Below are 127,443 nucleotides of genomic sequence, written 5' to 3' on the forward strand. Positions count from 1 at the left end.
AAAAAAAAAAAAAGATGCAGACCTACTAGAGAATGGACTTGAGGATATGGGGAGGGGGAAGGGTAAGCTGGGACAAAGTGAGAGAGTGGCATGGACGTATATACACTACCAAACGTAAAATAGATAGCTAGTGGGAAGCAGCCGCATAGCACAGGGAGATCAGCTCGGTGCTTTGTGACCACCTAGAGGGGTGGGATAGGGAGGGCGGGAGGGAGGGAGACGCAAGAGGGAAGAGAAATGGGGATATATGTATATGTATAACTGATTCACTTTGTTATACAGCAGAAACTAACACACCATTGTAAAGCAATTATATTCCAATAAAGATGTTTAAAAAAAATAGATCATCTACAAGGACCTACTGTATAGCACAGGGACTCTACTTAATACTCTGTAATAATCTATATGGGAAAAGAATCTGAAAAAGAATGGCTATATGTGTATGTATAACTGAATCACTGTGCTGTACACCTGAAACTAACACAACACTGTAGATCAACTCTACTCCAATATAAAATAAAAATTAAATGAAAAAATTTAAAAAGTAAGCTGCAAAAGAAAATATCAAGTATACTATTTATATACATTCAAAACATGTAAAATAATGTTATGATGTTTATGGAAATAACCATATATAACAAGTTTAAAAGCATCTATGAGCACGAATAACACCAAATTCATATGGTAACTACCTCTGGAACCACAGAGAGGTAAATGCAATTCAGAAGATGTGTACAGGAGACTTCAATTCCATCTGTAATGCTTTAGTTCTAAAAAACACATGGAACAGCCATGACAAAATGGTCAGATACGATAAAGCTGAGGGGAGGTACATGGGTGTTTGTTATTCTCTTAATTTTTCTACACCTGAAGTATTTTAAAGAACTTTAAAAAAATTTCAATAGTTCCACTAGTAGAATAAAACCAGGAGAAATACGTTTTAAAAAATTGAGAAAAGAGAGGGACTTCCCTGGCAGTCCAGTGGTTAAAACTTCACTTTCCAATTCAGGGGGTCCAAGTTTAATCCCTGGTCAGGGAGCTAAAATCCCACATGCCTTGAGGCCAAAAAAACCAAAAAACATAAAACAGAAGCAATATTGTAACAAATTCAATAATGATTTAAAAAATGGTCCACATCAAAAAAATCTTTAACAGAAATTGATAAAAGAGCAAAGAAAGCAAAAGGGACAAAATAGGACACAAGTAATCATTAAAAACTAAAAGCATTCAAGATGACAGATGTCAGACCAAAATTTATCACAATAAATGTAAGTTGGTTAAAATATTCTTAAATGCATCAATACAGGAAATGTATGAAACATACTCTGCCTAGATAATTGGGCTACTTTCCATAAATCCAAGGGTAAATAAGCCTGTGAATAAGGAGGTTGCCTCACAAACTAGAGAGCTTCTGTTTCTAATTACCTGGAGAGCCCTTGTTCTTTTCACTGAGGACAAGACCCCATATACTCATGAAGTACAGTATCCTAAACAGAAATTTCTAAGTTACTAATGCAACAAATTAAAATATTAGTGGGCTTCCCTGGTGGCACAGTGGTTGAGAGTCTGCCTGCCGATGCAGGGGATGCGGGTTCGTGCCCCGGTCCAGGAAGATCCCACATGCCGCGGAGCGGCTGGGCCTGTGAGCCATGGCCGCTGGGCCTGTGCGTCCGGAGCCTGTGCTCCGCGGCGGGAGAGGCCACAACAGTGAGACGCCCACGTACAGAAAAAAAAACAAACAAAAAAAAAAGAAAAAAATATTAGTGAGGTCTCACTAATCATTTTCCTGTATTCCATATACAATATGTGCTTTCCTGATATTTCTTGCCAAAGCCCAGGAATCATTAAAGACTTTGGGGAACAATAACTTCTGTGTTACATGTGGTGTACCACACTGCTGGGTTTGGACGCTCCAAAACAACTGGACACTTCCACAGCCTTGGTTAAAGTCTCAGCTTTCAGTGACAGAACCCAGGGGGCTGTTCTGTCTCTCAGGGCCAGGAGGTTTCCTCATTCTAGAGCTCTGCACAGCCTCCTTGCCTCTTTCCCTCTCATGCAGGGCAGTGCCATCTGCACACACTTCCCTCGAGCTCCCCATCCCCAGGCTGCTCTCTTTCCAGCTCAGGCTGCAGTAGTGGAGCTTGCAGCTGTGTGGCCTCCGACAGCGGCGTCGGGGTGGGGGAAGCTAGCGCAGGTCTGAGGCAGAGACCCAGAGGTGGGAACCACTGCACGGGGAGGCCCTCCACCAGGAGCTTTGAGGCCGGCGCCCTCCCTGGTGTCTTCCTTCGAGCTTGGACGGCCTCAAGCACTACCCGGCTCAAGGGATACGGAATGAATCATACGCATGAGAAGATCAAGGTTCAGGGAGTTTTAATAAGGCCACAGTAATCATATACTGGGATCGGGAGAGGAGAGAAATGAACAATTTCAAACACTTGAAGGCTTCCCTCGGTCCTGAAAATTAAATAGAACACCTGAATGTCAGGTGTCATCTAGTGTTAGCTGGGTAAATCTCAGCCTTGCAATTGACCTGAAATTCAGAGTCTTGGTGCCTCCTTTTGCCTCAGGATTCTCACCTTGGCTTCCTGCAGGGCCAAGAAATTTGTTTTTGTTTTTTTCCAATTTCTAACTTGCCTTTTAATTTTCTTAACAATTGCTCTTTTATTTTTCACACTGTTGAAGTAAAATTGATGTACAATAGACTGGATATTTAAATTTTTTAATTGAAATATATTTGACATAACTGTGTAAACTTAAGGTGTACAACATGCTAATTTGATACATTTATATATTGTCATATGATTGCCATTGTACTGATGATTTGCACCTCTTCCACATTACATAATCATCATTTCTTTTTAGTGGCTGGAACAATTAAGTTCTAGTCTCTTAGCAAGTTTGATGATTATAATACTGTTGTCTATATTCACTACACTGGGACTACTCTGGGACTTATTTACTACTTGTTGCAAATTTGTAGCCTTAAACATCTGTCCTATCCTCCCACCCAAATGGGACATTTTTAGAGGAGTACAACGTGGTGAATTTTGACCAGCAAAGAACGAAACAGACAAAAATCCCTGTTCTCATAGGCTTGCATTCTTTTTTTTAAAATATTTATTTATTTATTTTTAACTTTGGCTGCGTTGGGTCTAAGTTGCGGCACAGGGGATCTTTCATTGCGGCACGTGGGCTTCTCTCTAGTTGTGGTGTGCAGGTTTTCTCTCTCTAGCTGCGGCGTGCAGGCTCCAGAGCACGTGAGCTCTGTAGTTACAGCATGCGGGCTCTCTGGTTGTCGCGTGCAGACTCAGTTGCCCCTCGGCATGTGGGATCTTAGATCCCCAACAGGGATTGAACCCACGTACCCTGCATTGGAAGGCGGATTCTTAACCACTGGACCACCAGGGAAGTCCTGGCTTGCATTCTTTTTTTTTTCCGGCTTGCATTCTTTTTTTTTCCGGCTTGCATTCTTAATGGCCAGAATTATGCCACATGGCTACTCCCAACAGCAGAGGAATTCGGAAGGCAAGTTTTTAGCTTTTTGGCTTCCACAATAGAGAGAAAACGGAAAGGGTGTTGTGTGAACCAACTTACAGTTCCTGCCACAGTGCGACTGAGGAGCATGCTCGAAATGTGTAAATGCTTATGTACACCAGTTAGGTTTAAAACACGTCTCAAAAGTATTGACATACCTACTCCTTCAGCCAGCCCCATTCATTATTATTATTACTTCAGTTAGTATTAACTTAGTTGTCTTATTTGATGACAGGTAAATAGATCCCCTAGCACAAGACCCTGGCCCACAGGGGACCTCCATTCAATGGTAGATACTATCTTGGCACCAATAAGGTACCCCCCAATGGTCCTCGAGTGTTGTTTAGACCTTTCATTACCTCAGGTCCCTTTCATTAGCTCACTATAAAGATTCCTTGTTAAGTTACATGCTCAGCTGGCTTTGCTAACCTCTCATGATGTTCACAGCCTCTTTGTTTTCCAAAGTCCCCTTAGTAGAAAGAAACAGATGCTTACTAGATAGGATGAATGAAACTGCTCATCTGGCTCAGAATATACTCATTTTTACTGAATCAATATTAAATCACAGTTTATAAAAACCCACTCCAAAACTCCTGGGACTCTCCACCCAGGATACGCTTCCCAAAGTAAATTCCATCAGATCACGGCTCTTAAACTGGAATACACATTGGAATCTCCTGGGAAGATATTTTTAAACTATGATGCCTGGGTCTTGCCCCCAAAGCAGTGATTTTCAATTGGGTGATTTGCTCCTTCCACCAGGAAACACTTAGCAACGTCTTTTGGTTGTTACGACTGGGAGAGGGTGCGACTGGTGTCTAGTGGGCTCTAGTAGAGCCCAGGCATGGTGCTAAACATCCCACAATGCAGAGAAAGAGAAAGGCCTCCATAGTAAAGAATGTCTGGTCCCAAATGTCAATATGGCCAATGCTGAGAAACCTCATTAAAGATTTGACTCTCTAGATATGTGTTCACACTGTGCGTGGGAATTTTTTTTTTCAATTAAAAAAATTTTATTTTATATTGGAGCATAGTTGATTAACAATGTTGTGTTAGTTTCAGGTGTACAGCAAAGTGAGTCAGTTTACATAACCATGTATCTATTCTTTTTCAAAGTCTTTTCCCATTGGCATGGGAGTTAAAACCTTCCCAGGTGATTCCATTATGCAGCTAAGTTTGAGGGGAAAAAGCTAGAAACCTGTTGCTAGAGAACATTTGCATATGTGGCTAAATTGCTTTCAACCCTGTGCCACTGAGTTTCAACTGGAACATTTCCACATCTTCTCATTGGATCGTGAATTGGGTTGGAGGTTGCAGGTGGCTGGAAGGATGAAGAGTTGGTTGCTTTCGTAAGGAGGAACCTAAGTTTCCCACAACATGCTAGAATGGACATCTCCACAAATATAAGTTTTGCTGCTTATTATTCACCTACTTATGAGTTGGCCTCCCTGGTATATAGATCAGAAGGATCATTAACTACAGTCACATCCTGGGAAATTGGCCACTAGGAGTCACACATGGGGGAAGCAAGCTAGCTAATCACTGCCGCTGCTCTGGGAGGTGACAGCTTCTTTGCGGGGAACTCCAGGAAGGGCCACTGCAGTTGCACAACTTCAGGGGCACTGTTCACATAGAACACAACACGAATGGTGCTTCCTGGCTCCGAAGCCCCCAAAGTAAATTTTTACATTCACCAGATTGCCTAGACTTTTAAGCTAAACCGTTTTAAATACTTTTGCCAAATGAAAATAGCTCTATATATTCTATTTTCTTTTTTTAAGATTTTTTAATGATGTGGATCATTTTTAATGTCTTTATTGAATTTGTTACAATATTGCTTCTGTTCTTTGTTTTGGTTTTGTGGCTGGGAAGCATGTGGGATCTTAGCTCCCTGACCAGGGATCAAACCTGCACCCCCTGCATTGGAAGGCAAAGTCTTAACCACTGGACCACCAGGGAAGTCCCTATTCTGATATTTACACTGTCTCAGATAATGCTAAGGAGAATATATTTCATAGTATATATATGATATTTGCATGTGTATGTGTGTATATATATAATATAAACAATTTTTAAACACAAATGGTATCATATTATACATACCAACTGCAACTTGCTTTTATTTTTTGGCCATGCCATGCAGCTTGTGGGATCTTAGTTCCCCAACGAGGGACTGACCCCGGGCTACGGCAGTGAAAGCGCAGTCCTAACCACTGGACCGGCAGGGAATTCCCTGCAACTTGCTTTTTCATTTAACTCTCTATATTGCCCACTCCACAGGTTCAGACATGTAGCTATGCTATTCCATCTAACAACTACAGAGTATTACATTGTATGGAACTGATGACCTTAAAGAGTAGTTGCTTATTAAATAAGGGTGGACTGAACACAAAAATTCCTGGAATCCTATAACATGACACTAAAAGTACATCAAGGATAAGGATTTACAAGGACAAGAGAATGAGAAAGGAGATGAAAACCGATGAGAGATGTCAACACAGCGTGAGCAGATGGAAAGAGAGAAAGAAGTGGTAACCAGAGAAAACCAGAAGCCTTGCATGTGACAAGAGTGGGGAAGAGGGTGGCTAGGACACATGGATAATACCACAGAGCAAACTGATTCACCCAGCAGAAAGGCTCAGGAATCAGGTGTCAGACACTTCACACAGCAGACACAAGACACAGGGAAGAGGAAAGAGGGAAGAGATATAGGGACAACTGGACCTATAGATCCCATCCCCATGTATACAGCCCAGAGGTTTCTGCCCCCAAACCCTGTAACACATGAGGTTTATTCTCTGGGGAAAAAAAAATTACAGAGGGCCAGACTGAAGCAGTGGATTTTGAACAAGGAGATGAATGAAAGTCTGCAAACTGTACAGAGAAACATCACAATGCCTCAACTCCTCCTGCCCCAACCCCCCAGATCTATTCTCCCACGTGGCTCTGAAACTCTATCAACCTGGCTTTATACCGTCTGCACAGGAGCTTGGAAGGGCCTTCTTTAGAGGCAAGGAATAAAGGGAATAACACCCAATAAACCTACAGACATCTGTGGTAAGGGTCTATCAACAAAAAATTCAACAGTCTCTCGAATTCTTCTTTACTACAAAGTGTTGGATGTGATTCTAAGGTCCCAAGCATGGCCATGCCTATGTGTAGGTCGAAGGTAATAGAAAGATAACGGAAGTAGAGGGAATGCTCTAGAAATAATGATCAAGGATATAGGGGATATTTTATGTGTAAGCTGAGAATCTTAAGAACACAGTGGTGCGGGTAATGAAGAGCTGTTAGAGGATGTCAGACTGAGATGGACAGGAATGAGTGAGAATCAGGAGCAGCAACCAGGATGTCTACTTCCTAATTCCCACCAAGGAGACAGTCATCATGGAGCAGAGTATCACCAGTGCACTTTCCCATTCAGCTAACATCCTGTGTGTACCTACTGTGAGCCAGGTTCTGGGTTAGGGAACATGTAAAGATATAGACTAAGAAGCTGTTCTGATCTATACAGGGGATACTGCCAATTGTACAGCTCCCTGCTGTCCTAGGGTAGACGTGGGGTCCTGAGACTCTCCTGTTGCTTTCACAGATCCCTCCTCATTTCCTCACTCTCCTCCAGCCTCACACAAAAATGTCTTTCCCTTAGCGTTCCCACTCAGTCTGTGAGAACCACAATTCGGCATAGCTGAAGGTCTCTTCTGGCTGTCATGTCAAACTAACAAATAAGCATGGAAAAAGCTCACTACGTGCAAGGGGCTAGCTAACTCTGGCATTCAAATTTCATCATATAGGCTTGGAAGTTTAGCATTTATAATGATGTCTTCAAAATAGAAGAGGGCTAATAAAAAGAAACAAAATTGAGTTATTTGTAGTGAAGTGGATGGACCTAGAGTATCATACAGAGTGAAGTAAGTCAGAAAGAGAAAGACAAATACTGTATGCTAACACATATATATGGAATCTAAAAAAAAAAAAAAGGTTCTGATGAACCTAGGGGCAGGACAGGAATAAAGACACAGACATAGAGAATGGACGTGAGGATATGCGGAGGGGGAAGGGTAAGGTGGGACGAAGTGAGAGAGTAACACTGAAATATACACACTACCAAATGTAAAACAGATAGCTAGTGGGAAGTGGCCACATAGCACAGGGAGATCAGCTCAGTACCTTGCTACCACCTAGAGGGGTGGGATAGGGAGGGTGAGAGGGAAGGAGACGCAAGAGGGAGGAGATATGGGAACATATGTATATGTAGAACTGATTCACTTTGTTATAAAGCAGAAACTAACACACCATTGTAAAGCAGTTATACTCCTATAAGGATGTTAAAAAAAAACCAGAGGAGGGCTAATTTAGTAAATAGCAGAGAAAGAAGATTTTTCTTCTCTTTTTATTTTAGATTGGGTTTTCTAGTTGTAGTTTCAGTCTGCACAGACTCTCAAACCACCCCACTGAGAGGGAAGCTTTTTAAATTGCAGTTCTGCCCTTTGAGAAGGTAGAAGGATTCCTCAGACGAATTTTCCCAAAGCCTCGGGGCCATAGCACGATGCTGCTGGAGAAGAGTGGCACAGTCTGAGCAAGAACTTCAGAAACACAGCAGCTTAGGGACTTCCCTGGTGGCAGAGTGGTTAAGAATCTGCTTGCCAATGCAGGGAACACGGGTTTGATTCCTGGTCCAGGAAGATCCCACGTGCTGAGGAGCAACTAAGCCCGTGTGCCACAACTACTGAGCCTGCGCGCTAGAGCCCGTGAGCCACAACTACTGAGCCCGTGTGCCACAACTTCTGAAGCTCAAGTGCCTAGAGACCGTGCTCCACAAGAGGAGCCACTGCAATGAGAAGCCCGCGTACTGCAAGGAAGAATAGCCCTCTCTTGCCACAACTAGGGAAAGCCCACACACAGCAACAAAGACCCAACAAAGCCAAAAATAAAAAAAAAATATTTTTTTAAAATCAGAAGATTAAAGAGGGGGGTGATCTGCTTTATTTAAAAAAAAAACCAGAAATATAGATCAATGGAACAGGATAGAAAACCCAGAGATAAACCCACCCACATATGGTCACCTTATCTTTGATAAAGGAGGCAAGAATATACAATGGAGAAAAGACAGCCTCTTCAACAAGTGATGCTGGGAAAACTGGACAACTATATGTAAAAGAATGAAATTAGAACACTTCCTAACACCATACACAAAAATAAACTCAAAATGGATTACAGACCTAAATGTAAGACCAGAAACTATAAAACTCTTAGAAGAAAACACAGGCAGAACACTCTATGACATAAATCACAGCAAGATCCTTTTTGACCCACCTCTGAGAGAAATGGAAATAAAAACAAAAATAAACAAATGGGACCTAATGAAACTTAAAAGCTTTCGTACAGCAAAGGAACCATAAAGAAAATGAAAAGATAACCCTCAGAATGGGAGAAAATATTTGCAAACGAAGCAACTGACAAAGGATTAATCTCCAAAATATACAAGCAGCTCATGCAGCTCAATATCAAAAAAAACCAAACAACCCAATCCAAAAATGGGCAGAAGATCTAAATAGATGTTTCTCCAAGAGGATATACAGATGGCCAACAAACACATGAAAAGATGATCAACATCACTAATCATTAGAGAAATGCAAATCAAAACTACAATGAGATATCACCTCACACTGGTAAGAATGGCCATCATCAAAAAATCTACAAATGATAAATGCTGGAGAGGGTGTGGAGAAAAGGCAACCCTCCTGCACTGTTGGTGGGAATGTAAGTTGATACAGCCACTATGGAGAACAGTATGGAGGTTCCTTGAAAAACTACAAATAGAACTACCATACGACCCAGCAATCCCACTACTGGGCATATACCCTGAGAAAGCCATAATTCAAAAATAGTCATGAGGGGGAAGGGTAAGCTGTGACAAAGTGAAAGAGCGGCATGGACATATATACACTACCAAACATAAGGTAGATAGCTAGTGGGAAGCAGCCGCATAGCACAGGGAGATCAGCTCGGTGCTTTGTGACCGCCTGGAGGGGTGGGATAGGGAGGGTGGGAGGGAGACGCAAAAGGGAGGGGATATGGGAACATATGTATATGTATAACTGATTAAATTTGTTATAAAGCAAAAAAAAAAAAAAAGATCTGCTCTCTCCCAGAAGAGAGGGAGTTTCTGATTAGATTAAGTGACAGGTACTTCTGAGAGGGAGTCTTTCTGCCTTAACAGGTGGAGGCTTAATTCTTTCTCTACCTATCTTTCTCTCTCTCTCTTCTTTGATATCAAATGGCAAATTGAACTGCTGGATTTAGAACACTTCTTGGGGTCTGGCCACTTTTTTTTTCTTTTCCTGATCACAGGGGTTTGGGTCAATTTGTCAATTAGGATCAGGGTCAGTGATTAAAGTGAGTAATAAAGACTCCAAATAAGAAAAAAAAAAATAGTCATGCACCAAAATGTTCATTGCAGCTCTGTTTACAATAGCCAGGAGATGGAAACAACCTAAGTGTCCATCATCGGATGAATGGATAAAGAAGATGTGGCACATATATACAATGGAATATTACTCAGCCATAAAAAGAAATGAAATTGAGCTATTTGTAATGAGGTAGATGGACCTAGAGTCTGTCATACAGAGTGAAGTAAGTCAGAAAGAGAAAGACAAATACCGTATGCTAACACATATATATGGAATTTAAGAAAAAAAATGTCAGGAAGAACCTAGGGGTAAGACAGGAATAAAGACACAGACCTACTAGAGAATGGACTTGAGGATATGGGGAGGGGGAAGGGTAAGCTGTGACAAAGCGAGAGAGTGGCATGGACATATATACACTATCAAACGTAAAATAGATAGCTAGTGGGAAGCAGCCGCATAGCACAGGGAGAGCAGCTCGGTGCTTTGTGACCACCTAGAGGGGTGGGATAGGGAGGGTGGGAGGCAGGGAGACGCAAGAGGGAAGAGATATGGGAACATATGTATATGTATAACTGATTCACTTTGTTACAAAGCAGAAACTAGCACACCATTGTAAAGCAATTATACTCCAATAAAGATGTAAAAAAAAAAAAAAGATACATTACTAAATGCAAGCAAGATTCAAATAATGTAGCTCTTACATAATTTATTCACACTTAGAATAATTTATGAAAACAAGATAATCACACATTTGTCATCAATTATACTTCAATGTAACATGCAGTTAACATTGTAAGTTATTTATAAAGCAAGAAATATGAGGGAAAATATGGCATTTCTTTGATGTTTGCATGCGCATATATCAATACCAGGTGTTCAGCTTTTGAAAATAATTAAATAAAACTATGTGTAAATATCACAATTAACTTCACTAATTTTGTTTGATATCATGATTGAATTTTTTCTATGAAAGAAAAAGGTATATATTGCACTAATTTGTACAGCCCTTGCATCATTAACATTTTATAAGAGAAAATGAAGATTGACTGCTATTGGAATAAATATTTCATGATATGTTTTGATAAAATTGCCTTAATGAACTACCAGATTGATTGATGCACAGAAAATCTGGAAGAAATCATATAAAACTTTTGTTGACAAGTTTATCCAGTACATCTTGAATAATTTATTAGTCCCAGAACACATTAAGCCTCCTTGAAAAGAACCAGCATTATTAACTTTTACCAACCATTTGGAGGTACTTTTCTTTCCATAAAAGACATGTCCTGGATTGAGGATTCAATGGAATGGTTTACCTTAAAAATAGGAGAGGGAAAGGCATTTTGAGGATCTGATGTTTGCTTTGCTTTCATGGGTTTGTTGCTAGGAGCAACGCTTTCTTCAATAATAAACTAGAGAAAAACGAGGTGAAGTCAGTCCCACCCCACTATCACATTCCATAATATCTGAATTCAGAGTATCCCAATGCAGGCTAATTCCTCCCAATAAAAAAATAAACAAGACAATGGAAGACAAATGGTAGGCAGTCTGTTTTTCCTCTTTGACTAATTATTAAAGGAGCCTATTCAGAAATCTGTGTTTCAAAGTGTCCCTTTGTTTGGTGCTCCAGAGGTTTTCCTGGGGCAGTCCAAGGCAGAGTAAGAGTGTGCATTCCTTTTGTAAAGCAAGAGAAGGTCAGATTATGAAAGAGACTTTGGAAAGGAGAACCGCATACGCAAGCAAGTCTGCTTTCACAGATGGAGCATGAACTGAGAATCTGGATATGGATTCCCTTAGAACTGTCCATGCTGTTGTTCCCACTTTGAAGATCACTAACCGCTGGCCTCTGGCTTTGAGGCCATTTCCTTGGACTGGGAAATGGTAGATAGAGAAGGCTTGACCACTAATTTGCTCTGGAACTTGTGGGACATTCTTTAGCCTTATTGTTCTAATCTGAAAAGTGGAATCAACATCTAGTTTCCTGTTTCCTTCGCATGGTATTTTGAGAATTGATCATGAAGAACAGTTAATAATACCACTTAGGTTTTGAATAGTACTTTTAACTTTCTAAAAGATTTTGTTGTCTGGACCTTGTGTTTTCCTCCTAACTGTCCTTCAAAAGCAAGTCTTACCCTGGTGTGACAGATGTGGGTCATGACCCAGGGCAAGTCTTGTCAAAGATCTCACAGCAAATAAGTGACCTCGCTGGGAATAGCACCTACATTTTTTTTTTGTATTTGTATTTGTGCTTTGGGTTTGTCTTTTTTTTTTTAACATCTTTATTGGAGTATAATTGCTTTACAATGGTGTGTTAGTTCCTGCTTTATAACAAAGGGAATCAGCTATACATATACATATATCCCCATATCTCCTCCCTCTTGCGTCTCCCTCCCACCCTCCCTATCCCACCCCTCTAGGTGGTCACAAAGCCCCAAGCTGATCGCCCTGTGCTATGCGGCTGCTTCCCACTAGCTATCTATTTTACGTTTGGTAGTGTATATATGTCCATACCACTCTCTCACTTCATCCCAGCTTACCCTTCCCCCTCCCTGTGTCTTCAAGTCCATTCTCTATGCCTGTGTCTTTATTCCTGTCCTGCCCCCTAGGTTCTTCAGAACCATTTTTTTCTTTTTTTTTAGATTCCATATATATGTGTTAGCATACGGTATTCGTTTTTCTCTTTCTGACTGACTTCACTCTGTATGACAGACTCTAGGTCCATCCACCTCACTACAAATAACTCAGTTTCGTTTCTTTTCATGGCTGAGTAATATTCCATTGTATATATGTGCCACATCTTCTTTATCCATTCGTCTGTGGATGGACACTTAGATTGCTTCCATGTCCTGGCTATTGTTGCGGCGAGCGGGAGCGACTCTTCATTGCGGTGCGTGGGCTTCTCATTGCAGTGGCTTCTCTTGTTGCAGAGCACGGGCTCTAGGCTCGTGAGCTTCAGTAGTTGTGGCTCACAGGCTTAGTTGCTCCATGGCATGTGGGATCTTCCCGGACCAGGGCTCGAACCCATGTCCCCTGAATGGGCAGGTGGATTCTTAACCACTGCACCACCTGGGAAGTTCCTGCACATTCATTCTTGACTGTGCAGTGATCTATGACATATTTCCTACTTCTGTAACCACCCTTCAAGGTGATCTCCCTGCTACGGAATGCTGCTGACCAAACAAGAAAGTTGTTAGAAATAATTACACTTCAGGTGGATTTCCCTGGTGGCGCAGTGGTTAAGAATCTTTCTGCCAATGCAGGGGACACAGGTTCAAGCCCTGGTCCGGGAAGATTCTACATGCTACGGAGCAACTAAGCCCGTGCGCCACAACTACTGAGCCTGCACTCTAGAGCCCGCGAACCACAACTATTGAAGCCCGCGTGCCTAGAGCCTGTGCTCCGCAACAACAGAAGCCACTGCAATGAGAAGCCCGTGCATGGCAATGAAGAGTCACTCCCACTCGCCGCAACTAGAGAAAGCCCATGCGCAGCAACGATAGACCCAACGCAGCCTAAAATAAATAAATAAATTTATTTTTTTTAAAAAGAGAAAAAAGAAAGAAAGAATTACACTTCAGGAGAGTTTTGGGTTTTTTTGTTTGTGTTTGTTTTTGTTTTTGCTTCCTTTGAAGCAAAGTTTTAATTTATACAGATACAAAAGTTATTACAAAAGAGGTTTCCCTTCCAACCTTTTCCTCCTCCACCCTGTTCCTTTCACCAGAGGTAATCAATGAGAAAGAATTTAGAACATGAAATCTGTTGTAATCCTGTACATGCCTGGGGCAACATAAGATAAACCATTTGAGGCTAATCCATAGCCCAGGAAGTGTTTGGGTATTGTAAAACCTTTGCTACGGAAGACTAAGTGTAGAAAGTTGGAAGCAGGGTCAAGATAAAAAAGGCACAGAAGCAAAGAAGAGGATGAGGGACAAAGGAACAAAATAATGAGTCTGGGAGTGCTGAATTATAACTACGAGTTACGTGGGAGCCCGAGGCAGGAACAGGAGTTTTCAGAAGTCCACAGAGCAGTTAAGATCAGAATAAATCCAGGTAACCAAGACCAGTCAATGTAGAACATAGGCATGGAGTCAGGCCCCAAGACTGCCCCTGTTTTCTCAGACGGATTAATGATCTTGAACCGCTGCCCTCCAAAACTACTTCACGGATAGAGAACCCCTACATTTTAGAGCTGAGAAGAAACTTAGAAATTATCTAACACATCTATTCTCAAGGACTTTGGTCTCAGGGCTACATAATACTCTTAAAGATATTGAGGACCCCAAAGAGTTTTTGTTTTTGTGGGCTATGTCTATCTATATTTGCTATATTAAAAATGAACACTGATGAATTTTTTAAAATATTTATTAATATATTTTAAAATAACAATAATAAACACATTACATAAGACTTCCTATGAAAAATAACTATATTTTCCAAAACAAAAAAAAATAAGTGAAAAGATCAGCATTATTTTTGAAAATCTCTTTACTGCCTGACTTAACTGGAGACAGCTGGATTCTCATCTCTGCTTCTGCATTCAAGGTGTTGGATATCACATGGAGTGGAGCCTCAGGAAAAACACTGTATACATGAGTGGTTTGGAATGTACAGGCTCCCCTGAAATGTCTTGGGAATCTCAGTAGTTCCTGGACCACAGTTTGAGAACTACTGATCTGATGTAATTTAGGATTACACTTTCCTGTAATGCCACTTATTAGCAATGTGACCTTCAGCAAGTTACTTGACCTCTCTAGACCTCAGCTTCCTTAGCTGTGAAGTTGGACTAATAACAGACTTTATCTTTTTTATGACTTGTGTGGATTCCTATAAATGTGTGTCCTCACAGTCATTTAAAATACATAAGTGAGGTGATACTGATAAATGTTTAATACAGTGTTTGGCCCATAGTAATCACTCAAATGACGACTCTTCTACTACTGTTGTTAATATTTGTTATAACAACATGCCAAGCATTGTGCCAGGCACCAAGGATCATATCAAAGTGAGTAAAATAGCCTGAGTCACTTAAGAGTAGGGGAGATAAAATAAATGCATAACTATAAGAACAAAAGATTATGTCAAGAATGATAGAAAAGAGAGAGAGGTCACACTCATTCTCAACAAATATTAATGAATTGCTTCCCGCGTTTCAGGAGCAACATGCAGTAGGGGGCCAATACAGTGGAGAGGAAGGGTGGCAGGAGGTAAGGGGGGATATGGAGAGATGCAGGTGGGCCATGGACACATTGTGTAGGCCTTGGTAGGCCAATGTGATTTGGGATAGAAGGAAATGTTTCATGAGGAAGTACCATTTGAGTTAGAATTTTGAGAAGAGGTAGGATTTGGGAATAGAGTTGACGTACACATTCTTTTATTTACTCATCCAACAAACATTTGATTTTTCTGCTGAGTCTGCTCTATGTTGTACAAACTAAGGATCCCTACTTTCAAAGAAGATATCTTGCATTTAACTGTTTTTATAAGAAATATAGGATCACTTGAAAAAAAAAAAAACTGGAACATACAGGTGAGCAAAAATGAGAAAATAAGACCCACTCATAATCCCCCTAATCCACAGAGCACCACTTCAGGACCAGGATTAAGGTGAGGTGAATTGTGCCTCAGGTGCAAAATTTCAGGGGAGGGGAAGGCGCTAAAAAAATCAGTAATATTTTAATTTTTTTAAAAATCAAAATTATTGCAAAAAATCCAGGATGACACAATACCTAAGTTTTTGTTTGTTTGTTTGTTTTTTGCGGTACGCAGGCCTCTCTCACTGTTGTGGCCTCTCCCGTTGCAGAGCACAGGCTCCGGATGCACAGGCTCAGCGGCCGTGGCTCACGGGCCCAGCCGCTCCGCGGCATGTGGGATCTTCCCAGACCGGGGCACGAACCCGTGTCCCCTGCATCAGCAGGCGGACTCTCAACCACTGCGCCACCAGGGAAGCCCAATACCTAAGTTTTAAAGAAAAGCAGGCTCCAACCCTGTGCTTGCCCCACTCAGCCTCACTGACTGTGCTTGGTTATTTTCTGTATGTTCCCTCTTCCTAACAGATCCATTCTCTGCCCTCCTCAGCCCTGCTCTGGTCCCTGGGGAGCTGGTCCCTGAGGACTGCATCAATGGGCTTCTTTGCCTTCTGGTTTCCAGTAGGGTTCAGCCAATTCCTATTTCTAATTCCTATTAGAAACCAGAGGGTGGGAGGGAGGAGAGAGAGGTTGGACTATTTCTTTTCCCCACTCCATCCCTTCTCATCACCTATCGGAAGGAGACCCTAGAGCTGGAGTAGTGGGGCCACCTGGGACCCCCGCTTTGTTACAGATCTGAGGAATTCAAGGGGGGAGCAGCAGACCTGTACTGGGTTCTTTCGGCATCCTGAGGACAGGTTGTGTGTGAACCTTCAGGACTCAGCTTCCCCAAGGTCCACCTACCAGTTTCAACCCTAAGCCGGCTGACCAGTGGTTTTGTCCATAGGGAGCCTGAAGAAGCTGGAAGAGCAGGCCTGCCAGTGTAGACTTCCTCCTTGCCCCTTAAATAAACAGTGCTCACTTTCACTCAGTCCTCACCATCTGCTGATTACACTTCATGCCTGTCTGATTACAGATTTGAAAAGTCAGGAGGAACATTCACCGCATAATAGAAAACATGCCCTGGGGGCCCAGAGGAGTTAGCTCCCTCCCCCGGCTCTCCAGGGAGGCCCGCTTGGGAGGGAGGCAAGGCGGTGGGTAGAGGAGGATGTGGTGGGGAAGACTGATCGCCTCAGAAGGAGGAAACAAAGTTCCCGGGCGACAGAAATGTGAGAAAACGGGGGCAAAGTGAAGTGAGGCGTGAGCATCCACGCTGGACTGGAAACGCAATGAAGCAGAAAAAGCAGCCGTGCTGTGAAGGGCGCCCAGGAGGGGTTAAGGTGGCGTGAGAAGCGAGACGTGCTCAGCAAACAACACAGGGAGTTGGCCTGGGAGCCCCTGAGGTGAACACCATTGCCCTGACAGCTACTGCGGGGCTGTGAAAACTCCCTTCCCAAACATTTTAAATCAGGAAGGAAATGAATCTAGCTGGGGATGGTTTTAGGTGTTGCCCCTTTATCTTTTGCTCAGACTGTTGGCCAAGTTCAGAAGTTTCCACTTTGCCTTTAGATTCTCTCGCTTTGGATTCCACAACCCCCTCATCACCCCTGTAATCCCACAGGGGAGACAGACATGTAGAGCAACGTGCATAACTGCAGAAGTCTGTACAACCCAGAGACCATTGCAGTGGGGCAGGGAAGGAGGAGACTGAACTGAGCAGCGGGGTAAGGAAACGTTGCACAGACAAGGCATGTCTGAACAGAGTTTAGAAGGCTTAAAAGGAGTCTGTCAGGTGGAATGGGAGCAAAATGGAGAAAACATTCTAGAGAAAACATGACATAAGATTTTAGATAAGGTATTTATCTTTCCTGACTAAATTCCACTTGCATAAAAAACAGAGACACCCACCTAGCAAATATAAGTAGTGGATTATGAAACACTTTCTGAGGACAAAATGACATCCTCACACCTGAAAGGTAAATGTTACCACAACTCAGGTGAGATGTGCTCTTGAGAAAGGCACTTAGAATAGTTTATTGTGATGTTGATTCCGGTTTTGGTTACATGGAGTTTCATTCATTCCTTTTTTTTTTTTTTTTTGTGGTACACAGGCCTCTCACTGTTGTGGCCTCTCCTGCTGCGGAGCACAGGCTCCAGACGCACAGGCTCAGCGGCCACGGCTTACGGGCCCAGCCACTCCGTGGCATGTGGGATCTTCCCGGACCGGGGCACGAACCCGTGTCCCCTGCGTCGGCAGGCGGACTCTCAACCACTGCACCACCAGGGAAGCCCGTCTCATTCATTCTTACATCTGACCTCTACCCCTGGCTATAATTAGTTTTTCACAGAATTAGACCAGCAGAGGCCGGGGGAGTGTATGGAAAGCAAAATAGAAGAAAATGAGAGAACCCAATAGCCAGAGGGGGGAAAAAAACAATTCAGGGACCCCCAATGGACAACAGGCTAAATGACTGTCAGGGAGAGAACAGCAAACCTTTTCATCTCAAAATAATTCCTTGGTCACTGGCATCCAGCAGAAATCTAGACTTTAATAAGAGATGTGATTTAAAAATAAACCGGGGGTGGGGGTGAGTGGGCTTCCCTGGTGGCGCAGTGGTTGAGAGTCTGCCTGCCGATGCAGGGGACACGGGTTCGTGCCCCGGTCCGGGAAGATCCCACATTCCACGGAGCGGCTGGGCCCGTGAGCCATGGCCGCTGAGCCTGCGCGTCCGGAGCCTGTGCTCCGCAACGGGAGAGGCCACAAAAGTGAGAGGCCCGCGTACCGCAAAAAAAAAAAATAATAAAAAAAATAAACGGGGGACTTCCCTGGTGGTACAGTGGTTAGGAATCCGCCTGCCAATGTGGGGGATACAGGTTTGATTCCTGGTCCAAGAGGATCCCACATGCCTCGAAGCAACTAAACCCATGCACCACAACTACTGAGCTTGCACTCTAGAGCCCGCAAGCCACAACTACTGAAGCCCACGCGCCTAGAGCCCATGCTCCACACAAGAGAAGCTACCACAATGAGAAGCCCGCGCACCGCAACGAAGAGTAGCCCCCGCTCACGGCAACTAGAGAAAGCCCACGTGCAGCAACGAAGACCCAATGCAGTCAAAAATAAATAAATTGATTAATAAAAAAGATAAACGGGAACATAATCTGCATAATAGTATTTTTGTATTAAATTATTTGATATGACTATTAGCCATATTTCTGCAAAAACCATCCCACACCATGCTGCTAGAATTTAGCAGCTAAGATTGACCCAACCCTTCATTATGTCACTTCCTTGCTCAAAAGTTAACTATCGGGCTTCCCTGGTGGCGTAGTGGTTGAGAGTCCGCTTGCCAATGCAGGGGACGCGGGTTCGTGACCCGGTTCGGGAAAATCCCACATGCCACGGAGCGGCTGGGCCCGTGAGCCATGGCCGCTGAGCCTGCGTGTCCGGAGCCTGTGCTCCGCAACGGGAGAGGCCACAACAGTGAGAGGCCCGCGTATCGCAAAAAAAAAAAGAAAAAGAAAAAAAAAAAAGTTAACTATCCCCTGCTGAGTAAAAGATAATGTTAAAATGCCCCTAACTTTATATTCAAGGATTTCCACGACTGGGCTCCATCCTGCCCTACCACTCCCAGACATTTTTTTTTTTTTTACTATTTCTCTGTAGAAACTCTCTTCTTAGGCAAAACTACTTTGCTCAGTGTCCCCAAAACATGCGAAACCATGTGATTGTTGCTGACCTTTCATAAGGATAATATTCTTGCCTTTCTCCCAACCCCCATACCTGACTAGGCTACTAGATATGATATTTTCCTCTGTAGACCCCTAGTGGACCCCTTCCTCTTTTTTTATATTAACACAAATACTTTTTTTTTAAAGCCATGCAAGTTTCTCGACATGATTTAGGAAATACCAGTAGTTAACAATGGTTTGGTATTGTGTACCGAAGATAAGAGTGAAGATATCTAGACTGAGTCATATCCATTTACACTCTACCCTTTAAAGTGTACTTACAGCATTTAGATTCTCTTTAAACAGATCTATACAACATAACAAAATGTAAAATAGATTGCCCAATGTTTAAGAAATAGCCATGGTACTTGAGGTAGAAAAAAGCTTTAATCTGTGATGAGTGTTTAGTATATAGTAGAGCTTCAGAGGTCTGGTTGAACTAGGTTTTCTGTGGGTGCGTCCATTTGATTACACTGTTTAACCATGGAGACTTTTGCACCTGTTGCGCACAAAGAAATAAGGCCCTTTGCAAAGGCTGAACAAAGGTTCATTCGTTCATTCCTTTCACAAGATTTCACTGTGCACCTTCTAGGTGCCAGGCACTGTGCTAGGTGACAGATGTACACAGATAAAAGTGTCCTGTCGTAAGGGAGCTCCCTGACATTAGTTCAGGAGACAGGGCTAAGGCTTGTAGCAGAGCTATACCCAAGGGACTCTGTGTCAATGATCCAGTGCCATAATAATGCTAAGTAGCAACCAACCACATAACTTTAGTGGATGAAACAGTAACTGTTAATTTTGGTGGTTGCCTCGGCAGTCCTGCTGATTTTGGTTGGGCTCATTGAAGTGTCTGGGGGTTAGGTGCTACTGGCTGATCTAGGATGGCCTCACCATGTTGATCTAGCTCTGTTTCATGTGTCTCTCATCCTCCAGCAGGTATGTTCTCATGGCACTGGCTTAGACACAAGAGGAAGAGCATGCTCTTGATGATTTTTAAGCTTTTGCTTCAAAATATCCCATTGGTTAAAGCAAGTTGCATGGCTGAGACCAGAATCAGAGTTATATGGCACAGGGCATGGATACAGAGATGGAAGAATTGGGGTTGACATTGCACTCTATCACAGGCTCTGAATACACACACCAGGGGCACCTAATTCAGCCTAGGGAGATGAGGAATGTTTTCTCCAAGAAGATGATGTTGACTTGAGTAGAATTTTGAAAGAGAAGATGGAAGTTAGCTAGGGAATAAAGAAGATGCTTTAAACAGAGCAATCCACATGAGCTATTGCAAGTACTTCCACATTTTTGCCTCATAGATGCATATACCCTTTGCCTGTTAACCTTTTCCCCCTTTCCCATTTTGAATTTAGATGTGAGTTCTACATGTGCAGCAAACTTCTTATGACCATAAGGCAATAAGTGTCAGGTTGAAGGTCTGCAGAAAGATGGCACTTAACAGCATCACTGAGCCACTGTTAAGAGCCCCAACTGGGGCTTCCCTGGTGGCTCACTGGTTGAGAGTCCGCCTGCCGATGCAGGGGACATGGGTTCGTGCCCTGGTCCGGGAAGATCCCACATGCCACGGAGCGGCTGGGCCCGTGAGCCATGGCCGCTGAGCCTGCAGGTCCGGAGCCTGTGCTCTGCAACGGGAGAGGCCACAACAGTGAGAGGCCCGCGCGTACCGCAAAAAAAAAAAAAAAAAGAGCCCCAACTGACTATGCCCAGACTTCCTGTCATATGAGTCAGCACCAGAAACTCCTGTAAAATCCCCTGAAGAATTTCCTGGTTCAGTGTCCCACACTCCACCCCTTTCTTCCTTCAATCAAAACTCCCATTTGTTCAGTCAAGCTGACTCCAGATGCTTTGCATCATTTGCAGAAATGGTGACACTATTTATCTCCAGAATGACATTTCTAAATTTCTAGAATTTCAGGTGCCCTCGACAAGACAACACCCCTCCCCTGACCTCATCACTGTGAAGAGTAAAGGTGGGCATATCTTGGATGCTCCTGGAAGGTCCTTCATACCTCCGTTTCCTCAGTATTCACAGTTCGGCCACCGTTATCTGCCTTCAGACCCTCATTATCTGTTATCATTATTCCCTTTACCCTGGTTTATGCTAGTCACACAAGAAGCCCCAGGATTCTAGATCATTCATTATCCCTTGCATTTCATCCCCAATGGTCCTGTACATTCTGTTTTCTAACCCCATTTCCTACCCTCTTCATCTCCTGAAACTCTCAGGAATTGGTTGTTGGGATCAGCAAAATCCCTCTTTTCTAAAAATCTCTGAATTTTTCCTTCTCCTTGCTCTAAAGGAAATCTGGGTCTCCTCTGAGGACAGTGATTCCCCTGCAGCCCTCTAAAGTGGTGGTTGTTTTTTGCCCACACCTTGCAGTGGAATAGGTTTCGTCTTTGTCCTTTTTTTTTTCCTCTGTTTTCCTTATTGCTGCTTCCAGACCATTCTGCTTCCCTCCTTCCCCAAGTGTCCAGCTTTGATTCAGATGTTAGCCAGACTATGCTACCCTCATTGCCATCACGTGGCCACTATCACTCTCCAACCCTGCTCCCACATAACCTCAGTATCCTTACAGATGATGCTTCCAAAACACTAATTTCTAAAATCCCTGACCGCCTCTCCTCCAAAAAGTTTGTCCTCCATTGTAGCTCAGTTATTCCCTTTGTGTCCTGGTTTCACCTCTTATCTCACTTAGGTTCTGTGGTCCGTTATAATGATCACTCCTTCGAATATAACCTTGGTTCCCTTTCCCCTCTCTCGCGCTTCATTGTACTTTTCTGACAGAACACAAGCCTTAATAAAATCTAACCCTCCACCTATGCACGTGCAAGTGGGCAGCTGAACATGACTGGAAGATTCACAAACTTCTGCTAACTGCTCTCACTTTAAGTGTATGACCACTCACCTTAAAAAGGCCTCCAATGTCACTCATCAATTCTACTTACAGTATCCTAGCACAGTCATTAACCCATTCTCACAGATGGCCATTCCATACCTTCCCCTCTTTTCAAACTTTTCATAACTTCTTCCCCATCCTAAGAGGACAACCTTGTCTCCTAGTTCACTGAGAAAATAAAAATAAGAAGAGAAAGTCCACAAGGTTCCCACCTCCCTGCGTCCAGGCTCATCTAGTCTGCCTTCCCTCCTATCAATAATGATGAATGGAATGTGCTCCTAACTTGGGCCAGCTCCTCCACTTGTGTACACCTGATTCCATCACTCCAACCATTCTCCTCTCTCTCCTGGATCATTTCCCTCAGCAAATAAACACACCGTTATTTCTCTCATCTTCAAAAACAACAACTGTCTCTTGATCTCACTTCTCTTTCCAGCTACGGTCCCATGTCTCCTCCCCTTCAGACAATGAGAATTGGCTATTTTCCCATCTCCAAACCTTTCCTCCCATCATGCTTATGACTCCACAGAATGTCCCCCTGTCAAGGTTATGAATGACATCCAAATTGCTATATCTAATGGTCAATATCTATCCTTAATCTGTCTGAAGCTTTAAACACGATTGGTTACTCCTTTCTCCCCAGAACACTTTCTTCTCTTGGCACCACATGCACTTTGTTTTCCTCCTATCTTGCTGGCGACTCCTTGGTTTCTTTTGTCCTCTTCTCCAACTGCTCACTCTTCCTGAGGGCTCTTATCCAGCCCTGTGGCTCTCTATGTTGATGATTCTCAAATATACATTTCCAGCCCAGACCTCTCCTTTGAATTCTATATATGTATGCATATACATATATCCAACTGCCTGATCAACATTCCCACTTGGTTGTCCAATAGGCATCTTGAACTTAACACATCCAGAATCAAATTCTTGATTTCTACACCAAAGCCTAATTCTTCCCATTTTTGAAAATGGCAACCATATACTTGAGTCAGCCTTGACTCCTCTCTTACTCTCATTTCCACATCTGGTCCATCCGTGAATTATCTGACTCTACCTTTAAAATATATGTTTTAATAGATATTTTAGAATCCACTACCTCCACTGCTACTACCCTGGTCTGAGACAATGGCCTCTTGCCTAGCCTCCTGGCTGACCTCCCAGCTTCTGTCCTTGACCCTCTTAGGGTTTATTCCCCTCACTGTAACCCAAATGATCCCTTAGAATATGTCATTCCTAAACTTATACCCTCCAGTAGCTTCCCATTTCACCCTAAGTCAGAGTCAAACTCCAACTAATAAGGTCTACTGCGTTCTTACACCGTTTGTCCCATCCTGCCTTTGCTACCTTGCAACCTCCTCTCTTATACTCTCCTTGCTAACTCACTCTGATCAGTCACACTGCTTTCCTTGTGATTCCTGGCTTAGCACCTCTGCACTTGCCTGTTCCTTTTGCCTAGAATGGTCTTTCCTCAGGTATTTTCCTCACCTCCTTGAGGTCCTCGCCAAAATGTTACTTTCCCTGACCTTTCTATTAAAAATTGGAAAACGGAGTTCCCTGGTGGTCCAGTGGTTAAGACTCCATGCTTCTAATGCAGGGGGCCTGGGTTTCATCCGCGGTCAGGGAACTAGATCCCACATACATGCTGCAACTAAGAGTCTGCATGCCGCAATGAAGATCCTGTGTGCCACAACTAAAATATGAATAAATACATTTAAAAAAATTGGAACAACCCCACCCCTGGTCACAATTTCTTCTTTCCTTATTTTTCTCTATAGCGCTTATCACAATCTGATATACTACACATTTATGTGTTTGTCCCCCACCCAACAGAATGCACGCTCCACAGACACAGAGAATTTTGCCTGTTTTGTTCACTGCTGTTTTCAGGGCCTAGAGTAGTGCCTGGAGTGTAAGAGACACCCAACAAGTATTTCTGGAATTTACTGCATGAAGAAGATTATGATGGAGAGTACAGAAACAACAGCACTTGAAAACAATACTTAATGGCATACCAAGTTTTCATCTTGCCTATAATGAGCTCCACTGAAGCATTTCCAGCAGAAAGGGGATAGGGATCAGATCTGTACAGTGAAAGATCACTCTAGCTGTAGGGTAGAGCAAAGACTGGAGGGGTGGGGGTGGGGGTGGAGGGAATAGTTGAGGGGCTGTTGGCAGAGATTCAAGCAAGGAAAATTGAGAGTCTGAGCAAAGGCAGAGGCTATGGACATAAAGGGAAAGGGAGCAAATTTGACAGTTACTTCGGGGTAGAACAGACAGACCTTGGTGATCAATGTGATACACGGAATACAGCCCAACAGAAGACACCCTTTTATTCTACCCAGATGTCATCCCCAGAAACTCCTTGACTGGGCCATCATGGATCACCTGCAGCAGTCTCCATTGATTTTTGAAAGCCTGGAGGCAGAATCCTCAGATCACATCCTGTCCTGATTCCAGGTGAGGCATCATCCAACAATGTCAAGCTCCTGAACCACCAAGAACTTACAAGTTTGGGCTCTACAAGGAACTCCTGGCTCTATTTCCCATTTTCTCACCCACTCTGACCTGTTAAGGAGACTAAAGCAAGAACAAACAAGAAACTTAAAACCGTGTTTACCTTTTACCTCCTAATGACCTACCTTAATTCAGCTTGTTCTCCCAGTGTTGACTGAAATAGATACTTCTAATACAGAGATAAGGGCTATCCTGTTGTCAGGGGATCCCCACCCAGGTGTCCTCCCTCAGGGCCCAGCTCAAGGAAGCAAGTTCTACTGAAGGCAGTTGTCCATTTGATAATAGGATTTACAGCAACCAAGATTCCCTTCCTGGCATACTTCTTCAGAAGGTCTTGGCTCCCTAGGATGCTAAGGTCCAACTAACTGCTACAGTCTACAGATGCTTAGCCAAAACAGAAAGCTCCAGTCCTCCAGAATTCATTCTTTAAACCCAGCTGCTTAGCCAGTACCCTAGTTGGGACTGACACCAGGCTTTGGTAAGCCACACAGGGCTGGTGAACAATGGAGTGAGTGTAACGTCACTCAAGTTTCAGGCGTTCACATCCACATTGCAGGCTGATGCATACTGAGTGAAATGAGGAGTGCTGGAGCCCCTATGTGAAAAGGAACGCGAGGAAAGCTGGACTGTGGACAGGAAAGACAGGTAGCCAAGCACAGCAGTTAAGAAACTCCAGTCCTAGTACACAAGGAGTGGTGGTCTGCGTGAAGGTAGCAGGAATGGGTAGTGTCACCAGCATAGAAATCCTTCTTGATCTCTTGAGAAAATCAGACTCTGGTTCAGGGGCTGACCAAGGATTTCTTCACCATTCAGATGGGTCCCCAGACTGTAAAGATCCAAGAGCGAGACTGATGGAGCTCAGAGCTCTGCTGTATAGTGGTCCCTGGGAGACAGCTCTCGCCACAAAATCACAGTTTGAGAAGCACCTGAAGTGCATGCAGACTTTTCTAAGGATCCTTAACTTAGGACCCCTTGAAATTGGATGATTTGCAAATGTGCGTTTTTCTAGAGAGAAGGGCTTTATCTTTCATCATATTCTCTGAGACTCAAAAAGAAAGGGACTGGAGGAGCCGGGCGTCCCGGGCGAGGGGCAGGCGGCTGTACCGGCCCCGGCAGCCGCGAGCGGTGCGGCCCGGGCCCGGCGGGAGTCGCCAGCGAGCCGCCGCCGGCTTCATTCATTCCCGCGGCTCCGCCTCCTTTCCCGGGCTCAGGCGGCGCGCCCGAGAGGATGGCATTCCCTGTGGATAGGCTGGATAATTGCAGTCATGAGGAAATGGAAAATTCTGCTGAAGATTACATGTCAGATCTCAGGTGTGGGGACCCTGAAAATCCTGAATGTTTTTCTCTTCTCAATATTACGATTCCTATGAGCCTGTCAAATGTAGGCTTTGTACCTCTCTATGGTGGAGGTCAGACCCAGAAAGTTCTTGCTCTTTCTGCAGCCGAGGACTCACTCACAGCTGTGGCACTTTACCTTGCTGACCAGTGGTGGGCTATTGATGATATTGTGAAAACGTCTGTCCCTTCTAGAGAGGGACTTAAGCAGGTGAGAACTCTTGGGGAGAGAGGGGTTCTGTATGTTCTGAATCGAATTATTTACAGAAAGCAGGAAATGGAGAGAAATGAGATCCCATTCCTGTGTCATAGCAGTACTGATTATGCTAAGATTCTGTGGAAGAAAGGAGAGGCCATTGGGTTTTATTCAGTTAAGCCTACAGGAAGCCTATGTGCCTCGTTTCTTACCCAAAGCTACCAACTGCCAGTTCTTGATACAATGTTCATAAGAAAGAAATATAGAGGCAAAGACTTTGGGCTTCATATGCTGGAGGAGTTTGTTGATTCCTTCACAGAAGATGCACTTGGCTTGTGGTATCCACTGACCTCTCTCACGTACATAGCTTGCAACCAGTACTTTGAAAAATATCCAGGAGACCATGAACTGCTTTGGGAAGTTGAAGGTGTTGGACACTGGTACCAGAGAATACCAATCACTGGAGCATTCAAAGAGAAACATTTAAAACTACGGCAGTTTCTCAAAATGAAGCTAAAAGACCTGTGTCTGGAGAATATAAACAGTCTTGCATCTGTTCCAGACTATGAAGCAGGAGCTGAAGACAGTCTGTCTAGTGAGATGCAGCTAACTATTGATTCTCTAAAAGATGCCTTTGCAAGCACTTCTGAAGGTCACGATAAAACACCTGTTTCCACTCGTACTCGAAGTAGTCATCTAAAGCGGCCAAAGATTGGAAAACGGTTTCAGGATTCTGAATTTAGTAGTTCTCAAGGGCAAGATGAAAAGACTCCCCAGACTTCACCTACAGCTTCAGTGAAGAAATTGGAGTCTATGGCACGAACATCAGAGAGCTCAGAAGAATTCTTGGAAGAAGAACCCGAACAGACTGTGATTGAATTTGAGGATGAAAGTAGTGATAAAAATGTTCGACCAGCACCAGAAACCCAGCCAGGCCTGGAAAAGCAAGAAGGTGAAAAGGAATCTGAATTAGAGCCTATGAATGGTGAGATAATGGATGATACTCTTAAGACTTCACATATAACAGAAGAGGAGGACTCCACTAGTGAAGTTTTAGGTGAAGAATTAAAATTGCAGTCTTTTAATTCCAGTGAAGACTCCACGAATCTTGTTCCACTGGTGGGAGAATCTTCAAAATCTCCTGAGGCTGTTGTACAGGGTAAGACTTCACGTGTAACTGACTCAGAAATGTTGCTAGATGAAGGCCCATCTGATGACAAGGGACACATGGAGACAGGCTGCCTCTAGTTTCAAGAAAGAAAGCACATTGTGGGAGTTCAGACAATGTGGCTACTGTCCCAAATGAAGAACGGGCCGACAGTGGTTTTCCAAACTCCGTGATAACTGAATTTTCTGAAGAATCGATTCCTGAAAATGTATCACCCAACACTACCGCCTCATTGGAAGACCAGGGTGAGGAGGGGGTAGCCGAGCCCCAGGAAACATCTCCAGCTCTTCCTCAGAGCTCTCTAATAGAGGTTGAACTTGAAGATGTGCCATTTTCACAGAATGCAGGACAGAAGAACCAGTCAGAGAAGCAGTCTGAAGCATATTCTGAGCAACTGGATCAGTTGACACAATCAACAGAGAAGACTGTGGATAGCAGCTCAGAGGAGATAGAAGTGGAAGTGCCTGTGGTCGACAGGCGGAATTTAAGAAGAAAGGCCAAAGGGCACAAAGGACCTGCAAAGAAGAAAGCCAAGCTGACCTGAATGAGGAAGAAATGCGGATGACAAATCCTCTTCTTTGTAACATAATTGTTGTTTTTAAAATATGGCAGTTCATAAATAGCATGGGGGACAGGACAAAAACTCCAAATTTTCAATTTGAACTTATTTATGATGCTGCTTTTCCCTCCCCTGTAGGACCTAGGATTCACCGTTCTTTTTAATTTTTCAGGCTATTTTGTGTAAATACAATTTTTTAAATTTTTATTAACCATGTTTCGATTCGGAAACCAGATCATACTATATTTTCTTTAGCAGTTGGGGATATCTGACCATTAATATTTCAGAAAATATAAATTTAAAAACGTGAAAGTAGTAGGGTTTCCATCAATTGTAAGGATCACAGAAATCTTTTATACTAAGGGTTTTAATAGTAATCTTGGTGAAGGTTCTAGAAGTTTTATCTTAAATTTCAAAACTAATCACCATTTTTTAAAATGTAGGCATGCTTAAACAAAAATGTCAGTAAATTAGGATAAATGCAACTTCAACTAAATGAGAGCACAAATCTGGAAATTTATGGTCAAAGGTTTATGAAGGTGGCATTTTGGCCTCTTAGTTCTTAGTTGTAGGTGCAATTTCTTCCTTTGACTTCAATGTCTGCGGAAAGGCACAAACAAGATCTGTTTCCAGTTCACTCTTGATAACATCTGATATTAACAGTACTGCTAGGGGTTTAACTCTGGCCTGTAGGCACTCATATAATTATTTAAAATTTCATTTGAATCTGGGGACTGTACTTTTGTCCTCACCCAGTTAACATGTATACTTTAGAAGTGTGAGAACCCTTCCTAAGGCTCCTCCTTAAACCTGTCACTGCCTTTATTCTAGAATCTTCATTATATTCCCCTTTCATCCACTTCCCTAACTCATGGAGTGATTCCTGTCAAAAGATCTTTCTGCCTGCCTGCCAGCTTATGCCCTTCGCTTCCATTTTTGGTAGGTTTGGAACTGCGCCCCACAATCTTAGACCTAGATGGCAGGAATAAGCTGCCCTAGGGGCCATAGTTACAAGAGCTTAAATCAGATTGGAGGCTTCCTTTGTCCCTTTTGGCTTGCTTGTTCTTGATTGGTTCCGTGTGGACAGGTTACAATCTAGCCTGCGTGTACATTGTGGTTGCCTTTGCCTGCGCAACACAAAGGCCTTTGCCTGGGTAAACTAAAACCAAAAACATCCTCAATTGTTTATTTTTGTATAACTATTTAAAAATGAACAAAATGGTTATTCTTAGAATCCAAAGAGAAAAACTTGTCATTCACATATTCCCCATTTCTATTAGCGGCAAAATCATTTGTTAAAATCTAATTATAGGGCCTCCCTGGTGGCGCAGTGGTTGAGAGTCCGCCTGCCGATGCAGGGGATATGGGTTCGTGCCCCAGTCTGGGAGGATCCCATATGCCGCGGAGCGGCTGGGCCCGTGAGCCATGGCCGCTGAGCCTGCGCTCCGCAATGGGAGAGGCCACAACAGTGAGAGGCCCGCGTACCGCAAAAAAAAAAAAAAAAAAATCTAATTATAAGGAAGGTTCTGCTTCTGTTATCCTGAAGTAATTGTATCATACTGGATAGTAAATCCCAAGGAACTAGCCTTTCTTTTCCTTAGTGTCTGTGTGTTCTAAAACTTCTAAATCTACAATTTAGAAAAGATGTTACATTATTCAGAATAGCAAGACTTACTCAAGTACTTACAGTTGTTTTCTTGGTAGTTTCTTTTTTCTAATTTTTAAAAAAATTTTTAACAGTAGTAATTAAACCTATTATTTTGTGATTGTTTCCTGGTCTGTATTTTGAAATTCCTTCCCTTTTCCCTAATTTCATTGGTGAAGATGTGTTTAGATATTGAATTTGTTTAGACACTGATTTTGTTTAAGGCACAAATAATCACATTGGTTGTACTTTCAAGACAGACTTAAAAAAATAAACAGAATTGAAAACAAAAACAAAAACAAAACAAAAAAAAGAAAGGGACTGGATCTGTACAACCTTAACTGCACTTTCCAAAATGGTAGCATTAGCCACATTTCAAGTGTTCAATGTCCACAAGTGGTAGTTGCCACTGTATTTGTGCAAAAACGTTCCTCACCACAGAAAGTTCTATTGGACAGTGCTGCCTTAAAGAAATGGTCCATGGTCATGTAGGAAGGTAACATTACCTGATGAGTAAGCCTGGGCTTTGAACACAGACCTGGGGTTGAGTCCAGATTTTGCCACTATAAACCATGTAACTGTGGATACATTATTTAGCTTCTTCAAACCTCTATTCCATCATCTAGAAATTATGAAATTTACCTCCTAAGGCCATGGCAAAGACAATGTGATAACCCAAATAAGTGTGAAGTATAGTACTTGGTTTGTCGCAAGCTGTGAAGGAGCAGTAGCTACAATGATCTTCTTTCATAATCTTCACGCTCCATAATTCCTTTTTGGAAATGCCCTCTGTTTTGGATACCCTGAGTCTTCAATTAATTACCTATTTCTTTTTTTCTTTTTTCTTTTTGGCTGTGCCACACAGCATAGGGGATCTTAGTTCCCCAACCAGGGATTGAACCCACACCCCTTGCATTGGGAGCGTGAAGTCTTAATCACTGGACTGCCAGGGAAGTCCCATGAATACCTATTTCTTAAGGACTGCTTCCAGCCAGACTTTCCAGAAGTTCTTCCTAACTGACTTATGAATCACAAATTAAAGAGGCTAAGATCTGTGGTATTACACGTAAGGAAGGAGGTGGGATGGCTACTTGTACTGAGCACTGTGGGAGGTGCTTCATTAATCATTAAGAACACTGTGTTTGGGATTTCCTTGGTAGCACAGTGGTTAAGAATCTGCCTGCCAATGCTGGGGACAGGGGTTTGCTCCCTGGTCCAGGAAGATTCCACATGCCGTGGAGCAACTAAGCCCGTGTGCCACAACTACTGAGACTGTGCTCTAGAGCCCGCGAGCCACAACTACTGAAGCCCGCGTGCCACAACTACTGAAGTCGGCGCGCCTAGAGCCCATGCTCTGCAACAAGAAAAGCCACCGCAATGAGAAGCCTGTGCACCGCAACAAAGAGTAGCCCCCGCTCGCCACAACCAGAGAAAGCCCGCGCACAGCAACGAAGACCCAACACAACCAAAAAAAAAAGATCACTGTATTTGTCACAGAATTATATGCAAATGCAATAAGGAAAAATTGGAAACAATCTAAACGTCTGTCAATAGAATCCTGGAATACTGGCATATGATAAATCCATTCAAAGTAATGTCTCCCGTAAATATGTGTTGAGATGGGTAAATGCTCACAATATAATGTGAGTAAAAAAAGCAGATCTAACCCCCACAACCCAGCCTCCATTAGAGACACCTGTATAAACGTGTGCCAGGAGACATGTCAAAAATATTCAGTCATAGTTCCAAACTACGAACAACTCAAATGTCCATTAACATGAGCATGGACAAACTGTGGCATATTTACACATGGAATATTACACAGTAATTTAAAAAAACCCATAACTGTATGTAACAATGTGATGAAACTTACAAGGATAAAATGAAATGAAAAAAGCAAATCTCAAAAGAATACATGTGCTATAATTCTACCTAGAAAGAGGTCAAATTGGGGAAAATTCGATTGTACTGCTTAAGGTGATAAACTATATGGAAGAATAAGGAGCTGCTTACCTTGGAAGTGGTCACCTCTGAATAATGAGGGAAGGTGGGGGGACGTGAGAGTGAAGGGATACTGAGGCAGCTTTGGCAATGTTCTGTTTTTTGGGTGTTTTTTTTTGGAGTGGTAGTTCCTTTATATGATTTGTTAAATTGTACCTTTATACCTTAATTTTAATTTCATAATTTAAAATGTTTTAAAGACTAAGGAAAAATAAATACAAAATGATATTTTCAGTGTGATCCCAATTATACAGATTTCTGCAGGCACGGGAAAACGGTCAATGGTGCTCTTCTCTCGGCAGCAAAATGGAAAGAGATGTGTGTTGTCTTCTTTACACATTTTGTATTTTTCAAATTTTTTATAATTAACAAGTATTACTTTTATAGTAAGAATAAAAGCAGAACTACCAACTGCCCAGTTTTGCTCTTCAATTTACATCTCTGCAATGGAGTCACTTCGAGGAAGAGAAATTTCTCTTCCACCTGCTAGAGAGAAACAGGAAGGAAGAGAAGGCCACACGACTGAAATCAATACAAGGCACCACCATAGGTCTGGTTATTTGTGCTTATGATAAGGCCTTAGGGGGCTCAGCTGATGGAAACTAGCAAATACACTGCCTAGATTATCCCAGAACTCACACAACTCTGCCTGTTCTCTCTTTCAAGGCCTTGGAAAATAAGCCAACAGCTGAGAAAGAAAAAAAGAGGTGTTATTATGATTCTATAATAACTACCACTTTTAAACTCATTATTGTCGTAATATTGTGTTAGGGGTGTTATATGCATGAATCCAATCCTAACATTCACAAGAATTCCATTAGGTGAACATATATTTTACACTGATATTTTACACCTTATTTTACAGTGATATTCTAGGGCTCAGAGAGGTGGAATGACTTGCCCAGATGTCTGGCTCCAAAATCAGTCGCTTTTACACTCCACCACAATTTACCTTTATTCCTGTACATGTTGTAAAAAGAGTTTCCTCATCTTTTTTTTCCTTCCTCATAGACAAGATGAGCCAAGAGAAATGCTGGTTCTATTTTCCCCAGGGAGTGACAGTTCATTTAATTCCAACAATAAACTCGCCTCCAGGAAGAAAGGACTATATAAAGGTCTGTGTGAATTACACAGTGATTATGAAATTAATAATGTGACAAATCCAGTGGCTGAATCTATGACTACCTGACATAGTCCAAGAATATACAGTGTAAGAGGCTCTTTGCCGCCCACGAAAGAGAAGTCAGTTTGTGCCTGTGCTACACTATAGGCTACTTCTCTTCTGGATCCCCCCTCTCTATGAAAGGGACTAAATATTTATCGAATGGTTTCTGAGTTAATCAGTGTCCTGGAAGCTATACAGGCTATTTTTCGTGGCTGACTCAAGGCTTGGGAATTCTGGTGTGTTGCTTTATATAATCTGGCCTTTGACCTGAAGACTTCCCTTTAGTGATCTGCATATTTTCGCCTGTACAATCATCCCTTCCTCTGTATCTGCAAGGGAATTGGTTCCAGGATCCTCACTGATACCATGCTCAAGTCCCTTATACAAAATGGTGTAGGGCTTCCCTGGTGGCGCAGTGGTTGAGAGCCCGCCTGCCAATGCAGGGGACACGGGTTTGTGCCCCGGTCCGGGAAGATCCCACATGCCGCAGAGCGGCTGGGCCTGTGAGCCGTGGCCGTTGAGCCTGCGCGTCCGGAGCCTGTGCTCCGCAGCGGGAGAGGCCACAACAGCGCGAGGCCCACATACCGCAAAAAAAAAAAAAAAAAGGTGTAGTATATGCATATAACCTATACACATCCTCCTGTATACTTTAAATCATCTCGAGATTACTTGTAATACAATGTAAATGCTATGTAAATAGTTGTAAATACACTGTAAATGCTATATTAATAATTGCCTGTGCCTGGCAAATTCCAGTTTTGCTATTTGGAACTTACTGGAAAAAAATTTTTCCAAACGTTTTCAATAGAGGTTGTTTGAATCCTCGGATGTAGAACCTAGGGATAAGGAGAGCCAACTGTACTTTGTGTCTACGATTAGATAACAGGCCATCATGACAAGCTGTAACTTCCTGAAGCATTCTTTATTTAGTTATTTTTGGACATTTTATAATTTCTTTTCTCTTTGGAATATTTTGTAAATGGCAACTAAAACCCATTTTTAACGAACACCTATAAACACACCAGTTTTAAAAATAAGGAAGCAAAAAAATGATTGCCCAAACTCTGAGGTCACTGACATTGCTTTTGGAGAAAGGTATAACAACCACCAAATGCTTGCCACCTCCCAGCCCCTTTCAGAGAAAAATGTCTGTGGTTCCTATGCACTGGGGGGGGGTCATGGTTTTTTAAAATAATTTTTATTCAATTTATTTAATAAATTGAATTAATGATTTTTAATTAACTAATTAATTTATATTAATTTATTTAATAACTTGGGTGACTGAGTTTTTTAAGTTTAAGTTTTTTTCGTTTTTTGGTTGTGTTGTGTTTTCGTTGCTGCATGTGCGCAGGCTTTCTCTAGTTGTGGCGAGCGGGGGCTACTCTTCGTTGCAGTGCGCGGGCTTCTCACTGCGGTGGCTTCTCTTGTTGCAGAGCACGGGCTCTAGGTGTGTGGGCTCAGTAGTTGTGGCTCGCAGGCTCTAGAGCGCAGGCTCAGTAGTTGTGGTGCACGGGCTTAGTTGCCCCGTGGCAGGTGGGATCTTCCCGGACCAGGGCTTGAACCCATGTCCCCTGCATTGGCAGGTGGACTCCCAACCACTGCGCCACCAGGGAAGCCCTAAGTTTAATTTAATTGAAATAAAAATTCACCTAAACTGAGTCACTTTGCTATAGAGCAGAGACTGGCACAACGTTGTAAATCAACCACACTTCAATTAAAAAATATATATATATATATATATATTTTAAAATTCACCTATTGGGACTTCCCTTGTGGCGCAGTGGTTAAGAATCCACCTGCCAATGCAGGGGACACAGGTTCAATCCCTGGTCTGGGAAGATCCCACGTGCCGCGGAGCAACTAATCCCACGCGCCTAGAGCCTGTGCTCCACAACAAGAGAAGCCACCGCAATGAGAAGACCGCGCACCACAACGAAGAGTAGCCCCCGCTCACCACAACTAGAGAAAGCCTGCGCGCAGCAACAAAGACCCAACGCAGCCAAAAATAAGTAAATAAAAATAAAATTTAAAAATAAAAATTCACCTATTGTTTTACACTCACTACAATCATGTAAAGTAGCTCAGAGTAGTTGTGTGACTTGCCCAAGTACACACAGCTAGTAAGAAGATATAATTTTTCATGATAACTTGTTTCTTATTTTCTTGAGGGGGAAATTTCTTTTCCCGTACCCCAACTAAATGCCAATACATATGTGTCCTCCCATAAAACGAGTTATTACATCTACGTAGTACCTCTAGTTACTACCTCCTGCAAGAAGGGTGAAGATGTTGAATAAGACACAGAGGCCAAAAAAAATGTTTCCTCCCTAAATCCAGTGGAGTGAGCAGGAAGGTGGAATCCAGAAATCGCTTCCAGGTTTTCTCCTCTTTTTGCAGCAGAGATAAGAACAAGGTTTCACATTGTGTCCATTTTGGCTGTCATTGTCCTGCGATTTCCCTATCAACCTCATCTACTTCTGGGGTCCCTTTTCTTTTTCCACTTTGCCCTAAGGTAGTTAACCTATTCCGCTGCCTTCAAGGGATCTACATTCCAGGATCGCCTCCCAGTGGTGGGAGAGAATGCTTCCGCCTTTGCTTCTCCAGGCCCCGCCCATTCAAGCAGAGTCTCCCCACCCCTTGAGTATCTCAGGGTTAAAGCTGCTAATATCAAGTCTCTCTGGGAGCGATGTTTTCTTAACCCTGTCTTGGAAGGTGGGTAATTTTTTGCCAGAGGAAGAAGGCAGTGGAATTTGCTTTGAGTAGGGATGGTTATGCAAGATGCAAGGAGGAGGAGGAAGCTGAGAGGAGAGTTGGTGAGTCAGAGGAGAAAAGCTGCACAACTTGGCTAGCAGTGAGCCTTTAGAGCAGTGGGGAAGCCTAAGCCATTAACAAGGTAAGGAGAGAATTTTCTCTACACCTCCAAAGCAGGGCCATTATTCCCAGGTTCTTGGAGCGGAGTATCAGATAACCTGGGGCAACTAAGCTGGGGATTTTCTGGGCGATGGCGGAGGGGAGGTGTTGGTGCGGGGTTGAATCAGAATCACCAGGATAATCTTCCCCGAAAAGCACGAGCTGCCTGCCAGCAGCTCCCCTCTCCCCACCCAGCTCTATCCCTAAAAGAGTAAGAAAGAGCCTAGAATGTGAGTAGGGCTATTCTGACGTATATTTTTGTAGCTAGTCCCCGTGACGTGTTTTACTCATTCAGATGCTGGCTTCGGACCTCAGTGTCTGTACTTCTTGCAGCTTCTCCTCTGCTCAGGTGTTGGGGAGTGGGGACCGGAGGTGCTGGGAGCTACAGTTTCTGTAGCTCAGGTAAGATTTAGTGTGATAACTGAATTCTCAGACCTGGGACCCAAAAGATCCGGGTCTGATCAGGCAGGGCTATTTCTATCGTTGAGTCAATTAATTAAAGTTCACTTATCCTGAAACACAGAGGTGTGGCTCATCACTGTTCTATATATTTAATCGGACTGTTGTGATTAGCGTGGCTAAAAGGGCTTTCAAAGTTGTGGAGCACTGTTCGGATGTAAAATAAGACTAAATTTGAGACCAGTGAGTCAGCCAAGGTAGAAGAGACTTCTATCTTGTAAGGCTGTGGATAAGTCTGGAACTTCTAATTGGAAGTTAAATACTTTTATATGTGCAAAATAAAAAAATATCTTGTCCTGCTTTCCTTACCCAGGTCAATGAGGGCACCTCAAATAGTAAAAAACACGCTACAAATGTTTGTTCATTCCGTCATTCATTCAATAGATGTTTCTTGAGCCCCTACTAGACGCCAGGCACTGTCGTTGTTACTAGAGACACAGAAATTGCAAAGACCTTCAGTCTAGTTAGAGCTTGTTATTGTATGGATACCCTTTGCCCAGGTGCTTATCTCACAGGTTTCCAGGTTCTGCAGCTATATGTGTGGATGCAGGTCTCCCAGATCCAGCTCTCCTCTCTCTCTGTGCAAATGTCTTCTGCCATCTCTAATTTCTGGGTTTGGGGGCATAATCTCACTGGGAAATATAAATTAGAAATTTGTCAGCGGCTGGAATCCAGGGCTCTTAAATTGATGTATGTTTGGTTTTTTCCTCAGAATTCATCATTTTGTTTCTAATAGGCTACACGATATGGACTTGAGGGTCATCTATAATTCAGCCCTCTGTAATCAGGCTGCTGGGTGAGGTCACCCATCCTGGTGCCTCACAGTCCCTGTGCCTGAAGTAGGTGCTATGTCACTACCACCCTTTCGTGATGTTTTTCAGGACAGCAGTGGATGAGGAGGAGAGCTGAGGGGGAGAAATGAGAGACAGAAGAGAGGCCACTTACTATCGAGACCAGGCTAGCACATTCAGGATTAGATAACAGGGAGGGCAGGTTCCAGCATGCAATCAAAGAGCCGAAAAAGAACACTCAGGAAGGTGGACTGGGGCCTCTGAGATGCAAATCACTTCACAGATGGCTCATAAATGCTTCCTGACCCCAAGGACTACAGAGGAGGTTAATGGAGGACAGCTGGGGAGAGGTGATGGTTAGAATAGAGGAAACTGCCATGAAAAGCCTTGAGTTTCCTTCTCTTCCCGGAGCCACCTCTACCACTGATTACAGGGACTGCAGGGATAAGCTTTCCCTGAGACACACCCTAAAGTGTCCCCTGACTGTTCTCATCAGCCCCATCATGGGTTGCTTGGATCCAGGTTGTGTCTAGATGCCAGCGACAAGAGATGGGACTCACTTTACAAAAGCATACTTTCTTTCTGGCCAGGGAAATTGCTCGTGGAAAGAAAAAGCAGAGAAAGAAGTCGGAGGGTTTCCTTGGGAATTCCTGAGAACCGTGGTCAATTAAAGCCTGAGGACAACTGGGGGTGAGTTCAAAGGCCAGGCTCCAGCTCTGGGAGAGAATGGGCATGAGGCCAGGAGCTACTGGCAGGCACAGGAGGCTCAGAGCATGCTAGCCCTCACAAACACTGAGTTGGCCCAAAGCCAGACAGGGGGAGGGAGGACGTACTTTTGAAAGGTCTACGTTGCTAGTCCCTAGGAAATGTTAGCTGTTTCCTGAGCCGATGATAGGCCCTGCATATAAAATTGTACCCTTATAATCGTACACAGGTCAAGTTCTTTCCTCTCTCTTTTGCTCCATTATTTCCTATCTTTGTTCCAAACTTTTCCTCATACTCATACTGCCTTTGGGAGAAGATCTCTTTCTTGCTAGTCATTTCCTCAATACTTGGGGGGCTGGGGGTGGGTGGGTATTCTTGAGCCATTGTCAAAAATGGCTTAGTTTCTAATCATTTCCTCTTGGGCTCAAGTTTAAAAGAATAGGAACATATCTTAGCTGGCCCCATTCTAACCTTCAGGGCCAAGACAAGGATTACCATTCATTGACATTTTCCTGGCATATAGCAAAGTGGGGTTTTTTTTGGCACCTAGGAGAGATGATCCTCACTGGATCTTTTGGCACACGTGCAGGAAATGCATTGTTGTAACGAATGAAAGAGAGGGGTTTCTGGGCCGTTGCCTCTCAAGGTTTGGTTGAGGTCATTACACACTTCCTAGAAGGTTCAGGGGACTTCCAAGGGAAGTCCATGGGCTGGCAAAGCATGCTGTACCTCTTCAGGAAGCAGGCTATAAACCCCAAGAGTCACATCTGTGACTGCCCAATTCCTCCTCTAAAATTTACTCTCTAGAATCTCTGGACTTCTAGACACACAGAATGGTTTATGACCAGTATGCAGGCCGTCTGGACAACAGATACCAAAGGTACACATACCCATACTCTTTGTTTGATTCAGCAATCCCACTTCTGGGGAGTAAGCTTACATACTTACATAATGATGTATGAACATAAAGGTCATTACTGAAATTTTTGAAATGGCGAAAGACTGGAAACAACCCAAAAGCTCATCAGTGTGGATACTGGTTAAATAAATTGTGGTACATCTATACAATAAAATTCTACACAGTGGTAAAAAGGAATGAGGAAATGATTTACGTACTCCCATGGAAAGCTCTCCAAGGCATATTGTTAAGTTAACAAAGCAAGTTGCAGCACAGTGTGGATAACTTGCAACTTCTTGTGTTATAAAAAGGGGAAAAATTAAGAATACATATACATTTGAATTTTCTTGTGTACACATAAAGCAACTGAAAGGACACATTAAAAAATGAACCCAGTTGCTATTTGGGGGCAAGTTGGGAAATGGGCAGATGGAGGGCGGGTGTTGGAAGTATATATTTCACTGTATAGTGATGATAAAACACCAGCTTGTAGATAAATACTAGCTGTCAGTAAATAGAGAAGAGATTATTGATTCAGCGGCTGGTAAAATTCCTAGGTGTTCTTTCCCCTAGAAAAATTCTATGACCCTTTTAAAAAGTGTGTCCTACAAACAGCTCTAGAAATTTTCTAATTTATGACTATAGGTCTCCTCCAGAGACATAACTGTTGTCATAGGATTTCCCCTCACCTAATATTCAATATGTAAAAGACCTGGAGTGTGACAGGCTAGGCTACAGGCTGGCAAGCACTGTCCTTATTCCCTTCCTGCATGTGGAATCTTGGGGAGCCTTCTTTTAAATTCTGAGCCTGATTTAATGTCCATGATAATGATACTCTTAAAAACAATTTGAACCATGTGACTATTAGCTATTCAAAACTTAAAAAAAAAATTGGTGATGAGACCTATCACCAGGAGAATAGCATATCCTAAACCCAGCTGCAATTACTGTCTAGAAACATATTTTCTCTTCTTTATTAAAGCTTGAAGAAGAATTTCTTGAGTATAGAGTGATATGCAAATTAGCACCTTGCTACTGTTAACATTTTACACTATGTGAAATATCTATTATATCTCTCAATAGTTATTTATGCCAGGAAGTCACCCAAAATGATCCAGAGTCATCTCAACCCATAAAGAGAGTTAAGAGCTCCCCTGGAATAATATTCTAGCATGGCACTGGGAACAGTGGTCTTTTCACACAAAGCCCTGGTGTGAAGGCAGTAAGTTCAGCGTTGCCACCTGTCTGTTTGAGCCTTAGTGTAAATTACAAAGTGAAATTCCTTTCTCTAGATATTTAACATCTAAGAACTGGAAAACCATCCTAATGTACTTATCCTACTGAACAAAGATACTTAACTGTCACCTACCAGACATTTTGTTAAATAATAAATATCTTGAATTCTTGATGAAGTGGCATTCCCTAGGGTTGGGCAGTATACAACATGCCCAACTGTACTGAGCAACCCTGAGTAAGTTGTGTCAAGTGGTCAAACATTACCCCAAGCAGCAGCACAGTGGCTAACAGGCCACAGCATCACTACTGCAGCTCTTAGGTTGGCTTGCCACAGTTTCATACAGTTGGCTGCTGAGGCAACAATGATTCAACCCAAATAGATTCAGATGGTTTCTTACATACACAGACACGAGGACAGCATTGGGTCAGCTCCTCATGTCCCTAGTCCCACAGGATGAGACCAAATCAGAGGGGATCAGATGATAGGTGCCACGGGCACTTTGCCACTGAGGAGACAACTCCAAACCAAAGCCAAGCAGTTTTATAGTCTGCAGCCATATCCTGCAGGGTACTGAAAGTCCTGTGCTTAATTGAGATGAAGGAGGGTAGTGAGAAATGGCCTTGGCACTATCCCTCAAGATGGGGGTGGGCGGGCGGGCCTCAAGGCAGTTCCTCAGAAGTCAGCTTATCTCCCGTAGTTTCTGAAGGAATCATGGGGCATTCAGCCAAAACTTGGGTCAGACTGTGGTTAAGCTTTGCCTACATGGCCTGTGTGAAGACATGTGTGTCACCAGGGTGAACCTGTTTTCCCTATATTCATGAAATATGGCTGAGTTCACACATTTTTGTAGCTCCATGGACAAGAAGGACCAGGAGGGAGAAAGTAAAGAGCCTAAAAAGAAAGAGCATAAAAAGAAATAGAGCTTATTGACACACTAACTGCAAGGGACAGGAATTAATTTGGAGAAGGATTTGTGCAATTCATTGCAAGAAGGCTCCAGCATTCTACATTGCCCCTTGGTGCGGGTCAGGGAGAAAATAGCTTTGGCTAGAAAGGGGATGGAAGTCAGATATCAAAACATGAGCCTGACATAGCCCCTCTGCTTGTTCCTGAAGGTCTTCTACTTCAGCATGACGCTGCCCAAAAAAATGAAGCTACTCCTGCTCCTGGCTTCCCAGACGGCTGTCTTTGTTCTCTTCATCCTTCTGTACTCCCACAACTTCAACTCCCTGCAGGTGAAGGAAGAACCCAAGCCCGCGTACATGCATGTGCTCATCCTGTCGTCGTGGCGCTCTGGCTCTACTTTCGTAGGGCAGCTTTTTGGACAGCACCCAGATGTCTTCTACCTGATGGAGCCCGCCTGGCACGTCTGGATGACCTTCACACAAAGTACTGCCCAGAGGTTGCATATGGCAGTGCGGGATCTCATACGGGCCGTCTTTCTGTGTGACATGAGCGTCTTTGATGCCTACATGAAACCTGGCCCCCGAAAACAGTCCAGCCTCTTCCAGTGGGAAGGCAGCCGGGCCCTGTGTTCTCCACCTGCCTGCAGCATCTTCCCGCGAGATAAGATCATACCCCAGGATCACTGTAGGCTTCTGTGCAATCAAGAGCCCTTTGAGGTGGTGGAGAAGGCCTGCCGCACTTACAGCCACGTGGTGCTCAAGGAGGTACGTTTCTTCAAACTGCAGGTGCTCTACCCGCTGCTGAGAGACCCTTCCCTCAATCTGCACATTGTGCATCTGGTCCGGGACCCCCGGGCGGTGTTCCGTTCCCGAGAACACACCACGAATGAACTCATGATTGACAGCCACATTGTGATGGGGCAGCATCTGCAGAAACTCAAAAAGGAGGATCAACCCTACTACGCAATGCAAGTCATCTGCCAAAGCCAGCTGGAGATCTTCAAGGCTGTGCAGTCCTTGCCCAAAGCCCTGAGGCAGCGCTACTTGCTCGTGCGCTATGAGGACTTGGTCCGGGACCCCCTGGCCCAGACTGCCCGAATGTATGAATATGCAGGGTTGAAATTCTTGCCCCAGCTCCAGACCTGGGTGCACAACATCACTCGAGGCAAGGGCATGGGTGAGCATGCCTTCCACACAAATGCCAGGAATGCCCTCAATGTCTCTCAGGCCTGGCGCTGGTCCTTGCCTTATGAAAAGGTTTCTCGGCTTCAGAAAGTCTGCAGGAATACCATGAATTTGCTGGGCTACCACCTTGTCACATCTGAGCAAGAGCAGAAAAACCTGTCGCTGAATCTTCTGTCTACCTGGAGCCCCTCTGAGCAAGTCTACCAAGAGGTTGAGGAGGCTCTGTCTCCACCTGGCACCAACTTCAGCCACGTTAACTGATGGCAGCTTCTGAGCCTCGACCGTGTGTGTCACTGTATGCGTGAGCGTGAGCTGTGCCCAAACATGTTCAAGTCGAGAAACCTTGGCGTCTCTGCTCATATCTAGAGAAGAGACTTAGGAACCTTATGTGAGGGGCACACTCCACCAACAAAACAGAAGTAATGTCTTTATTCTCTTCTTGGCCTTCTTACCTATGTATACCTCAGAGACTTTGTGGCCTGGGTCCTATGTGGCACCATGCAGTATCACTGGAGTAAATCCATAAACTCTTCTGTCCACATCTTGCCCAGTGGGAAAGGAGAGAGACAGGAAAAACCAGGGAAATAGGTCTCCCACCAAACAGCCCACCAGCACATTCAACAGGGATGTGAACTCTGAGCCCTCAGAGAATGGGCAACAGGGTTGGATGCTTACCTGTGAGCTTGGCCATCACAGCTATCCATTACCACAAATATGGAACAAAATCTCTGCACAAGAGAGGAAGCTTTTAACTTCACGGGATGGCTGGGACCAATTTGGACATCAGTTCCCCTCAGTGTTTTCCTGTTTTAACCTGTGAAGCTGCCATCTGTTAACACTAAAATTCCAAAATAAGATTCTGTTTGGAGTGTACATTTTTATGCTTTCTAATTGCTTAGTAGTAAATGCTCATTCTTATGGGATCCTAACTAAGAGCCTAAACGTCTTTACAGATTTTTTTGACTGGAATATTTCATTTTTTAATTTTTAAAAAGTTTTTATTGAAATATAGTTGATTCACAATGTTGTGTTGGTTTCAGGTGTATTGCAAAGTGATTCAGTTATACATATATATATATATAAATATATATATTCTCATCTTTATAGATTTTTTAAAAATACTTTTGTTATTATCTATCACCCACACATAGAAAAAAATGTTAAGACAGTGTTTGGTTCAGATGATGGACTAAGTCTAAACTGATCAATACTGATCGATACACTGCCCTCTCAAGAATTTGTAGAAAGTAGACAGCTAGCAGCTAAGCCCTTTCTTGTGTGCAGCGTAAGCTATAATAATACCAGGTGTATCACTCTAGGTTCTGGAGTTCTTTTAATCTCATACCTCAGTCAGAGGACCTCGGTTATAATACGATTGGTGCTCTTCAGCTCTTCCTGGTCACCTCCCCTAACAAGAAAAGTTGTTTCCCCCAATCTTTGCAGGATTCCCCAGATCTAGTTTGTGTATCAGAATCACCTGTTAAAGATGTGTTTTGCCACGCCCTACCTCAGATCTGCTGGAAATGGAATCTCTCAGGAGAGGCTGGGATTCTGTATGTTTATCAGTTGACTCTGTGTAACTCTTCCACAGCCAGCCTGACAATGGTACACCTTGCCCTGGGCAGCAGCACTCTTTGCCTTCTTGCTCCAAGACAGGTGACTTTTCAGCACATGCCAAGTGTCTAAGCACTTACTCCTGACACAGGTGCTGTCCTCAGGTTGGAAGGAACAAGAAGGTCTGTGTATGTCTGGAACTCCGTGAACCTCTGGGTCCTGACTTTCCAAACATTTCACTTTATTCAATTCTGAGAGATACCATTACTTCATCTTTCCTTTTGTTCCCACGCCCACTTTTGACATGGTCCTCACGTCACAAAGCTCCCTTGATGTCAGATGGGAATTCTCCCACTCCATTCCGCTGAGTAGCTCTTGGGCTGCACCACCACCTGAGATGCTTGAGTAGGCACCTTTGCCAGCTGGGTCTTTGATGTTAATTTATATGGGCTTTAAAGGAGTGAATTTATTCTAATACCTAAACCCAAGCCACTCTAGACCCCCCTTGAGAGCCTAGAATCTCCCAGGCAAATGCTTCTTGCCTCTCCAAACCTTCCAAAACTATGAAAATTTCCCCAACGTTGAAAATAAGGCCAGGGCAGTAGGTGAGGGTGCAAACAGAGTGAAGAGGGCCAGTGAGGGGGAGAGACAGTGAAAGACTCGACCATCTCTGATTTCCCCTCTGAAATTTCAGCCTCTACCTGAATTGTCTTAAAGTTAGCAACTTCCTTAGGAACCATCTCTGTGGGATGCTGGAGTACAGAGCTGCTTGCTTTTCCATCTCCAAAAGAGTCACCCATCCCAAGACAAGGAATAAGACTAGCCACATGGAAATCTCAGGATCTTATTTAAGATCTACTTTAAAACAGCTTTAAATTTCCTATATTCCAAGTCCTAAGCCAGATGAGGTCCAGATAGCTAGTAGCCATCCTCTTGAAAGAAAGCCTATACACTACCCTATATAGGAGCCACTGGCAGGTGTTTAGATTTAAATAAGCTAAAATTAAAATAAAATTCAGTTCTTCAGTTGCACTAGCCATCTTTCAAGTACTCAATAGCAACGTGTGGCTAGTGGCTACTGTACTAGACAGCACAGATATAAATCATTTCCATCACTGCAAAAGTTCTATTGGACAGTTCTGGTCTAAATTAATTTCTATTTGTTTGTAGCATCTTATCCTTAACCTCAAATTGCACCCTGCCCAAAAAAGTTTAGAGAATATATAACAATACTATAATGGCACTTTTATATACCATAAAACTGTGCAGTATGAAATCATGCTATATAACCTCTAAAACTCTGACCTAGCCGCGCTTCCTTAGGCAGCAGCCATGGTGGGACAAGAGGATCCCGTGCAGCAGGAGATTCGCCAGGACTGGGCGAACTGGGAGTACATTGAGGTCATCACCAGCAGCATTTTCGCAGACTTTCTCAACTCGTTTCATAGGTCTTGTCGTTCAAGACTCGCAACACTAAACGAGAAATGGACAGCTCTTGAACAGAGGATAGAGGACACCGAATGAAGGGAGGGTGACAAACGGTGAGACCCTCACCTATAACTGTGCTATGCTGCTGCTGGGAAGTTGCTTTTACGGAACAAAAAGGCCTCGTGGGAAAGGCCCCAGCAGTCTTCAGCTCCTTCCTCTCTCCTTAAAGATCAACAGGGCTTATTCTTGTTTTTCTTTGTTTCAAAAATGTGACCTTTGGGCTCCGCCACGTACACCCAGCAGTGTGATGTGGCGTGTGGGGAGGAATCCAGGGGAACTCTCAGAAACAACATTAGGCAATTTACCTCTTCAGTGACACTTTGTACAACTACCCGTCAACACATGTGAGGCGCTAAGAGCCAAAAGCCTGGGACTCTGTCCAGGTCCTCCCCACCTTTCTTTCTCTCTCTCTCTCTCTCTCTCTCTCTCTCTCTCTCTCTCTCTCAGCCTTTCCTTATGGCTCGCATTGCCTCTGCATTGCTTCTATAAATAGTCTGTCTCCTCCCCACCTTTGGCCGGGGGTGGGGAGCACTCCTGGCTGAGGAGCCCTGGTGAGGTGGCTGCCAGAGAACGCTGCTGCTAACCCACCAGTTTCTTGTCCTTGTGGGAAGGTCAAGGCCAGGCCTCCACTTGGCTTGAAAAGGGACATTTTCAGAGTTTTCTTTCTGTCACTTGGGGTGTCTTAACCTTTCATATTTCCCTAATAAACTCCTCAACTTTAAAATAAATAAATAACTAAATAAAACTCTGACCCAGTGCTGAGCGAGATTTAGAGAGCAATGGAACATCTCCTATCGAAGCGCTCAGGTGGCTGGCACCAGAGTTCAGGGACGCGAGTGGCAGTACATTCAGTTATGAAACATGGGGAATTCGGGGAGCTGAGAACCCACGATGCGTATAGAGGACTGTGTTCTGCAAAACAGCCTTTCCACTTTGGAGATATCTGTTCCAGCACCCAACCCCCAAAATAGGAAGGCATTTGTGTGCCTCCCAAGCCTATTGAGCTGCATGGGATCTAAGGATGAGTTTGAACATAGATGAGGGATGAATTTGATCTAAATTTCTCAGGGCTACTAATTAGGTTTGGGGAATGAGCTCTTTCATGTCTAGAGAAAACATAATGGCCTGAAATGCCTAATTGGGGGCTTCCCCAGTGGCACAGTGGTTGGGAATCTGCCTGCCAATGCAGGGGACATGGGTTCGAGCCCTGGTCCGGGAAGATCCCACATGCCGCAGAGCAACTAAGCCCGTGCGCCACAACTAGTGAGCATGTGCTCTAGAGCCCGCGAGCCACAACTACTGAGCCTGTGTGCCACAACTACTGAAGCCCACGCGCCTAGAGCCTGTGCTCTGCAACAAGAGAAGCCACCATGATGAGAAGCCTGCGCACCGCAATGAAGAGTAGCCCCTGCTTGCCACAACTAGAGAAAGCCCGTGCACAGCAACGAAGACCCAACACAGCCAAAAATAAATAAATTAAAACAAATTAAAAAAGAACATGGGCTCTAGAACTGGGTTGCCTGGGTGACTTTGCTATCACCAGTTGGGTGACCTCAGCAAGTCCCTTAACATCTCATGTCTCAGGTTCCCTTACCTTAGGTGGGTAGAATAATAGTAGTACCAACTCCTTGGAGTTGCCAGGAGAACTAATGAGTTAATCTACGGAACATGCTTAGAAAGCATCTGCTGCTCACAATTGTTAGCTGTGAATATCTTGGTAACAACACTGGTCTTGGCTCTCAAGGACTGTCTTCCATAATTTCTGGTAACATCCTTATTAAGGTGATGTTTACCAGCAGATCACAAACCCTTTATGGCATTTCTGATCATAATGATACCATTAGGAGATTGATAATTTTCTGATATTCTAGTTTCTCAATATCTGTAGTTCTCAACCAGAGGTGACTTTGCCCCCCAGTGGACATTTGGCAATGCCTAGAGACATTTTTGGTTGTCACGCTTTGGGAGGGGGGTGTTTCTGGAATCTACTGGGGAGGGGCCTGGAGTGCTGCTAAACCTACAATGTACAGGAAAGCCCTCCCTTAACTAATATATGATAAATATATGAAGGACAAAGAGCTAATGATTCAAATAAATTTCTCTTCCATCTTCATTCAATTACATTCAATCTCACTCAAATGAGATTAAAAGCATCTTGACTGAGGAGATGTCATAACCTGGGCTCTTTTGATACCCACTCAAGTCATCTCAAAGGGAGAAGTGGAGGAGACATTATACCAATACAGAACAGCACCACAGAAGTCTGATGAGAGGGAGTGAGTGCAGCCAGGCTTCCCGTTCACTCACTGGCCAATCTATGCCTTAACCGGTCTTTGCTTGCATCCACCCTAATGCAGTTAGCTGTAGCTTGAAGAGAAGAGTTTAAAGGGGCAAAACACGGTCATTTAGGGCCTTGGGGAAGATGGGCAGACAAATGAAGCCATGAGTAGACACTGTGCTAGACAAATGAGTTGTCTAACATGTCTGAGAACAGAAGAATCATTGACAAACGTCAAAAAGTTCCATGGGCACCACAGAGTTTACATCACAGTTCCTCAGCCTTTTTTTTATTATCACCCCCTCATCCTCAACAAGCTGTTTTAGACACTTTTTCCCTAACTGCACCTCCGCCATGAAATGTTAATACCGCAAATACACTGCATGTCTGTTTTTGTATGGTGGCCCTTTGGAGGGTCACAAACCACCATAATATCTACTCTTTTTTTTTGGCCTCCCCAAAACTGCTTTTCACCCCCTTGGTAATTTTCACCTCCATTGGGAATGCATGCTTTAGACTACTGTCCCCAGTATCTTTAAAACTCCTTTCTCACCCAGCTCCTGTTTTGTTTTCCTCAACATGTCTTTTCATTTGTCATCTCCCCAAGTTATGTTCCTTGCTCTCACCAATGATAGCTGTACCTTGCTCATCAGTAATTGAATGTGATTATGTAACGTAACACATATAAGTGTAATCTGTAAACTGTAAAGACCATGAAAACGCTGGTTATTGTTAGCAGTAAGATAATAATACAAGTACTTCTTGGCTGCTGTCCTCCCTGCCAACCCTAATCCTGACCATTCGGCACGGCCCAGCCTTCCTTGCCAGGTTTCACACTGGCTTCTCGTGATCCTGGATGAACAGTAAGAAAGCTAGTTTTGTTCTTGTTGTTGTTGTTTTGCGGCACGCGGGCCTCTCACTGTCGTGGCCTCTCCCGCTGCGGAGCACAGGCTCCGGACGCGCAGGCTCAGCGGCCATGGCTCACGGGCCCAGCCGCTCCGCGGCATATGGGATCCTCCCAGACCGGGGCACGAACCCGTGTCCCCTGCATCGGCAGGCGGACTCTCAACCACTGCGCCACCAGGGAAGCCCAGGAAGCTAGTTTATGGTTTGTTTGTTTTTAAGTTTATGACAAGAGTTGGTAACAAATGGAATAGGAACGTAAAATAGGTACATAAAGAATAAGGTACGTTTCAGAAAAAGTTAGCCATTGCTCTACCCTAAATCAATGTGGACTTAAATGACTAACTGCCTATAATTTAAACATGTTGAATGAAAAGAAATAAAGGCTCTTATTATTTTATGTAGTGGTAAGGTGAATGATTATCTGATCCATCATAAACCAAACTATGAGACCTTAGCAGGTGCAACACACACATACACACAGGTCATTCTAGATGCAAATAAGCTTTAAAAAGCTGACTACACTAAATTTAACTGGGTTTTCAAATGTGAGACCCTCAGAACTTCAAATATGTTTATGTGCGTATTAAGAAGGGATTAGAGAATATAGCAGTTCTCCCAAACTTCTTTGACCAAGGACATTTTCATCCTGTTAACATCTGTCAGTAGAATGTTTTGAGAAAGAGCAGTTGGAGAAATGCTGAATTATCTTCAGCACTCATAACCCTGGACGTTCCCAGCACTCTGGCTTCTCCTTGCCTTCTCCCAAGCCCAAGCAGGCAAATTCTGAATGGAGAGAATCACATGAGGGCAGCTTAGTTCACAGGCAGTTATAATCACCTCCGTCAATTTATGATCACTTCAACACTCCCCTGCCACCCTTTCCCCCTCTCCATAAGAACTTGCAGGTTTAGAAAAGCCTTTCAAGACCTGTCCCTTGCATCCCTCTCTAATAACGCCCTCTTAGACTCTATTTCCCCCGTCTCAAATGTGAAGTTCTACCAATGTACCACGTCTGGATCTTAGATCGTGCTGCTTCTCCCACCTGGAATACCCTGTGCTGTCCCACCTTCAACTTCTCTGGCTCATTTTTTTGATCCCTCAGTTCTCAACTAAAACATATCCTCTGGAAGTTTTTCCTGGCTTGATCCTTAAGCCTCTGTTGAATGCCACTTTTACATGCTTTCTATTATAGCATTTATCACATTGTAATAAAACTGCCCAATTTAAGCAGCCGCATAGCACAGGGAGATCAGCTCGGTGCTTTGTGACCACCTAGAGGGGTGGGATAGGGAGGGTGGGAGGGAGGGAGGGAGACACAAGAAGGAAGAGATATGGGAATATATGTATATGTATAACTGATTCACTTTGTTATAAAGCAGAAACTGACACACCATTGTAAAGCAATTATACTCCAATAAAGATGTTAAAAAACAAAAAACTGCCCAATTTATGTGTTCTTTGAGCTCTTTGAGAGCAGAGTCTCTTATTCACTGTGGTATAACCAATGCTTAGCACAGTTCCTAGCATCTAGTAGGCACACGATAAATATTTGTTTAATAAATGAAAGCTTGATCTCAGCCTCATTTTATGTAAAGGGATCAGTCTTTATGTGACTTTTTTTTTTTAAAAGGCCAATCACAGAAACACAGTGACATATTTAAAGATTCAGATAAGAAATAACCAACATTTAAGAGTTTCCTGTCTGAGTGAAATAAGGGAAGTTGAATCTTAAAGCCAACAGCTCTGAAGTGCTAGGTCAAGTGGGGTGACAGGTGGGAGGGTGGATAAAGCAGAGATTCAAAAATTAAGTTGAATTGTATTTCTAATAGTGATACATATTATCATAGCAAGAGAAGCTGCAAATTATGCTGGTTGTCTAAAGACCTGCATGTGTTCACAGGGTGTATGAACTAACCAACTACCATCTGGAAGCAGGTGGCAAATACTTGCTTAGTGATCGCCTTCCAACTGTTTCTTAGCCAAATCTCCAAGCAGAAAGTTTATGGCTTGTTTTTTTATTGCCTCTCCACCCTCATAATGGCAACATTTTGTTTAAGGAATGTCTTGGGGGCATAGAGTCACCTTTGATTCTTTCTTTTCTTTCACTTTCCACAATCCTGTCCATCAGCAAATCCTGTTAGCTTGACTTCCAAAATGTACCCTGAATCAGACCATCTCCACTCAACATCTGCACTGCTACAATGTTCATCCAAACCAACCTCAAATCTCACCTGAACTGCTGCAGGAACCTCCTAACAGACCTCTTCTTGCCCTGCCCTCATAGTTCACCTCCCATTTACTAACCAGAATGACCTATCTAAAGGGTAAATTAGATGCCAATTCTCCGCCTAAAGTCCTCCAGTAAATTATAGCCCAGGTGACTGTAAAAAGGAGAATGGATAAATAAGTTGGTAAATTCATAACATGCAATACTATTCAGTAATAATATTGAATAGTTGATACATGCAACATGGATGCCTCGCAAAAGCATTAGGCTAAGTGAAAGAAGTTCTACATGGAAGAGTTCATACTATATGATTTCTTAATATGTACAGTTGTAGACCAGGAAAAAACTAATATACAGTAGAAAAAAATAATAACAGTGGTTGCCTCTGAGGGCAGGGAGGTGATGGTGATTGACGGGGAAGAGATATGAGGGAACTTTGTTGGGTGATAGAAATGTTTCATATCCTGACGGGAGTTTGGGTGGCACAGGTGCATAAATCTATCAAAACTCAATGACCGTACACTTAAGATTTATGTACTTCATTGTATGCAAAATTTACCTCAAAAGAAAAAAAAACTGCAAACAAATATTGAATTCTAGTTAATGATACACATGCGAGAGAATTTAGAAGTTACTGATGTCTGTAACTTACTTTGCATTGCATCCAAAAATACATCAGAGTGAATGATAGATAAATGGACAGATATGATACAACAATTATAACAAAATGTTAATGGTAGAATCTTAGTAAGGAGAATATGGGTATTCACTGTGAAATTCTTCCAACTTTGCTGTTTAGAATTTTTCATACTAAAAAGTGATGGGGGGCTTCCCTGGTGGGGCAGTGGTTGAGAGTCCGCCTGCTGATGCAGGGGACACGGGTTCGTGCCTCGGTCCGGGAAGATCCCACGTGCTGCGGAGCGGCTGGGCCCGTGACCCATGGCCACTGAGCCTGCGCGTCCGGAGCCTGTGCTCCGCAACGGGAGAGGCCACAACAGTGAGAGGCCCGCGTACCGACCGCAAAAAAAAGAAAGAAAAAAAAGTGATGGGGAAATAAAACCCCTAAGGTGACCACACTTCTGGAATGGCAGGGTGAGAAGCTCATCTCCCCACTGAAACATTTAACTAGTGCAAATTATTATTTAAAAACCAACCATTTAAAATCTCTGGGTATTGTCCTAAGAGTATACAGAAAATGGAGAAACATTTATTCAAGAAAGTTTAGTAAATCTTGATAAGAACAGTAAGAGTCTATGGTATTTGAGCCACTGTCTGATTCTGTCTCCTCCCAGCTCACTGTGACATAAGTTCTACTTCAAGCAGGGAGGTCAAAGAAGACAGGACTCCCTTTCCATTCAGCTCCTAGTCTAGGACTATGGTTTCACCCAAGGAAGGGCAAGTGGCCAGCATGTCATCCCTTTTTCTGGCAGTGGCCTGGACTGGGATTCCCTTCCAAATCCCAGGTCCCACTCATAGGGTAGAAGCTTTACCTAGGCACAGAAAGCTGAGAATATTGGGTCCCAATTGCCCTCACCCCAGCTCACTCATAGATTCTATGCCAGGAGGGCAAGCCCAAAAGACTAGGGGCTGCCATCCACATCCAATGCCCCACTCGTGGAGCAACCCAGGTTTATCACTTCAGAAGAAGTGGACCACAGTCCCTGCCCCTGCCCTACTCTAATGCAGTAGTACAGGCATTCTGTTGGAGGGTGGGGGAGAGGGAGGCCATAAGAACAGAGAGCTCAGACACTTCTCTGGTGGCGCAGTGGTTAAGAATCCGCCTGTCAGTGCAGGGGACACGGGTTCAATCCCTGGTCCGGGAAGATCCCACATGCCGCGGAGCAACTAAGCCTGTGTGCCACAGCTGCTGAGCCTGCACTCTAGAGCCCGCGAGCCACAACTACTGAGCCCACGTGCCTAGAGCCCGTGCTCCACAACAAGAGAAGCCACTGCAATGAGAAGCCTGCGCACCACAACAAAGAGTAGCCCCCACTCGCCACAACTAGAGAAAGCCCACACGCAGTAACAAAGACACAATGCAGCCAAAAATAAATAAATAAAAATTAAAAAAAAAAAAAGAACAGAGAGCTCAGTAGCTCTCCCTAAGAGGACATACTTTATTGGGAAGACAATGTGGGGAAGTTCATGCATAAGGGCATTGTCAAAAACAATGGAGATTTTGGTGGTAAACAGTTAAGAGGAGGCTCTTAGCTCCATTAAACTAGCAGCAACAAACAAAATAGTAGCCCAGCTAGAAGTTTAAGAGAGTAAACCAGGGAAAGAGACAGATAAGAAGGGCCTTTCTGAGCTCAGAGCAAGCCTCAAAGACTGCCCCCACAAAGGGGTCTGACTTTAGCTGGATCATACTGTGGAACAATTTATGCCCCAGACTTTGCCAGAAACAACAGAGCAGTCAGCTAGCAATCACTGGAGGCTAAAGGCTGTGAGTGTTACAGTAAAGTCAGATCACCTAGCAGCTTAACAGGGAGACCAAGGAAAGAGAGCACTGCTAAAACTACAATAATCCCTGGTGGTCAGAAGACTGTGTACATAGTCAAAGCTTCACTCTTCGAGGAGCAAGATCAGAGACTACACACTGTGGAGAAAATATTGATATATTTCTGTGAACTAGTCCAGGCAAGTCACTGAAGAGATAAATAAGAAAACAAGCCCCAGGTGAGAGAGGGATCAAAATCCAGAGTTGCTACAATATATTATTGTAGCAATGTTCCATTTCCAACAAAAAAATTATGAGACATGCAAAGAAATAGGAAAATGTGACCCATGACAAGAAGTTAAAAAAAAAGTAGGCAACAGAAACTGCTTTGGTGGGGGCTTAGATGTTGAACTTAACAAAAACTTCAAAGCCCCTATTGTAAATATGTTCAAAGAACTAAAGGACACCACATTTAAGGAATTAAAGGAAGGTATGTTGACAACATCTCATCCAACAGAGAATATCAATAAGGGAGTTATAAAATGTTTAAAAAATAAAAAAATAAAATAAAAATGAAGACACAAAATACCAAAACTTATAGGATGGAGCTAAAACAGTGCTCAGAGGGAAATTTTCAGCTAGAAATACCAATGTTAAAAAAAAAAAAAAAGAAAGAAAGATCTCAAATCAATAAACTAAATTTCCACCTTAAGTAACAGGGGGGAAAAAAGGCAAACAAAACCCAGAGCAAGCAGAAAGAAGAAAACAATAAAAATTAGAGTGGAAATTATCGAAATAGAGAACAGGAGGGGAAAAAAAAGAAAAGAAAAAAATAAAACCTAATTTCATTCTTTGAAAAGATCAACAAAATTGACAAACTTTTAGCTAGACTGACCAAGAAGAGAGAAGACTAAAATCACTAAAATCAGAAATGAAAGAGGGGACATCACTACTGACCTTACAGGAAAAAAAAGAATTATAAGAGAATACCATGAAGAAACATATGCCAATGAATTATATAACAGACGAAATGGACAAAGTCCTAGGAAGACACAAACTACCAGAATCAACTAAAGAAGAATCAGAAAGTCTGGAAAGGCCTATAACAAGTAAAGAGATTGGATTAGTAATTTAAAACTTCCCCCAAAGAAAATCCCAAGCCCAGATGACTTTACTGGTGAATTTCACGAAACATTTAAAGAATTAATATGAATCCTCTCAAACTCTTCCAAAATATAGGAGAGGAGGAAACACTTCTCAATTTGTTCTATGAAGCCAGTTTACTCTGATACAAAAACCAGAAAGACATGTTACCAAAAAACCCTACATACCAATATCTCTTATGAATATGGACGCAAAAGCCTCAATAAATACTAGTCAACTGAATGCAGTAGTATATAAAGAGAATTATACACCATAACTAAGTGGGAATTATCTCAGGAATGCAAGGTTGATTTTACATTGGAAAATCAATTAATTTAATGCACCACATTAATAGAATAAAGGACAAAAACCATTTGATCATCTCAATAGGTGCAAGAAAAAAAAAAGCATTTGACAAAAATCCAAAAACGTTTCATGATTAAAAATACTCAGTAACCTAAGAACAGAAGGGAACTTCCTTAATTGAAACAAAAAACATCTATAAAAAACCCACAGCTAATATCATAATGGTGAAGAAATGAATACTTCCCCCCACAAGACCAGGAACAAGACAAGGATGTCCATTCTCACCCTTTTATTCAATAATATACTGGAGATTCTATCCAGGGCAATTGAGCAAGAAAGAAATGGCATACAAATCGAAAAGGAAGAAGTAAAATGATCTTTATTTACAGATAACATTATCTTATATATAGAAAATCCTAAGGAATCCACTAAAAAAATATTAGAACTAATAAAGGAGCTTGGCAAGGTTGCAAGATACAAGATGAATAAACAAACACCAGTTCTACTTCTACATACTAGCAAACAATCTAAAAATGAAATTCAAAGAACAATTTAATTTACAATAGCATCAAAAATAAAGTACTTAGTAATAAATTTAACAAAAGAAGTGTAAAACCTGTATATTGAAAAGTATAAAAAACTGTTGAAATAAAAAGATCTAAATAAATGGAAAAATATCCTATGTTCATAGATAAGAAGACTTAATACTGTTAAAAGCTGATCTACAGATTCAATGTAATCCCTATCAAAATCCCAGGTGGCTTTTTTTGCAGAAACTGACAAGCTGATACTAAAATACTGTGGGAAAAAACAAAGTTCTGATTTCAAAATTTACTACAGAGCTACAGAAATTAAGACAATGTGGGGACTTCCCTGGTGGCGCAGTGGTTAAGAATCCGCCTGCCAATGCAGGGGACACGGGTTCAAGCCCTGGTCCAGGAAGATCCCACGTGCCACAGAGCAAATAAGCCCGTGCATCACAACTACTGAGCCTGTGCTCTAGAGCCCATGAGCCACAACTACTGCAGCCCGTGTGCCTAGAGCCTGTGCTCTGCAACAAAGAGAAGCCACCGCAGTGAGAAGCACATGCACCGCAACAAAGAGTAGCCCCTGCTCACCGCAATTAGAGAAAGCCCGTGCACAGCGTCGAAGACCCAATGCAGCAGAAAAATAAATAAATAAATTTATTTTAAAAAAAAGACAATGTAGTAGTAGTATGAAGGCAGACAAATAGATCAATGGAATAGATCAATCAATCCACGCATAAATGGTCAAATGATCTTTGAAAGGGTGCCAAGACGACTCAATGAAGAAAGAATAGTGTTTTTCTTTTTGTTTTTTAATAAAGTTACTTATTTTTATTTATTTATTTTTGGCTGCGTTGGGTCTTCGACGCTGTGTGTGGGCTTCCTCTAGTTGCGGCAAGCAGGGGCTACTCTTTGTTGCGGTGCATGTGCTTCTCACTGCGGTGGCTTCTCTTGTTGCAGGGCACGGGCTCTAGGCGGGCTTCAGTAGTTGTGGCTTGCAGGCTCTAGAGCACAGGCTCAGTAGTTGTGGCGCATGGGCTTGGTTGCTCTGCGGCATGTGGGATCTTCCTGGACCAGAGCTCGAACCCACGTCCCCTGCACTGGCAGGTGGATCCTTAACCACTGTGCCACCAGGAAAGAATAGTTTTTTCAACAAATGGTGCTAGGACAATTTGATATCCATATGTAAAAGAATGAAGTTGGACCTCTACCTCACACCATATACAAAAATTAACTATGATCTATTATCATAAGCCTCTTATGTAAGAGCTAAGACTATAAAACTCTGAGAAGAAAACATAGAAGTAAGTCTTCATGACTCTTGGTTAGGCAGTGGTTTCTAGGGTATGACATTAAAAGCACATGCAACTAAAGAAAAAAAGAGATGTCGAACTTAATTAAAATTAAAAACTTTTGTGTTTCAAAGGATACCATCAAGAAAGTGAAAAGACAACCTGCAGAATGGGAGAAAATATGTGCAAATCATATATCTGATAAGGAACTTGTATCTGGAATATATGAAGAACTGTTACACTTCAACAATAAAAAGATAAATAACCTAATTTAAATGTATATATGTGTAACTGAATCACTTTGCTGTACACGTGAAACTAACACAACACTGTAAATCAACTATACTTCAATTTAAATAAAAACTATACAGTGCTGTATGTCAATTATATCTTAATAGAACTGTAAAAAAAACAGTACATAAAAAGACACAATGAGATACCCACTAAGATTGCTGAAATAAAAAGATAATAAATGTTCGGCAGTTCCTCAAAAGGTTAAACATAGAGTCACCATATGAAATAGCAATCTCACTCCTAGATATGTGCCCAAGAGAAATACAACCATTTACCCACACTTGCATACAAAATCTTGTATGTGAATGTTCATAGCAACATTATTCATAATAGCCAAAAAGTGGAAACAACCCAAATGTTCATCAACTGAATGACTGGATAAACACACGTAGCATATTTATACAGTGCAATACTACTCTGCGTAAAGAGGAATGAAGTACTGACACATGCTACAACATGGATGAACCTTGCAAACATTATGCTAAGTGAAAAAAGTCAGTCACAGAAGACTATATATTGTATTATTCCATTTACATGAAATGGCCAGAATAGGCATATTCATACAGACAGAAAATATATTAGTAGTTGCCTAGGGCTGGGGGTGAGAGCGGGGTGTGAAGGTAGAAAGTGAATATTAATGGCTATGGGATTTCTTTTGGGGGTGATGAAAATGTTCTAAACTTGATGGTGGTGATGGTTGCACAATTCTGTGAACATATTAAAAATCGTTGAACTGTACACTTTAAATGGGTGAATCGTATATGAATTATGTCTTTTTTTTTTCGCTGTGCAGCTTGCGGGATCCTAGTTCCCTGACCAGGGATTGAACCTGGACCCTTGGCAGTGAAAGTGCGGAGTCCCAACCACTGGACCGCCAGGGAATTCTCTGAATTATGTCTTAATAAAGCTGTTAAAACAAACAAAACAGAAACCTCCAGGGGTTTCCAACCCACGTGGCCCTTCTCTCCCCATTCACTCACCTGCATCCATGTTCTCCACTTTCTACCAGATTTCCTGGACTTTGTATGTGTGGTTCCTGCTTAGAACATTCTACCCCAAATCATCTCAAGCTGATCTTATTATTATTTACTCTCGATTCAAATGAATCCTCCTCAGAAACATTTTTCCTGACCATCCCAACTAAAGCAGTCTCTCCCCCTTAAAATGGTCTCTTTTATATTCTTTCAAGGAACAAAAAATAAAGTAATTCAGATATTCAGCTGATGCATGTCAGGTAGCACCTCAAAGTTAGCTAACTCCCTGAGCTGAAGCAGAATTGGAGTTTTTATAAGGCAAGAGCAGAAAGGGGTATATGGTTATGGTATTGTCCCAAGCTGCAATTTTCTTTATCTGTAACTGCTGCAAAACACTGCAGTTTAAAAGGGTGGGATATATTGGGATATTCATGCCTCTTTCTTGTAATTGCTGGTGTAGTCTTATTTTGGTAGCAGTTGAAAGGGTTCTTTTGAGAGCTATCTTTGTAAGCCTTCTCAATCATCTAATGCTAATTCAGTTCATGGGAAGGACTGACAGAAAGGGGGAAAAGAGGAAAGGAAAGGAGAAAGAAAAAAAAAGGAGGTAAAGCCTGAAACAAGGAAAAGCAGGGTCTGTTTCAATTCTTTAGAACACGCCTCAGTATCTGAAATTGTCTTAGTTATTTGTTTGCATGTTTATTTTCTGTCTCCTCTACCACTAGGATGTTTCTGTCTTGTTTGTCCACATAGTAGATGCTTAATATGTGGTGGCTGATTGACCAAATTCCACACCAACATGATAATCTGAGGTGAAAGCATGAGCAAATATTTTGGAACTTTCTAACCACTCCTCTCATTTCTCGGGACTATAACGAACTGTCATCTGGGTGCTTGGAGAATTTAAAAATTCTTGGGTCACACCTCCACAGACTGGTTCATCTGTGCTTTAACTATACATCTGCCTGCCTACAGAAACAAATATTTGAAAAGGTAAGGAAAAATCTGTGTGACAGTCTGGGCAGTGCTTCCATTGCCTCGAACTCGACACTAGGATTGTTGATTATATAGGAGGAACTGGAACAAACCTACTGCAATTTTATGCAGGGGTTTCAAGTCTTTAATTCAAGCTTGCTTCTTCCTAGAAGTACGAGTGGAGTCATTGTGCTTAGTTACTTCTGCAATTGCTAGAGGTTAGGAACAAAGACTCAAAGAATTTAAGTGCTGGAAGGAACCTCAGGCATTACTTAGCTTCTTTCTTTCTTATCAGATGTTTCTTATCGTCTGTACCCAAAATATCAAGATTTTACCTTCTAAGAACACTTCCCTGCTCAAAGCATTTTCTCAGGCCAGTACCACTGGCATTACCTAGAAGTCTGTTTGGAAATGCAGAATTTCAGACCCCGTTCCAGAGCTATGTAGTTAGAATTTGTAATTTCACCTGACCCCCAGGTGACTGGTGTGCAGTCTGAGAAGTGCCGCAGCACTTCTGGACATGCTGAACCAGTGCCTACTATCTCCAGCAGCATGCATTTATCATTAGCTCTTACCTGCAAGCTGGACCAGTGGAACAAGGAAAATTCATAAGTGAAAAGTTTTCCCAAATGTCTCCTGTAGAATTCAAAGACCTGTGTATTAGGGAAAGAAAAGAAGAGGCTCAAAGGATAAAACTCAAAAGTAATTACAAAGCTTACTGGTAAAATGGTGATAATTGTTTTGAACTGGGTGATGAATACATTGAGATTGAGATTCATTAAACTACTCTCTCTACTTTTGTGTATATTTGAAAGTTTCATAATAAAAATTTTTTTAAATTGTATTTTATTCACACTGCTTTTTTTTTTTTTCGGTCACACCATGCGGCACGAGGGCTCTTAGTTCCCCGACCAGGGATTGAACCCTTGCCCTCTGCATTGGGAGTCTTAACCAATGGACCACCAGGGAAGTCCCCTGAAAGTTTCATAACAAAATATTTTTTTAAAAAGTAGTCTCAAGTTTGGGACTTCCCTGGTGGCCCAGTGGGTAAGACTCTATACTCCCAATGCAGGGGGCTCAGGTTTGATTCCTGGTCAGGGAACTAGGTCCCACATGCATGCCGCAACTAAGGGTTTGCATGCCACAACTAAGGAGCCCACGTGGTGTAACTAAGACCCAGCGCAACCAAATAAATAAAAATTAATTAATTAATTTTTAAAAAAGTAGTCTCAAATTAGTGGTAACTACCAGTCCCACCAAGAGGCACTTGTGGTGAGAAAGTGTAGTCAAGAATGTTGCATATCTTGGGACTTCCCTGGCGGTCCAGTGGTTAAGACTTCACCTTCCAATGCAGGGGGTGTGGGTTTTATCCCTGGTCGGGGAGCTAAGATCCCACATGCCTCAGGGCCAAGAAACTAAAACCTAAAACAGAAGCATTATTTTTTTTAAGAATGTATTTATTTATTTATTTGGCTGTGTTGGGTCTTCATTGCTGCACGAGGGCTTTCTCTAATTGCAGCGAGCAGGGGTTACTCTTCATTGCGGTACGTGGGCTTCTCACTGTGGTGGCTTCTCTTGCTGCAGACCACGGGCTCTAGGCACGCAGGCTCCAGTAGTTGTGGCTCATGGGCTCAGTAGTTGTGGCTCGTGGGCTCTAGAGCACAGGCTCAGTAGTTGCGGTGCACGGGCTTAGCTGCTCCGCGGCATGTGGGATCTTCCTGGACCAGGGCTCGAACCCATGTCCCCTGCATTGGCAGGTGGATTCTTAATCACTGAGCCACCAGGGAAGCCCCTAGAAGCATTACTGTAACAAATTTAATAAAGACTTTAAAAATGGTCCACATCAAAAAATCTTAAAAAAAAAAAAAAAAAAAGAATGTTGTGCCTCTGCCACAAAGTGAAGGCTGAAGGGGAATGGGGAAGAACTAAGGTTTATGGACCAGACCCCTTAGGTACATTCCTTCGTTTAATCCCCCATCACAGCTCTGTTAGGTAACACCACCTTAACCAAGTGATTGAATTTAGCATCACCAATCCTGGGACAAAATGGTACTGTACGCCCCAGGTGGAGTGTATGGGGAAGTACACATCCTCGTTGATGTGGTCCTCGCACCAAAAATGTCTCACCTGAATCTAAACAGGAGGCAGCAAATGCTGAACAGAGGACATTCTACCAGACAATGGGCGTGGACTCTTCAAAAGTGTCAATATCATGATAGACAAAAGATTTAAAAAGTAAGGTGAAGTGCTTTAAATTAAAGAAGACTAAAGAGGTATGACATCTAAATGCAATGGGTGAACTTTGATTGGATCCTAGATTCAAAAAAGAAACACTAAAAAAAGTCATTGTAGAGACTTCCCTGGTGGTTCAGTGGTTAAGACTCCATGCTTCCAATGCACGGGGCACAGGTTCGATCCCTGGTCAAGCAACTAAGATCCGGCATGCATGCGGTGTGGCCAAAAAAAAAAAAAAAAAGAATCATCTAATATATTGTCCATTTTCCAAGTTTCTAATTGTCCCCACAATGACTTTTTTAAAAAATAAATAAATTTATTTATTTATTTATTTTGGCTGCAATGGGTCCTTGTTGTGGCAGCGTGTGGGCTCTTCGTCGCGGTGCGTGGGCTTCTCTGGTTGTGGCGCGCGGGCTTAGTTGTGGTATGTGGGATCTTAGTTCCCTGACCAGGGATTGAACCCGGGCCTCGGCATTGGGAGCATGGAGTCTTAACCACTGGACCACCACGGAAGTCCCCAAGATGATTCTTTAAAATATATATATTAAATGTACTGGGTGTGACTAAAACAACAACAACAACCTTATGATGTAAGTGGTAACCCTCTTTTAGAGACTGGGAAACTTAAGTTCAGAGAGATAAAGGGACTTGATCAAGAATCCACAGCTGGTAAATGGCAGCGCCAAGACAGGCCCAGATCTCCCTGACTCCAAAGCACAAGCTCCTGGCTGGTGGATGCTTCTTCCTCTGCAGCATCCCCAGGAAGCAAGAGATAGGGCTGTGTCTCCAAGGAGATGGTAAGGGTTGTAAAGAGGCACCATGCATTGCTATGCCACGAGCAGTCATTCATTTATTCAAAATTTAATTTCTGTGTGACAATGATAAGCAAAAACAGGCAGTCCCTAGACTCAGGTTGCTTACAGCCTAGTGGAGGAGACAGATGTTGACCAAATGTTGGAAACACTCAAAGGAATATATAACAAAAGGAGATCAGAGCAATGAAGAAAAGGAAGCTGACCAAAGCAGAGGGTCAGCAGAAGACTTCTATGAGTTGTGCTTTAAAGACTGAATAGAAGTTAATGATACAGACAGAAGGAAAAGTGTGAGCAAAAGGCCTATGGCAGGAGGGAGCATGACCTTGCAGTAGGAAAGCCCCAAGAGCCGGCAGGTGTGTGGTGCAAGGTAAGAATGGAGGAAAGTAGGCAGGGTCTGACCATGTAGGACCTTAAAGCCATGCTAGGAATTCTGTTCAATTTTAAAAGCAATGGAAAGTTACTAAAGGGTTTAAGCAAGCGACAACATGAGATTTCAAGTTAAAAAAAAAAAAAAGAAAAAAGAAACACTTTGGCTACAACGTACCAGTTAAGAGATTGTGGTAACCTGTGGTTACTTGTATTAGAATGAGGGTGGAGATGGAAGGGGCCACATCCAGAGGATATTTGGGCAGACTGGATACGGGGAAATGCAGGAAAAGGAGGTACTGAAAATGTCTTAGGTTTGTAGCTTGTGCAGTTGGATGGAGATGCCATTCTCTGAGGAGGAACACTGGAAGAAGGCCAGATATGGGAAGATGTAACGTGAGTCATATCTTGGAAATGAAGAATTGGTGGTGCTTTTGAGACCTCCAAGTGGAGATGCAAGAAGGCAGCTGGATGTGCAACTCTGAAGTTCAGAAGAGAAGTCTGGACTAGAGATGTACATTTGGGAGTCATCAACTTATGGCTACTGAAGCGTGGATAAGGTGGCCTCAGAAAGGGAGGATTTAGTCAGTGGGAACCTCTGATTCTTAAAGGGAAGGCTTTGATGCAGAAATATTGGAAGGGAGCAGTAGGGGGGCTGAGTCACGAGCCTGAGCGAGAAGTGTGGGCTGGGAGAGAACCTCAGTGTCACTCTCACTGCTTCTAGAAGCAATATGTTCCTGCCAGCAGTGGGGTCACCTTCACTATTTTTGGAGGATGGCTCATGCGTTTCTCTACCTGGTGGGCTCTCCTATTCACCCTCTAGGCAAGCCTCTGCTGGCAGCCCCCATGTCTCCTGCCACTGCTTCCGGGGGGAAGGTGTTCTGCCCCCGGGCTTCTCTCCCAGGGTCCTTCAAACTGTACCATAATTTATTTATTAAGCAATTAATTAGTTGATTAACCAATGCCTTAGTGATAGGCAACATTTGGGGCAAAAATTATGGTATAACCATACGTTGGAATACTATGTAGCAGGAGAGAGAGAGAGAGAGGGAGGTGGAAAGAGAGAGACAGAGAGAGGTACTTCTCTGCGTTCATATATGGAAAGCTCCCTAATTCCCCAATATACATACATTGTGAAAGAAAAAAGAAAAGTACAAAACTGTGATTTTATGCTATCTTTTGTACTAATGGGGAATATAAATCTGTATTCCAATTTACTTGTATACGCCTAGAGAAAGTATGGAAGGATACACAGGACACTAAAAACAGTGACCCCATAGGGGATAAGGCAGGGTGGATTGCAGAGACGATAAATAAGGACGAAACTTATTATGACTCTGTTTACTTAAAATTTTCTGAACCTTGTGACTATATCACCTATTCAAAAAATTAAATTTTAAAATATGGAAAAATGTTATTTTCCAATATGTTTCATATTTTATATTTTTTAATGAAACTGATTTTAGTGCTCCCACCCCCAAAGATAATATTTTGCAGACATATAATACAATATCGTCACCAGGATATTAACACTGATACAGTCAAGATACAGACAATTTCCATCACCATTGTGTGCTACGTTTTAAATCTTGAAGATGGATGGTCTATTAAATAAAATAACATGTTTTACAAATCAGTGTGTTTAGTACACATTAAAAAAAAGTCTGGAAGGAAATTCAGCACAACAAAATGGTAACAGTGGTCATCTCTGGTCACGAGGAATACAGGGGGCTTAACTTTTTTTTTTTCCTTTTTAGTTTCATGGTAGTTTTCTCTTTTCTGAGGTGAAATTCACATAACATACAATTAACCATTTTAAACTGTATACTTCAGTGGAATTTAGTGTATTCATGATGTTGTACAACCACCTCTCTTTAGTTTCAAAACTTTGTCAAACACCTTTTCATGAGCTTATTGGTCACTGAGTATCTTTTCTGGAGAAATGTCTCCAAAGCATGTGCTATTTTTAATTGTATCATTGATGATGTATTTTAAAACAGAGGGATTAAATTTTACATTACTGCTCCTGAAAAAAATTTTCTCTTATTACTGATGAAAATTAAAATTTCGAAATGGTATCTCATTGCATTAGTTAAGGCAATGGAAGCTGCTATAACAAATCCCCAAATGTTTGATGGCTCAAACACAGTTGAAGTTTCTTTCTTGCACAGATAAAGCCCAACATGTTCAGTAAATGGCTCTTCTCTAAGCGGTAATGCAGGTACTTGGGCTCCTTCCATTATGTGCTCTGCCATCTTCAACTCAAGGCTTCTATGGTGGCACTGGTCCAGTATTTGTAAAAGGGTTTTCAGTGAGGCTGGACACCAAGCACCAATAGCACCAATTTACCTTTTTTCTCTCTTTCTTTCTTTCTTTTTTCAGGTATAGAAATGGAGAGTGTTCAGGGTTAGATTAATCTCAGGTAGAGACTTTCCACAGTAGATGCTACACAAAGATAAGGAAGCTAAGTTCAAGAGGCTGCCAAGAATGTGGGTATGTATTGCACCATGGGGTATGTGTTGGAAAGAAAGAGAAGAGTAACAATACAGGGGAGGTGATGGACTTAGGAGGAAAGTGTGGAGAGATCAGAGGCTTGAATAATGTCTAGGTGTAAAGTGTGATTGAGTTGGAGGGGAAGAAGACTGTAGCGAGTTGATTATACATCAGGATTTAAGAGTCCTAAAATAGTCTAGTTCAAGATCATGATAAAGAACAAGGAGTAGGGACTTCCCTGGTGGCACAGTGGTTAAGAATCCGCCTGCCAGTGCAGGGGACATGGGTTCGAGCCCTGGTCCGGGAAGATCCCACACGCCGCGGAGCAGCTAAGCCCATGCGCCACAACTACTGAGCTTGCACTCTAGAGCCCGTGAGCCACAACTACTGAAGCCCATGTGCCTAGAGCCTGTGCTCCGCAACAAGAGAAGCCACTGCAATGAGGAGACCATGCACTGCAATGAAGAGTAGCCCCCACTCGCCATAACTGGAGAAAGCCTGCGCACAGCAACGAAGACCCAATGCAGCCAAAAATAAATAAATAAATAAATTTATTATAAAAAAAAAGAACAAGGTGTGTCTGTGGGAGTGGGTGGCCATAATAGGGTAAGATTTATACATAGCTCCTCAAGTTTGAGATAGGCAGGAGGCCGTTATAGGTGTTGGCTGGGTTATCCACAGAAACACTGAAATTTCCCACATGCCAAGGCCCTAAGTAAATAAAGGAGAGTGTACAGAAAGGGTATAAAGTAATATAGCCTATATTTTATTTATTAAAAAAAATTTTTTTTTCTTGCAGTACGCAGGCCTCTCACAGTTGTGGCCTCTCCCGTTGCGGAGCACAGGCTCCGGACACGCAGGCTCAGCGGCCATGGCTCACGGGCCTAGCCACTCCGTGGCATGTGGGATCTTCCCAGACCGGGGCATGAACCCATGTCCCCTGCATCGGCAGGTGGACTCTCAACCACTGCACCACCAGGGAAGCCCCCTATTTTTAACATTTTTATTGGAGTATAGTTGATTTAAAATGTTGTGTTATAGCCTATATTTTAAAGGATAGTTATTGCATGACTCTGAGAGACTAGAAATCCTGAAAGGACAGTAAGTTAGATTTCTAGACTAGGTGAAAAAAAAGCAATTTCAAGCTGGCTGTAGGGGTAGCAGTATCTTTGGGAGAACAGCCAAGTTATGGTTAAAACAAAGAGGTGAAGGAACTATGATCAACAAGTTGGGAATGGCAGGGAATTTTAATCTGCCACGGAAGAAGAATTACAGGGGGAAAGAATGGAAAGAGGAAGCATCAGGCTGGAGGGAACTAAAAGTATGGGAATTTCTACAGCAATATCACAAACTAGATAATGTGAAAATGTTTGCGCTTCAAAACACCTAGATGTGTTAGATAAAATCTAACATACACTTTTTCAGATTCAGAGCTAACTTTGCAAGAGGGTAAGGGTACCTCCCAAGGAGCACAAATAAAGAGGGAACTGAAAACCAGGAAAAAAGATTATGGTTATGCTGGTGCTATCTCAGTAACCAAGAGGACTGGATTTTAAGACTAGGAGAGGAAGCCTTAGGCCCATGTAAGGCAGCGAGTTGTAATTTAAACTCTGCATGAAGTCAGGACCCTTCAAGTGCTAAGCCTGAATGAAGGAGACAAAGAAGCACACTACATAGTGATCAAGGGCTCAATCCAAGAAGATGATATAACAATTGTAAATATTTATGCACCCAACATAGGAGCACCTCAATACATAAGGCAAATACTAACAGCCATAAAAGGGGAAATCGACAGTAACACAATCATAGTAGGGGACTTTAACACCCCACTTTCACCAATGGACATATCGTTCAAAATGAAAATAAATAAGGAAACACAAGCTTTGAAAGATACATTAAACAAGATGGACTTAATTGATATTTAGAGGACATTCCACCCCAAAACAACAGAATACACATTCTTCTCAACTGCTCATGGAACATTCTCCAGGATAGATCACATCTTGGGTCACAAATCAACCCTTGGTGAATTTAAGAAAATTGAAATCGTATCAACTATCTTTTCCGACCACAACGCCATGAGACTCGATATCAATTACAGGAAAAAATCTGTAAGAAATACAAACACATGGAGGATAAACAACACATTACTTAATAACCAAGAGATCACTGAAGAAATCAAAGAGGAAATCAAAAAATACCTAGAAACAAATGACAATGAAGACACGACGACCCAAAACCTATGGGATGCAGCAAAAACAGTTCTAAGAGGGAAGTTTTCAGCAATACAATCCTACCTCAAGAAACAAGAAAAATCTCAAATAAACAACCTAACCTTATACCTAAAGCAATTAGAGAAAGAAGAACTAAAAATCCCCAAAGTTAGCAGAAGGAAGGAAATCATAAAGATCAGATCAGAAATAAATGAAAAAGAAATGAAGGAAACGATAGTAAAGATCAATAAAACTAAAAGGTGGTTCTTTGAGAAGATAAACAAAATGGATAAACCATTAGCCAGACTCATCAAGAAAAAAAGGGAGAAGACTCAAATCAATAAAATTAGAAATGAAAAAGGAGAAGTAACAACTGACATCGCAGAAATACAAAGGATTATGAGAGATTACTACAAGCCACTATATGCCAATAAAATGGACAACCTAGAAGAAATGGACAAATTCTTAGAAATGCACAACCTTCCGAGACTGAACCAGGAGGAAAGAGCACTGAAATTGAAAATGTGATTAAAAATCTTCCAAGAAACAAAAGCCCAGGACCAGATGGCTTCACAGGCAAATTCTATCAAACATTTAGAGAAGAGCTAACACCTATCCTTCTGAAACTCTTCCAAAATATAGCAGAGGGAGGAACACTCACAAACTCATTCTACAAGGCCACCATCACTCTGATACCAAAACCAGACAAAGATGTCACAAAGAAAGAAAACTACAGGCCAATATCACTGATGAACATAGATGCAAAAATCCTCAACAAGATACAAGCAAACAGAATCTAACAGCACATTAAAAGGATCATACACCATGATCAAGTGGGGTTTACCCCAGGAATGCAAGGCTTCTTCAATATACACAAATCAATCAACGTGATACACCATATTAACAAATAGAAGGAGAAAAACCATATGATCATCTCAATAGATGCAGAGAAAGCTTTCGACAAAATTCAACAGCCATTTGTGATAAAAACCCTCCTGAAAGTAGGGATAGAGGGAACTTTCCTCAACCCAATAAAGGCCATATATGACAAACCCACAGCCAACATGGTTCTCAATGGTGAAAAACGGAAACCATTTCTACTAAGATCAGGAAGAAGACAAGGTTGCCCACTCTCACCACTATTATTCAACATAGTTTTGGAAGTTTTAGCCACAGCAATCAGAGAAGAAAAAGAAATAAAAGGAATCCAAATTGGAAAAGAAGAGGTAAAGCTGTCACTGTTTGCAGATGACATGATACTGTACATAGAGAATCCTAAAGATGCTAACAGAAAACTACTAGAGCTAATCAATGAATTTGGTAAAGTAGCAGGATACAAAATTAATGCACAGAAATCTCTTGCATTCCTACACACTAATGATGAAAAATCTGAAAGTGAAATTAAGAAAACACTCCCATTTACCACTGCAACAAAAAGAATAAAATACCTAGGAATAAACCTACCTATGGAGGCAAAAGACCTGTATGTAGAAAATTATAAGACACTGATGAAAGAAATTAAAGATGATACAAATAGACGGAGAGATATACCATGTTCTTGGATTGGAAGAATCAACATTGTGAAAATGACTCTACTACCCAAAGCAATCTACAGATTCAATGCAATCCCTATCAAACTACCACTGGCCTTTTTCACAGAACTAGAACAAAAAATGTCACAGTTTGTATGGAAACACAAATGACCCCGAACAGCCAAAGCAATCTTGAGAAAGAAAAACGGAGCTGGAGGAATCAGGCTCCCTGACTTCAGACTATACTACAAAGCTACAGTAATCGAGACAGTATGGTACCAGCACAGAAACAGAAAAGAGATCAGTGGAACAGGATAGAAAGCCCACGCACATATGGTCACCTTATCTTTGATAAAGGAGGCAAGAATATACATTGGAGAAAAGATAGCCTCTTCAATAAGTGGTGCTGGGAAAACTGGACAGCTACATGTAAAAGAATGAAATGAGAACACTCCCTAACACCATACACAAAAATAAACTCAAAATGGGTTAAAGACCTAAATGTAAGGCTAGAAACTATCAAACTCTTAGAGGAAAACACAGGCAGAACACTCTATGACATAAATCACAGCAAGATCCTTTTTGACCCACCTCTGAGAGAAATGGAAATAAAAACAAAAATAAACAAATGGGACCTAATGAAACTTAAAAGCTTTTGCACAGCAAAGGAAACCATAAACAAGATGAAAAGACAACCCTCAGAATGGGAGAAAATATTTGCAAATGAAGCAACTGACAAAGGATTAATCTCCAAAATTTACAAGCAGCTCATGCAGCTCAATATTAAAAAAACAAAGAACCCAATCCAAAAATGGGCAGAAGACCCAAAAAGACATTTCTCCAAAGAAGATATACAGATTGCCAAAAAAACACATGAAAGAATGCTCAACATCATTAATCATTAGAGAAATGCAAATCAAAACTACAATGAGATAACATCTCACACCAGTCAGAATGTCCATCATCAAAAAATCTAGAAACAATAAATGCTGGAGAGAGTGTGGAGAAAAGGGAACCCTCTTGCACTGTTGGTGGGAATGTAAACTGATACAGCCACTATGGAGAACAGTATGGAGGTTCCTTACAAAAACTAAAATAGAACTACCATATGACCCAGCAATCCCACTACTGGGCATATACCCTGAGAAAACCATAATTCAAAAAGAGTCATGGGGCTTCCCTGGTGGCGCAGTGGTTGAGAGTCCACCTGCTGATGTACAGGACACGGGTTCATGCCCCGGTCTGGGAGGATCCCACATGCCGCGGAGCGGCTGGGCCCGTGAGCCACGGCTGCTGAGCCTGCGCATCCAGAGCCTGTGCTCCGCAACGGGAGAGGCCACAACAGTGAGAGGCCCGCGTACCACCAAAAAAAAAAAAAAAAAGAGTCACGTACCAAAATGTCCACTGCAGCTCTATTTACAAGCCAGGACATGGAAGCAACCGAAGTTTCCATCAACAGATGAATGGATAAAGAAGATGCGGCACATATATACAATGGAATATTACTCAGCCATAAAAAGGAATGAAACTGAGTTATTGTAGTGAGGTGGATGGACCTAGGGTCTGTCATACAGAGTGAAGTAAGTCAGAAAGAGAAAAACAAATACCGATGCTAACACATATATAAGGAATCTTAAAAAAAAAATGGTCATGAAGCACCTAGGGGCAAGATGGGAATAAAGATGCAGACCTCCTAGAGAATGGACTTGAGGATACAGGGAGGGTGAAGGGTAAGCTCGGACAAAGTGAGAGAGTGGCATGGACATATATACACTACCAAACGTAAAATAGATAGCTAGTGGGAAGCAGCCGCATAGCACAGGGAGATCAGCTCGGTGCTTTGTGACCACCTAGAGGGGTGGGATAGGGAGGGTGGGAGGGAGGGAGATGCAAGAGGGAAGACATATGGGCACATATGTATAACTGATTCACTTTGTTATAAAGCAGAAAGTAACACATCATTGTAAAGCAATTATACACCAATAAATATATTAAAAAAAAAACAAGCTACACAGGTAAGATTATATCAATCAGGCAATAAAAAAAAAAAAAAGAAAGAAATCTCTCTTGGTCTGGCCTCGGGGAAGAAAAAACCTCTCCCGTGAGAATCTGTAACCATAGGCATTCCTTTACGTGGATTTGGTGTTCAAATGCATTCTACCTGCATGGTCTGGGACCCCAAGCTGAGAAATTCACATGAAAAGTGGTCCTCGTCCAGGAGTTTTAATACCGGAAAAGAAGGGGAGAATGGGTTTGGGGGAATGTCTAGCAGTCTGCCACATCAGTCCACATTTTTGTTGCACAGAAAAATAATCAGTAAAATACTTTTAAGGATAAAGAAGTATCACATTAACATAAAATTGGGGGAAAACGTGGAAGAGAGATACAAGATCAGGAGAGAAAAGTAACAATGTAAAATTTCCAATAACGCCGCAGTTGAAAATACATGCTCTAGAGCTAAATTCCATTTAATGGATGTTTGGGGGTTAAAGGAACAAGTTAAATGACACCACAAGAATGTCTGCCACAACCAGAATGTGGGAAATTTCACAGAACAACTGTTTCGACAATTAAGTCAATGGCATGAAAAGATTAAGAGAAATTTAAGAGATGTAAAACTAAAAGTAATATTTGAACCTTGTTCAGATCCTAACCCAAATGAACCAACTATAAAAAGATATTATATATACAGTTGAAGAGATCTGATTATTTGATGCAATGTAGCATTGTAATTAAGAAATTAGGTTTGGGCTTCCCTGGTGGCACAGTGGTTGAGAGTCCGCCTGCCGATGCAGGGGACACGGGTTCGTGCCCCGGTCCGGGAGGATCCCACATGCCATGGAGAGGCTGGGCCCGTGAGCCATGGCCGCTAAGCCTGCACGTCCGGAGCCTGTGCTCCGCAACGGGAGAGACCACAACAGTGAGAGGCCCGCGTACCGCCAAAAAAAAAAAAAAAAGAAAGAAATTAGGTTTTTAGAGATGCATACTGAGGGGTATGAGAGGAAATGACATGTACCTAGGATTTGCTTTATAAATACTTCAACAAAGAAAACAAGGAAAAGGAGGAAAGAAGAAATATGGCAAAGTCTTGATAATGGATGATGGATATATGGATATTAACTATACTATTGTTTCTTTTATACACATTTAAAATTTTCATAGTCAGAATTCAAAATTATTTTAGAGAACACATGAACAGAAAACAGCACTAGTATAATATACAAACTAATTCTGCTATTTATAGAAACATCCCAGATGTTTTTCTAGAAATTTCTTATTTTTCCCAGTGTGCAAGCCCCACCGATGCTTTGCCCTGCTTCCATTATGAAATGCTAGAATCCAGAAAAATAAGCACTTTGTACCCCAAGATGAACAAATGATGATGGGGTCATCTCATCTAATTTCAGTCCTGAGGAAAAACTTAAAAAGTATGTAATTCCTACAAGTGTGGACCCCCTAATAAAAAAAGGTGCTATCCCTGACTTTTAGAATGCTAGTGTCTGAAATAATGTCACAATCTTTGTGGATATGGTTAACATGAGAAAAAGTTACTGTTTTCCTACCATGATCAGATGAATGAAACTGGTAATTTCTCAGGTTTCTTACCTTTCTTTTAAAAACTTGAAATTCCTTTAAATGCCAAATATTTGAGTTGGTCTTCCTGAAGTCTGACTCCCCTGCACCTTTAAAAAAGAAAAACAGTGTTGTGGAGGTATAGTTCACATACCATACAAGGCACCCATTTAGTGTATAGTTCTACGGTTTTTAGTATATACACAATCGCACCACCATCAACACAATCAATTTTAGAATATTTTCATTGCCCCCCAAAGAAACCCTGCATCTGTAAGCAGTTGATCTCCACACCCATCCCCTACCCATCCCCACCACATACATCCTCACACTCAACTCTAGGCAACCACTAGTCTCTTTTTTGTCTAGTTTGGACATTTGATATAAATGGAATTACACAAAATATGCTCTTTTCCACTGGCTTCTTTCACTTAGCACAATGTTTTCAAGGTTCATCCATGTTGCAGCATGCATCAGTACAACATTCTTTTTTCCTCTCAAGCAATATTCCATGGATAGATATATCACATTTTATTTATCCATTCATCAGCTGATAGATATTTGGGTTGTTTCCATTTTCTGGCTATTATGAATAATGCTGCTATGGACATTCTTGTAAAAGTTTTATGTGGACATATGTTTTCATTTCTCTAGGAGTGGAATTGATGGGTCATATGGCAACAACATTTTTAACCTTTTGAGAAACTGCCAAACTGTTTTCCAAAGTTGCTGAACCATTTTACATTCCTACCAGCAGTGTGTGAGCATTACAATTTCTCCCACATCCTTCCCACCAGTTACTGTTGTTTTTTTTAACAGCCATCATAGTGGGTGTGAAGTGATATCCCATTATGATGTTGATTCGCACTTTCCTAACGGCTCATGACGTTGAGCAACTTTGCTTATTGACCATTTCCTTGCACCTCTTTGAAAGTAAACTTTCTAAATGTCTTTGTCTCTGAATCTTCCTTCCACACTAGTAATATTTTCAGTTAAACCTAGTATCTCCTTGTTATAATTCACTTAACAAGAAGATAAAAAGTAATGGCAATCCATTAGTTATTGTATTTTCTAACCCATTCATTCATCAAATATGGATTGAGTGCCAATTATGTGCCAGAGGCTCTTCTGGTCACTAAGCATATAGAAGAAAATAAAACAGACCTAAATAAATAAATAAATAAAACCACCTTGCCCTCATGAAGCTTACATTTTCATGGCTTTAAAGTTTTTTCCCAGTTTTATTGAGATATAATTGACATACATCATTGCATAGGTTTAAGGTGTACAGCATAATAACTTGATTTACATATATTGTGAAGTGATCACCAAAATAAGTTTAGTTAGCATCCATCATTTCATATAGATAACAAAAAAAAGTTTTTTCCCTTGTAATGAGAACTCTTTGTATCTACACTTCTTTTATTGTATAAAAAGAAAACATATAAATTTTACCATCATAGCCATTTTTAAGGGTACAGTAAGTAGTGTTAAGTATATGCACATTGTTTTGAAACAAATCTCCAGACCTCCTTCATGTTGCAAATATGAAACTCCATACCCACTAAACAGCTCCCTTTTCTTCCTTACCCCCAGCCCCTGGTAATTTTTTTCTGTTTCTATGAGTTTGGCTAATTTAGATACCTCATATAAGTGGAATCATACAGTATCATTTCATGACTGGCTTATTTCATAACATAATTTCCTCAATGTTCAGCCATGTTACAGTATTTCCTTCCTTTCTAAGGTTGAATAGTATTCCACGTTTTGTTTATCCATTCATCCATCAATGAATATTTGGGTTGCTTTCACCTCTTGGCTATAGCAAATAATGCTGCTATGAACATGGATGTACAAATATCTCTCTGAGACCCTGCTTTCAATTCTTTTGGATATATACCCAGCAGTAGTATTGCTTGATCATATGGTAATTCAGTATTTAATTTTTTGAGTAACTGCCATACTGTTTTGGCTGCACCATTTTACATTCTCACTAACAGTGCACAAGGGTTCCAATTTTTCCACGTTCTCTCCAACACAATTTTTTTTGTTTGTTTTTTGCTTTTCTCTGGTGATTAGCGATGTTGTGCATCTTTTCACCTTTCACTTCCTCATTTAGATCTACTCCCAAGTATTTTATTCTTTTTGATGCTATGGTAAATGAAATTGTTTTCTTAATGTCCTTTTCAGATTGTTCATTGTTAGTGTATAAAAACACAACTGATTTTTTTTTTTTTTTTTTTTTTTTTTTTTTTTTTGCGGTATGCGGGCCTCTCACTGTTGTGGCCTCCCCCGTTGCGGAGCACAGGCTCCGGATGCGCAGGCCCAGCGGCCATGGCTCACGGGCCCAGCCGCTCCGCGGCATATGGGATCCTCCCAGACCGGGGCACGAACCCGTATCCCCTGCATCGGCAGGCGGACTCTCAACCACTGCGCCACCAGGGAGGCCCACAACTGATTTTTGCATGCTGATTTTGTATCCTGCAATTTTGCTACATTTGGTTACTAGTTATAACCAGTTTGCATGTGTGGGTGCCCATAACCTTTAGGGGGTTCTATATAAAAGATCATGTCATCTAAGAACAGAGATAATTTTACTTCTTCCTTTCTAATTTGGACACCTTTTATTTATTTTTCTTGTCTATTTGCTCTGTCTAGGACTTCCAATACTATGTTGAATAGAATTGGTAAGAATAGGTATCCTTGGAAAAGCTTTTAGTCTTTCACCACTGAATATATTAGCTTTGGGTTTTTCATAGATGGTTTTCTTTTTTTTTTTTTTTTTTTTGCGGTACGCGGGCCTCTCACTGCTGCGGCCTCTCCCGCCGCAGAGCACAGGCTCCGGACGCACAGGCCCAGCAGCCATGGCTCACGGGCCCAGCCGCTCCGCAGCACGCAGGATCCTCCCAGACCGGGGCACGAACCCGTGTCCCCTGCATCGGCAGGCGGACTCTCAACCACTGCGCCACCAGGGAAGCCCGCTTTTTTCTTTTTTTTAAAATAAATTTATTTATTTATTTTTGTCTGTGTTGGGTCTTCATTGCTGCTCACAGGCTTTCTCTAGTTGTGGCGAGTGGGGTCTACTCTTCGTTGCAGTGCACGGGCTTCTCATTATGGTGGCTTCTCCTGTTGAGGAGCACAGGCTCTAGGCGTGCAGGCTTCAGTAGCTGTGGCGCACGGGCTTAGTTGTTCCGCGGCATGTGGGATCTTCCCGGACCAGGGCTCAAACCCGTGTACCCTGCATTGGGAGGCAGATTCTCAACCACTGCGCCAGCAGGGAAGTCCCCATAGATGGTCTTTATTATGTTGTGGTAGTTTCCTTCTATTTCTAGTTTGAGTGTTTTTATCATAAAAAGGTGTAGAATCTTGTCAAATATTTTGTTAGCATCATTGAGATGACCAGGTCGTTTTTGTCCTTCATTCTGTTATTGAGGTGTATTACACGACTTTTTTTTCACTTGTTGAACCATTCTCATATTCCAGGAATAAATCCCACTTGGTCGGGGCTTCCCTGGTGGCGCAGTGGTTAAGAATCCGCCTGCCAATGCAGGGGACATAGGTTCGAACCCTAGTCCGGGAAGATCTCACATGCCGCGGAGCAACTAAGCCCGTGCGCCACAGCTACTGAGCCTGCGCCCTAGAGCCTGTGAGCCACAACTACTGACCCTGTGTGCCACAACTACAGAAGCCCATGCACTTAGGGCCCGTGATCCGCAACAAAAGAAACCACTCCAATGAGAAGCCCGCACGCAGCAACGAAGACCCAACACAGCCAAAAATAAATAAATTTATAAAACAAAAAATCCCACTTGGTCATGGTACATAATCTTTTTAATGCACCGTTGTATTTGGATTGCTAGTACTACGCTCGTCTTCTCTGTATTGTTCCAATTTTAGTATATGTGCTGACAAAGCAAGAACTCCGTGCGGCTTTATTTTTTAAACACGGGATAACGTACTTTGAATTTCATAATGCACTTTGCATTTCAATTTTCAAATGAGTAAATGTCTAAAGGAGCAAGAATTCTTTTCTATGCTTGAAACACTGACAAAAATTAAGACACACTTGCTAGTTTGCAGACTGTTTTCTTCGCAGAATTAGCATCACCTGCTTCCTACATAATACACCTCAACTGGAGTGTCAGAAAGTGACTGTTTGGAAGGTGCTGTGCAACAATCTGACCCATAGAGAGCATCCAAATGTGCGGTTTCTATGACACCATTATGAAACCCGTTTGTAAACACACAAACTGTTTAAAGTAAATAAGAGTATGAATAAGATGTACCGGGAATTCACTTCTCCAACAGATTCAATACTTCAACCTTTAGGGTACTTAAAATACAGGCCCTCCTGTACAGTAAAGTGTGGTGTGCGTGAAGCACAGCAGAGGATTCACCTTTCTGGCTCGGCAGAAATGCAAACATATATGCCATGCACTCGGGACCGTGAAGGATACGATTCTTTTAAGAAAATTTCCAGGGATACTTTTGAAAACTGACAACAGCTCCTGGGAACTTCTGCTTCTGTTTCACAACTTATGGGACTTACTGGCACCCGCCCACAGCTAGGAAAAGGTTAACAGGTGTTTACAATACCTAAAGATGACTTGTCGACTTTCTGGAAGCCTCCCGCCTGATGTGGCCCGAAAAGGGGGCAAAGGAGGAAGGGAATCTCTCAAAAGGGTCCGAGAAATAGGCTGAACGAGGAAACAAAACCGAACATCCGGAGAAAAGGTAGTCTCTGCAACTAGAGATACGCACCCTCGGCGGCGCCTCAGGTTCTGCGCCTGCGCCCAGAGCGGCGTCTCGTAGTCTCACGACTGCGCATGCGCCCCGAGTAGTGCGATTCCCTCATTCGCATTTGTGCCTGCGCAGCTGTGGGTTCTTTCCCCCGCTCTACCCCACCCCAACTCCCCCACCGCTCCATCCCCCGACCCCCTCCTCTTCCAACACGGTCACCCAGAGCAGGGTTGGGTCGTTGGTGACTGCTAGGGACTAGAGTGGGACGGTGTGTGGTACCGGGTCAGTGGTAACTCGCCAGTTATCCCGTAGGTTAGACAGAAAGGTGAATTCACAGCTGCGAGCCCTTGTCTCCGACCTTTTAAAGCATCCTTTGTTTTATCCTGCGACGCTCGGTAGCCACCATCCTGCTGCCGCCATCCGCGAAGCAGCTGGGAATTGTCTCTTGAGAATTTTAATCTCCTTTGGAAGCAGCCCCGACCAGGGGGTCCCTTTTTTATTCAGAATCACCCAGGACATGATGGACAGAAATGTCATCCCTCCTTAGACTTCCACAGAAGCTGAATTAAAAAGTTGAGTAATAGTTACTTTGAAGAAAGGGGGGGAAAAAAAGGAAAAATTCACACACAAAAACATTTATGTGTACACAGAATAATCTCGAAGAATGGATCAGCAACTACTACTGTGATTACCTCAGGGGAGAAGAAAAGGTGCTGAAGGACGGGCATGAGTGTTTTTTTTTAATTTTTTTTGCATCGTTTGAAATATGTCCAATGTGCATGTATTTTTTTGTTTTATTTATTTTATTTTATTATTTATTTATTTATATATTTTTGGCTGCGTTGCGTCTTTTTTGCTGCACAGGGGCTTTCTCTAGTTGTGGCGAGCAGGGGCTACTCTTCACTGTGGTGCACGTGCTTCTCATGCAGGGGCTTCTCTTGTTGCGGAGCACGGGCTCTAGGCGGGCGGGCTTCAGTAGTTGTGGCTCGCGGGCTCTAGGGCACGGCCCCTAGATCACAGGCTCAGTAGTTGTGGTGCATGGGCTTAGTTGCTCTGCGGCATGAGGGATCTTCCGGGACCAGGGCTGGAACCCATGTCCCCTGCATTGGCAGGTGGATTCTTAACCACTGCGCCACCAGGGAAGTCCCCGTTTTATTTTTTAAATCTTTGAATATTCATTTGACTCCCTTACCAAAATGGTAGATATCAAGGAAATTTGGAAGTTTAAGAAGTCTGTCTAGATTCATGCTAGATAATTGGTAATGCTGGATGGTAATGCTGGATAGAATTATACATACGTGTGAAGATAAAACGTTTTGTATAAACCACTAAGTCTTCCTGTTTATCTCTGGACAGATATCTTTGGGAGTTGGGGCCAGAGGTACAGGAAAAGAGGAGCCAGGAATTTTCGAAAAATCGGCAGGAGTGGCATACAGGAAACAAATGTTTTTCATCTCAATCATTGTATATTCCTCTTGGTTTTGCTGAAGAAAATTGAAGGGTAAATTTTAGTTCACCGAAGTCCGACATAGATGGGAAGGGGATGTTTCATGTTTATTTTTGTGAAGGAAATTAATTGGGTGTGGTTGGCAGAGTTGAGACTTGAAGTTCCTATTCTAGATAAGGAAAACATCCCTTAGTGAAGAATTTCCAGATTGATTATGGTATATTCCTGCCCCTAACCTTGCAAAATAACTTCAGGCTCCCTCCTCCAAGGGCAATGGTTAGGAAAAAATTAGGCAACTGTGCTTAAGAGGATTTGCAGACACAAAAAAGCTCATACTGAAAGATGAGCACACCGGACACACCTCATTCTCTTGGTTAGCTGAACCAGTTCAACTTGTTACCCAGTGAGTGGTTAGTAGATCTAGACAAGTGTAGGAATTTGGAGAGTGGGGATCCCAAAAGTTGAAAGTGTGAAGTCAGAGGCCAGGTGTTTATAATGTTGCTTCTTAGTTTGTCTTGTTTGTTAGTACAAGCAAGAAGCTGAGCTCCCAAATAAAATATTTTAGGAATAGTGTTTCTTAAGTGACTCCAAATGTCAGTACATCTACAAAGAAATAAATGAAACCTAGTGGGTAATAAATCAATCAGACTGAGCAATAAGCAGCACCTGGGGATAGAAATTCCCCACAGAGGAGAAAAATGACATCACAGAAGAGAATACTTAGTAAAATTTGTTTTAAAAAAAAAGAAAAAGGAAAACAATAATTTATGCCCTTGGCAAAATAAAAGCTCTTTTCAATATAAATGTTTCTTAGAAAACATATGAAAAGATAATATAACATATATATCAATGTTACAGCAAAAGTAATAATGATTCTATAACAATGACGAGTGAAGAAAATTCTGGCCCTTACACAGCAGCGTTCCTGGAAGGTCCTCTGATTCCTCCTTTTTTTAGTACAGATGTGCCCTCATTTTAAGAAAGCCTGATACACATATATCTACATTTAGAAACTCTATCAATTAAATTTCTTTATATCACAAAATAATTCTCTACAAAAAAAAATCAACGAAAAGTTTCTGTAAGTGATCCTTCAAATTGGCAAGCTTTCCTAATGTGTTTGGAATTAACCAAATACACGTGTCCCCAACTTCTTTCATTATAGCATTATTGCATACAGTGAGGTATACCTGAAGTGAGCCAGTAACAGAGTTGGGCTTCAGACCTGACTGAAGAGAATGTGTTCTTACTTAGAGTAAGAGGAAATGGTTGGGGGCACAACTTCCCTCAATCTTTTGATTCTCTAATCCTGAGTTCTTAATTTTCCTGTCTCTACTGTTTCCTGGGTAACTTTGTCCACCTGTTACTCTCAAGCTAAAAGGAGGAAGTCATATGGGAGGATGGATTGATGGAAGTCATAGGGGCGGATTAATGAATTAGTGAGTCACTCCAGCAGAGCAGAGTGAGATGAAATCTGGGGTTCAGAGTGTGTGTGTGTGGATACAGCTGGGGGAAAGCTGGAGCAATTCTGAGCCCTTGTCGTGGTATTTGTGAGGCCCCTCTCCCAGCAGGGGCACCTGAGGAGCAGCAGGGCTCAGTCCCGCTCTCCCCAGCCAGATGGGACACATACTCAGGAGAATGGACTCCATCCTATTTGTCACATTCCTCCTGGCTCCCTTCAGCACAATGGTAGTGCTGCTCACAGAACTCCTGGATCCGGCTACAGGCCTCCAGCATCATCACTTCGGGGATTGTGATGACCACTCGGAAGAAATTTGGGTACTCGAAGCACTGCAAAAATAAAAGCCTGTTATTCTCAGAGCAATTGAATCAGGGACTGGACCACCCTAATATGGCCAGGGCCCTAATCAGCAAAAAGCAGTGATGCCATTAACCCAAGGCTATCATTTCACTCAATTCCCACCACTGGAGTGCTAAGCCAGTAACTGAGCTAATTTATCTTAAAAGGAATTTGTGGGACAAGCTTGATTTCCTCTCACCTAGAATGTTCAACCACAATTTTTCTTCCTGGATGGGGGAGAAACAAATTTTAAATAGAGGTCATGAGACCCATCAGTTTGAATCTTTTCAAAAGAGAATACAGTAGTCCCTCGGTATCCATGGGGGGTTGGTTCCAGAACCTTCGAGAGTACCAAAATCCGAGGATGCTCAAGTCCCATATATAAAATGGCATAGTATTTGCATAACCTACACACATCTTCCTGTGTACTTTAAATCATCTCTAGGTTACTTATAATATCTAATACAATGTAAATAGTTGCCAGTCTGCAGCAAATTCAAGTTTTGGAACTTTCTGAGATTTTTTTTCCCCGCATATTTTTCCATCCACAGTTGGTTGAATCCTTGGATGAGGAACCTGAGTATATGAAGGCCGACAGTACGCTTTGTTGGGGGAGAAAAAGTCAGGCTAAAGACCAGCTCAGGGAGAGTTCCTGAGGCTCTAGAAACCGTTGAGAGTGTCCTGAGAGACATAAGCACTCACTGTTGCCGGGAGGCAGTGGACGGATTGCTCAGCAACTAACTGCTCAGTGAATTCCACATCATTCTCAAATTCTGGGAAATGTTCCATCTCAATTCCAACCTATACCAATAACAGGGAGATGCAAATTTATCAGGAGGGAAAACAGGCCAACTCCCTATGCCACAAATTAAGGTAGGGTCTGCTCTAAAAAACATCTTTGAACTCCACTACTGATAACTAAGAGTTCTTGCTCTTATGAACTCACAGAATTTTTCATAGGGAAGAGAGGATATATTTATATTAATGTTTTAGCTTACTGAAGGGTTCCTTCTTAGATGCTGATAAATGAAAGCTGGAAATAGGATGCCAGTGTTTCACAAAAAAGGCACTATTGGGACTTCCCTGGTGGCGCAGTGGTTAAGAATCAACCTGCCAAAGCAGGGGACATGGGTTCGAGCCTTGGTCCGGGAAGATCCTACATGCCGCGGAGCAACTAAGCCCGTGTGCCACAACTACTGAGCCTGCTCTCTAGAGCCTGTGAGCCACAACTACTGAAGCCCGGGCGCCTAGAGCCTGTGCTCCGCAACAAGAGAAGCCCCCGCAATGAGAAGCCCGCGCACCGCCCGCCGCAACTGGAGAAAAAGCCCACGTGCAGCAACGAAGACCCAACGCAGCCAAAAATACATTAATTAATTAATTAGTTATTTTTAAAAAGGCACTATTATCATTATGGGCCAGGCTATTCTTGATTGCATGGAACTACCCTGCCCATTGAAAAATATTTAGCATCCCTGGCCCATAAAATGCCAATAGCACCCCAAACAGTCTTTCTGAAAACAAACAAAATTCCTATATATCCCCAAACATTCCTAGGGAACCAGATCTCTCCTAGGTGAGAATTACAGTAGTGTGGAAAGCCTCTTATTTATGTCTTATGTCATCCCTGTATCTACATATAAAATGATTCTCTGTATGAAGAATTGTCATTTTAACAGTTTTTTTTTCTTCTTTTTTCTTTTTTTTAGCACTGAGGTTAAACCACATCAATGGGACAATTCAGAACAAGGCAGTTCCTAAACTGACTCGCTCAGGAGCCCATGTGGTTCTCTTTGTGAGCCCTGCAGACTGGCTTCCCCCACCTACCACCAACTGCCTGCCACCCACATACTCACCATGAGGTACATGGCCCCAGAAGGGCGGATGGGCCGGAGTCCAGGGATAGCAGCCAATGCCCCATAGCAGAGATCCGCATTGGACTACGAGAGGAGACAGAGATATCAAGAATGAAAAGTTAAGCAAAAGAAAAACCAAGTCATTAAAAGGAGAGCCCACATCAAAGGCAGGGAACCTAAGTTTGCTCTCCTGGCATAAGGGGTAACAAGATAAAAACTCTGCCACTTGAAGCTTTTGGCCAGGAGCAGGGTGGATTGCCAGAAGTTAGAGAAATGTATGGGTAGATATTTACACTGATGCCACCTCCTGGTTTGGAAGCCCCATAATGGAGCATTGCTCCAGAAATGAGGACCCATTATTTCAAATTCCACTGGTGGCAATCCTTGACTCCTAAAGTGGAAAGTCATGGGCTACCCTTACCTTGAGGAAGCTTAGGGTGTTGTGGTAGAACTCTTGAGGGGTGCGACGCAGGATGCTTTTCAGAGCTCCCTGGACAAGGGTGCAGGGTCCCAGGATCCGCTGACTCAGCTTCACCAGCCCATCTCGGATCTAAAAGCCCCCCCAGCAAACACATTATTTAGCCTTTCTTAGGCATCCCCACTGTGGAGATCCTTGTTCTGCCAATTCTTTCTATCAAGTTTTTAATCTCTGGAGAAGTGATGGTACCTAGTGTCATTCTTAGATCAGACCACCTAGGTTTGTAGCCCAGCTCTGCCGTGCACTGGCTGTGTGACTCTGGGCAAATTATACAACCTCTCTGTGTCTCATATTTCTCACCTGTAAAATGGAGGTAATACTAATACTGGCCTCACAGGGTTGTTAGGAGAATTAAATTGAAATAAAGTACATAAAGCACTGGCACATTGTAATCCCACAGACAATATTAGGTATCATTACTGCTATTGTTTCCTTTTTTGTGGTACTAAAATTGGAGGTAGATGGAACTTCCTCACCAAAACAGAAAAAATGAGTTTTGGAGAGGAATACCTAGTGCTGTCTTTATCCAGTGTCTTTCCAGGCACACGGAACTACAGGGCAAAAAAGAAGAAAAAAACTCCTTACCTCCTTACCACTGTGCATGCAAAGTAAATAAATAAATATTTAGAAAAAAAATATATATATATATAATTGCCCCTAAATTAGACACACTATTTCACCACATTGCTCTCACCTCATTGCCAAAAATATCTCTTCGGTCATGGATGAGGATCCAGCCCATCCTCCAGCCAGGAACCAGCCAGCGCTTGGCCAGCCCTCCACAGGACAGGATGGGGACGTTGCTACTGAGGGTGGCTAGAGGTTCAAATTTGGAATCTGAAAACGCCTGAGGAGAAGAGGGGCTTGTTACAGTTGTCTTCTGGTTTACCTTCCTCCAAATCCCATGCCTTGCAAAATTTTCCTTATATCACTAGGGACAGGGTCTCAGATTTATGGGTTCATTCCTACCCTGAAGCATGATTGGGATCTCAAGAGGCTTCAGAGGGGACTATCCAACAACATTTAACCCAGTATCTAGTCTAGATTAAAGGAAGCCTAAAATGAGGAAACTGACCCCAGCCCAGTAATAGGTACAACCCTTGGCTCTAGGGAATGAATGACCGTTGGAGTTACAGATTTCACAATAATATATGGGTCCATAATCCCTTATGTGAAATTCCTGGGCTCAAGTGCGTGGCAAAATGTAGAATTGTTTGGATTTTAGAAACGTTATATAGCACATGTACCATATATTATGTAACAGCCGCAGGGCAATCGGGGACAGCACTCCTAATCAAGCAGAGTAACTGTTCCGCCCCTTTCCTTACACTCTTATATAGATCCATAAGTGAGACAAATAAAGATTTACAAATATCTTTATATCAGGCCAAGTCAGGTTTTGCCACCAAATGAATTCCAAAAATCTTCAGATTTTTATAGCTTTTTGGATTTTGGAAAACTGGCTAAGGGGTGGTTATCTGTATATCTGTTTAGAGTGCAGGGATATTGATTAGTGCTGTACTGAAATGATTAGGATTTGCTTCTGATCCTTCTAGGTGCCACATCTAAAGGTGCCATGAGATAATTTGGGATTGAGAGTATGGAAGTGATGCATCCTACCCAAGACTCACCATGTCTCCATAGATCTCATCAGCTAAGATGGGAACACACTGCCTTGCAGCCACTGAAAATAAGAGAAACATGCTGAAATCATTTTTAATGTGAATTGCCTTAGCATTTAATATTTACCTGGGCTTATTATACTTTGCATTTCATGTTTGTATGTTTCATCTTCCTCTTTAAGAACTATAAACTCTTCTTATACTCTTCCAGGGTACAGAGCCTAAATTTACTCTTTAATTAACTAGATATTTCAAACCCTCTCTTCCACATGATGGGAGTGGTGAAGAGGCAAGTATTTCCTCTTTTTCTCCTTCTTTCAGGAAATTCCTACCTTTCCAGGGGCACACCACTCACTAGAGACCCCAGTGGAGCCCTCCCACCTCCATCCTAGGCTTGGAACTTAGTGAAGGACTCCTTTCTCGTTCCATGAAACAGCTGAAGGATTCCATCCCCATCTTCTCCCCTGTCAAGTGAAGTCTGCTGGATTTACCTGCCAAAATTTTCTGGAGATGACTTCTACTGAACACTGACCCACAAGGGTTTGATGGATTATTGACAACGAGACAAGCTGTCTTTTCATCAATCAGAGATTCCAGTTGTTTCAGGTCAATTTCCCAAAACTTCTCTGGCTGGGGAGGAAAAAAGGGGGAGACTAAGATGATTCTGAAAAATGTAGGACTACTCACTTCACTCAAAGATATAATGTAAATAACAAAATGTGTCTGTGGCCTCGACCACCCACTTCCAGATCTTTCTCTGCTAAGATAACGGTCATATATTTTTATGAAGTAGTAATTGAGCTCTTGTGTCTAAAATTTAAAAGTCATTTACCAATAAATTGTAGGGTTTGACCTCGATTCCCATAGATTCAGCCAGAGTCCTGTAGAGAGAGAAGCCAGGTCTGGGAACTAGGATGTTTTGCCCTGGGTTGGCCAGCACAGCTAAACAAAGTTCAATAGCCTGACTGCAGCCACTTGTTAGAATGACATCCTGTGAAGAACAGAAAAGTTTCATTTTGTTAGGGGTTCCAACAGCAACAGGAGGAAAAAGGTTATCAGATGAATGAGTGAGAAGCAAAAAAGCCCCTTATTTTTACAAACTCTATATAAAGTAGTGGGGACTGTACAAAGCAAAATTGAAAGAGGTGAATATGTTTATATATGTGCATATCTAAAAGTTGTTGAAAATGTTGGCCACTTAAGAGAAATAAATCACTTAAAAAAGGACGGGTTGTGACAAAGCGAGAGAGAGGCATGGACATATATACACTACCAAACGTAAGGTAGATAGCTAGTGGGAAGCAGCCACATAGCACAGGGAGATCAGCTCGGTGCTTTGTGACCGCTTGGAGGAGTGGGATAGGGAGGGTGGGAGGGAGGGAGACGCAAGAGGGAAGGGATATGGGAACAGATGTATATGTATAACTGATTCACTTTGTTATAAAGCAGAAACTAAAAAAAAAAAAAAAAAAAAAAGAATGGGTTGGCTGTGACTCAGCAGACCTCCACGAGAGATCATTATGACCTTGGACTTTTTCACCTGGTTATTTATTTACTTTTGACCAGAGATTTGAAACCTGACTCTCTTCTGAAAGACAGATATAGGGCACCTCTTAATGTTAAGAAATGTTGACCCCCACCCAGTGGACAACAGAGCAGAGGGTAGCATTTAAACTTGGCCCTGCCATCAATCCAGTATGCCATGGAACCTCTATCTTCCCATCTAAGTGACCTTAAGGGCAGTGAAGGAAGCTACAGATTAACAAAAGACCTATTGGTAAAATTTAAAATTTCAATTATTTGATGTTTATGAATTATTATTTTTCAATGACCTTTTGCAGAGAATCAAATATAGGGTGACCTCTGAGTCCTTTAAGCCTCCTTGAGACAGACACTATATGAGTTGTATGCAACGTTATTATCATACTATAATGACATTAAATATAATCACTGATTAGTGGCCTCCCCATATGAAAAGTCCTCGAATTGCCAAAGGAAATTATCCTTAGTTTTTGTTCCACTTGAAACCCTTATTCCTCATGGAACAGAAACAAGGAAAAGGGTAGAGCTTGCCCAATATTGTTCCCAAGTTGGTTCCTTGTCTAGGGCTCACCTTAGCTTCCAGGGGTGCCTCGGGACAGTGGTAATAAGAAGCAACCTCCTCCCGACTTGATAAGTAGCCTGAGAGAAAAGAGCAGAATGAGGAAGCTGGAAGTTTTCATCCCACAACTGACAGCTTTGCCCTTGAGTCAACAGGGCTTCGAGGCTACCTTCTGCCCAGCTCAGAGCACATACAATCTAGTTTAGCTCTCTGTCACTATAGATAAAGGAGATTAACTTTATATCTTACAATTTTATAATGAGCACAAATGTATAAATAATAACAAAAAGAGTTCCCCAAACTATAAAATACTCTGCAGCATCTTGGTTACTGTGATATGTTTTATTTTATTTTAGATTATTTAATCTAAATTTTAGGTTAAATAATCTAAAATAGGAATAGATTATTTAGGATTTAGATTATTCCTAAATCCCTTCCAGGTATTATATTTTTTGAAAACTTGTAATTAATGAATTCATTAATTGGGTCCATTTTAACTTTTTCACATTGTATTGTATACCTATTAGTATTTTTCCTTTTAAATTATATTGAGGGACTTCCCTGGTGGCGGAGTGGTTGAGAGTCCGCCTGCCAGTGCAGGGGACATGGGTTCAAGCCCTGGTCCGGAGGATCCCACGTGCCACAGAGCAACCGGCCCATGCGCCACAACTGCTGAGCCTATGCTCTGGGGCTTGCAAGCCACAGCTGCTGAGCCCATGTGCCACAACTGCTGAGGCCCTGCGCCTGGAGCCCATGCTCTGCAGCGGGGGGAGGGGGGCCACCGCGGTGAGGAGTGGACCCCGCTCGCCGCAACTGGAGAAAGCCCGTGAACGGCAAAGAAGACCCAACACAGCCAAAAATAAATAATATAAATTAAAATAAATTAAAATAAATTATATTGAAATTAAAAATTTTCTTTTAAATTATATTCTCATACAATAGTTCCAAATGTTGACTTACAAGCTTGAAGTATAGACAGTTTCATACAAATTATTATGTTTTACAAAATTGCTCTCCAGAAAGATTGTCTTCAGTTACCAAGACTAGAGGCAGTATTTCCTAATGTTTGTTAAATTAATAGGTAGAGATAGGTCTCTTGATGTTATACAAATTAGCAGTTCTTTAATTACTAATAAAGAAGAGTGTTTTCTAGATATATATTATTATCTGTGTTTCCTTTGGCATGAAGTGTTAATATCCTTTGCATTTTGTCAAATGGAGACTTGGTTTTGGGTTTTCAGGTTAAGTTAGTTTCCTAATACTTTGGATATAAAAGTCATTATAAACTTTAAAAAAATTTTATTGAAGTATAGTTGATTTACACTGTTGTGTTAATTTCTGCTGTACAGCAAAGTGATTTAAGTTATACATATATACATTCTTTTTCATATTCTTTTCCATTATGTATAAACTTTTTTTACAACTTAACTTTTGGTCTTATTTTGTTTTGATTTTTATTTATGAAACTTCATAAAATGTAAACTAAAAACCTAAAAATCACATCCCTGATATCTCTTTAAAGTGTTTTTAAAATTCTATTTTAGCATGAAACTGGATTTTTATTCTGCATTAAGAATATGTTTCTATGCGCACATATACACAGGGGGGAAATGTGCAACACTGAAACAAAGTCAAGGAATCATTTATTTTACCAAAATGTTTAGGGTAGAAATGTTTAATAGATGGAGAGAGTTAAACCTAAACCTAAGAATAATTTCTTTCTGTCCTAAACAAACCTTCTATCCCCCAGTAGGTCAGCTCATTCTTTGCTGTTCTTGGTTTTGTTTTTTGTTTTTGCCTTGAAACAAGCACAATTACATTGAGAGTGTGATTAGGACCATAATTAAATTAAACCTTGAATGTGTAGAGAAGGAGAAATAAAGCCAAGAAGCTATTTACAGAAGGCAGTAATTAAATTAATTTAGGAGCTAGAGGGCTTTGTAAAGAAGCAGGTGCAGCCAAACTCAAGGCCTCCATTTAGAATTAGCGATGATAGAATAGGAGCGTTATTTGAGAAATAAGTATGTAATGGGAACCTAGAGCAGGGAGGTGCCATAATGCCAGAGGAAGCCAGGAAAGAAGTTAGACCTTGATGGCTTGAGGTTAAGCATGCTGAGACTCCTTTCCCCAAATCCAACAGCCATTTTATCTGAGCTTCTCCTTAGGAATTATGCATCAGGAAAGCAAAGAAGAGTGCTAGAAATTTATTCCTATTAGAAGAGCACTAAAGATTTGGAAGCCACCAGATTAGAGTCTCAGGAGGAATTTACCAGTGGAGGGGGCATAGCCGTTATACTTCCCCGAGTCAAGGGCATCTTTTATTGCTTGGGTAACTTCAGGATCTGTAGGCAGGTTTCCAAACACAGTAGGGTCCCCTTTTCACGGGAAAAAAAAAAAAAAGAACCGCCAAGAGGTTATTCTTCCAGGCCCAGTGCTCAGACCCACCCTCCACTTCCCTCCTCTCCAACCAACCCATGAGGATGGGGGTGGGAGGAACAATGCCTGCCTCTCGGTCAAGTGTCTCCAACTCACCAATTGACAGAGCAATCGTGGTCTTGTTTGGATTTGGCTTCACCTTCATGCTGTCCACAATGGCCCGGATGGGATTGAAAGTTTTGTTGGACATGTCCGAGGGCCTCACGGACCATCTGGCCTTCCTGCCTTTCATTTTTCCCGGCACAGAGCTTCTCCCCGGGATGTTGACATGCACATCCAGCACTGAGGGGAGGTCGCCATCGTCGTGCAACTGAATCATGTATGGGTCCATCGCTAACAAAGACTATGGGGAAAAAAAGGGGTCGCTGTGACACTAAGAACAGACATCATCCTGGGGGGGCTACAGCTGGACCTAAACATTGGGGTGATTTCACCAGACATCTCTTCCCAAACTCCTTTCTCATGTAAAGTAGCTTTGTTACGAATGTGGGGAGTTTTAAGACTTTTCCCTTAGCTGGAAAATAAGCAAGAGCCCATTCTACAATATTAGCTGAGAGTGTTCCATCGAATACTTACCTACTGTGAGATTCGCTGTGTGCAACTGTAATCCCCATGAAAATTTAACCACGCTCTCAGTGAAACCAAGGAAAAATGACATGAGAACTGTTAAACAGTGAAAGCATATGTGATGTGTTCCTTCCTTTCCATGCAAGGAAGAGTCTCCCTAACACTTCAATAGACTGTGTCTTGTCCTGTGCAAAGAAGAACCAGGAAGAACCATTCTACATTGTTAGAAATTTAGTGTTAATATTGTCATTAGTAAAAATAAAGCCCTATTTCATAAGCATCCTACTGTCCTGTGGATAAAGAAGTCAATACACCACAAAGAAAAAAGTGCGTACTCCAAATCACCATCACCAGATTAGCTGAGGCTTGAGATTTTACCTTCTGAGTAAAGGAGAAGCAGCTTCCAAGTAGCCAAACCAGGAAGTTGTCCTAGTTCTTTGGCAAGTTACAGTGACAGTGAATTCAGATGCAACCTCTGACTCCTGAAATAGTCCCACACATGGGCGTTGGGCCTGAAACTCTCATGCTATTGGTCCAGGTGAGAACTGAGTAGCCAGCCCTCCTCTTCCCTCCCCTCCCCACTTTTTGCTTCTTTTTACCTCTAACCCTGCCTCCACCTCCACCACCAAATCAGGAATTTGAACTGGCTCTGTGTTAACTCTTTCCGCGTACTTTGTGAGATGTTTGAAAGGACTGTCAGAGAGGTAGTTAGGTTTACAGTTGGTAACTTTTGTTAAAACTTTTTTGTTACAAAACAACCTATTAAAATTTCAATAGTACAGAAACGTATAGAGTAAAAAGTGAGAGTCTTGCTATCTGTATGTTCCATTCTCACTCCCAGGGCCGGGCAGTGGTAATGATTTGGCCATTTCTATCCATTCACCAAGATGGATAGATGATAGTAGATCAATTGATCTATAGATGATAGATAGACAGATAGATGAGAGATAGATTAGATGACAGATACAGAGTTACAGAATTTTATGTATTTTCAAAACACAGCTGAGATCATGCTCTACAACTTGTCGGGCAGCATGCTTATTTACTTCCTACATCTTGGGCTCCTTTCCTTGTCAGTCCACAAAGTTCTACTCCAGCTGGAACACACTGCACAGTTAGAGTAAACTAAGGCCCCCTCCATAAATATCTTAAAAGTACACAGTCTCCAAGGCAACCAAAACCTGTGCAATTGTGAATTCTCCTTCATTTTCCTGTTGTGGAGCTACTGGAAAAATAAGATGTCAGGTGAGATCTAAATAAAAAACTTTGCTAAGCAAGCACAGCAGAGATCTCAGCATTCCTATGAGCCTATGAAAAGTACCACCCACCCAAGGGTTAAGAGGAGCCTCAGTGACCCCATGGCTCAGATCCTATCTGTTTATTTATTGAGAGACAAAGAGTTGTTACATAAGCTCCGTCTTCTCCAGCTGCTTATCGGTGATTTGAGTCTCCAGTGGGGTTGAATAACCTTTTATTTCTCTGGTCCTTCTATCTCTTAGTGCTTTGAAAGACTTACCTAATGCATTCTCTTCCGCACTCCAGTGAAGTGAGCATTTACCACTTCATCTCACCAGTGGAGAAGCAGAAGCACCAGGCAAGGGCAGGAAGCCAGTCAGGTCAAAGATAATTTAGGTTCTGAAGCTCTGAGCCCTGAGCTAGCTAATCCAGACTGCTCTGTTTCAAAAAGCTATGTCTACAACATCTAAAAAGACAGAAGAGGAAAGGCTTAAGTCAGCTCTCCTCTTTGGCACCCTATAGCAAAAGGTGAATGGCTTGTTTTACTAAATGCAGTGAAACATTGTACAGAAAGAAGTATACTTCACAGGCTGGACGGACTGCCCTTGGTTAAGTTGCCAAGTGAGAACACGGTGTTATTTCCAAAGCACATAGATTTTGTCAAGAGAGAAGACCACCCTTTCCTAAATGCTTTTATTCCACCACCGCCGCCATTTAAAATATAACATGTAAAATATAACACGTATGTGCTGGAGAAAATCAGAAAAAATTAAAAGCATTTATAATCCACCACCACTCTTAATACATTAGTCTTACTTTTCCCCCACAAAGTTTGGATCTTGTTCTATATACATATTTTTTAAATTGAGATAAAATTTATATAACATAAAATTCACATTTTCACCATTTCAAAGTGTAGGATTCAGTGATTTTCTTTTTTTTTTGCGGTACGCGGGTCTCTTACTGTTGTGGCCTCTCCCGTTGCAGAGCACAGGCTCCGGACGCACAGGCTCAGCGGCCATGGCTCACGGGCCCAGCCGTTCCGCAGCATGCGGGATCCTCCCGGACCGGGGCACGAACCCATGTCCCCTGCCTCGGCAGGCGGACTCTCAACCACTGCACCACCAGGGAAGCCCTCAGTGATTTTTTTAGTTCATTCACAACATTGTGCAACCATCACCACCATCTAATTCCAAGACATTTTCATTGCTCCAGAGAGAAACTCCATACCCATGAACTAGCCCCTCCCCACTTCCCTCCTGCCAGCCTCCCACAACCACTAATCTACTTTCTGTCTCCATGGATTTGCCTATTCCTGACGTTCCATGCAAATGGAATCATACAATATGTTATCTTTTGTGTCTGACTCCTTTCACTTGGCAAATATTTTTCAAAGTTCATCCATGTTGTAGTGTGTATCAGTACTTCATTCCTTTTTATGGCTGGAAAACAGCCCATTGTGTGGATATACTTCATTTGTTCATCCATTCACCAGCTGCTGGCCATTTGGGTTGTTTCCACTTTTTGGCTATTATGAATAATGCTGCTATTAACATTTGTATACCGGTTTTTGTGTGAACATATGTTTTCAATTCTCTTGGGTATATACCTTGGCATAGAGCTGCTGGGCCATATTATGGATAGTGCTTGCATTGTGAATTTTTAAATTATACCATGAATATTTTCCCATGTTATGAAAAACATTCCATCATAGAGAAGTACCAGAATTTATTGAATAATTTTCCTATTGTTGGACATAATGTGGAGTCTAGTTTTTATCATTGTAAGAAATGCTGCCAAGAGCATCATTTTATGTAAATATCGGTTCATACACTTTACTATCTCCTTAAGATAAATTTTACTATACATTAACTTACTGAGTTGAAGACAATAAACATTTTGCCTTTACTTTTAATCTCCTAATAATTAAAGTATAATATATCATCATATAATAAATTCAAATTTAGATGTTTATGAACTAAACCCTTAATACCTTCTTTCCCCATAATCCCATTCCATAGAGATAGCCCGTTTAGCCATTTCTTGGTTATCTTTCCAAGTGTCTTTGGTGTCTACACAATACTTGTACACCTGGTTTTGGAGTTGTTCAAAATTATATATATACTATGTGTTTATTCTGAAGCTGCACTGTCTCTTATTGTAGCCACTATTCATAAGTGGCTATTGAGTACTTGAAATGTGCTTTGTCTGAATTGAGATGTATTGTTGGTGTAAAATATACATCAGGTTACAAAGACATATAAATACTGTAATGTAAAATAACCCATCAATAGTTTTATATTGATTACATGCTTAAATATTTTTTTTTTTTTTTGCGGTACGTGGGCCTCTCATTGTTGTGGCCTCTCCCTTTGCGGAGCACAGGCTCAGGACGCGCAGGCTCAGCGGCCACGGCTCACAGGCCCAGCCGCTCCGTGGCGTGTGGGATCTTCCTGGACGGGGGCATGAACCCGCGTCCCCTGCATCGGCAGGCAGACTCTCAACCACTGCGCCACCAGGGAAACCCTTAAATAATATTTGAATCTATTGAGTGAAATAAAGTATATTATTAAAATTAATTTCATCTATTTATTTTGACATTTAAAAATATTTCTATTAGAAAATTTGAAATTACTATGTGGTTTGCATTCCATTTCTATTGAATAATGTTCTATAGCTTGCTTTTTTTTAACATCTTTATTGGAGTATAATTGCTTTACAATGGTGTGTTAGTTTCTGCTGCATAACAAAGTGAATCAGCTATATGTATACATATAACCCCATATCCCCTCTTGCGTCTCCCTCCCACCCTCCCTATCCCACCCCTCTAGGTGGTCACAAAGCACCGAGCTGATCTCCCTGTGCTATGCAGCTGCTTCCCACTAGCTAGTTATTTTACATTTGGTAGGGTATATATGTCAATGCTACTCTCTCACTTCGTGCCAGCTTACCCTTCCCTCTCCCCGTGTCCTCAAGTCCATTCTCTACGTCTGCATCTTTATTCCTGTCCTGCCCCTAGGTTCATTAGAACCTTTTTTTTTTTTAGATTCCATATAGATGTGTATATGTTAGCATACGGTATTTGTTTTTCTCTTTCTGACTTACTTCACTCTGTATGACAGACTCTAGGTCCATCCACCTCACTACAAATAACTCAATTTTGTTTCTTTTTATGGCTGAATAATATTCTATTGTATATACGTGCCACATCTTCTTTATCCATTCATCTGTCTATGGACACCTCGGTTGCTTCCATGTCCTGGCTATTGTAAATAGTGCTGCAATGAACGTTGTGGTACATGACTCTTTTTGAATTATGGTTTTCTCAGGGTATATACCCAGTAGTGGGATTGCTGGGTCATATGGTAGTTCTATTTTTAGTTTTTTAAGGAAACTCTATACTGTTCTCCATAGTTGCTGTATGAATTTACATTCCCACCAACAGTGTAGGAGGGTTCCCTTTTCTCCACACCCTCTCCAGCATGTATTGTTTGTAGATTTTTTCATGATGGCCATTCTGACTGGTGTGAGGTGATACCTCATTGTAGTTTTGATTTGCATTTCTCTAATGATTATACAGCTTGCTTTTTAAAAAGTCTTAATAATATGTTGTGTGGACATTCTTTCCATTTTCGTACATAGAGATCAACTTAAGTCCTTTTTTTTTTTTTTTTTTTTTTTTTGCGGTACGCGGGCCTCTCACTGTTGTGGCCTCTCCCGTTGCGGAGCACAGGCTCCGGACGCGCAGGCTCAGTGGCCATGGCTCACGGGCCCAGCTGCTCCGCGGCATATGGGATCCACCCGGACCGGGGCATGAACCCGTATCCCCTGCATCGGCAGGCGGACTCTCAACCACTGCGCCACCAGGGAGGCCCAACTTAATTCCTTTTAATGGCTACATAGTGTTCAGTTAACCATTCCACTGTTGTTGGCTATGGGGCAGCTTCCAATTTTTCTTTCTATTACAAATAAGTCATATTGAACACACATTATTTATGATTGGGAATTTTTATGAGTATCCTGTAATTTGTGGGATAATTTCCTAGAGGAAGAATCACATTTCAAACACTGATAGACCTGCAAATTGATCAAATAATAGACTATAAGGAGAAGAGACAACACAAATATGTCTTATTTTGACAACCTCTTGGAGTTCAGACCAGCTGTCAGAACAACATATCCTGCTTGAGAGGTGACACAGGGAATCATCTGAGTGTTACAGCAGTGGTTCTCCAGGTGGACAGAATCTCAGAGATTAAGACCTCCTCTTGATATTGGCCTTTGCAAGAGTTAAGTCAGGCAAGGATGAGATCGTCTCAATGTTAGAAGCTATTGCCACTCAAGGTTTAGACTTTCAAAGATCCCAGCTACACTGGAGACTCAGGTTCAACTCGCCGTCCCACACACACAGCCAATAGGCTTGGTGTCCTGTCCCCACCTCAACCGGGAGCCTTAGATTATTCAGATTGATAATCCCCCCTGGGGCGGCAGCAGTGTCAGCTCATCTATATTCCTGGTTTTCAGTCCTTTTCATTGCTTGGCCCATGGGGCATTCCATCTTTATCTTTGGAGCTCAGTTAGGTATTTTGTTATATTTAATCCAACATTTTAAGAAATTTTTATAACTGGAGATCTTCCAGGTCCTCCTGGCCTCAATATCACTAAAAATGAAGTCTCTCCTCGTTAATTTGAAACGTCACCTTTATCTTGTACTAAATTCTTCTATCTTCCTAACCCTTTATGGAATACTATATTCTAGAATGAAAAATTTTACAGTTCTTGATATGCATTGGCAGCTTCCTTTCCGAATGGCCAATAACCTTCCTATCAGTAATTGTTTGCAAACCCTGGGAATTATTTTCCACAAAAGTCTTTGCCAAATTGATTGATAGGAAAAAAGGATATTAAAGGTTGCCGTTATTTCTGTTCCTTTTTATTTTAGTGAGGGCAGTCATTTTTCATGATTTAATATTAGCTCTTCTCATGTTGTGAATTACCTGTTCACATTCCTCACCTGTCTTGCCCAGGGGCTCAACTTTTTCTTAGGTGAGACCTGGACAGAGGAAGCCACTGCAAGGCAACAAAACAGCAGCACTGAGATCACTGGCCCAGCCTCCTCTGTCTCAACCCAGCTGGCTCAGACTCCGGTTTACAGATCAAAGAACAGTGAGTAGCACGGGGTTTGGGCAGGTGGTCCTGCAAATAGTGCAGCTGACGCAGAACCAGCAGGGCCGAGGGGGTGTGAAGGGGACAGGGGCTGCTGTATCAGAAGGTCATCTCCATGGCACGCCCTCATTCAGTAGCTGACAAGCGAACCCAGATCAGACAGGAAAACAGACAAAGCAAACAAGTTTTGGTAATACCCTTCTTCTGTAGCTCATGTTTTCTCTCGATAGAAAGCTGAGGGCGGAAAACAAAAGAGAAGGCCCAACTCTGCTTATGGAGCCTAACTGCCACCAGGTAACCTTCACTGGACAGTCAGGGCCCAGTAAACCGTGGAAATACTCACTAAAAGCTACACCAACCAGCCATTAAGGCTTTCACTTAAAAATTAAACTTGCATTGAGTTTGTTCTTAAGCATAACACTATTGTGTTTGCCATAGAAAAGTGTTTCTATGTGTGGTAAAAAAACACATAACATTAAATTTGCCATCTTCATCATTTTTAAGTGTATAGTTCAGCAGTGTTAAGTATATTCACATTGTTGCACAGCAGATCTCCAGAACTTTTTCATTTTGCAAATCTAAACTCTATACCTGTTAAACACTAATTCTCCCTCTCCCCTCCCCCCAGCCCTTGGCAACCACCTTTCTACTTTCTACCTTTCTATTTTCTGATAGGAAAGTATTTTAAAAATAGTTACACCACCCAGAGATAACCACTGTTAACCATCTTGCCCACAATTAATATTTTGAAATATATTTTTTTCCTAGGGGTACATCCACAGGCTTTATATATCAGAATTTGGTATTCCACGAGTCTCTTTTTACATCATATTGTGATCTTCCTGAGACTGTAAAAATTTTTTTGAATTTCTTTTTAGGGATTGCCTAAAACCCTGGGTCTCCCATTTTTATACATCTCTTTCCACATCCTTTTTTTCTCGACCCAGGCATAAGAGTTTATGCTCCTTGGGTATCTATCCCATACCCAGTACTGTTTGATATGCTCTACCCAAATCAACTCGTAATCCTCATCTACATCCCAGAAGCAGGGCCTGTTCCACCTCCACTTTACAGATGAAAACCAGTCCCACAGTAGTGAGTGGTGAGTTGCAGTTCCAGTTTCGCCATCCAGCTCCAGATCCCATTACACAAGTCTGCCCCATCTTATTTATTTATTTTTTTTCTTTTTTATCAATTTTATTTATTTATTTATTTATTTTTGGCTGCGTTGGGTCTTCGTTGCTGTGCGCGGGCTTTCTCTAGTTGCGGCGAGGGGGGGGTTACTCTTTCGTTGTGGTGCGCGGGCTTCTCATTGCGGTGGCTTCTCTTGTTGCAGAGCACGGGCTCTAGGTGCGCAGGCTTCAGTAGTTGTGGCACGCGGGCCCAGTAGTTGTGGCGCATGGGCTTAGTTGCTCCGTGGCATGTGGGATCTTCTCAGACCAGGGCTCAAACCCGTGTCCCCTGCATTGGCAGGCGGACTCTTAACCACTGCGTCACCAGGGAAGCCCTGCCCTACTTTAGAGGACCAAGTGAGTTGAGAAATACAGTCCTTTCTTTCCTAAATAGAAAAAAATTAAAATAGTAAAAAGAAAAAAAATAAACATGGAGAGTCGCTGGGGATAACTTTAAGAAAATAATGAATGAACTGTGTGGATTAAACATGAAGGATTCACCTGCCTTTTATTGCTTATAATTAGTTACTTTGTAACTTTGCATCCTGAACCATTGCCAATGAACACTCATCTGTTGGGTACGGAGGAATGCATATGTTTTAACTCCCCTGGTGGATAGTAAGCTCCCTGAGGAAGTACCAGGTGGGGAGCATTCCTTCTACTTCCCCACATCCTCCTTCAGGTCTGGCGTGGTGACTTTATCAGCCATACTCAATACTTGCTCGCCAGTTGGCAGTGAATAGTACATAAACCAGAGGGAAAGGAATGGCAGAAGGGGTGGTCAAATGAGAGGAAACCCAAGCCTTTGCACAGTTATAGAAGACGAGGGGAGGAATTCAGGTCCTAGTTTGTTCCCACATTCACTATCTCATGTAATTAAAAAAAAAAATCCCACAAACAAACCACAGACCTATGAGCTAGACAGATAGAAGGCTATCAGAACAGATAGGTGAACCTGGTTGAGCTTTTTAAATTTAAAGTAAACTTTTTTATTTTAGAATAGATTTAGAGGGACTTCCCTGGTGGCGCAGTGGTTAAGAATCTGCCTGCCAATGCAGGGGACAGGGGTTCGAGCCCTGGTCTGGGAAGATGCCACATGCTGTGGAGCAACTAAGCCAGCTAGCCACAACTACTGAGCCTGAGTGCCACAACTACTGAAGCCTGCGCACCTAGATACCATGCTCTGCAACAAGAGAAGCCACCACAACGAGAAGCCTGTGCACTGCAATGAAGAGTAGCCCCTGCTCGCTGCAACTAGAGAAAGCCCGCCCGCAGCAATGAAGACCCAACGCAGCCAAAAATAAATAAATTTATTAAAAAAAAACTTGTATAGAATAGATTTAGATTTACAGAAAAGTTGTGAAGATAGTACAAAGAGTTCTCACATACACCTCACCCAGTTTTTCCCGTTTTTAACACCTTATATTACCATGGCATATTCTTAGTCATAACTAAGAAACAAACATTGGTCCATTAAACTTCACCAAACTCCATATTTCACTTGGATTTCACTAGGTTTTCCCACTAACACACTTTTTCTGTTCCAGGGTCCCATCCAGGAGACCACATTACATGTAGTGACCATGTCCCCTGAGTCTAATCTAATCCCAAACAGTTTCCTCTAATCTGGGGCAGTTTCTCAGACTTCCCTTATTTTTCATGATCTTGGCAGTTTTGTCTAGAATGTTCCTCAACTTGGGTTTGTCTGATGTTTTTCTCATGGTAAAAGGGAAGACAAGTTGAGCTTTTAATGTTATGGCCACTCACTTCACATCAGGGCTCCAAAGGTTAAAGAGGAAATAAAGCTTTCATCTGTTTGCTGGTTAAAGCACCTGCTTGCTACTTCTCTCATGGAGTTTAGCAAATCATACTCATCCTGTTTGTTTTGTGCTTTGCATAATCATTTAAACCATTCTCCCATTAACTCAGTCATTTCTCTTTAGTCAGAACTTGGAGTTCTTTCATTTGAGGATGGCCAGAACTTCAATCTCACTCCAATTCTTAGCATTCATCAGGAAAAGGTGTCATTTGTACTTACAGGGGGAGTCACCAAGCAAATAAGCTTAGATTCTTGGGAAATGATTGTGTTTTTGCCATTCCAATGTTCAGAATAATCTAGAGTCTCAACTATGCTCCAATCCATCAGCCTATCTCTAGACTACAATTTCTCACTATTTTTCTAATAATAAAAATATTATTTTGGGCCCTGTTCTTAAAAATTGAGATATAATTCATATTCCATAAAATTCATCCTTTCCAAGTGTACAGTTCACTGGTTTTTAGTATATTTACAATGTTGTACAATCATCACTACCATCTAATTCCAGAACATTGTCATTACTCCAAAAAGAAACCCTGTATCTATTAGCAGTCACTTTCTAGTCCCTCAATCCTGCCTTGCCCCTGGCAACCTTTAATCTATTTTTTATCTCTATGAATTTGCCTATTCTGGACGTTTCCTATAAATGGAATTGTATAATATGTAGCCTTTTGCATCTGACTTCTTCCACTTAGCATAATGTCCTCAAGTTTCATCCATGTTGTAGCAGGTATCAGGATTTCATTCCTTGTATGGCTGAATAATATTTCATTGGATGAAATACAGCACATTTTGTTTATCCATTCATCAGCTGATAGACATTGAGGTTGTTCCTTAACTGATTGTGTTTTGATAGCTGTTCGTTATTTACCAATTGACTCAGCTCCTGGCATCATACCTTATCTTCCTAATTCTTAATCCCCATTCATGTTTTACCTCCAGGCCCCATGAAAACAGCCAACAGTGGCTATCGCTGAAAACAAATACATAAAAAACCCCAAAAAACCCACCTCTTTAGAAATCATTGCTGATTTTTCTACCATATTCATTCAGTAATAGACTCAGCTGCTTACTGTGTACCTGCTATTTGTTAAGCACTGTTCTAAATCCTACAGATATAGGGTTCAACAAGACAGATATAGACCTTGCTCTCTGGGTACTACTATTAACGTCTAATGAGAGACAGACTTTAACCAAATCATTATACAAATAGATATTTAAATGGCTATTAGGATAAGTGCCACAGAGAAGTGCAGAGAGAGCATCGTGAGTGAGGAGAGAGGTTGAAGGAGCCTTCCCTGAAGAAGCTGTGTGTAAGTTGGTTTGGGAAGATAAGGATTTGGCCAGAAGAAAAGAGCGAGAGAGATTCCAAGCTGTGACACCAGCATGCTGAAAGGCTTGAGGGGCTAGGGGCTTGAGAGAAAGTGGTGGGGCACTGTGAATAAGAGGGGAGCAGTAGACAATGAGGCTAGGGAAGTACAGAGGAGTCTCTGACCAGCTTATGCTCATGGAGAAGGTGATCAGAAAATGTAGCACCATCTTCTTACCAAAGAAAAAGGCTTAACACTATTTTCCAACACTCCAGGGCATTTAGAAAATTTTCAAGCTGCTCAAAATTAGGCAATTTTTCTTCCAGTCCTAAGAGGAGCAATTCTGGTCCCAAATCTCATTCTTGCCCATGGGTTACATATCCTAGATATTTTGTTATCCACTGGGATGCTGGATATCTTCCCTTTGTCTCTTCAGATCCACTCTTTGCCCTTCTCCTTTCTCTGTGCCCCAGGAACCTGACTTGCATGGACCCATCAGTGGGATCCCTTGGCCATTGTGGGTCACTGGTAGGAGATCCAAAGTGGGGTCAGGGATGTATGAGGTCGGCTCCCTTCTGGTTGGGTTTCATCTTCTGAAGACCATAGCTACCATCAGGAGGCTGTCTCCATATAGCCACCCTCTCCAGGTTCTTGTCACCACTTCTTCCCCTTGCCCCCTTAGGCCTCAGTGGAGACAGCTCCCCTGTTGGTTTCTCTAAACCCTATTTATACTTTTTTTTTTTTTTTTTTTTTTGCGGTACGCGGGCCTCTCACTGTTGTGGCCTCTCCCGTTGCGGAGCACAGGCTCCAGACACGCAGGCTCAGCGGCCATGGCTCACGGGCCCAGCCGCTCCGCGGCATGTGGGATCTTCCCGGACTGGGGCACGAATCCATGTCCTCTGCATCGGCAGGCGGACTCTCAACCACTGCACCACCAGGGAAGCCCTATTTATACCTTTTATAGCAGACTTAGTCCCCCGAAATGGCTAAAACAATACTCCCACTCACATGCTCCTCAGCAATGTGGCTTTGCCATTTCTCCTTTGAGAGATGGAGTCTATCCTCCACACTCTTGAATCTGGACACTGTGACAGCTTTGACCAATGGAATCTGAGGGAAGTGCACTGTGCCATTTCTAGGTATAGTTCTTAAATGGTCTACCAACTTCTACTCCCTGCTCTTGGGACCCTGAGTCTCCATGTAAGAAATTCAGTTTACTCTGCTGGAGAGAGGGAAGCACTGAGGTGCCAGGCAGGTAAGTGAGGAAGCCATCTTGGGTGTCCAGCCCATCTGAGCCTTCAGATTACACCAGGCCAAGATAACTATGACTGCATGAGAAATCCCAAAAGAGATTCACCCAACTATTTCAGTCAACCCTCAGAACCATAAGAGATCCAAAGTAAATTATTTTATGCCAGAAAACCTTTGATATGGTTCCTTTATTAAACTCTCTTCAAATTGCCTAGTTTGTATGCACCCTCTGTTTCCTGCTGGGACTCCATAGGTGACAACCAAAAGTGTCTGGCAACAAAAAGCCCACTCTAACTTCTAACCTGGATCACACAATCCTATGAGTGATAGGGATTGGGATAATCCTGCAAAGCCATCAGCTTGAAATCATCCTGCATCCATTTGTCTCTATTTTATTTTAAACACAGGACCTCAGTCACCTGTTTCAGGACTTTTCACAAGCCACTTCCAAGAGCACATGTAGTAGAACAGATCATTCAGCTGTGTGCAGCAGAAGAAAAGTGTCAACTTTTTCTTTTCCAGGCCAAACATATTGGGTCTTTATAGCTTCCTCAAGGGCTCTATAATTAATTGGTCAATCCTTGCATTTTTTTCCTTGTCCTTCCTGGAATGATTTCATGGGTGGTAGTATCCAAAAAGGAGCTCAGCCCCTCCTGTAAATGTCTACCTAGTTCTGTAGATAGGAGTAGGCTATATAGATATAGATATAATACATACAAAAAGGGAAAGAAAGAAAAAAAGGGATTCTCTTCCCAACAAGTCTGAGCTCTGAGCAGCCAACTAAAATGATAGCTAAAATAATAATATGAAATACAAAGCGTTTCTCTCTCTTGCTGACCTTCAATGGGATCCTTAAAGCCTAGGAGACCCATCCTTTAGCCTACATTACCTCCTGCAGTCAGAGATCTGAGTCACAAGACAGACTTTCTGCGAGGAAGAGCATCTCCTGGGAGCCCAACACAAACTTAAGCATCCCCTGCCCTGTGCCTTAGTGGGTAATAAGGGTCTTCCTTCCAGAGCAGGCAGGTGCTGAGCCTGGCTTCTGCGCTGCAGAAAGTCCTGAGTACATTTCCATGGGTCTGCAGTTCCGAAGAAGTTTCTCAGCCAAGAAGCATAGAATGTTCCAAAGGTTAAAGTGTTTGCTGCTGCCATGCCCCAATGAGGCCTCAAGGACACTCCTTCACTTTCCTGCCTGGAAACAAGTGCCAGAGGTGATGCAACTCAGCAAACTTTATCCAGATTCACTGCTGGGATCCAAAGAAGGGAGAGGACCATCAACGGGGGCCAAACCACAGTAATTACCCAAGTCTGGGAACATCAAGTTCCCACAAGACCCTGACGAAACAAAGAGACGCAATGGAGTCTCTAGTACTTGAGAAGAGTGCCACGGGGTACACAGCTCTCTCAGTGGGAGGACTGGGAGGGAGAGAATAAAAAAGAATATGGTTACCAAAGGGGAAAGGGGGTGGGGGAGGGATAAATTAGGAGTTTGGGATTAGCAGGTACAAGCTACTATATATAAAATAGATAAACAGGGCTTCCCTGGTGGCGCAGTGGTTGAGAGTCCGCTTGCCGATGCAGGGGACACGGGTTCATGCCCCGGTCCGGGAAGATCCCACATGCCGCGGAGCGGCTGGGCCCGTGAGCCATGGCCGCTGAGCCTGCGTGTCCGGAGCCTGTGCTCCGCAGCAGGAGAGGCCACAACAGTGACAGGCCCACGTACAGAAAAAAAAAAAAAAAAAAGATAAACAACAAGGTCCTACAGTATAGCACAGGGAATTATATTCAATATCTTGTAATAAACCATAATGGAAAAGAATATATATCTATATAGATATATAGATATATATATATAACTGAATCGCTTTGCTGTACACCAGAAACACAACATTGTAAATCAACTATACTTCAATTTAAAAAAAAAAAAAGAACGAGTCAGGATAATAGGATTCAGGTTTGAACCAAAACATGGGGAGAGGTGGGGTACTGTGCCTACTTGTCACTTAAAGCTCTTCCACAGCAAGAGTTCTGCAACCAATTTTCATTAATAAATTCACTCATAAGTATCTATAAGCCAGGCACTTTCCTAATACTGGGGATGCAGCAGTGAAGGAAACAAACCAAGCCCTGCCCCTACATTCTTGGAACTGACATTCCTGTGGAGGAAGAGAAGCAGCGAACAAAGAAATATATGTCAGGAGGCGTCAATATCACAGAGAAAAATAAAGCAGAGTGTGGGATTAGAAGGGGTGCTATTTTGTGTATCATCATTAGAACAAACCCCCACGCCCTCCCTGAGGTAGTGACATTTAATGGAGATGGGAATGAAGGGAGAGAATGAGTCCAGCGGATGATAGGGATAAGCGTTCCAGGCAGAGGGAACAGCAAGGGCAAAGTCTTGAGGTGGGATAGTACCTGGTGTGTTTAGGGCGTGACCAGGCCAGTGGGTGAGCAAAGTGGAGGGTGGCAGGAGATGGAGTAAGAGAGAAAGTGCTTTAGTCTTGCTACCAAGAGGACTAACTTGGCCATTGGTTTAACATAAGAAAATTTGTTTCACGGCCCCAGACTGGTCCTCTAGCTCCAACTCGCCATCAATAAATGCCTTCGGACATGAGGGGTTGGGAGCGTGTCTGCATCAGTGCTGAGCCCTCGCAAACTAAAATAAAACCTGTGAAAGACATGTGCTGCTGGCGGTGGGTCAGCAGGGTCACCTCATTCTGGCTGTTGGGCACAGACCGGAGGGGCCAGACAGAGATGCAGATGGGAATTAGGGGGCTGTCCTTCTGGTTGAGTCTACAGAGAACTGGGGCTCTGCTGGGGACATCCCTGCAGCCACCCCCAGGAAGTGAGTCCACCCCACGGGGTTTTCCATACACCCTGCTCCACCTCACCCACAGGCCTTCCAATCCAGCTGTTCCCTTGGCCCTCACCTGAGAGCCCTGCAGAGTGATGGTTTGATCACAGTGGTTATGGCCGTAGGATCCTGACAGGTTTTATAAGAGGAATGGGAAAGCTATTAATATATTAATTTATTTTAAAATATCTTACTCTTGTTTTAGAAATTATTAGGCAGTCACAGACTGTCACGAGCATGGAAGGACGTCACCTGGGATGACTGGATTGTATCCCACCCAAGTACTGGGGCTGGGCTTCTCCCATCCAAGCAAAGACAGCCTCCCTCCTTCCTTCTCCCCTCTCCCTGCCCCAGGTACTGGGCCCATCTCTCATATTCGGGGCTTAGTGAGCACCCCTGGCTACTGAAGGGCTGGTCCTCCAAGTTCAGTCTCTAGGTGGGAAGTCTTCTGCAGGAGGGTTAGGGACAGGCAAAGAGGGCCACGGAGTTCCCGGCTCCTTGCCCCCCGCCACCCAATTCACCTCCCACTCTTACCCCCTCCTCCTCTTGTCTCTCTTCTCAATTCATTGCCTAGAGATAAACCCTGGCCTGGGAGGGTGGGAGGGAGGGAGACGCAAGAGGGAAGAGATATGGGGATATATGTATATGTATAACTGATTCACTTCGTTATAAAGCAGAAACTAACACACCATTGTACAGCAATTATACTCCAATAAAAACGTTAAAAAATAATAAACATAAAATATATGTAAAAAAACAAAAAAACCCTGGCCCTTCATTTGATTTGCCAAAAGCCTTTTTCCTTTCTCTCAGCCAAGAGGATCAAAATCTCTGGCTTTCACAGCTATTATCTCTAAAACGGACTTTGAGAATCCTTTTTGGAAGTCAGAAGCTGAGCTTAGATTCTTCCTCTGCTGTAACAGTCCTGGTCTTCCCTGTGAGATGGGTACCTCTGAGTGAAAGGCAGAGGAAGTTCCCAGATGAAGAAAAAAGAAAAGCACCTCAATGCTCCTTCAAGATAATATTTAATGATCCATTAACCCAAATTTGTTTATTATTGTGATACTAGCAGCCACTTCTTGAGAGCACATATAAAGATAACAGTTTTCACTGATGTTCCTTTTTAAGATGAGTCTTCTGGATTGGAAAACAATTTTCTCATAAAGTTATATACACTTAGCCATACAACACCAAGAAAAGACATACTACTCATAGGAAAAAAAAAACTTATCTTCATACAAAACCCTGGATGTGAATGTTTATAGTAGCTTTATTCATAATTGTCAAAAATGGGAACCAGCTTACATGTCCTTCAGCTAGTGAATGAATAAATTGTAGTACATTCATATAATGGAATACCACTCAGCAACAAAAAGGAAAGAACTACCAGTATACACATCACCATAAATGAATCTCAAATGCATTAGGATAAGTTAAAGAAGCCAGACTGAAAAAGGTGACATATAGTATGATTTCATTTATAGGATATTCTGGAAAAGGTAGAATTACAGGGATAGGAAACAGCTCAGTGGTTTCCCAGGGGCTGGAAGCTGGGGAAGGGAGGGCTACACATAGGAATTTTGAAGGATACTGTCCGTATCTTGTTTGTGGTGCTGGTTATATGACTGTATGCATTTGACAAAGACCGCAGAACTGTACACACACACACAAAAAAACCCAGTGAATTTTACTGTTTGTAAATTACACCTTAACTTTTTAAAAGGAAGAATATCAAGTTACTGCCAAAAAACCAAACAAAAAACCAAAACCCCAACCCAAACCAAAACACCTGTGCTGAGAAGGGTGCCACTGAAAGTAATTTTGCAGATTAAACAGATGGGATATCATCACCTGGAGGGTGGTTTGTTTCTCTTTTAGGAAGTAGAAGTGTCCTTTGTGGACAAAACACCACATCCTACCATACACCTCCACCCCCACCTCTCCAAGCTTGGCCATACTGGCTTTTGGGGTCCTTGAGCAAGCCAAGCTCATCCCCACCTGAAGACCATTGCCCCAGCTAGATTTGGATCACAGTTCCATCATTTCCTAACTGTATAAATTGGGCAAATTCCTTAATCCTTGTGCCTCAGTTTCTTCATTGGTAAAAATGGGAATAATGATAGTACCAACATCATGGGGTTGTGGTGAGATTTGGTCAATTAACACGTGTAAAGGACTTCAAACAATGCTGGGACCTTGTAAATGTTTGATAAATGTTAGCAGTTATTATTTCCGGTTCCCGAAGCTCTTGTCTTTTCTACCTTTTAGTCTTGTAATCCAGAACCGTTTGCATGCATGAGTGTGCCTACTGGATAAAATATCTTACAAAGAAACTGTGTCTGGGACTTCCCTCGTGGTGCAGTGGTTATGAATCCGCCTGCCAATGCAGGGGTTTGAGCCCTGGTCCGGGAAGATCCCACATGCTGCAGAGCAACAAAGCCCCTGCACCACAACTACTGAGTCTGTACTCTAGAGCCCACGAGCCACAACTACTGAGCCCCCGTGCCACAACTACTGAAACCCACGTGCCTAGAGCCCGTGCTCTACAAAAAGAGAAGCCACCGCAATGAGAAGCCCACGCACCGCAACGAAGAGTAGCCCCCGCTTGCCGTAACTAGAGAAAGCCCACATGCAGCAACGAAGACCCAACGCAGCCAAAATAAATAAATAAATTTATTTATTTTAAAAAAATAATAATTTTGGGCTTCCCTGGTGGCGCAGTGGTTGAGAGTCTGCCTGCCGATGCAGGGGACACGGGTTCGTGCCCCGGTCCACGAAGATCCCACATGCCATGGAGCGGCTGGGCCCGTGAGCCATGACCGCTGAGCCTGTGCGTCCGGAGCCTGTGCTCCGCAACGGGAGAGGCCACAACAGTGAGAGGCCCGCGTACCGCAAACAAAACAAAACAAAACAAAAAAACCAACCAAACAAACAAAAATAATAATTTTATTCATCACCAAATATTGATTGAGCACCTCTATATTCTCGGCACTTTTGCAAGTTCTAAATACAAATGTTAACTCATCTAATTTTCACAACAACAACACGAGGTAGGTACTTTTATAAGCCGTGTTTCACAAATGAGGTAAGCCAACGATAGCCACCATGGGCGTCTGTAAGGAGATTCAGGATAAGCCCAGAGGAAGAGAGAGGACGCTGTGGACCCTTGGGTTGAAACATGAAGGAGTCAGTTTGCCAAGTGGGAGCAAAGGAAGGCTGGACTCACTTCCAGGCAAACCTCCTGCCCTCCAGACCCGAGGCTGGATGGACTCATTCCCCTCTCTTTACAGACTGGTTTTCGCTGCCCTGCAACAAGAGATCAGCTCTGGCTGCCTATCTCTGCCAGAGCAAATATTAAGAAACAGACTCATTGACTCAGTGTTGCACCTTATTGCGTGTGCCACAGAATAAATCTCTTCTCCCGCCCCCTGACCCCCAAAATGAGCATCAGGTAGTCGAGGCAGAGCTAAATCCTAGTAAATGAGGTGGGGGATACCTAGGGGCTGCCAAGGGATAAAGAGAGTGAGGAAAGAACCAAAAAACAGTGGCTGGAGATTAACCCTGCGAAGTTTCCCACCCACAAGGGCCCTGGGCTTGTGGAGATGGTGATGGAATACTGCCTGACATCAGAGCAATAACCCATAACTACAAGGCATGTGAATCTCCCAGGAACCGCTGTCTCCTTTCTCTAAAATAAATTTTAAAAATAAAATCATAGTTATAAGTACACACACATATATAGAGTAGTTTTCGCAAGAGATTTTATGTATGATCAATCTATCGAAGTGACCAATAAAATTGCTTACAAAAAGAGATCAGCTCGGTGCTCTGTGACCACCTAGAGGGGTGGGATAGGGCGGGTGGGAGGGAGACACAAGAGGGAGGAGATATGGGAACATATGTGTATGTATAGCTGAATCACTTTGTTATAAAGCAGAAACTAACACACCATTGTAAAGCAATTATACTGCAATAAACATGTTGAAAAAAAGTTCCTTATTTTACTGCTCTATTGATTTTTTAAACTACCACTAAGTTCCCACTTAGATGTCAGTGAGCCCTAACATGAAAATTATTAACTGTAATGCTTATGTGTCTTGTAAATATTTGATCAATGTGTTCCTGGCTTGTGCCAAAGTGTGGACTCTGGGAAAGTGTATATATCTCTGTTTCTTTTCATGTTTGTGCATTTCTGAGGGCAGGGGCCATATTTGTTTAACTTGTTTTATACAGTTCCATGCACAAGGGAGTACTTAATCCAATTTAATCAAGAGGTCAATGTTTATTTCCAAGAGGAAGTAGGATATAACACATTCATACATTTCATTTTTTAAAAACTCATAAAAATATGATTTACAAGTGCCAAATAAATCAGACCAAAATATACATACTAACTAATAAAAATGACAATTTGGGCAAGTTCATATGTCTTGGTTTTTCAGCACTGAGTGACAATCCCCAACAGGGAACCACAACTTGCGTCTGATGTAGGCAGGATCAGAAGAAAATTCCAGCACAACAGTAATGCTCCAACTCCCAACTGTCCTTCTCCATGCATCTTCAAGTCATGTCTATCATGATTTTTCCCTCTCTCTTTTTTTTTTTTTTTGCGGTACACGGGCCTCTCACTGTTGTGGCCTCTCCCGTTGCGGAGCACAGGCTCCGGACGCGCAGGCTCAGCGGCCATGGCTCAAGGGCCCAGCCGCTCCGCAGCATGTGGGATCCTCCCGAACCGGGGCACGAACCCGCGTCCCCTGCATCGGCAGGCGGACTCTCAACCACTGTGCCACCAGGGAAGCCCTTCCCTCTCTTTAAAAAATTTTTTTTTCTTCATGCTTGTGCTTTCCCTTCTGTGCAAAATATGGGAGGGTTCAGGTGTAAAGTGACAGAGAGAAAATAAACATGACAGCTAACACTTACATAGAACTTATTATATGCCAGTCCCAATTCTAGGTGTTTTATATCTTAATTCATTTAATTCTTACAACTACCCTATGAGGTCAGCTCTATTACTATGCTCATTTTCAATGAAGGAAAACTTTTCATTTCCTTGAAGGAAACTTAAGTCCAGAAAGATTAAATATCTTGCTCAAGTTCACAAATCTATCAGGTAGTGGATCTGGAATACAAACCCAGATAGCCTGGCTCCCAGATCTATCTTAACCACTAATATATGACCAGAAAAAAAGCCCTTCAAGAATTTGCCAGTCACCTTTATCTTTACCGTGAGTGGTTTTGACCTGGGTGTTAAGTAAGTGGTAAATAACTCTCAAACTTCTTAGAAGCCATGGCTAAATCACAGATTGAAAAAGGAAACAGCAATGAAAATGCCAAAGTATAAGGCTGACCAAAAATTTCGTTTGGGTTTTTCCATAACGTCTTATGGGAAACCCGAACGAACTTTTTGGCCAAGGCAAATATATAAAATTTACTTTATTTGATATGTTGGTGTGTATGTCACATGAATTTTGGTAACATGATAGCTTAGAATGGAAGCTCCCCAGAAGCTTAGGGACCTCTGATGATACTCAAGCTATTTCTACAGCTTCTTCCAATCATCTGTAATTTACAATTCCACATATGATATCTCAGAGATAACAAACTTCACATGTCCCTAGTAGTCAGACCAAATGGCAGCCGCTGCTGGGCATTTCACATAATATATTGTAGCAACTTTAAATTCTGATTTTTCTCCCTAAGGGTTGTTGCTATTGCTGTTTGTTTTTGTTTTTTTCTTTTTGGTTGTTTAGTGACTTGCCTGGACTAATTCTGTAGCGGCTCTTTACAGAGGGCAGCCCCTGATATCTATGCATGTTTTGGTTTTTCTTTCTTTTTCAATATTTTTAAGTCTGGCTTCCTTGGAGTTGTCCCTTCATCAGTACAACTTAATGCTCAGCAATGATCCAGAGCCATTTAGATGGCTGCTCATGCACATGGCCTTCTGGATCACCAGAGGTCCATGGGAGCTCATCAAGACCCACTATGACTGTTTCAGTTCTTGATCTCCCTATCAACTTTCTGGCCAATCTACTGTCCTGTTGCTTGCCCAAACCTTCAGGATAGCTATGGCATTTGCCTTCCTTATTTGTTTGCCACTAAGATCACTGCGGTTTTTTACCAAACCCCTGGGCATTTGGTTTTCCCCATGTCCTGCTCCAAATCACATCAGTCCCCTCTGGCAAGGTAGCTGTTATTTTATAGCTTAGCTCACTCTGGTGGAATTACCAGCCAAAAGAACTGGATGCCAGGGTGGGAGTTGTCCCAGACAAGAAAGTCATAAACTCTCATTGCTCATATCTGATGCTGAGTAGTTTTTCCTGAGTAAACATTTCTCAATTTGTTGTCCACCTTTGGTCAACTTTCAGAATCCTTAAGTGGATTGTTTTTAAATTTTATTTATTTATTTATTTAATTTATTTTTGGCTGTGTTGGGTCTTCGTTTCTGTGCGAGGGCTTTCTCTAGTTGCGGCAAGGGGGGGCCACTCTTCTTCGCGGTGCGCGGGCCTCTCACTATCGCGGCCTCTCTTGTTGCGGAGCACAGGCTCCAGATGCGCAGGCTCAGTAGTTGTGGCTCACGGGCTTAGTTGCTCCACGGCATGTGGGATCTTCCCAGACTAGGGCTCAAATCCGTGTCCCCTGCATTGGCAGGCAGATTCTCAACCACTGCGCCACCAGGGAAGCCCAAAGTGGATTGTTTTTGACAATTTTTTCAGTTTTATTATTCCTTTGGGGGAAGAGGATTTGCCACGCTCCTCACTCTGCCGTTCCAAAAGTCCTGCTCTCCTCACTCTCAGAGATCATCAACCACCCAGTCCTAGCAAATTTACTTGCCATATATCTCTGGAATCCACTCCCTTCTCTTTATCTCCACCACCTCCTCCTAGCCCTAGTTACCATCATCTCTCTCTTTTTTTTTTAACATCTTTATTGGAGTATAATTGCTTTACAATGGTGTGTTAGTTTCTGCTTTATAACAAAGTGAATCAGCTATACATATACATATGTCCCCATCTCCTTCCTCTTGCATTTCCCTCCCTCCCACCCTCCCTATCCCACCGCTCTAGGTGGTCACAAAGCACCGAGCTGATCTCCCTATGCTATGCGGCTGCTTCCCACTAGCTAGCTATTTTACATTTGGTAGTATATGTATATCCATGCCACTCTCTCACTTAGTCCCAGCTTACCCTAACCATCATCTCTTGACCGAACTATTTGTAATCACCTCTTTGGAAATCTACCCTCATTTAAAACAATTTTTTTGAAAGTGGACCATTTTTAAAGTCTTTATTGAATTTGTTACCATATTGCTTCTGTTTTATGTTTTGGTTTTTTGGCCGCGAGGCATGTGAGATCTTAGCTTCCCGACCAGGGATCGAACCCTCACCCCCTGCATTGGAAGGCAAAGCTTTAACCACTGGACTGCCAGGGAAGTCCCTATCCTCATTTTAATCTGTTCTCCATATTGTAGCCACTCATACTGTCCAAAGGTATTTTCTAATCATGTCACACTCATCTCCTTCACCCTTTGCTTAAAATCTTTGACTGAATCCCCACTGCTCTTAAGATAAAGAGAAAAAAATCCCTAACACTCTCTCAGAAGACCTGAATTGTCTGACTGCCCACTGTAGAGCTTCTTTTTCTAGACCCCACTGGTCGTCCGATCATTCTGGGATTGTCCCATTCTCCTTTTTACCTTAGGGACTTGGCACATGCTTTTTCTTCTGCCTTGAACTCCCCGGTCCTTCTTCATCAAACTAAGCCTCACTCTTATCCCACAGACCTCAGTGCAAACATCACTTCCTTGGGGAAATCTTCCCTGACATCTCCTATGTCAGCTCCCACTATGGTTTACTTCTTGGCACTAACTGTAAGTGCCATATCACATTTATGGTGTGATTATTTCTTTGCTTTCCATTGTCTCCTCCACTGAATTTGTATGCTCATGAAGGTAGGAACCATGTTTTACCTCTGCATCTCCAACACTTAGCTCATAGTATGTGCTCAACAAGAATGAATGCATTCTTAGCTCAATAAGAATGAATGCATGCATGAATCACCCAAAATACACCGCTTCATGACAATTCAATATCAAAGGAGATATAAAAGCAAAGTTCTAAACCTTACATTATTGAGAAAAAAGATTTAAAATATATATTCTAAAGGAAACTTGTAGAGAAAAAAGACTTGGTGAACAAAAAATCCATCTATTTTTATCACACAAAAATTACTCCTGATATATTTTTAATAGACTATATTTTTTAGAGTCATTCTAGATTCACAGCAAAATTGAGCATGAGGTATGGAGATTTTCCATATATCCTCTGTCCCTACATATGCATAGCCTCCTCCATTATCAACATCACTCACCAGAGTGGCACATTTTTTTTCTTTTACCAAGAATGAACCTACATTGACACATCATAATCACCCAGAGTCCATAGTTTACATTATGGTTCATTTTTGATGTTGTATATTCTATGGGTTTGGACAAATATATAATGACATGTATCCATTATAGTATTATAAAGAGTAGTTTCACTGACCTAAAAATTCCCTGTGCTCCACTTATTCATCCCTCTCTGCCTAACCCCTGGCAACCACTGATCTTTTTACTGTTTCCATAGTTTTGCCTTTTCCAGAATGCCATATAGTTGGAATCATTCAGAAAGTAGCCTTTTCAGGTTAGCTTCTTTCACTTACTAATCTGCATTTATGTTTCCTTTCTGTCTTTTCATGGCTTGATAACTCATTTCTTTTTAGCAATGAATAAAATGCCATTGTCTGAATATATCCCCCAGTTTATTTATCCATTCACCTACTGAAGGACATCTTGGTTGCTTGCAGTTTTGTGAATTATGAATAAAATTGCTATAAACATCCCTGTGCAGGTTTTGCTGTGACATAAGTTTTCAGCTTCTTTGAGTACACCGAGGAGAGTGATTGATTGCTGGATCATATGATAAAAGTAAGTTTGGTCTTGTAAGAAACTGCCAAAAACTGTCCTCCAAAGTGGCTTACCATTTTGCATTCTCTCCAGCAATGCATGAGATTCCTGTTGCTCCACATCCTCATCAGCAGCTGGTGTTCAGTGTTCTGCATTTTGGCCATTACAGTAGGGATGGCCTGGAGCTACTTCACTGTTGTCTGAATTTCCATTTTCCTGATATTTGCCATCTGTATATCTTCTTTCATGAGATATCTGTTAAGGTCTTTGGCCTATTTTTAAACCAGGTTGTTCATTTTCTTATTGTTGAGTTTTGAGAGTTCTTTGTATGTTTTGGATAACAATACCTTGTCATATGCATTTTTTGCAACTATTTTATCCCAGTCTGTGGCTTGTCTTCTCATTCTCTTGATACTGTCTTTCTCAGAGCAAAAGTTTTTAATTGTAATGAGGTCCAACTATCAATTATTTCTTTCATGGATCATGCCTCTGATGATAAAAAGTCATCACCATACCCAAAGTCATCTAGGTTTTCTCCTGTTATCTACTAAGAATTTTATAGTTTTGAATTTTGCATTTAGGTCTGTGATCCATTTCTATTTAATTTTTGTGAAGGGTGTAAGTTCTGGGTCTTTTCATTTTTGCCTGTGTGTGGATGTCCAGTTGTTCCAGAACTGACGGTTTGACAGTACTGACTCTTCCTACCCACGAACGTGGAATGTCTCTCCATTTATTTAGTTCTTCTTTGATATTTATCATCAGAGTTTTGTATTTTCTTCATATAGATCTTGTACATACTTTATTAAATTTATGTCTGTTTCATTTTTTTTGTAGCACTAACTTAAATGGTATTATGTTTAAATTTCAAATTCCACTTATTCACTACTAGTGTATAGGAAGGCAGTTGATTTTTGTATATTAACCTTGTATCCTGCAACCTTGCCATAACTGCATATCAATTCCAGGAGCTTTTTGTTTGATTCTTTTGTATTTTCTACATAAATAATCATGTCATCTGTGAAAGAAAAGACAGTTTAATTTCTTCCTTCCCAATATGTATACCTTTTATTTCTTTTCCTGTCTTGTTGCATTAGCTAGAATTTTCAGTATAATTTTTTTTCTTTTAATATTTGGTTGCGTTGGGTCTTTGTTGCTGGGCACGAGTTTTCTCTAGTTGCGGTGAGTGGGCTTCTCATTGCAGTGGCTTCTTTTGTTGTAGAGAATGGGCTTCAGTAGTTGTGGCACACGGGCTCAGTAGTTGTGGCTCGCGGGCTCTAAAGCGCAGGCTCAGTAGTTGTGGCACACAGGCTTGGTTGCTCTGCGGCATGTGGGATCTTCCCAGACCAGGGATCAAACCCGTGTCCTCTGCACTGGCAGGCAGATTCTTAACCACTGCACCACCATGGAAGTCCCAGAATTTTCAGTATGATATTGAAAAGCAGTGGTGAGAGGGAAACTCCTTGCCTTGGTTCTAATCTGTAGGAGTACAGAAAAGTAGTGGTAAGAGGGGACTTCTTAGTGGGAATGCTTCAAGTTTCTCACCATTAAGTATGATATGAGCTGTAATTTTTTAATACATATGCTCTAAGTTGAGGAAGTTCCCCTCTAGCCTAGTTTACTGAGAGCTTTTATCATAAATGGGTGTTGCAGTTTCTCAAGTGCTTTTTCTACATCTATGGATATGATCACGTGGTTTTTCTTCTTTAGCCTATTGATGTGATGGATTACGTTAATTGATTTTCCAAATGTCGAACCAGCCTTGCATACCTGAGATAAATCCCACTTGGTCATGGTTTATAATTCTTTTTATATAATTGTTGGGTTTAATTTGCTAATATTTTGTTGAGGATTTTTACATCTGTGTCCATGAAAGATATTGGTCTGTAGTTTTCTTGTAATCTCTTTATCGGAGTTTGGTATTAGAGTAATGTTGGTCTCATAGAATGAGTGAGGAAGTATTCCCTCTGCTTCCACCTTCTGAAAACGATTGGAGAGACTCAATACGATTTTATTCCATAAATGTTTTGTAGAATTCACCATTGAACCCATCTGGGCCTGGCACTTTCTGTTTTGGAAGGTTATAAATTGTTGAGTCAATTTCTTTAGTAGATAGAGCCCTATTCAGATCATCTATCTTCTTCTTGGCAGATTGCGTCTTCCAAGGAATTGGTCTATTTCAGCTAGGTTATCAAACTTTTGGGCACAGAGTTGTTCATAGTATACCTTTATTGCCCTTTTAATGTCATGGAATCTGTAGTGATATTGACATGAGTCATATTGGATTACAGGCCCACTTTACTTCAGTAACTTAACAAATTACATCTGTAATGACCCTATTCCAAATAAAGTCACATTCTGTGGAACTGGGGGTTAGGGTTTCAGTGTATTACATTTGAGGTGATATCATTCAACCCGTAACAGGGAGCAATCAGCAGTGTTGGTGTGACAAGATGGAAAGATACAACAGAATTTGGGTTCCAGTCTTAGTCTGTCAACATTGTGCTGTTGACCTTGAGCAAACTGCGTCTGTCTCTTCACCTGCAAAATAACGGAGTTCCTACAGAGGGTATCAAAGTTTCTGTGCTAGTCCTGTTCTCAAAATAGCACTGCTGTGAGAAGACTTAAAACATAAAGCTTTAAGTTAGATTTTGGATTTTAAGAAAAGCATCAACTCAAAAGTGAGACCTTTTGAGAGGACTGTGGTATGAAGAGGCCCAGCACAGAAGGTGCAGTGGTCTTGGGACTGATTTGTGAGAAGGGTTGCCCTCATGTATGCGTTGTCACAGGATCATTGCCTTCAGACTGTTATCATTCCCAACTTTTTTGGAGTTGCAACACCCAACATGTTATGCTTGTTTATCTGATTTTGTGACACTTCCCATTACCCTCCACCTCCTACAGCTTCCTTCTTCCCCCGAGCCCCAGCCCCAGCCCAGAGGAACTGCCAAACATGGACTTATTAGGTCTTGCAAATTTCATTATACCCTAAGATAATTCTACCCCTCTGTCAAGGATGTAAACAAAAGCAGATTACCACTGGGCACAGGAATGGCTGGAGGAAAGAATACTTGGGACCACCCTAATTACCATTTTAAGGAAATTATGAATTATTATTATTTTTAAATACCACCTTACACTTTTAAAAAAGCACTTTAAAAACACTTTCACAATAGCAAGTATATAGGATTGGATGTCAAAGGGAAATAAGAGCAAACTCTCATTCAGCTCTATGTATCAGATAGTGTTATAAATGCTTTAGGTATGTTAATTCATTCAATCCTCACAACACCCCTATGATGTATCATTATCCTCATTTTGTAGATAAGGAAATTGAGGTATAACAAAGTTAAGTTATTTTCTCAAGGTCACATGGGTAATAAATGGTGGAATCAGGCTTTGAACCCAGGTAATCTGGCTCCAGAGACCATACACTTAACCTTGTCACCATACTGCAAAATTTGAAGTTATGATTACAACAATACTGAAATATGTAAAAAATATTTTTGCAGACGGAGCCTTAATAAAATATGCAAAAGCAAAAGCAGTTTATAGTCAGGAGAGGGGTTATTTTTTATGTGATATTACTTTTACAGTTAACATATACACATGCTTTTATAGACTTTTTCTAGAAACAGAGACTGCTGTGAAAAAGTCTTCACAATCTGGGAAAACTCTTAAGGATACCATACACCAAAAGATGAGTGATGAAAACCATTAGGATAGCCAGTCTCCAAGACGGCCCCAGTGATGCTTGCCTTCTGGTATCCAAGCCTTGGTATGGTCCTTCCACATTCAATAAGGGCTGACTTGTGTGACCAATAGAATACTGTGGAAGTTATAATGTATGACTGCCAAGGCAAAGGTCAAAAAAGGCAATGCAGCTTCCACTCTCATCTCTTGGATCTCTTGCTCTAGGAAAAGCCAGCTTCATGGTGACACCCAAGCAGCCCTGTGGAGAGCCCCACTTGAAGAGGAACTGATGCCTCCTCACAGCAGCAGCAACTTGTCACCACCTGAGTGAACGACCTTTGGAGCAGATGGACTAAGGCCTTGTGGGAGACCCATGAGCAAACCAGCCCAGCCACTCCTGAATTTCTGACCCACAATGTGGTAAACAGAATAATGGCCCCCCCAAAAATGTCCACATCTTACTCCCTGGAACCTGTGCATATGTCACCTTACATGGCAAAAGTGACTTTGGAGATATGATTAAAGATCTTAAAATAAGGAAACTATCCTGGATTATTTGGGTAGGCCCAGTCATTTGGGCTTGAACTCTAACCTGCCTGGGTTTAAAGCCATTGCAACCTTTGGAAATGGTGGATAATATGGGAGGGATACATCTTTTTTTTAAAAATATATTTATTTATTTATTTATTTAGGCTTCGCCAGGTCTTAGTTGCTGCACTCGGGAACTTAGTTGCAGCATGCGGGGTCTTTAGTTGCATCATGCAGACTTCTTAGTTGTGGCATGCATATGGGATCTTGTTCCCCGACCAGAAATCGAATCCAGGCCCCCTGCATTAGGAGTACAGAATCTTACCCACTGGACCACCAGTGAAGTCCCGGGGAGGGATAAATCTTAATTATGCCAGTGGATGGCTTACACCAAGAGGAGTCCCCCAGGCTCAAAGGACTGGGCTTGCCCTTGACAACTTCTCTTTCCTCTAGAGAAATGGGTATTTGTGGACGTGGTGTAGAAAAATTATTCAACACTTGGATGTAAGGGGAAAAATAACTGTATGTCTTCAATGTCACACGGAGCATTAACAGGCCTGCCCGAAACTATTGATTCTCTAGGGTAGTGCACCTTTGTTTCATTTATTACTTGCTCTTGATTCAGGCTCAGGCTGAAGTTGGATGCTCTTTTAGATTTGCCAATTATAAGTGCTTTTTAAAAAAATTTTTTTAATTGAAGTATAGTCAGTTTATAATGTCGTGTTAGTTTCAGGTGTACAGTTGCGTCAGGTCTTAATTGCAGCACACAGGATCTTTTGTTGCAGCGCGCCTGCACTTTGTTGTAGCGCATGGGGTTCCCTCTAGTTGCAGTGTACGGGGTTCTCTCTAGTTGTAGCACACAGGCTCCAGAGCACGTGGGCTCTGTAGTTACGGCACATTGGCTTAGTTGCCCTGTGGCATGTGGGATCTTAGTTCCCCGACCAGGTATCGAACCCGTGTTCCCCTGCATTGGAAGGTGGATTCTTTACCACTGGACCACCAGGGAGTCCCTACAAGTACTTTTTGTAAAGTAAAGATGCAAATGATTTCTTATCTAGTAGGAAGAATAACTTCAAAGTTTATAACTTATTACCATGTGTGTTGGGTGACCATCAGTTGCCATTTGCCCAGGATTGAGAAGTTTCCTAGGATGTGGGACTTCAAGTGCTAAAACTAGGACCATCCTGGGCAAACAGGGGCAGTTGTTTACTCTACCTGCATGACTTTGGCAGTTTGGGAACTGATTTGGCCATCTTCTTTCAACATTCTGTCTTTCATTGGCCAGAATTGCTTTGGTCTCTCCCATATGCCTCTGAACCAGTTTTCTCATCTTCCTGTTCTATCATTAATGAGCTAAATAAATCTTTGACAATATAAAGACTCACTTCATATTGGTATGACATGTTTTTGTTTTTGTTCTTGTTTTTGCAGTACGCGGGCCTCTCACTGTTGCGGCCTCTCCCGTCGCGGAGCACAGGCTCCGGAGGCACAGGCCCAGCGGCCATGGCTCACGGGCCCAGCCGCTCCGCGGCATGTGGGATCTTCCTAGACCGGGGCACGAACCCGTGTCCCCTGCACCGGCAGGCGGACTCTCAACCACTGCACCACCAGGGAAGCCCTAAGACATGTTTTTAATGGTTTCAAATGAGTATTTTCAATTCAACAACGAGAAAAAGACAGTCTCTTCAGCAAGTGGTGTCAGGGAAGTCAGACAGCCGCATGTAAATCGATGAAGTTAGAACATACCCTCTCACCATACACAAAAATAAACTGAAAATGGCTTAAAGACTTAAACATAAGACATGACACCATAAAACTCCTAGGAGAGATCATAGGCAAAACATTCTCTGATATAAATTGTAGCAATGCTTTCTTAGGTCAGTCTCCCAAGGCAATAGAAATAAAAACAAAAATAAACAAATGGGACCTAATCAAACTTACAAGCTTTTATACAGCAAAGGAAACCATAAAAAAAAAAGACAACCTACAAAATGGAAGAAAATATTTGCGAATGATGAGATTAACAAGGGCTTAATTTCCAAGATATAAAAACAGCTCATACAACTCAACAACAAAGAAACAAACAATCCAATCAGAGGGAGACCTTCAAGATGGCAGAGGAGTAAGACGTGGAGATCACTTTCCTCCCCATAAATACATCAAAAATACATGTACATGTGGAACAACTCCTACAGAACACCTACTGAACGCTGGCAGAAGACCTCAGGCCTCCCAAAAGGCAAGAAACTCCCCACGTACCTGGGTACGGTAAAAGAAAAAAGAATAAACAGAGACAAAAGACTAGGGACAGGACCTGAACCTCTGGGAGGGAACTGTGAAGGAGGAAAAGTTTCCACACACTAGGAAGGCCCTTCAGTGGCGGAGATGGTGGGTGGGTGGGGAGGGAAGCTTCAGAGCCACGTAGGAGAGCACAGCAACAGGGGTGCAGAGGGCAAAGCGGAGAGATTTCTGCGTAGAGGATCGGTGCTGACCAGCACTCACCAGGCTGAGAGGCTTGTCTGCTCACCCGCAAGGTGGGTTGGGGCTGGGAGCTGAGGCTCAGGCTTTGGAGGTCAGACCCCCGTGAGAGGACTGGGGTTGGCTGCGTGAACACAGCCTGAAGGGTGCTAGTGCACCACAGCTAGCTGGGAGGGAGTCCGGGAAAAAGTCTGGACCTGCCTAAGAGGCAAGAGACCATTGTTTCGGGGTGCGTGAGGAGAGGGGATTCAGAGCACTGCCTAAATGAACTCCAGAGACCAGTGTGAGCCTATCAGCATGGACACCAGAGATGGGCATGAAACGCTAAGGCTGCTGCTGCAGCCACCAAGAAGCCTGTGTGCAAGTACAGGTCAGTATCCACACCTCCCCTCCCTGAAGCCTGTGCAGCCTGCCACTGCCAGGGTCCCGTGATCCAGGGAAAACTTCCCCAGGAGAACACATGGTGCCTCTCAGGTTGTTGAATGTCACACCAGCCTCTGCCACTGCAGGTTCACCCTGCATTCTGTAGCCCTCCCTCCCCTTGGCCTGAGTGAGCCAGAGCCCCCTAATCCGCTGCTCCTTTAATAAACCTCCTGTCTAAGTGAAGAACAGACACCAGAGGGCGACCTACACGCAGAGGTGGGGCCAAATCCAAAGCTGAACCCCAGGGGCTGTGCAAAGAAGGAAGAGAAAGGGAAACCTCTCCCAGCAGCCTCAGGAGCAGTGAATTAAATCTCCACAATCAACTTGATGTACCCAGAAACTGTGGATTACCTGAATAGACAATGAATCATCCCAAAATTGAGGCGGTGGACTTTGGGAGCAACTGTAGGCTTGGGGTTTGCTGTATGCAACTGACTAGTTTCTGATTTGTATGTTTATCTTAGTGTAGTTTTTAGTGCTTCTTATCATTGGTGGATTTGTTTATTGGTTTTGTTGCTCTCTTCTTTTTTTTATTACTTTCTTTTTTACATTCCTGAATATTCTAATGACTTCTAACAAAGGTAAATTTTCATTACTCAGTTTCAGTACTATTTTTACCAGTAAAATGAGGATAATGCAGCTAAATATTTAGTGATAGTTATAAACATCATATGGTTATATCAGACAAAATAGACTTCAAGGGACTTCCCTGGTGGTCCAGTGCAGGGGGTGTAGGTTCGATCCCTGGTTGGGGAGCTAAGATCGCATATGCCTCGTGGCCAAAAAACCAAAACATAAAACAGAAGCAATATTGTCACAAATTCAATAAAGACTTTAAAATTGGACCACATTAAAAAAAATCTTTAAAAGAAAAAAATAGACTTCAAAATAACACTTTTACAAGAGACAAAGAAGAACACTACATAATGATCAAGGGTTCAATCCAAGAAGAAGATATAACAATTGTAAATATTTATGCACCCAACATAGGAGCACCTCAATACATAAGGTAAGTGCTAACAACCATAAAAGGGGAAATCGACAGTAACACAATCATAGTAGGGGACTGTAACACCCCACTTTCACCAATGGACAGATCATCCAAAATGAAAATAAATAAGAAAACACAAGCTTTAAATGACACATTAAACAAGATGGACTTAATTGATATTTATAGGACATTCCATCCAAAACCAGCAGATTACACTTTCTTCTCAAGTGCTCATGGAACATTCTTCAGGATAGATCATATCTTGGGTCACAAATCAAGCCTTGGTAAATTTAAGAAAATTGAAATCGTATCTTTTGAAAGATATGATTAAAAAGTATCTTTTCCAACCACAACGCTATGAGACTAGATATCAATTACAGGAAAAAAACTGTAAAAATACAAACACATGGAGGCTAAACAATACACTACTAAATAACCAAGAGATCACTGAAGAAATCAAAGAGGAAATAAAAAGATACCTGGAAACAAGTGACAATGAAAACACGACGACCCAAAACCTATGGGATGCAGCAAAAGCAGTTCTAAGAGCGAAGTTTATAGCAATACAATCCTACCTCAAGAAACAAGAAAAATCTCAAATAAACAACCTAAGTTTACACCTGAAGCAATTAGAGAAAGAAGAAGAACCACAACAAAAGAAACCCAAAGTTAGCAGAAGGAAAGAAATCATAAACATCAGATCAGAAATAAATGAAAAAGAAATGAAGGAAACGATAGCAAAGATCAATAAAACTAAAAGCTGGTTCTTTGACAAGATAAACAAAATTGATAAACCATTAGCCAAACTTATCAAGCAAAACAGGGAGAAGACTCAAATCAATAAAATTAGAAATGAAATAGGAGAGGTAACAACTGACACTGCAGAAATACAAAGGATCATGAGAGATTACTACGAGCAACAATATGCCAATAAAATGGACAACCTGGAAGAAATGGACAAATGCTTAGAAAAGCACAACCTTCTGAGACAGAACCAGGAAGAAATAGAAAATATAAACAGGCCAATCACAAGCACTGAAATTGAAACTGTGATTAAAAATCTTCCAACAAACAAAAGCCCAGGACCAGATGGCTTCACAGGTGAATTCTATCAAACATATAGAGAAGAGTTAAATCTTATCCTTCTCAAACTCTTCCAAAATATATCAGAGAGGGAGGAACACTCCCAAACTCATCGTACGAGGCCACCATCACCCTGATACCAAAACCAGACAAAGATGTCACAAAGAAAGAAAACTACAGACCAATATCACTGATGAACATAGATGCAAAAATCCTCAATAGAATAGTAGAAAACAGAATCCAACAGCACATTAAAAGGATCATACACCATGATCAAGTGGGGTTTATTCCAGGAATGCGAGGATTCTTCAGTATACACAAATCAATCAATGTGATAAACCATATTAACAAATTGAAGGATAAAAACCATATGATATCTCAATAGATGCAGAAAAAGCTTCTGACAAAATTCAACACCCATTTATGATAAAAACCTTCCTGAAAGTAGGCATAGAGGTAACTTACCTCAACATAATAAAGGCCATATATGACAAACGCACAGCCATCATGGTTCTCAATGGTGAAAAACTGAAACCATTTCCACTAAGATCAGGAACAAGACAAGGTTGCCCACTCTCACCGCTATTATTCAACATAGTTTTGGAAGTTTTAGCCACAGCAATCGGAGAAGAAAAAGAAATAAAAGGAATCCAAATTAGAAAAGAAGAAGTAAAACTGTCACTCTTTGTAGATGATGTGATACTATACATAGAGGATCCTAAAGACACTACCAGAAAACTACTAGAGCTAATCAATGAATTTGGTAAAGTTGCAGGATACAAAATTAATGCACAGAAATCTCTTGCATACACTAATGATGAAAAATCTGAAAGAGAAATTAAGGAAACACCCCCATTTACCACTGCAACAAAAAGAATAAAATACCTAGGAATAAACCTACCTACGGAGGCAAAAGACCTGTATGCAGAAAACTATAAGACACTGATGAAAGAAATTAAAGGTGATAGAAACAGATGGAGAGATATACCATGTTCTTGGATTGGAAGAACCAATATTGTGAAAATGACTATACTACCCAAAGCAATCTACAGATTCAATGCAATCCCTATCAAACTATCAATGGCCTTTTTCACAGAACTAGAACAAAAAACTGCACAATTTGTATGGAAACACAAAAGACCCCGAATAGCCAAAGCAATCTTGAGAGAGAAGAATGGAGCTGGAAGAATAAGGCTCCCTGACTTCAGTCTATACTACAAAGCTACAGTAATCAAGACAGTATGGTACTGGCACAGAAACAGAAATATAGATCAATGGAACAGGATAGAAAGCCCAGAGATAAACCCACGCACATATGGTCACCGTATCTTTGATAAAGGAGGCAAGAATACATACACAATGGAGAAAAGACAGCCTCTTCAATAAGTGGTGCTGGGAAAACTGGACAGCTACATGTAAAAAAAATGAAAGAAGAACACTCTTTAATACCATACACAAAAATAAACTCAAAATGGATTAAAGACCTAAATGTAAGGCCAGACACTATCAAACTCTTAAAGGAAAACACAGGAAGAACACTCTATGACATAAATCACAGCAAGATCCTTTTTGACCCACCTCCTAGGGAAATGGAAATAAAAACAAAAATAAACAAATGGGACCAAATGAAACTTAAAAGCTTTTGCACAGCAAAGGAAACCATAAAAATGACAAAAAGACAACCCTCAGAATGGGAGAAAATATTTGCAAACAAAGCAACTGACAAAGGATTAATCTCCAAAATATACAAGCAGCTCATGCAGCTCAATAACAAAAAAAAAAACAACCCAATCCAAAAATGGGCAGAAGACCTAAATAGACATTTCTCCAAAGAAGATATACAGATTGCCAATGAACACATGAGAGGATGCTCAATATCACTAATCATTAGAGAAATGCAAATCAAAACTACAAAGAGATATGATCTCACACCAGTCAGAATAGCCATCATCAAAAAATCTACAAACAATAAATGCTGGAGAGGGTGTGGAGAAAAGGGAACCCTCCTGCACTGTTGGTGGGAATGTAAATTGATACAGCCACTATGGAGAACAGTATGGAGGTTCCTTAAAAAACTACAAATAGAACTACCATATGACCCAGCAATCCCACTACTGGGCATATATCCTGAGAAAACCATAATTCAAAGAGTCATGTACCAAAATGTTCATTGCAGCTCTATTTACAATAGCCAGGACATGGAAGCAACCTAAGTGTCCATCAACAGATGAATGGATAAAGAAGATGTGGCACATATGGAGTATTATTCAGCCATAAAAAGAAACAAAATTGAGTTATTTGTAGTGAGGTGGATGGACCTAGAGTCTGTCATACAGAGTTAAGTAAGTCAGAAAGAGAAAAGCAAATACCGTATGCTAACACATATATATGGAATCTAAAAAAAAAAAATTGGTCATGAAGAACCTAGGGGTAAGATGGGAATAAAGATGCAGACCTACTAGAGAATGGACTTGAGGATATGGGGAGGGGGAAGGGTAAGCTGGAACAAAGTGAGAGAGTGGCATGGACATATATATACTTCCAAACATAAAATAGATAGCTAGTGGGAAGCAGCTGCATAGCACAGGGAGATCAGCTCGGTGCTTTGTGACCACCTAGAGGGGTTGGATAGGGAGGATGGGAGGGAGACGCAAGAGGGAGGGGATATGGGGATATATGTATGCGTATAGCTGATTCTCTTCGTTATAAAGCAGAAACTAACACACCATTGTAAAGCAATTATACTCCAATAAAGATGTTTAAAAAAATTTACAAACATATGAGAAAAAAAAAACAAATTGAAAAATGGACATAAGACCTAAATAGATATTTTTCCAAAGAGGAAATACAAATGGCCAATAAGCACATAAAAAGCTGCTCAACATCACCAATTATTAGAGAAATGCAAATCAAAACTACAATGAGGTATCACCTCACACGGTCAGAATGGCCATCATCAAAATCTCTGCAAATAAATTCTGGAGAGGATGTGGAGAATAGGGAACCCTCCTACACTGCTGGGAATGTAAATTGGTACAGCCAGTATGGAAAACAGTATGGAAGCTCCTCAGAAAACTAAAAATAGAATTACCATATGATCCAGCAGTCTCACTCCTGGGCATATAGCTAGAGAAAACTCTAATCCAAAAAGATACATGCACTCCTATGTGCATAGCAGCACTATTCACAATAGCCAAGACATGGAAACGACCTAAGTGTCCATCAACAGATGAATGGATAAAGAAGATGTGATACATATATACAATGGAATACTACTGAGCCATATAAAAAGAACGAAATAATGCCATTTACAGCAACCTGGATGCAATTAGAGATTGTCATATTGAGTGAAATAAGACAGAAAGAGAAAGACAAATACCATATGATATCACTTATATGTGGAATCTAAAATATGACACAAATGAACCTATCTACAAAACAGAAACAGACTCATGGACATAGAGAACAGACTTGTGGTTGCCAAGTGGGAAGGGGTTGGGTGAGGGATGGAGTGGGAGGTTGGAGTGAGCAGATATAAGCTTTTATATAGAGAATGGACAAACAACAAGGTCCCGCTGTATAGCACAGAGAACTATATTCAGTATCCTATGATAAACCATAATGGAAAAGAATATTTAAAAAAAAGAATGTATATATATATATATATATGTATGTATAATGGAATCACTTTGCTGTACAGCAGAAATTAACACAACATTGTAAATCAACTATCCCTCAATTTAAAAAAATCAAAAAAAGATGAGTATTTTTGACAAGACAAGGGATTTCTCTGGTGAGGGGGGAAGTGGGGAGATGCTGCTGGGAGAACAGGCCCTGAAGATCTGTATCAGAGATGCCGTTTCTATTTTTCATGCCTTTATTGATCCCCTTCCTCTAGAGCCTATAAATATGATTCAGTCTCGCCCTTCCAGAAAAGTAGCCTCCCTTCGTTCTGGCCGTGGCCTGTCTCCTACTCTTCTCATCCAAGAGTGCAATCTGGTTCCTTGTTAGCAACTTCATGATCTAGCCAAACTCACTGACACCGTCCAAATACAATGGACACTTTCCAATCTTGAAATCGCTTAACTTCTCTATGATAAAAAATGTTTATAGCTACCAATATCTGACGTTCATTGAGCACTTGACATTCTTTGAGTATTTGTCTTTCATTGAGTATTTAACATTGTGACCATGCTCTCGGCCACTTGGCACTACTTACTGATCGGTTGCCCCTTCTTGTTTATAAACAATATACTTCCTTAATATTGCCTAAATCCACTTCCTCTCCATCCCCAATGCCAAGGCCTTGGCTTGAACCAGCTTTCCCTCCCAAACATCCTGGAAGGTTATTTCTATAACAAATTTGACTGAGGTACTTTCCTGATAAAAAGCCATCTCTGATGGTTCCACACAGCCTGTAGCCACAAACCTAGCATGCACGCCAATATGCAAATATTTATTCATAAATTATATCCGTGTACCACTGTACTAATATATTGCTTATATTTACATATCATAAATCAGATATGGAAAAAGAAATTCCCAAAGAAATAGCATTTACAAATTAAATAGTTCTAATTTCTTTCCCTACACTGTAGTGGAGGTTGTACGCGCTTGCTCAGAAACCACAGACCCACAGTGGTTAAGTCCAAATACATATGGCTGACTTTCAAGGATTCTCATGATCTGGCCCCTGCCTATCTCTTCTGTCTCTTCTCCCTTTGCTTCCTCTCTTGCTCCTAATGCTTTGGTCCTAATGGAAGGATTTGAACTTAAAGCTCCCCAAATCTGCCTGCTTTCTATTTGTTGCCCCCTTTGTTTAGAAGGCTGTCCCCTGCCTTGTCTCCCGAAGCCCCAAGCCCCTCCGTCTTATCTATTCCTAAAAGCTCTCATCCGGCACTCCTTCCTCTGGGAAGCTGTTGTTTGGTGATTTCTGCCTCACACCCCACCTACACCCCATGCACATCTTTTCTTTTGCAGTAAAACACAATGTTTACTTCTCTGCCTCTTTCATTAAGCTGTGAGCTCTGTAACAAACTGTCTTGCTCACTTAGGAGTCCAGAGTGACTGATAAACAATAACAATGACAAAAATAACAGCTAATACTTTTATAGTGTTAAATATATGCCAACTACTGAGTCAAGTTTGTTGTAGACATATTTGCTTTATTTAATCTTATGATATGGGTATAATTATCCCTATTGTGCAAATGAGGACACTTGGGCACAGAGAGGCTAAGTAACTTCCCGAGGTCATTTATGTAGTATGCAAAGTTCAGAAAGTACTGAACTAAACTGAACTGCATCCTTTCTATCCACCTGTGATGAAAGTAGTCACCCAGGCCCAGGAGAGGGTGTATAGTGTGGGCTGCCCCAGCCTGAGCCTGCGCTGCCCCCTGCTGGCCAGCTCTGCTCTCTCTGCAAGCTTAACCAGCTCAGAAGTGCCCCCTGCCACCTGAGCTTGAGGGAGAGAGGGAGCCAGAAGGTCACGTGGAGAATATACGGGGATTTCCCCTGATCCACACACCTGAAGGCCATCTCCCTGATAGGGATGCTGAATGAAACCTCTCAGAGTTACAACTGGGAAAGTAAACTCTCTGCCACCAAATGCCATAGAATTTACCAGAAACCAATACAAATGTTTATTTTTTAAGAAAAAAATTAGGTAACTATTTGGATTATTCTTACATTAGGCTCTTCTTTAGGATAAAAAATTGAATGCTAACTTATATTAACAGATTGGTTCACATATGGGTTGCCCCATGGAATGAGTGAAAAATACAGACGCCCAGGCTCCACCTCAAGCCTGGTAAGCCAGAAGCACCGGTGCTTTACTATTTCTCCTCATGTCACATTTTTCCAAACCCCCAAATCTCCAAGACCATTTAACATCCCACTTTTCCAGTTTAAGCAAAGGCAATGCCTTTCCATTTGTGCTTCAGTAGAAAATGATGCTATTTTTTCAGCTCTGTAAATTGTAGGTAATTGCTAAGTGATG

At 42.0% G+C, this 127,443-nt stretch overlaps 2 protein-coding genes, 1 long non-coding RNA gene and 2 pseudogenes across 7 annotated transcripts; 3 read left to right on the plus strand and 2 right to left on the minus strand.

Annotated features, from left to right (window-relative positions):
• Positions 1-25,900: 25,900 nt before the first annotated feature.
• Positions 25,901-27,915, plus strand: LOC309794568 (soluble lamin-associated protein of 75 kDa-like; annotated as a pseudogene). Its single transcript has 2 exons — positions 25,901-26,134; positions 26,393-27,915. The product of its transcript is annotated as a soluble lamin-associated protein of 75 kDa-like (transcript).
• Positions 27,916-35,610: 7,695 nt separating this feature from the next.
• On the plus strand, positions 35,611-42,929 carry CHST4 (carbohydrate sulfotransferase 4). 3 transcript variants are annotated; one of them, XM_082607232.1, is made up of 3 exons: positions 35,611-35,634; positions 37,492-37,591; positions 40,857-42,929. In XM_082607232.1, exon 3 carries the CDS (start codon positions 40,872-40,874, stop codon positions 42,090-42,092), a length of 1,221 nt encoding a protein of 406 aa, XP_082463358.1. In that variant the 5' UTR covers positions 35,611-35,634; positions 37,492-37,591; positions 40,857-40,871; the 3' UTR covers positions 42,093-42,929. The 3 variants fall into 3 exon arrangements, with proteins under 3 accessions (XP_082463358.1, XP_082463360.1, XP_082463359.1); XM_082607233.1 differs by lacking the exon at positions 35,611-35,634 and adding an exon at positions 35,981-36,053; XM_082607234.1 differs by lacking the exon at positions 37,492-37,591 and having other exon boundaries at positions 35,624-35,634.
• A 1,665-nt stretch (positions 42,930-44,594) lies between these two features.
• On the plus strand, positions 44,595-45,228 carry LOC309795363 (annotated as a pseudogene). The gene has a single exon. The product of its transcript is annotated as an uncharacterized misc_RNA (transcript).
• A 2,862-nt stretch (positions 45,229-48,090) lies between these two features.
• Positions 48,091-76,216, minus strand: LOC309795669. The gene is made up of 4 exons (XR_014292310.1): positions 76,053-76,216; positions 71,490-71,566; positions 58,805-58,882; positions 48,091-48,840 (listed from the first exon to the last, which is right to left on the minus strand). It is a non-coding gene; the product is annotated as an uncharacterized lncRNA (long non-coding RNA).
• Positions 76,217-78,360: 2,144 nt separating this feature from the next.
• TAT (tyrosine aminotransferase) lies at positions 78,361-88,971 on the minus strand. Its single transcript, XM_082608101.1, has 12 exons — positions 88,880-88,971; positions 88,031-88,277; positions 87,769-87,873; positions 85,511-85,578; positions 84,230-84,388; positions 83,889-84,027; positions 83,407-83,459; positions 82,470-82,622; positions 81,719-81,847; positions 81,298-81,381; positions 80,147-80,245; positions 78,361-79,434 (listed from the first exon to the last, which is right to left on the minus strand). The coding sequence occupies exons 2-12, from the start codon at positions 88,263-88,265 to the stop codon at positions 79,294-79,296; spliced, it is 1,365 nt and encodes a 454-aa protein (XP_082464227.1). The 5' UTR covers positions 88,266-88,277; positions 88,880-88,971; the 3' UTR covers positions 78,361-79,293.
• Between the last annotated feature and the right edge of the window lie 38,472 nt (positions 88,972-127,443).

Source organism: Mesoplodon mirus (genome assembly GCF_964341445.2).
Source record: "Mesoplodon mirus genome assembly, chromosome: 19".
Lineage (NCBI taxonomy): Eukaryota > Metazoa > Chordata > Mammalia > Artiodactyla > Ziphiidae > Mesoplodon > Mesoplodon mirus.

Coding starts and splice junctions, on each gene's coding strand:
- CHST4 (XM_082607232.1), top strand. CDS start 40,872: ATGACGCTGCCCAAAAAAATGAAGCTACTCCTGCTCCTGGCTTCCCAG.
- TAT (XM_082608101.1), bottom strand. CDS start 88,265: ATGGACCCATACATGATTCAGTTGCACGACGATGGCGACCTCCCCTCA. Junction 87,874..88,030: donor CACGATTGCTCTGTCAATTG/GTGAGTTGGAGA, acceptor TCCCGTGAAAAG/GGGACCCTACTGTGTTTGGA. Junction 81,848..82,469: donor GAGATATTTTTGGCAATGAG/GTGAGAGCAATG, acceptor GGGGGCTTTTAG/ATCCGAGATGGGCTGGTGAA.